Source organism: Bactrocera tryoni, chromosome 1 (assembly GCF_016617805.1).
Source record: "Bactrocera tryoni isolate S06 chromosome 1, CSIRO_BtryS06_freeze2, whole genome shotgun sequence".
NCBI classification, from domain to species: domain Eukaryota; kingdom Metazoa; phylum Arthropoda; class Insecta; order Diptera; family Tephritidae; genus Bactrocera; species Bactrocera tryoni.
Genome location: NC_052499.1, coordinates 24,040,747 through 24,184,925, shown reverse-complemented (window position 1 = coordinate 24,184,925; position 144,179 = coordinate 24,040,747). Strand labels below are relative to the sequence as shown.

The following is a 144,179-nucleotide window of genomic DNA, read 5'->3' as shown; positions in this document are numbered from 1 at the left end:
CGAAGATATTTTGTAAAAATTCACTTTTGTTCGAACCACCTCATGAAACTTGTAGGTAGGTAGATAAAGGTGGGCGGCAGAACATCCTTGGCCCCGGGCGCCCGAAGTTGTAGCTACGCCACTGCTGACCGATTACTAGCTGAAGTGGTGTGAGCTCAAGCATGATTTCAAGTGCCGCCGTCGGGCATGTGCACATGGCGCCCACATGCGCACAGGTATGCAAGTCGTTGCAGCTTCGTTAGTTGGAGCCCCACCGCTTTTGCTTTTGAAGTCCATATGTACAATTTTTTGTTTGGTAGCTGAAAAGGGGTTAGCTTCGCCGATGTTCGGCATTTGTGGATAAATATTGAATTTCTTTTCCCTGTCTCGAGCATTCGTCGATTCTTCAAAAACAAAGTGATCTAAATTGCTGTAGATACGATGTAAAATAATTGCAATTGCGTACTCTACTTGATCTTAAGTTAGTAGGTAAATAGGGATACATTTAATTGCAAGTTAAACCGAAACGTAACCTGTGATTCTTTGGCGCCGAAACGCTTTTGTAATTTTTATATCCTGAACATATGTGACCTGGTCTACGAAAAGGGAGCTAACGTGCGAAAACTAGTTTTCTGAGAAACAGCTGTTAAAAATAAGCAACTCGTTTCGTCAGTTTCTCGTTTGAAATTGATTTTTTGACAGCTAATCCCCCTTTCCGTAGACCAGGTCACATATTAAGTTTGCCACGAAGTTTGTACTTCCAAGAAGGAAGCGTCGAAGACCCTATAAAGTAAATATATATCATCAGTATGTTGAGCTGAATCGTTAAAGCCATGTCCGTCTGTCAATCTGTCTGTCTGTCTGTATATATACGAACTAGTACCTCAGTTTTTAAGATATCGTTTTGAAATTTTGCAAATTTTCTCTTCAAGAAGCTACTCATTTGTCGGAATTGCCGATATCGGACCACTATAACATATAGCTGCCATACAAACTGAACGATCGGAATCAAGTTCTTGATCGGTGCAGCCGAAGTTAACGATTTTTCTTGTTTGATATATTTCTATGAAATGTGGTGGGAGTATACTCCAGTCCAAAGCAAAGCACTTTATTATTGAATTTAGAATTACTTTTCTTTTAATGTTGCATTTTTTGTCTTTTTTATTAAAATTATTAGTCTTCCTTCCTCTTCTTTTTCACCTTCAATGTTTGTACTATGAGGTAAAAAGTTTTTACTTTTCTGGTTCTTTTAATTGTATTTTGTTTTCCCTTTAGAAGCCCTTTAAAATTAAGCTTTTTTCCATTATCATCAAACGTTGAGCAAACGTTCCATTCTCCGCTAACCTTCCTGCAGTTTAGTAGAGCTTGTTTCTATGTTCTAGACTTCCAGACTATTAACGATTGCATCATTGACCCCCAGTTCATTTTCGTATGCATAAAGTGCAGACTCAATGGATCTATCCTTCGTAAAAGCTTGTTGCACTTGTTTTGAACATTATTGTTTCATTCATTTTAGCTCTCCAGCTTAGTTGTATTGAATGGAGATTCTGAAATGATAATGATAAATGATAATAAAAATGATTTTCTTTAAGCTATTATAGAGAAATATGAATGTATATATATACAAATAAAGCAACTACATAAGGATGATTGTCTTCTAAAAATTTGCTGAGAAGGAACAATGATGAAATTAAATATTAAAAAATAAGTGGTGTAAATTTAGAATTTTCGTTCTTTGAAAAATATGTACATTTACTCATTTGTCTAGATTAATGTTGTTGCCTTCAAAATGGTTCCTATTCGATGTTATAAACTTAACCTTCTTCCAACCGTCGAAACACTTTTCAAACTCGATTTTCGGGATAGTCTTTAGCTCTTTAAGGGGCTATACCAGTGTGGCGCATGAAAAATTAGACGATTTTTGTGAATTTTTTTTTTTAAGAAAGTACTAGATTGAATGTTTCGACGTTCTATGGATGTATGTAATAAAATATAGTTTTAGCTATCTCAAAATTTTTTTTTTTACAAAAATTTTAAAAATATAACGGAGTTATGTGCTATCTGCGGAAATGCCGAAAAAAAGTGCCTCAACTGCATGATTCCGGTCGAATGAGTAGCTGAAACAAAAAAATTCAAAATGTTTATTAAACTTAAATATATTTTCTATACAATAAACTACGATCTTTGAAAAATATCAAAAATTAAGAAAATGGCGTAATTTTGAAAAAAATGGTTTTTTACGAAAAAGATTGTCGTTTTTTTTATGCCAAATTGACAATTTTCAACCAATCAAAAAGATCGTAGTCCATTGTATAGCAAATGTATTCAACTATACCCATTTTTAATTTGAAGTCGATCGGTCAATTTCTCGTTGAGCTATGATGTCAGCAATTTTGAAAAATGTCGTTTCGAGAAAAACGCGTTTAAAGTTTCTCTTATACGAGTATGTACATACATATATGTTTGCACCTTTGAGCGGTCGCGGTTTAGAACGCTGCTATTCAAAAACTCTTCAAGATACGACCTTGCCGATTTCACAGGATATTTTTGAATATATAAACTATTAAAATAATTTTTTTTTGTTTGAAAGTGTCACACTGGTATAGCCCTTAAGCGCTTTTTATCTATCTTGTAAAACGACAACCTTTTAGAGTTCTCTTTATTTTTGGAAATAGGAAAAAGGAAAGGAAAATATTTTGAAACCGACGCTGTTTCCTTTTACTATATTATTTAAAAATTATTAATTTCAAAAATTCAACTTCGTTTGAAAGAAACATATACACGAAATCTCACATATGTATGTATATATTTAAACACACATTTATTAATTTTTTTGTTAGTAAGAGGAAGCATCGAAAACCGGAATGCGGGCTTTTAATCAGCTAAACCTAAGTTACTCGCAACTCAAAACTCTCTCACGGTACCAGAAGATACGGTATTATTTCGTGAGAGTGACAAGACAATTTACGTCTCCTACATAGCACTAAGGAACAGACACATGTTCTGCTGTAACTGTCTTAATGTAGTCATGATGAAAGTTGCCGCTTCGCGAACAGCATTTCACATATCAGAGAACTGACACATAAGTGCAGTGAAACTTTCTACCGTTAAACTACCACCTAGTGCAGTTTCCAACGTTTCCCTTATATTTAGAAACCGAGGACAATGGAAAAATACGTGTTGAGAGTCTTCTATGGACTCCGTACATATCGAACAATACGGACTGACGTCATTTTGAAATTTGTATAGGTACCCTCTGAAGCACACATGCCCGCTTAATATTTGGGTCAGGTGGGAATCTAGGTCCTCATGTTGTCTTATTATCCACGTATGGATGTCAGGTATAAGTTTGTGGGTTCACCGCCTTTTGTTTGAAGTTTTCCACCGTTTCCGCCATGTAATTATGCACTTCTTTCTCTCCTCTCTTTTTTTGTTTTCGTCATTGGCGCTGATAGCCAATATAATCTCGTGAATTCGGCAGCAGCATATAATAATACTGAGCTCATCGCTTTTGTGATTAGAAGTCGACAGCTGGAACACACACAGCCTGTATTTGCCATCATTCTTGATAGGGCATTATAAATATTATTTGCTTTATTTGATGGGTATGCCAAGTGCTCCTTGAACTTCAATTAAGAGTCAAATATTACTCCTAAATACTTCAACTTTTCCTGGTTCTTATGAGCACCAAGTTGTTTAGCTACTGCTACCACTTTAAGGTCGTCCGCGTATGCGATTAGCTTAACTTTGTTTGGTTGTTGTAATACCAAAAAGAGGGTCTAATACTGAACCTTGGGGTACTCCATTTGAAATAGGGTAGCTCTTGGTGCCTTCGTTGATGTCGTTCATCAGCGTGCTATTTTCAAATAACTCATAACAATATTTACGAGTTACTGAAGGCGCGTACTTCATAAAGAGTTTTGAATATGTTTGTTCATTTAGCGGCGTTGAATGTACTCTTCAGGGTAATCAGTGCGCAATATTTGTTGTATCGCCTTTCCATCTTTTGCCACTTACTGCACATTTTGCAGTGACGACAACTTCTTTTAGTGCATCGATAGTAGACCCTGTTTTCTGAAGCTGTATTGTCTTTCTGATAATCCGCGGGCTTCCTGGATTGCAAACCCCAAGCGGCTTCTTAGTATGTTTTCGTACACTTTGCCATTGTCGAGCATACACAGAGGTCGATACGATGAAGGTTTATCTGGTGTTTTTTTTGGTTTTGGGACTAAAACTGCACGCTGGACTTTCCAGGGATCGGGCAACACCCTTTTTGTATGCATGCGTTGTACATTTTAGCGAAAAGAGTGAATATTCATTTATGTGTATGCAAATGTTTATATAGCTAGGCAGGTAAGTATTTCTTATTCAATAGATCTCCAAACTCGAAAATAATCCAAAAAGTTAAAAACAATACTTATCAATGAATTTAAATACTTAAACCAGAATATGAAATTTGAAGCTGTCAAGGAATAAATATCCCCAAAAACCACACAAGTAACCAATTACACGAAGATCGATATAATGAGCAGAAAGAAAATAAATTACAAAAACATGTCTGCACCTTGAACCAACGAAAAATGGCAAAAAAAATTATAAACATGAAAGGATAAAGAGTGTGTAAATATATATACATACATATAATTCAATAGGGTAATCGAGAAGTAATGCGGAGAGTATACCTACAATAATATAATATAAACACAATTATCGCCTGGAAGAAAAGCGAAAAGCGGACGAAACAGAGAGCGGCTGAAAATTACAAATTTGACGGCGGCAAAACGCGACCAGTAAAAACACGTCAAAAAAGCACTAGAGAAAATAGAATTCATAAAAACTCATTGAGGGCGTGTTCTAATTGGATTTATTTCAAATTTTATTAGCAACAACAAAGCAGTCGTGGGATCGCCGTTTACGCGGCATATGGGTGCGTACTATGCCATAAGGAAAAACGTAAGAATTGCCGAAGACATTGAAAAAGTGGTTGAAAAAGACGGTTAGCGAATAAAAAAACGTCAATACAGTAATAACAACAATGCACGAAAGCCTGCATGTAAAAAATAGACGGACAAGTAGTGAAATAACTTAAAAACTCGCATTAAACACGCCCACATCAAGTAGCAGCAACAACAACCAACGGCAAGGGACAGAAATGGCGTTTTTGCGCAAATACCGGTAATATTTATACTTTTTACTCGTGTTCCTCTAACTGGCTAAGCGAGCAGAGCCGGCAAGTTCGTTGAGAGCAACGCGCCAACAACACAAGCGAAGCGGTGGAAGGGAGACGGAGCAACTACTTGAGGGAGAGCATGTGCTCGTGCGTGAGTGAGCCCAAAATTGGGCGAAATATAACGAAAGCATAAATTTGGCGAGCGTTTGAGTGCGGTTGCACAAAGCCACTCAAAGAGAGCATGCTATCTTCTCATTATGAATTAAGAGCATTTGTTTTTCATTTCAAGCTTTTTATAGCGCTCAGGATGCATGGCCTAAATACTGTGAGTCCTTAACGTGTTGCGTGCAGCTTTTTTCGGCCGATTCTGACTAAAAGAAGGGTTGTGTCCTTGCTGCCATAATTCGTTTTAGTATTTTGCTCGTTAACGACAAAAGCTGCCACACTTTGGTTCGTCAGAGCGACAAAATTGTGTTATTTGTTTTTCTATTTGTTGGTGTATTTTCCGAGCCGAAACTGTTGCACCGTCATTTGCATTGAAAGGACATTCGTGAGCTTTTTGCCAATAATTCATACGGTAATGAGTAGAAATGCATGCAGGCATGCACTTTTGCACATGGATTTTTATACAACTGTTAATCTTTAGCTGCTGCATTGTAGCAAATTTGAACTATTTTTACTAATTTAAGCTGAAAATTTTCCGGGTCATTTAGTTTGGTTATCTCTGAATATACATAAGTGAACACTCTTCACGCAATATAGACCATTTTTTGGCTTTGAAAGCGCCAACATCCTGAAAAAAAGCCTATGCCTTCCTTCTTAAGTTAAGATCTAACTGATCGACAGATTTAAACAGCTACTAATTGTACTCTGAAGTAGGTATATAAAGTATACCACGATATTTGTAACACCCAAAGGAAAGCCGAGAGACCCAATAAAGTACATATGAGTATAATCAATCAGGGAGAGAAGGGCTTACGTCAAACTAAAAATGGGTGGATAGTGCAGGTAACGTCAACGGAACTTTCAAATCTTCCCGAACAGATAAAAAATGGCTGAGAAAGTAGGCGCTGAGATCTCCAGGAATACTGCAGAACCCTTCAGACGAAAGCTTTCGCAGCCTGGAAAGCTGGTGATATAGCTATTAACGCAGGAAATGACATATAGAAGATCATTGTTTGTATATATGTACGTCTTTACACGACTGCATGTATACCGGGTACCAAGCCACAAGGACGTCTCAGAAAACGAAATAGCGGATGAGATTCCCAAAGGTGTCACCATTTAGCTGTCGGACCAATTCAGAAAATACACAAGTCGCTAGAAACTATACATGGAATTTCCGAAAGGGCAGACAGATGGATCAGGGTGATGCCCCCTTAGGGGCATGCCTGATCGCTAAGATCATATGCAAGGGAGTGGAAGGAAAATACCACGCTGTTTCTCAGACGGCTTCAAAGGGCTGCCAGTCATCACATGCGAGCCGTATAGGTATTTTGGAAAGTTCTTAGGCGACTGCAACACCTCCTCTGCTTCAGACCAGCTTCTTCAAGAACTCGGCTTCTTCCTATTTACTGACGTAGAAACCGCTTACGCAGCCATAGCCGATTTAACAACAGCGCGCCAGTCGTTTCCTCTATTTGCAAGATGGCACCAATTGGATATTCCAAGCGAAGCCAGGTCCTTCTCTACCTGGTCTTCCCCCGGCGCGTACTGGGTCGAATACTTTCAGAGCTTGATTGTTTTCGTCCATTCGAACGACATGACCCAGCCAGCGTATGCGCTGTCTTTCAATTCACTGAATTATGTCAATGTCGTCGTATATTTCATACAGCTCATCGTTCCATCGAATGCGATATACGCCGTGGCCAACGCGCAAAGGACCATACATCTTCCGCAGAACCTTTCTCTCGAAAACTCGTAACGTCGACTCATCAGATGCTGTAATCGCCAATGCTTGTGCTCCATATAGCAAGACGGGAATAATGAGTGACTTATAGAGTTTGGCCGTTGTTCGTCTAGAGAGGACTTTACTTATCAATTGCCTGCTCAGTCCGAAGTAGCACCTATTAGCAAGAGTTATTCTGCGTTGGGTTTCGAGACTGACATTGCTGTTGGTGTTAATACTGGTTTCAAGTTAGACAAAATTATCTGCGACTGTTTGTTTGATGACTGGAGAAACTCGTTTGGTATCGAACGACTTGAGAGGGTTCATGTAGATCCAGGTAAAGCTTTTGGTATTGTTCAAGGTCAGTGTACACAGCCGTATTAGTTTTGCTTGTGTACCAAATTCAGCCAAAACGGCATATACATACATACGTAGCTCCCACTCGTGCTGTCAAAAACAGCTTTAAAATAGACGAAGAGGTGATGTGTGTCGATTATTTTTTCACTAAGGTACAATCAATTTCTAGACGGTGGGTTGTAATCTTTCACACAATACTCTCGATAATACCTTGTATTCTTCAGACGGGTAATTGCCATTCAAACTTCGTCATGGTCGGGCAATGGGAATCGGGTTCGTCATCTCCTGTTGTTATGCTTTCTGGAACTATGGAGAACGGATTTTATATCATTCCCGTAATGGTGCTTAGCTTGAACCCAGTTACCTAATTTTTTCATTGTCCATTAATGCTACATCATACTTCACGCGAACAAGAAATAATTAAGCTATCAATTAACGGACTCATCGAAAGGATGTCGACTAACTAGAAGTGTGGGGAGCATAGATTATACATGGTTGCATTTAGTCGCATTTCAAGAAGCTTCGATATAGCGATATTCGTAGTTTGCTGTATAAAGAAAAAGGATTGTGCCTAGTATAAAAAATCCTTGTTGTCTTCTCTCTTAACCTAAAGTAGAACCAAAACTGCAAAGGAAGTCGGATTACTCCACACAGTGGCAGGTACAAAATATTACTATATATTTGTGTTTATATCTAACTCGATTTGAATGCTGCTACAAATATCCGTTAGACAAACAAACTATAAAGTACCGATGCAATATGTTTCCCTCGAAGCTTGTAACAAAAACCCGTAACCAGTAAAAAGAATTGTAAAAGCATAATGTAAAAAACGAAAAGAAAGAATAAGGACTGTAGTAAAATCAGTCATAAGGGCATGCAATACCGAAAATAGTGCAAAGCAACAAGAAACCGGAAGAGCGAAAGAAAGAGGAAGGAAGTGAAAACACATGCTCAAGCACTGCGGATTTTTCCACGCTCATAAATTGCAAGCTTGCTGCACGTAGCGCGCCCCAAGTGCAACGACAGCAGCGCACAAGATTGCTGCCACGCGTGTGAGATGATATGATGCTGCGCCGCAGTCCGCGCTTGTAGCATAACTAAGAAAAAATTTTTGCAAATATATGTATGTGTGTATGTACTCGTATATTAAGGGGTCGGTAGGGTAATCTGGCCTGTTTTTTTCATATTTTTTTTCTATAGAAATATTATTATTCTACAATAGAACTTTTTTCACATATCGTGGAGTGTATAAACAAATTTTTTCAGAATTTTTTTATGGCATCTGTCGGAGAAATGGCTGGGTGAATGAGATGCGTTTTTTCACTGGCGAACACGATTTCTTATGTTTGGATCATTTGAAACACAACAATCCAATTTATTCATAAAAATTACGTGAATGGTTATCGTTCCTAATAGAATTATGAAAAAATGTTGATAAATAAGAAAGTAATTATCGTTTCCCCATTTCCCCATGTTCTTTTACATAAATTTTGTCATAACAGTGTCAAGAAATTATAAAAAATTATGAATCTAGTAGGGGCGATTGCCTTTTTATTTAGGAGTGACGATAGTCGTTTTGTGAACATTTAAACAAAAAAATTAAGCAAATCGAATTGAGTAGTTCGACCGGAAGCATGTCCGCCGGTTTAAGAAAGTGTGTTTTGAGAAAAACGCGTTTAAAGTTTGAGGTGTGCACTTCGAGCGCTCCGAACGTCGAGCTGTATTATTATTTTGGTCCTTTTTCGAAACCTTCCAATGGTAAAGTGGGTTTCTACATTTATTCTAAGGGTATAAGAGAACAGAAAATGCAAATAAAAAAAAAATTTTTTTTGAAAAAAGATTACCCTACTGACCCCTTAAAGTAGAAGTTAGATGCTGTGCTGATGGAATATATCAGATTTGTATGAGAAAGGGAGAAAAGTAAAAATTTGAGAATATTAAATATTTATATATCTGTTATTTACCATATTTACTATTTATTTACTATCTTATGTACTCGCTGTTTAGTGTTTTAGCAAGATAAGAACCGAAATGCATCTGTTTATGTCCTTCTCTTTCAAATAAGGCTCTTCATATGTCGATTTGGCTTGTCTCAAGTTATGGTTATGATTGAAAAGAGCAGTCTCTGCCTGTCTAGTTTCGTCATATGACGATTAACTTCTTAGTCAAATACAGACTCAAGGAAGATCCAGCAAAGTGGGTATTTTTCCCCACTATTTAACCAGCTAAGCAAAAGTAATTCATATATAGGGTCCAGACTTTAATTCTTGATTTGATTGTCCTATAAAGTTCATTTCAGAAAAGTGATGCTGTTCAAATATCATTGAACATGCTTATTTATCAGCAAAGTCTAAATACAATTAAAAATAAATACCTATTATCTAACATACATACAAACAAACAACTAATACGGCTATATAAACTGTTGAGCAATACCAAAAGCTCCGTCAGGATCGGGAAGAACAAGACAAGGCGACTCCCTATCATGGGACTTCTTCAATTCACTGCTGTAGAAAATAATTCGAGCTGCAGAGCTGAATCGAGAAGGCACAATCTCCCATAAGAGTGTACAGCTGTTGGCGTACATCTGTTCTGCGCTCTCCAGTCTGGATAAGAAAGCGAAGCAAATTGGTCTAGTAGTGAACAAGGGCAAGATGAAATATCTCCTGTCATGAAACAAACAGTCGTCGTCCTCGCGACATCTCCTTCCCGTCGCTGTTGACAGTCATAACTTCGAAGTCGTACGTAGGTACTTTCGACTATCTTGGAACTACCATTAACACCTACAGTTTAACTTTTGCTTACTTCGGACTGAATATGCAATTGAGAAATAATAAACTCCTTTCTTCACGAACAAAGACCAAACTCTATAAGTCATTCATGATCCCAGTCCTGCTATATTGTGCAAAAGCATGGAAGATGACAACAACTGATGAGTCGACGTTACGAGTTTTCGAGAGAAAAGTTCTGCGGGAGATTTATGGTCCTTTGCGCATTGGCCACGGCGAATAACGCATTCGATGGAACGAAGAGCTGTATGAGTTACACGACGACATTGAAATACTATAGTTCAGCGAATTAAAAGACAGCGGCTACGTTTTATCGGAATGGATGAAAACACTCCAGCTCTGAGAGTATTTGACGCAGTACAAATAGTTGTTAGAAGCAGAGACATTTACTTCGTTGGAAGGCCAGGGGGAGAAGAACCTGGCTACACTTGGAATAGCCAATAAAGAAGCAGAAACGGAATGTAAATGTCAAAAACCACATGTTAACTTTGATGGCTGGTTTGACAGACATATTTCTAGGAAATGCTGTACGTTTAACAATGGATCTGTATAACTCCACTAATGTGTTTAAATAGTTTACTTGATGTTTCGAGAATAACCCAAGTTTCAAGATAGAAATCGATATATATTTAGACATAGAGGTAAGGTGATATCGATCACGCAGTGAACTTTGTCTGAGTATGTGAGTTATCTAAGGCGTGATTTGGTATCAGAAAGAAAATTGCTTAAGAGCTTTCTATAGCTACTTTGCATTTTACTTATGTATAGAAAGCTAGTGGGGAAGGGAATAAAAGAATGTTAAAGCCGCTATTACCAGCAGCAGAAAAAATTAGCAAACACGCCTCACTTTGTATTGGACTTCCGCTTCCACTGCGCACTAACACAAGTGCCACACTCACACTCTCGCATACCCACCTTTAAGTGTGTGTGTGTGATTGTATGTGCGTTTACCTGGTTTTTGCGCACTTCCGTTTCTTGGCGCGCTGCTTTTCTGCTATCAATTGCATTGGGCGCACATTAGCGGAAGGGCAAAAGAAATCGAGCTGCGGAAATAGTCGTGGAAACATAATAAAAATCACAGCTAAATAAAAAGGAAAATAAATATTGAAAACGAAAGGCGAAGCGAAAACATTACAGTTGTGCTTGGGAATAAAAAATGTGTGGACGCATGCAGAGCGAAAGGGGTGGCCGGAGCTGACGGCAGAACAGCGCGACGGCAGCGCCGTTGCTGCGCTACTGGCGACGCCACCGCGTATGCCGTTAACAAGTGGGTTAAGGGATAATGTTTTGTGCGCCAAACCGTTATGCTTGCGCCGCAATTCCTCGTCGTGCATATGTATGTGTGTATATTTTTTCTTCGCGTCTCCTTTAACACACTCAACGTTGTAGCTTTCTTCTGCGTCAATTTATTTTTTCCTCACTGTAATATATTTTTTTCGATTACAACAATTTACTTTTTTCGAACGTCGCCGTTTTTATTGCGGCCAAATTCATTGGCAACAATATGTGCATGTGTAGGCATGTCTGTCTGTCCGTATGTACATATGTTTGTACGTATTTATTTGAGTTTGTGGCGTGTGTTGCACGTGTATTTGTGTTGATAGCTCAAGTGTTGTTTCCATTTCTTCTATATGTTCAGGCTCAATGCGCTTATCGGTGTGTTTGCAGCGTAGCGCGACGTCCTTGACGCGACTTTTGTTGCTTGCCACTTGCCACTTGCCACTCACCCATTAAACGTGCAACAGCATTGCACTTGCTGGCACAACACACTGCTACTTACGCGTGCAACCTCAACCTTTGCACGATTCTCTGCGCTATTTCTCTGTTGCCGCCCTTCTCCTCACATTCATGTTGCAATTTTTTATATGCACTTCGATATTTATTTCTTTCCACAGTCAGTTCCTGCAACCACCGCTTCGTTGGTTGTTGGTATGTGGCAGCGTGCTAAGCATCTATATACTATAACAGTATGTCTGTTGCATGCTTGTGGATATGTGTGTGTGTGTGTGTGTAAATACATTTATACTTTCATTCATGCATTTCTTTTCCTTTGCTGTCATGCCACATCCTTAGAAAGAAAGTACGCGGTCGCTTTGCGATTTCCTTCAATTGCCACACGGCATGTGGCGGTGTTGGACGTGTGTGGCGCATTTTCTTGCGCGCTTACTACAGAAAATGAGTTCTCATTTAATAACATGCATACATACACGCCTATATGTATGTAGTGGTGCATGAAATTTGTGGCCGTGATAAGAAAGTGCGAGCTGAAAGTTGTGTTTACGCATAGTGTTGTTGTTGACTGAGATGTCGTGACGTGGAAAGCGGGTGACGCGGCAGGGGGTGTAATGATTAGCAAGCAGCAGCTAAGCGCAAACGGCTGGCATAAATCGGAAATGCCATATACACGATGTGAAAAGTGAAATCTGCTGATCGCAGAAGAAAGATTGTGAAACTATATATACATATTTATATATATATATATATACTTATGTATATACACATATATAGATATCAGTGTTCAGTTATTAAAGAAAATATGTTTTGTTTTGGATTTCCGAAGTATGTTATGGTGAAATGCGATTGTGCATGCGAAATCAGTTCGTATGAGGTGACCTTATGTTGAACTTTCCAATAAAAGCGGGAGAGAGGGAAAGAGAAAAACATATTTCTGAAAAAAAATCTTCGACTGATTGTGTCTTGAAATCTTTCCTCCAACGCATTGCTGAAGGAACACAGGGAAACTACTGATTTTAATAAGATTTCGACTTAGAACTGAATCTAGTTAGCTTAGCTAGCAAACTACTTTAACCCTGGTTATTAAACACGGTACACTTTTCAATATTTTAGCAATAAAACGAAGGTGCCAGAGCAGTGCTGGAAGAAATGGTGAACATTTTTTTGCTTTTTCTGTCAGAGGTGTTGAAAATATTTGAATGCACCAAAAGGACTTAGAGAAAGGTTCAATTTGTATCGAGTTGTTGTTGCGTAAATATGCAGCATATTTTGCAAATATTTTACAGCTAGCTTTGCAATGGTAGTAGAAACTGATTTTTTTGTTTTTGAGCTTTTTTTTTGGTTGCTTTTACATACAAATATGAGCGGGTCAATTTATAGCGAAAAAAAAAATTTTAAAATCTAGTACGTGGTAAATATTCTACGGATCATTCTGAACAAATTTACCTATGAGGCTATGGATCTGAAACTGGTTTCGAGTCAGCGATTTTTAGGGCGAAATTTTTTAGGGATTATACAATTTTTTTCGTCAGTTTCTGAGATATTCACATGAAATATAAATACAGATGCATTTTGATATTCTATTGATCTTTTGACGGAATCGGCCAGATCGGACAACTACATCACATATCTCTCACAAAACCGATTATTCAGGTTTTTTCAACTCCACTGTAGCCTCTGAGACAAGTTGTGCAGAATGACCTAAAGAACATTTCTCGCAGACGCAATTTTATGAAAACAAAGTCGACCTGCTCTAATGTACTCTACTTAGAGATCACAGTTAGAAATGATCAAAATGTCAACTTTATAGAGCTAAAAGATATATCTTTAAGCCGCGAAATTACTTAGTGATAATCCTTTCTAATAGGCTACCAATATTATGGTCTGAAAAGCGTCGAAAAGGCCTTAAATTTTCATACAACTATTAAGTGCATATAATTGCACAGTGAAATTTTTGAATTGTTCAGGAAAATTTAAAGGAGGTATTTAATTTTTTCTTTAATAATAGTATATATGTACATATGTATAAGGGCTATATAACATTTTATTTTGAAGAAAAATCCAACTCCGATATAATAATAAGATTTTTAATTTTAATTTTTTTCATTAATTTTTTTTCTGAAAAAACATTTTTTTTTTCAAAATAATGCCGAGGAGTAGTGAATGAACAACAAATAACAATAACAACAAAATCTAATTTGAAACAAAAATTTTAAATCATTCAAAAATAGTTAAAAATGCAGTTAATAGCCAGATTAGTAAGCAATTGGTCAAAATTTGAAAAATGTATGCAATAAAAAATATATTCGTTTGTAATTTTGCATGTATTATATGAATAAGAACATATGAATAAATCAACAACAGCAACACAATCGCAAACATTTACTTGCACACGGTATATACACACATATGCATATGGATATGTATACATACATACAATATGTATAAGTATTACAACAACAACGCAGCGTCAAGCTTTACAAAAACCCAATAAAGAATTTATGTTGAAAAAGTGCAATAATAAAATAACAACAATAACAATAAAATGTCAGCAAAAATACAACGTCCTTTAATATCGCAGCTAACGGCTGCATCTCGTGTAGCACGCTTGCCAATGCATAGCGTGTGCGCCCTTGGCTGTTACCATTTCTGTTGTCACTGACGATGCAGTGGTCTGCAACATATGAAAAAAATAGCACACACTTACAAATATATCTACTTATTATACATATGTATGTACATATATATACTAGTGTATACATATATACATAAATAAATAAAATACAAATATAAATACAAACAAATGCACGACTCGCTGAAGGCGTCCACTCTATAAGCTTATGCTTATAACACAACATACATACTTGTAAGTATGTATGGGCGAAAAAGTTAGCCCAGCGAGTAAAGTCAAAGGATAGCAAATTATCTTTATAAAAAAATAAGGGAAAACGTAAACTTTCGTTGCATTGAAGCTTAACAATTAAAAAAGCTCCCATACAATAACTTGATTTTTATCGTTCACTTTGTATGGCAGCTATAAGTTCCAACACAGAGCTTCTAGGGGATAAAAGGACCTGTGCACAATTTTAAACATTAACTCAAAAACTGAAGGACTACTTCACCTTTATACAGACGGATTTATAGACATATAGACGAACATGGCTAAACCGATTCAGCTCAACTCGGGTATCCGACATTTCCTTTTGTGTGTTACAAACTTCATGGCAAGGTCAATATAACCTGTTCGGCCTATAAAGAGAAGATTAACAAATTTTTATTTTTGTTAAGCAAACTTTCTCTTGAAGGGCATTAGCAGAGCAATTCTCTTCTTCTCAGAGCGGAAAAAAAAGCTTCAGAGAGCTTTTGTGTACGCTTTTAGCATTTGTGTCTAAAGTTCAGAAGTCCCATATTCACCAGAGGATCATTCGCTGGAGTGGACAATTCTCTTCTTCTCAGAGCGGAAAGAAAGCTTCAGAGAGCTTTTGTGTACGCTTTTAGCATTTGTGTCTAAAGTTCAGAAGTCCTATATTCACCAGAGGATTATTCGCTGGAGTGGACAATTCTCTTTTTCTCAGAGCGGAAAGAAAGCTGCAGAGAACTTTTATGTGCGCTTTTAGCAGTTGTGCCTAAAATTCAGATTTTTCAGAGGATCATTCTCTGGTCTTAAGTTGCTTTAGGCTTAGGAACATTCCATGAAAAAACTTTAGCTCCTTGAAAAAGCTTAAGTCGATTCTTACTTCCAAAACTCCTCGAAAAATTAAATATTGCAAGGCTTATTTTCAAAACAATTAAATTAATTTTTGTTATTTGCAATCACTTTTACTACAATCAATTTTGCAGAAATTGTGGTTTAGTGCTAGTATGATTGAGCGTTAATAAATATTATTGATATTAAGCTTTAATAGAGCTTTAATAAATAGCTTTGATATTAAGCTTTGATAAGTAGCTATGATATTAAGCTTTAGTAAAGCTTTAATAAATAGCTTTGACATGAAGCTTTAATAGAGCTTTTAAGTACAGATTTAATAGCATTCAGGCGAAGTTACAAGTAGACGGCACAAAAAATGCCTAGTGTTAGGCGATCAAGTTCATTTATATATTTTTACTGTGGTTCGTTATCGCTGAAAGCTTTTCGCCAAAAACCAGCAAAATAATTCAAAACTTTCTGGAGTGAATTTAATGTTCTTGTAAGTGCGAATAAAGGCATGTTTATTTTTACTATGTAACTTAGTATGATTGATGTAAAAAATAAATCGAAAACTATGTCATTATTATGCTGCTCTACTATTAGTTCTTTTTACTGACTTCAAGAGAAGAGAGAAAGCTTTTATATTTTTCCGGGATGCTTTCACTAATTTTCAATCAACCACAAAGCACAGTTGTTGAATTTGTATTGAGTCAATATAAAGCTTCAAAAGCATTATTTCATAAAATGTAGCATAGTTTTAGGCAATACATTACTTTTGGCCATATTTTAAGCAGTAAACTCTATGTAGATGTTAAGTATATGTTAGGTGTATACGTATATTATATTTCATCTGTAAATATGTTGCCATAACTAGTGTAAAATTGTTGGCTTTGTTGTAGCTTGTAGTATGCGCTTGGGCGCCACTTTTTTCCGGATCGAAGCTGCAGATTTTCAGATAGATGTATATATATGATAGATAGATGTATATATATGTATGTATACATATATATACATATATATGTATATGGGAGGTAGTAGTACTGATCTATTCACATGTATAAGCCAATGTGTGGCGTCTTTAAGAATATTGCAACGTCTTAAGGAAACGCGAATATAAAACCGAAAAAAGTCTATGAAATGCGCACACGAGCGCTTAAAGACGCTACATCATATACGAAAATATTGTATATACTGTACATATGTGTACATGGCAGCGCTTATGGCAGAAACTTAGACGGGGGAACAGGAGGTAAAACATAATACACACAGACGGACAGACCCATACATACCATACATACATATGTACAATGCATGAGCGCGAAAAAATGTAAGTAAGAAAGGCGCTGAAGGAAGAGTCTGAAAGCGCGAGGGAAAAAATAAGCTTTTGCGCTAAAAGATTGAAAGGAGAAAAACAAGTATGGCTGTGAGTGTGTAGCGGGAATGTGGGTACAGCGGCAGCGGGTAGAAAAAAAGCGCGCGCACACACACAAGCGGACATACACATGAGCAGTGGCGTTTGATATAAAAAAGTGGCCAAGCAAAATGGCTGTGTGCAGCGCAAAGAAAATCAATCTACTCGCTTGACGGCGCTCCTCAGCTCCTGCCGCTGCGGCAGCGGCTGCGATTATCCTGGCAGCGATGCCGACAAACAGACAAGCAGACAATTGCGGCAACATGTTTAGCTGTACATATGTTTGTATGTACATATGTACTTATAAATGCTTTTTTCTTCTTCTGCGCCACATATTTTTTCCATTTTATACTGCATTTTTTCACTGCGCATTTTATTACTTTGCTTTACTTTTGTTGTTGTTGTTGCTACTGCTGTCGCTACGCTTTTTTTTGCACGCCACCGTTGGCGGGTAAATGTTTGTTGCTGCTTGCGTTTTTGTTCGCCAGCGCTACAGCTGCTGAATTTCCTGCACTTGTCATGCGCTCCTTGCCGCGCCGCCACTTCACAGCCGCTTGTCGGCGTGGTGGCGTTGGCGCTTTTTATCTTAGAAGAAAATGCTGCACTGCAGCATGAAGCGCTAAGAAAAAACACTTCAACAACAACAAGTGCAATTGTAAAATATGTACTTATACTATGTATGGAAAGGAGTGAAATGTGCAAACAAAAACAATTTCAAAGCAACGGCAAGTGAAATAAAAACCGAGCAGATTATGAACAAAAAGGATATGGGGAAGCGAAAAGCAGTTGGCGCATTGGCACAATGCGGAGAAGAAAAAAATGAGCAACAAAATGGGGCAGCAGAAAAAGCTCACACACACACATACACAAAATGGAATAATAATAAAAGCGTGAAAAAATAAGCAGGAACAACAGCAAAAACACATACTCAAATATAGCGACAATAATAATGCACCGCTGCTGTCAGCGAAGCGCGCAGCGGCCATTCTTATTGCTGGCACTGCCGTTGCAGCCGCTGCCGCTGATGTCCTTACACCAGTCGGCAGCGGCAGGAGCTGAAGAGCGAAACATTGAAATGGTGAAACGGCAAAAGAGCTCAACGGTTCGGTTTCTCATATGGCAGGGAAGCGTTGTGGCGGTCGTACGTGCATGCCACAAACGTGGCACCAGCGAAAGGCACTGCACTGCAGTGCAGCAGTCCCGGTATCAGCAACAATTGGCAAATAAAACAAAAAGCAGTGTTGAAGGCTGTCAGCTTAATAACAATTAAAACATTTGTGTTGAAAAAGTTGTTCGAAATGTAACTCAGAAACAATCATATGTGCGTGTGTGTCAAAGTGTTTATCTTGTCTCGTGTGGCATGCCACGCTATATGCACCGTTATCACTTGCATATGCATATATTCCATCAGCAGTTCGGTTTGCACTTTAGTGTTATTAATTCACGAACGGCCAGCCGTACGCGCCGTTTGCGCTTGCACCGCGCGTCTCTGCGCCGTCGAGTGCCGAAGCGTCGCAGATGAATGTAAACAAAGTGCGTGCTCGTGACGCGTAACTGTGTTGGTGTTGGTGTTGGTGCGGGAAAGTGTGACCTGTCTGCTTGCTGGTGTTGCAAGTATCCGAGAGTGAAAGTGCAACTCAAAGTTTGCAGGGAAAGAACAAAATGTTGCAGGCGGCATACTGCAGATGTGCGTGCAGCAGAGGACATACGGCAGAAGCAGCACGTGTGTTCGGCAATATTCGAATGTTGAAAAAATTGCTGTCGAACAGGTTACAATAGAGAAACGGTGATAATGAAATAACGAATGCCTCTTTGGAATTTCTTTATTAATTAATATGCGGTGCATTCCAAAGCGAACGGGACTTTTGGATGAAACAAATATTTATAGCATAGAAAAAAGCCAATTTTAAATTTTTTAGAGATTTCGTGTTTTTGGACTTTCCGTCTCTTTAGACGAGACTCGTATCTTTAAATGAGTTGTGTCTGTAGACGAAGCATTTCGTCGACCAAAATTATTCTTTACATGAACTTGAATTTGATCGGTCAGTTTTATGGCAGCTATATGCTATTTTAATTCGATATCGACGTTTCTGAAAAATAATCAGCTTCTTGGGAAGTAAAGAACTGTACGTGTGCAAAAAAACTGAGGGTCTAGTTCGCGTATAAACAGACTTATGAACAGAGAGTCATGCTAATCATTTATATACATATTCTATAGGGTCTCCAAAAGTACTACGCATTATTAGAAGAACCGTAAAATAGATTAATTTAAGTAAAAAAATTGCCTCTCCAATCTCTTATCAAGCACGTTGAATGCTCCACAATGTTCTTCCAAACCATTTAATGCACTAAACCCTTCCAGCTTCGCAATTTGTTGTGCTTCTTCTCTGAAAAAACTGGCACTTGTCTTAATCAGAGCTTCAAACCTAACACAATAAATACACCAAACATTCCAATCGGGTTCGGTTGTGTGTGCTTTCTGCGTATAATTTGTGCTCTCTTCTTTGCTCACTTCAATGGTGTGTAGCGGCATTGTTTATTTGCTCTATTCTCTCTACCCAAATCCAGTAAATATGTGCGTCGTCTTCCAGCCAGTTGTTGAGCAAGGTCAGTTCGCGTATACGCACCTCCAGATGTATGTTGGTGGATGAGTGATAATTTCACGCAATACAATTATAATGTATACACATACATACTTATATGCTGATGACTGATATGTATGACGTTGCCAATGTTGCGTATACGCCGTGTAGGTGCATACGAGGTTTGGAGGAAGATTTTTTATGTGCAACGAGGGTCGTGTTTGTTTGCATATTTTTGTGCGTGTATTTTAAGATTTGCGATTCAAAAATAACAACACAACTTAAGTTAAGTTTTGGCAAAGGTTTTCAAACAACTTGTATCGATAAAAAATGTTTTAGAATTAAGTTTTAAGGTTAAAACAAAAACTGCTAGTAGCTCTGACACCACAAAATTCGAATTTCGATAAATCATTTCAAGAGTTCTCAGAAAGGCATGCAGATTCCTCTTCTTCTTAACATACTCCCAATGTTTTGAGTTTACTAGTCGGGAGCTTATCGATACAATTTTTTATACAACTATCGTCGCTTAGCTTGTACAAATATTGAAGGTTCTCCAATCAGAGCGATGTGATATCTTAAAAAAACACACACTAATTGTTAAAGAATTGTAAATGTTTTTTGATTCAATGAAAATAACAATCGTTAAAATTAAGTTCTGAACATAACATCATACAAATGACCTGCACAAAGTCTTAGCAGAAACTATCTACCCAATTTTCGAGTACTTTTGCTACCAAATCAAGTCGTATATCATGAATAGCGCGTTGTAAAGCTTGAAGAGAGTTTGATTTATTGCTAAAGACCAATGACTTCAAATAACCCTACAAGAAGTGGTCTAATGATATTCCAAACCAACTTCTTGGAGACCATTATATGTCACAATTTATTGAAATAATCGAATCTCTGAACTTTTTTCGCAATAACTCGGTTTTTGCTCGTGCTATATGGCACGTAGCCTTGTCTTGCTGGAACCAGATGTTGTCAAGATCAACTTATTCTAATTGCGGCCAGAAAAAGTTTGTTATTATCGATCTATACCGCTCTCCATTGACAGTAATTGTGTCACCAGCTTCATTTCAAAAGAAGTACGGACCGATGATTCCACCACACTAAAAACGGCACCAAACTGCCAATTTAGGTGAATGTAATGGTTGTTAATGAATAATTTGTGGACTACATTCGACAGTTTTCTTTATTTACCGCGCCACTCAGATGAAAGTGAACCTTATGGGAGAAGATGATTTTCTTATCGTTTTCAAGTTCTTCCAAGGCAAAATTAGCAAATTCAAGTCTTTGCTTCAGTTCTTGAGTGAGAAAAATTTTCTTTACTCAAAATGCGCCAGGTTGTGTTTTGAGACAGCTCCAATTGTCGTCTTGGATTGCTTAAATTGCTCAGGAATTAAACATTGCACAAAAAGATCATTGGATTGTCAGGGAATAATTTAGTATGAGCTTGTATTTTTAATCTAACAACTCTCAACTTCGACCGGCTTTGTCAACAATTGGACCAAATAAAGTAAGCATTTAGATTAGAAGTTTTATTCTTCTTCATTGGCGTAGACAATGCTTACGCGGTTATAGTCGAGTTTACAACAGCGCACCAGTCGTTCTTCCTTTATATTTGGCACCAATTAGAGATTTCAACTGTAGCCATGTTCTTCTCCATCTAGTTTCTAGTCTAGCCTTCCTCTGTTTCCTCCGGCAGGTACTGCATCGAATACTCTCAGAGCTGGCCTGTTTTCATCCAATTGAACGACATGACCTAACCAGAGTAGCCGCTGTCTCTTAATTGGCTGAACTATGCCAACGACGCGTCGTCGTATATCACGTACAGCTCATCGTTCCATCGACTGTGTTATTCACCGTGGCCAATACGCAATGCAATTTATGGTTATCTTGTGCAAAACCTTTCTCTCGAAAACTCGTAACGTACACTCATCAGATGTTGCCATCATCCATGCCTCTGCAATGTCGTGCAGGCAGGACGGCGATGATGTGCGACTTTTTCGATCTTTGTTCGTCGAGAGAGCACTTTACTTCTCAATTGTCTACGCAGTCCAAAGTAGCAGCTGTTGGCAAGGGTTATTATGCGTTGAATTTCGAGGCTGCCATTGTTGTTGCTGTTAATACTGGTTCCAAGATAGACGAGATTATCTACAACTTCGAAGTTACGGCTGTCAACAGTGACGTAGGAATCGAATTACTAATGCTTTAAAATTATTGCTATTTGTAGTTTTTTTTTAAACAAACATTAACTTAAAATATTTCTGCCGCATAAAATTAGTACTAGACAGTTAGGCAACTGTTTCGAGCAAGTGTGCAACTGGTAACTTTTTTAACCGATTCATTAAGATAACAGTAACTGGTTACCGACTAGTTGAGCTGCTGGTTCATTCTAGTTCTAAAACATTTCGTAACTTGTTGGCTTCACTGCAGGGTAGCCACATGTTGTTAACACACATAACTCTAAGTGCGCGCATATGAGCCGGTTGTTAGCTTAACTCGATACATGCGCATATTATATTCTAATTTCATACACACAACTTCATGTACACCTATACACACAAACATATGTGTAAAATACTGCACTCGTATGCTCCATTCACAACTTCGATTCTAAACGTGTCTGGTATTTCTGAATGAAAGCACTTTTTATTTGGCTTGGCTTCACTATTTTATGCATTCTTTATTTATTTCAATTCTAAACGCGCAGAAATTCTATATAAATCGATTACAACATTTTTTTTACAATTTTCTAAACACGCCCGCCTACCGGGGCGTACAGCGCAATAAAAGAATAATAAACCGAGCAGACATGCAACTTCTATAAAACAAAAGTTGACAAAAAGTCGGGGAATCCGTGGCAAAATGTAGCGTAAAAACACTCAATGAAAACGAAAGTTCCTAAAACGTGATATAGCTGCGTAGAAAAAATATATATTAGAGTTTAAATAAAATATAAAAATACGGCGAAAAATAAGTAAACCTAAACAACAACAACAAAAGCAAATCGACCACTACAAAGCAACGAGAGCGGGCGTGGATAAGGAGGCAACCAGAAATTTAGAATAAATGCAGTGTGGGCAAATGGAGGGGCGGAAAACAGCGCAGTGCCAACAGAAAGTACAACAACAAATATATACAATGTACGTACAAATCTGCGCAAAGTATTGAATTGGCTAAAAAATCCAAAGAGAAAGTGCGCCATTGAAAAATATGGGGAAATTTCAAAATAATAAAAATGTTGTTTTGAAAAAAGAAGCAGAAACACAAAACAACCAGATTTTAGTGAAACCGAATAAAAAATAAGTTTGTGCAGTTACACATATAGAAAATAAGTAAGTAAAATATTTGCAAAAAGTAGACACAATTCGTGTCGTTTTGTCGGCTGCCGTGAGAAGTATTTATTTGAAAACCAAAAGTTCCTAAACGAAAGTGCAAAAAATAAGCGAATGTGACAACAAAAACAGTTTTGTTCGGAAAAATTGTGTAGTTAAAAAAAGAACAATTTATAAAAAGAAAATATAAAAAAATTAAAGTCATAAAAAAATAAATGAAATAAAAAACAAATAAAAATATTAAAATAAAAAAAAACAAAACAAAAAAATAAAAATAAAACAAAAAAAAATTGATTGAAAAAAAATAAAAAAAGAAATAATAAAATAAAGAAAGAAATAAACAAACTGCCAGTGATTTTATGAATTCAGATATGAAAAACGCGAAATGGAAACATGTGACATCGCATTTAGTCGAGCATCGAGCTGAGCATCGCGCCGAACGATAAAAATTATGATCAAACTCAAAAGAGGCAGAAAAATAGTAAACAGATTTCTAGAAAAAAATAGTAAAAACCCTAAAAAAGTGCTAATAATAATGAAGTTAGTTTTGGCACCGAAAGTAATTGCAAATAAATCAACAAAAGTAAACAAAAATACGAACATTTACGGGTTTTAAAAACACTCAGTGAGTTTTAGGGCAACAAATGAGGAAAAAGTGCAAAAAATGTTAAGGAGAAATAAGTAAAAAAAAGTCCATGGAAAAGTGAATATATCAAAAGCACTGAAGTATAATAAAAAAATATAAACAAAAAATATAAAAATACTAAATAAAAGAAACAAAAGAAATACAAAAAAAAATATAAGCAAAACATATAAAAAAGGAAATAAAGCAAAGAAAGAGAAGTGCAGTAAAAAAATTTAAAAAATAATTTTTAAAATTCTAAAGTAAGTAAAAAAAAATGAGAAGTTTGACTGTAGTAAGAAAAAATTATGAAAATTAATGACGAAATGTGTCCAGTTAAAGGATTTTTGAAACTAAATTATTTAAAAAAAAAAATAATAACTATCATAAAAAAATGAGAAAGTGACCACAAAGTTTTTTAAATCCTAAAAAAAAATTAAGGCAAAAATGAAGACAAAGAAACTCCAAATAAATATTATAGGCAAAGTAACAAAATAAACTGTAATTTTTACATTGGAAAAAATTAAAAATAAAGTCAAATTAAATTAAACCGCGATAGAAAAACTAAAGCAAACAATTTTTTGCAAATAAAATAAAAATGTAAAATTATAAAGCATGGCAAACAAAGTTCCTAAACCTTAGTAATAATAATAATAAATATTTTACACATAAATGATGACGAGATCGATAGTAAAATTTTTACCAATTATAAAAATTAACCCTTAAAAAATTAAAACAAAAAAGTGGTTTGGTAACCACTCACGATTCAATGCTGCTCTCGGAACAGAGTTCCACAACAAAATAAATTAGTTAAAATAAAACATATTTTTTCAGCAATTAAAAACCATATAGCCAAACTCATGTAAATGTTAATAAATCTGAAAAATAACTAAATGAAAAGGCAAGCAGCCGGAAGTAGCGGAAGTTATTATACGGAAAGTAACACAAACAAATCTGCAGCATTATATTGAGCAAAACTTTAACACTTGAAAGCGAAAGCTTTATTTGTTTGTGTTCCACTAGTATCTGCATAGCATACTTGAAGGCGCACAGAAAGTATTCGCGCCGCACACATAACGAACAATGAATATGTCACCCAACACAATGAACTGTTGCGCTGTACTGACGCCAACGGCGGCAAGCACTCTCCTGCGACGCAATGACACGCAGCGCATTTTGTCTTTGGCCAGCAGCCACAACATCGCTTCGGCGCAACAGTTGGCCGATGTGGAGGAGTTGTGCACGTGGCGTCATAGAAGGCGACGCGGCAGTAACGACTGCAAAAGCCCCGTTCAGTGTGTAGACTCCACGTCAACGCCGCCACCAAATGCAAGAACACCAACGCCAGCAGCGACACCGTTCTTAATGCCGGCAGATTTCTACAAAAGTTTGCTCGTGAGCGCAGCCGCTTTGCAGCAACAACAGCAGCAACAACATCAACTGCAGCGACAAAGACAGTTATATGAAAATGAAGTCGAGTACGAGCGTAAATCGCCGGCAGTCTCCAAGCGTGCTGAATCACCTAATACTGCTCATTTCTCACGTAATTTCTTCTTCTCAGCGGCAGCGGCTGCAGCTGCAGCTCAACGCAGCGCTGTCGCTGCGGAACTGCCCGGCGAGGCGGCCGGGGATTCAAATGACAGCACGAACGTTAGCAATCATGTTAGTTATTGGAAGAGTAATTAGTTTTACGATTGAATATACGAGTATTATTTAAGCCCGACTTTAAACTGATAGGGTGTGATCTAACCCTGACATCTGCTCTTTTAAGAGTTTTGCTAATCTGGGGTAGATGGTTTGGTGAATTTTAAAGCTAGCTACACGCGTTATATTCTCATTTGACTTGAAGAGAAGTCTGAAATATTTTAGAAAATTGGAGTAGAACTTACCATTGGTCTAACCTTTCGAACCGATGCCAGTGGTTTTGGTATCAAATTATAAAAGATCCCAGATATTAACTGAAATATTTTGCGTAAGCCAACTGGATGGACGCTCAAAGTTCGAATATGGACGATGGAAAGGTGAATAGATTGGATGGCTTACGACGCACCTAAGCCTAGGCCTTTGGGAGGCTCATTGTGAAACCAGCGGGACTAAAATGACTCTACTTTATTATGTCCTCTTAATCCGAAACATCGTCAAGAATAGTTGAAATTTTTTCCATATAAAGTTTTGCATTCGCATAGAAGATGCTAACATATGTATATAGTCTATTCTCCTCTCAGTAACTTCTACAATAGTCTTGTGTTGTATTCCCAGTCTGCTAGCATCATTAGATAGCCCTTCTATTAGCGTTCTTATATAACTTCGTTTGAATTTTAATAATCGGCATGTGCGGCCCATATTCCATTCACTACACGTTGCCTGTTTGATAAGCAAGTTAGGGATTGACTTCAGCGAGACTCAGCCTCTATATGCATAGCATGTTTGTCGATTAAATATCTGCAGATAGCCAAAAGCATATAAATTCCCTCTTTACCAATGTCTAATTCTACTGTTGTATCTGCTCTGACTAGCCCATCTGCTTCACAGTGATCAGGAATATCACTATGTCGTGGAACCCATTCAGGTTTATTGTGAAAGAGAATGTCTGCTTGTACATATATCTGTTAAAGGCACATTCTTTGTCAGCACAAGAAGGCTTTCTTTAAATGCCGTGATGTCCATTTGAAAGATACTACAGTGATCTGAAAAGACGGAAGGCGATTCTGGTATTTAATTTTGCTGAAAAGCACCACTTAACAATCGGCTATAGAGGTTGAACCCATCCTAATAGATGCTTATCCCTGCGTCTCTGTCCATCTCTTCAATTTCCCACTCTTCTCTGAAAGAAAAGGCAATATTGGGGACCAAATTTAAGTTCACATCTTACTACTAAGTATCTTAGAAGGAGGATTATATATTATTCAGTATAAGAGCTGACGCTGCCAGTTGCTTACGGAACAAAGAAAACCCTGTTTGGTTTTTGGATCAGTGCGAGTAAGCTTGTTCTTTTTGGGAAGTATGTTAATAATTTAAGTTTTTCCAAATATTGTTCTCTGGTTTCACAAGTTGCTCCTAAGTTCCAATTTTTATGAAAAGATCTTAAATTTTCCAAGCTATCACTTGTATATGCAAACTTTCTTTACGGCCAGATAAAGTTTCGTAATAATCATTCTTCTCAGCCTTTTGCTATATATCAACTTTAGTAAATTTAAGGAGATACATCATCATATGATAACTTAAAATACATACATATATTTTCAGATTTTAACCAAATATTACTTCAGTCATCATTTTCCCTGTTCTTTATTCGCAGAAGCCAAACAATTATTCCTGGCCCCTGGCAGCTGTCACACCACCGAGCGCAATAGCCGCGCAAGCGAATACAGCGACACCGACCAGCACCACTGGTTCTGCTATAAATCACACGTCTTCACATATTGCCCTTTTACCGTCTTCCGGCTCGGCCACACCGACACCTCCCGTCGGCGGATTAGATTTGCATGCCGCGGTCGCTGCTGAAGCGACACACAATTTTGAGAGCACGCTAAAGTCGCCCGCTCAACAATCACTGTCATCTCCAACACAGCGACAACAACACAACTCCTCGTCGGCAAGCCACCTGAGCAATTCACAACAATCACAGCAACAACATCAGCATCAGAGTTTGCATTCGACCGGCTCGACACCCAGTTCGCCTACAGCGGTCAGTGCAGCGTCGGAAGCAGCAGCAGCAAGCACGGCCGCAGCCGTCGCCGCCACCATGCCGATTGGCGGCGTTCAGGGGCAAAACCCCACGCAGGGTTTAGTACATTGGATGAGTGCTGTTATGGCCGAACATATGACTGGGCAGACGCATCACGATCCGACAGGTGTCGGCATGCATTACATGTGGAATGGTAATGTCGATGTAAGTATTTATATTCCGTTATGATTATTGCTTTTGGCTTTACATATGTACATTATGTGTGAGCTTGTTGAGGAGGATTTATAATCGTTTTTCGGCAGAGTTAAACGGTTCCAGCAGTTAACGGGTAATGCGTTTCGTTGCATTCTCCACATACATATAGTCAAGTTGTATGGGGTACTAGGGTTTTTTCCTGGAATAGCTTCAACTACCAAAATTCAATTCCCCAACCAATCAATTGGCAAATTATATAAAAATAGTGATGGGGTGCAAAGCGCTTTATAATCACTATTTTAACGGTTCTCTGTTACTCAATGCAATAATAATAGTATTTACTCCAATTTCGTGTAAGATGTAGACTCACTCAGTTATTCTGGCCCTCTTCACTGCCTACTACAGACTACTTGCAGTTCCCTTTAATGTTAAATTTTCAAAGCCATGCCTAGAAAAAAATTGAAGCTGTCAAATAATTAAAATGCTTGCATTTTAAAACTATGCCTTTACTAATAATTTAAAATTTTTGCTTCGTGTTAACTCTCTTGCTCACAAAGAGACAAGTGTAGAAGAGACAAACGTGAGCAGAAGTTAAGAAACTTTGTCCTTCAGTTGATGTTGACCACGAAGTAGTACGACGAACTTTCCACATCTTGTTGCTTCAGATCTAATAGAGGGTGTTCCATTATGAGTACTTAAAAAAAGACAGCCATTAAAATTTAATGGAAAATTTTTATTATCATTCGAAAGAACATTCTTTGGCATTTATATTTTGAAGATTATGTCTTTCAAATGTTGGCCGCGGTAATGTTGCTGATCGCAGGCCAGAATCGAATCGGTATTGTCCACATAGACTTTACACTATACATATCCCCATAGGAAAAAGTCCAACGATGTGATATTACACGATCCTGATGGCCAATCGACCAGTCCAAATCGTGAAATGATCGCCTTACCGAAGTGTTCTCTCAAAAAATCCATTGATGCGATATGTGGGAACAGGAAACCAAATATCGTCGAGATCACGAGCTTCAATTTCAGTCATCAAATGGTCGGTTATCATGGCGCGATAACGGTCATTGACGGTTACGCTCGCATCGGCATCATTTTTGAAGAAATATGTACCTATGAATACACCAGCCCAAAAACCACACCAAGCCGTTATTTTTTCTGGATGATGATTTCTCTTCACATCTGTTTACAAACACATTGAGCCAGAAATTGACTTCACCGCTGAAGAAAATTTGGTTCTAAAAGGTGGGATCTTCTTGGAACTTTGCAAGAACACATAGAGCGAAGCTTTGTCGCTTGGGAAGTTCGAGCGGCTTCAATTCTCTAAAAAACCGAATTTTGTAAGCTTTCAATCTAAGATCTCGTCGTAAAATGCGTCATGTCGTTCCAAACCTCAGTCCGAGTTGCTGCGAACGGCGCCGAATCGACTCTCCTCGGTCTTCGTGTACACTCTCAGCTACGGCTGCTATATTTTCTTCACTACGTGTTGGACGTGGTTTATTCGGTCGAATATTATCCAATAATGAATGCTGAGTTTGTGGATGGGTGATGGTGTTGCGAATGGTACGCTTAGTAGGCCGAATATGTTGACCATAAGTTGAGGGAAACGGGCGAAATACATTCTTTACAGAACGTGAATTTTCGAAATAATTCTGAAAGATTTGTAAACGCTGATCTGTCAAAAAACGGCTATTGAAAAAAGGACCTCTACGTGAACCACCCGTTACAACAACATACACCGTTGCACGTCTATATATACTTATAGGTTCCTCATTATGCTTTGTAATTTCCGCGCAAATTAAGTAAGTTTTCTCAGCGTCAATATTTTCTGTTAGCTTCAAGGCGAGATGCAGACAGGCGGAATTGAGCTTCTGATGGAACATGTAAACAGTCATTAGGGTAATGCTTAAATAATAATTAATAGAGTGAACTATTTCGTTTAATCTTTACACAGTCTAGATTAAAGATTCTGATTGAGAATTTTGGAGGTTAAGTACATATTTATCCATGGAGAGTCAAAAAAGACCAGCCTTTTTGGTAGTTAAACATTCTCTTCCAACCTATTAGAACACATAAAAGCACGTACATACATAAAACGAAAGTATTTAAGATAATCAATATTACTTCCAAATATACTTATAAAACTGACAGGTGAGTGTATTTAAAGACTTTCGAATGGCTGAAATATAGGTACACATGTGCATACACAGGGGCGGATCCAGAAATAGTTTTTGTGGGGGAAATAAACATAAACTTGACACATGAAGATTTCTTTTATTATATATAGTGGTATAGTATTAAATACAGTTTAATATCATGGTGGAAAAATTACAAATCGACCTTCTAATATAAAGTTCTACTAAATTGGAAAAACACATTATAAATCGTAGACGTGCGGGTGACATATTTTATGGCATAATGTAGTAAGTTCGGCTATTGAATAGAAAAATTTCACAAAACAAAACGATGTGGGCCAAGTTTTGAGAACCTTACGAGAACTTTTTCTGAAACGCTAGGCCGATCAATCTATCTTAAAGCATGTTCGTCCTCGGCCACGTTTTCATGCCGCGAAGTGTCGAAAAATAGTGTTCAGAGGTCGCACTCGTCACAGAAAGTGTGCAGAGTATGCGAAGAAAGGTATGAATTATGGGGTTTAGGTCTACATCGCAGTTCTTTAACGTTTCCAATGCAGTAGTCGGTAACTTATTGTCTTTTTACTTTTTCTTCTGCCCCCAATGGCACTGCCAGCGATCAAGTTCACCTTTGAGCTTCAAACATCGCACGACGTTGTCTATATTCAAAAGGCCTTTGAATCTATCTATCAAGCAATCAATAAGGTTTTCCATTTCTTTAGGTTTCAAAGCACATACTTCCTCTGAAAGCAGCAAACTCAGTTGAAATCCATTCAATACTTCTCTAGAAACCGCGTCTTCAAATCTTCGCCGATTGTATCCAACAGAGAAATATACACTTGGTCCTTGTATTATTCTTCGCAAGTTCTCACGCAATGATTTTGGCTTTTTGTTTGTCGGTCGCAGCTTTTTGGGAAATTTCCCCAGTTTCTTCCCTCTGAATCCGCCACTGGCATACACAATATACACTTTGTTACTATATATTTTAGATCTTTTGTAATTGACGGCTTGACAGTTTTTTTGCATGATTACCATAGTAAAATATGCCCTAGTAAAATCTTAACTAATTGCAACGCTTTAAAGTTCGGAATTAGTAAAATTTCACCAAATCCTGGTCAGTGTCGGATAAACTTTTAAGTTTGACTATCCTTCTCGAAACCCAAATTTTCACTCGATAGTGAACACTTCCTTTTACACAAAAATACTGAGCACCCAAGTCGGTTGTATTGAAAATAGAACGAGGAGCAAAGAAGAATTTAAACTTACGCAATACAAACACAACGGAACAAGTGCACTATACATATGTATGCGTAAATTTTGTTGTGTGCTCTTGTTTCTTTGAAACTGCACTGCCTTCGAGCGGCAATCACAATCGTTTGACTGACCCTCAAATATTCATGACTTGTTAAAACTAAAAAAACAACAAGTAAGTAAGAGCTAAGTTCGTGTGTAACCGAATATTTCATTATCTTTAAAATTCAAAAATTCAAATCCGGGAAATACCTTGAGGTTTTGGCAAAACTTTATATTAACAAATTTTTCGTAAGAATTCATTATACAAGTTGCAGTCCAAAGTAAACAGAACTTAAAAAAAACACAACAAATGGTTTTTTCGGCAAAACCAATTTATTTTATTCAAAATAGTCGCATGTCGAACGAGTGTTTTAGCTCGTTGGCAGGTAGTATGGCCGCCGGTATGCCTCTACGTCTGCATAACGCTTTCCTTTCATGGGCAAATGCATTTTTTCGAAGAGGAAGAAGTCCCACGGTTCCATATCAGGTGAATACGGGGAGTGGTTAATGGTAAAAATGTGATTTTTGGTCCAATAATTGTCCTTAAGAAGAAGAAGAATTGTCCTTCGAACGTTAGATTCTGAGCAATTTTTGGTCATCAGTCCATTTGTGCGCAACAAACCGTGCACACACCTTTCGTAAGCCGAAATGTTTGGTGAAAATGCGATAAATCGATGTTTTGGAGATGTTCTATTCCATTTTCATGAATTTCAATAATGATTTCGGCTGATTTTTGATGAATTCACGCACAATTTCGATGGAATTTCCGGTGATCACGGATTTTGATTGGCCCACATGTTGATCGTCATTTATGTCCTCACGACCACTTTGAAAACGTTGAAACCACTCGTGCACTTGCTACGGGATAGGCAATCATCGCCATAAACTTGTTTCATCAATTGAAACGTTTCGGTAAAAGTTTTCCCAATTTTAAAACAAAATTTAATGTTGGCTCTTTGTTCGAAGCTCATTTTCGCACCGATAACACATACATACTAACACTTAAAACTCAATAACTTCACTTCCATTCTATGAAATGTCATGAAATTCTCACTGGACAATCGATAAAGATAGCAGATTCTGACGCACCTGTCTACACATAGATGGCGCCACCAAGAGGCGCTAGATTCAAAAAGTCCTGTTTACTTTCGAAAGCACCTTGTAGTATGTGGCATAAGTCAACCGGATGCTCGAAGACTCAAAGGCACACTAAGTATTATCAAGAAAGGAACCTCTCGGAATTTCAATAATGTACCTCATAGTTGTACCGTTATTTTTGGCAAAAAATCAGTTATAGGACTGAGGAACACATTCTGAGATGTAGGGATGCACTCAAAGGTGGGCGTTGTCACACCCATTATATAATTTTGCTACCATTTTGATAAATTTTAATGTCACCGATGTTTTTATTTGGTGAGTTATAGAACCTTTTTAAACGTAGTATGAAAAGTGGGCGCAACTATCGTCTAGATGTGACCTATTTTCAAAGTGTGTGACTCTCAGGAAGTCTAGTTGAAATAGCTGTAGAGGTTTGCGCTTGGATATGCTCACGAAAACCATTATGGGGCGGGCCTACGACCACTTTTTCAAAACTTTCATCGCACTTTATGAGTGTTTGATTAAAGGCAAGAAGGATTGTAGGCGTGGCAATGGCTCGAGAACCGTCTACGGAATGTACCAAGTTTCTTCAAGATATCTCAATTTTTACTCAAGCTGTCGCTTGCCCGCCCAAACAGTCACTGGAAATTAAGCTTTACCCTGGTCTACTGATGGCGTACATATAATCCTAGAACTATTTCAATTAGTCTTAGGTGCTATAAGCAACATGTTGCAAGAGTATAAAAAGCAAAAAACCAGCAAAATAAAAGCAAACGATAAATTATGACCACATGAAGAAATCGAAGTTTACTCCTACGTTCTCTAACTCGCTGTCTACTTTATATTCATCATATCGAGCATGGTTTGCATTCTGTATGCCGTTCACCAGTTATGCTTCTTCACTTTTCTTTCTGTTTCTTTTTTATTCACTGCGCTTAGACCCATTTTCGCTCAGCCATCGGCGTTGCATCTTGTGCTTTGTACCGGTAATTGTTCTTTGTTTTGTTGCCTTGTTAGCGGCGAATTGAATTTCTGCTTCTAGTTATGTATGTGTGAGGGTTGGCTTTTAGTGCTGAAGCCTGAATCTTGTAATGCTGAATGCATTTTGACTCTTTCTTTTCATTAATCTCTAGACTGGAGTGAGAATCACGTTTCTTTGGGTCCTTTGTTGTTTTCTAACTCACTAAGTCTGTTCTGAATGTCAATATCAAAACAGGTTCACTTTACTCTGCAATCAATAAAAGAAAATATTTATGATTTGGCACCTCGCACTGGTAAGGGTTCTAGAACCATATGAAAAAAGTATCCTCTTTTACGATTTGAATATACGAGGCACTTCATCAAAGTTCATAGTCACCTCACGACAGCATAGCCGTCAGTTTAGGTAAATAGGTTGATTTCGCCAACGAATAATCGCACTTGAACTGCTGGAGATGCTTATTCTTTGCAGTGTCCAGAATTCATAGGTATGGATTTAAAAGATCGTTGCATATCGACAACACACCTAAAGCCTACCACGAATTTATTGAGACGGCTAATATCGATTCCAGCTAATTTGCTGAGTTCGTAAAACGTACGAGAACCGAGATGCTTCAATCGTAGTCCGGCAAAAGTTGGACAGTAGAGAGGAAAGTGTCTAGATGTTTCCACCTCATCTTCCTTCTTACAATTTTGACAAGTTGTCTCCTCCAAAATATTTAGCCTCACCGCGTGAGTGCCAACGGGACAGTGCCCAGTTAGTACGTCTATCATTGCGGCGATGTAGGCTTTGCTAAGGCCCTCAGTTCTATGAACTCGTTACGTTCCACTAAGGGCCAGAAGGCTTCCGCAACCAGAAAAGTGTTGGTTTCGAATCTCGTGCAATGCCTACAGATCAAGAACCCGAGTACAGGTGGCAGGGGAACCTCTGCTCGGTCCAATTTCATCAAAATTATTCCGACGATTCCGCTATTCTCAGACAACCAAACAAGTTTAATATGGAAGTATCTTGATGCTACTGCCGATATATAAGTAAGCTGCTCCTTATTATAGTTGCAGTATTTCAAAAGATTCTTTAGTTCTACGAATCTCGAGTTCCCAGCTTTATCGTGATATAGGCGTGTATTGGGATACTAATTCTGTAAGTTTTGAACTGGCAATTTCAGGGAATCAAGAAATTTACATCCATTAAACGACCATTTTCTTCTTGTTTTCTCTGTCCATATCTTCTTCTTCTTTTTTATTGGTGTAGACACCGCTTCCGCGGTTAGAACCCACTTTACAACATTCTCTATTCAGATCTACAGCTCGAATTATTTTCTTCAGTAGTAAATTGAAGAAGTTACAAGACAGCGAGTTGCCTTGTATGAAACCTCGTTTGGTATCGAACGGCTCGTAAAGGTCCTTCCGGACCCTGACGGAGCTTTTGGTGTTGCTCAACGTCAGTTTAGGCAGGCAGCTCCTTTTTGTGCTGTCAAAAGCAGTTTTGAAATCGACGAAAAGGTGGTGGAGTCGATCCTCTTTTCCTTGTTTTTTCCACGACTTCACATATGGTGATTATCTGGTCAGTTGTTGATTTTCCAGACCTAAAGCCACACTGATAAGGTCCAATCAGTTTGTTGACGGTGGGCTTTTATCTTTCATAGAGTATGCGCGATAGCACCTTATATGCGACTGTGGGGTCTTCCTTTTTGTGGAATTGACAGAGCACACTTAAATTCCAATCGTCGGGCATGCTTTCGTCATACTCCTTTTCAGTTTTTCACCTCCTTATTTGAATAGCTCTGACGGCAATACATTGGCCACGCCGCTTTGTTGTCCTTCAGACGGGTAATTGCTGTTCGAACTAATTCATAGTAGGGCAATGGAATGTCTGCTCTATCGTGTTCGATTGGGGAATCGGGTTCCATCTCGAAGTGTTATACTTTCTCTGCCGTTCAGCTGGTTGGAGAAGTCTTCCCTCCTTAATTTCCGTATGCTCTAGGCATCGGTTACTAAAACACATCTTGAGGTTGTAAATAATAAGCTCCGGTTTTGAAACCTTCTGTTAGTTGCCGCATCTTTTCGTAGAATTTTCGGGCATTACCCTTGTTGGCCAGCTTGTCAAGCTCTTTGCACTCACGCATTTCGGCCTCTCTCTGTTTTTAACTTCAATTGCGTCCGGCTTCCCTCTTCAATTCTCGGTATCTATCCCATCCAGCACATGTTATGGTCGATTGTAACTTTGCGAGGTAAATGGTCTCTTTTCTCTCCACTGCGACACGGTACTTCTCTTCTACAGCTGCTTTATGTTTAATTTCCTTAGCTACTATATACCCACATATATGAATTTCTGTAACTTGCTTTCACCGATATTTAATTATATCTTTTTCTTGTACTTATCATTTTTTGTGCTTCACTAATTTTACTGATTTAAATGGAGATTGATTGTTCGAAAAGACTTCTTGGCTCACTGTTATGTAGCCAACTGCTTGCAGCTGACTTCGGCGGCACTCACATTCCAATCATCTTGCGATTTCTCTTCCTTCTTGTTTATTTCGATTTCTTTTATTTTATTGTTTAAACACACTTTGGCAAAGAAATAAAAGTGGGTGGAATATGAATCACTGGAAGAATGAATACCGTTTAATTTGGAAAACAACAACACTTGATGTTGTAGTTAAGGTGAAGTAAATAACTGCGTTTTCCGGAGAGCGGCATTTTAAGTTAATTGATTTCGCACAAAATGAACTAACAGTCACATGAAATTGCTAATTCTAATTATGCAAGAAGTATGCGAGGAATAATAATGGAAAAGCCAGCAAAGCGAAGAAGAATTTACGGAGACCAGATTCGACATAGGACAACTACTTATACACACATTCATCTTCTCATTCCCTACCCGTCTTTGCTTTTTGAGTGCATTTTGCAGAAAAATACATTACTTCGTAACGTCGTGGATGAAAGGCGGCGTAGAGTAATTACTTGGTTAAAATTAATACGAAAATTTGACAATTTCAATTTCTTTCATTTAGTGTAACTGTGAGGCATTTTCGGCGTTTACGAAAAGCTCTTCGTTTGTGCACCGATACATTCACTAACGTTTCGACATCAAATGTTCAAAGGCCTTATTGTTGAACTAGCGTGGGAGAACCACATGCATAATCGCCATTTATGCGATTTCCATGCCCAAAAGTAATCAAAAGCTTTTTTCTTTCTTCTCGCTGCTGCTATACACATCTCTTCCTGTATTGTGTGTGTTTATTTTTCGGAATTACTAAATTGAGGTAAACCGACCCCTTGCCAAAAACATTATCGTGTAATTGATGAAAGGCTTCTATAACACATTAAATGCATAATTTTATAAATCACACGATTTGGTACCGCCTTACGGAGCTTCTTATTCTGGAAATTGCAATGGCAGCATTTAAATATGGTATACATACCTTATTTCGCGGCTATATGAGGCGAAACAAGAAAATTTTCTGAAACCGTTATTTTCCAGAAAGCGCCAATTGCTGTACTGGGCTGTACTAAAATACTACAGCTTCCAAAAAGATTCAAAAATAATAACTACATTAGCCAACTGCCGCGAAATATGCGCCTGATCCACTGTGGATGGCGGGAGGCCACAAAAACCGCCAATTTCCAATACATTAAAGTGCTGAATGTGTTAAATTTTTGTTTTCGTTGAATTTTTCACAAAACTTTTGTGCAAATGCAAATAAAGTGTTGCGGTAGTCCGAAGCGAAAGAGGGTGACATCCCTCACCGAGGACAGAGCGAAAGAGAGAACGAGAAAGAGCGCACACGATGTGTCACGGAGTGGGCGACAAAAAATCCAAATTCTAACCTCAAACCTATAGAATGGCATACAACAACAACAACAACAGCAACAATAGGATGTGTTAGTGGAAGTGGCGGCAAAACAGCCGTTTTGTTTTTGTTTTTGTTCCTGTCAGCTGACAGGCTTGCATTGGCAAACGGTTCTCTTTTGTTGTTGTTGTTGGTGTTGTTGTGGATATATGCACATGTCGAGCGTGCTGCGTGTTTGCTTTGGCAATTTATAAATGTGTGCGTGTGTGGGTGTGTAACTGCGTGTTGCTGCCACTTCTGTTGTTGCATGCACAATTCTAGCAATTTTTGTTTTTGTATTGCGTTCATTAAAAAAATGTTGTTGCCGTTGCTGGAAAAAATCAATAGAACCAGACAGGCAAAAAAATGTTAGCGTTGCCAACGAAAATGCTAACAAAAAACATTTGCAACAAAAATAAGAAAAACGAGAAAAAAATCTTGGTGTTTTTAAAGGAGAAAAAATCCAAATGAATGAAAATGCATGGTATGGAGCGTTGGACGCGCGCAAAAAGTGAATGCTCGATGAGCAAAACACAAAAATTTTCTAAAAGAAATGCGAAAAAATTGTTCATCAAACGCAAAAAAAGGTTTGCCTCCCCGCACACAGCTGTGGAAGGAGGTGTACACGGGTCGCCGTGGCGGAAAGGCAAAAAAAAAAGGTTTGTGATGTAACCAGCAAGAGTGAGGTGCAAATTAATGGCGAAAGGACACAGCTCGCCAACAAAGCAACGCGGCAACGAAAGCGGTGGTTAGTCGGGAGCCACTCGGCGCGTGATGGGATGTGGGTGGCATGAAAACGCAATAAATGTGGGGTTTAGAGAAAGTTTTGTTTTACTTTCACGGCTGCAACGCGGTAATGAAATGAAATGAGCGGGCCTGTGTAGAATGTTGCCTCTATTCCAATGAAACCGGTTGGCGCCGGCGTGGGGGGTAAGCCGTAAAAATAAAGTGTAATGGAAAACAAGACAATAGTGTGACCAATACAACTAGACTCGATGCGAACATTAACCCAACATAAGACTTGCAGATTGGTATCCAAGAACATTGCTATACACTAAATTTGCTGTTCTGAGAGAAGATCTAAATTTGTTTCTATCTCTTCGACCAGAAAGTTCAACCCTTTTTTTAAATTATGAAGCCTACCGAAGACGTGGATTCGATCCGTTGCTAAGATATAAATGTTGACCTCATCTGACACTCTATTATTTTAGTATATTTTATATAATTTTCTAGAAGACTACAAATATAAAATCAGCAACAATAAAATATTTGCAAACCTAATTTTAATGGATCGCTATTGAACCAAATTAATACATACTTTCCTATTGAGCACATGCGGTGAAGGAGCTAAGAATAAATTGTTTGGAACCCTCTAGAAGTTTGGAAATGCTGCTTAACTTGGCATGCGAGGATAGCTCCGCTTTCGGGCCCGGAGAAGTCGAGTCAATAAAAGTTAAGCCAAACATCTTGATGCTGACTAAAAAATGGTAGGCAACCCAGAACGCAAGGAGCATAGAAACTGAACTTCAATAGGTCCATCTTGGAAACCCGGCCCTGAAGTTAAGTGAAAGCGGCTCTAGGCAAGGGAAAAATCCATGATAGGTGGGGGAGTTTTTAGAATGACGATCGCTACAAGTTGCGAAGGCATTTTAAAGAAAAGGAGATACAGGTCCGAGCAAGTCATTAAGCCTTGAAATGGTAATGCCTGTACTTATGCTCGGTGCTGCACACGAACAAATAATTTCAGATTCATTATAATTAAATTTATAATTATTTTAAAGTTCGTAGGCATAAACGTCACACGTCTAACAACGAGCTAATTGAGTTTATTGGTGTCATTCATTATTCACCGCTTTTCGCATTTTACAATATTAGCACTGGGTTAAATAAATAAATATATAACAGCAAAGTGTCAGAGACTAGTTCGCTGGCTAAGGCGGCCCTTTGCGCGTTGAAAGAAGAAGATAGGAGTGGTGAAGTCCACTGGTAACATAGTTACGAATCGGCCGCTGATACAGTTACAACGCCGCCTACCCCAACCCCACACATTGCAGCTATCTTTTGCGGCTTACAACCTTACAACTCAGTTACAACCCCGTCCGCAGCCTCTTCAGCAGCCTCACACAAAGTATTGCTCGGCAATGCAAAGGGTTCGGAAGAAATTGCAAACGACGCGCGTTGTGTAAAAAAAAATTGTATTTTGTAGTTTGCCTAATTTTTTTCTGATTTTGCGCTGTTCGCTTTGCGCGAATGCTGCCATTGCCACTCCGCCTAACTCTCTATTTCGCAGCTGCCTCCTTGAACGCGCTAACGGCCAACACCGAAGTCAATGTGTTAGTCCCCATGTGCACTAGAGAAACAGCGGCCAGCTGAGGAGGAGGCAACCAACACAGACATACATACATGTATAAAGTAAGTGTGTGTGTGTGTATGTGTGGCAAGCAAGGGTACAACGAAAGGCATCGGCTTAGCGTTGATGCGGGTCGCTGTCTCGTGCGCATGCAAGCTGCGGCTGTAATGGTCGGCAAAAGGATAAGAGCGGGCTTGTGAGGAAATTAAAAACGAGCACAAAAAATGTGTAGAAAAATCGTAAAAATTGCATGAAGTGTTGGTCAAAAGCGGGCTGAAGTAGGATGCGTTGTTGCTGCGACTAAGGCGGCTAAGGGTTTCGACAAAAACAACGAACGTGTAAAAATCAGCCGATTTGCTGTGGCGCTTGTCTCTCATTTCCCTGTGTTTTGCTGCTGTTTTGTTTGTATGAAGTGGGAAGTAGTGCCATAGTGCGGCATCGCTGTAGGAAGATGCAGCATAAAAGACAGCAACAAAGTGGAAGCCTTTTTTTCCATTACTGACCACTGGCCGCCGTACATTGAATGCGAGCTGGCGCTTCCCGGCAGCTTCTTTTTTCGCGGCATTTTTCCCAACCACTTTTCAAAGCGTTTTTTCTCATAACATTTTTGTGTTTGCAAGAAAACAAACCGAAAAAATAGCTAAAAAATGCATAGACGCACGGTCCCACATACAAGCACACCTCGTGCATAGAAGTTTTGGCTTACGCCTTTTGGTCACCAACACCGCTTTTCACAATTCGGCAAAACAGCGCGCAAAATCGACTACCACGGCGGCACTTTTTGCTGAGCTGCACACAATTCCTCGATTTTTCGTTTCTGTTTTAATTATTTAATTTTGTGCTGGTTGTTTTTGAGCTCCTGCAGGAGTGCTTCCATTTTATTCCTTTCTGCTATTTTTAGGCGGCATCCCCCTTGCATTTGCCTTTCTTTTCCTTTGCTGCTAGTGGGTGGTGTGAAAATGCGTTGCTTTTGTTATTGGGTTTGAGGTGTCTTTACCGCTATTTTGTTGTTGGCTAGCATGAGTGTCACTTCGGTGAGCTGTTGCAGGCGCTTATTGCAAGACTCACTAATGTCAGTGTTGCTCTTGTTCGCGTGATTTCCTTAAACTTTGCAAGGCTGCTGAGTAACTGGTTTCGTGAATATGGTCTTATTGAAACCCAAGAAGTTTTGCATACTTCTTTACTTGGCCATTCGTCCACCGCAGAGTTTCAATCGAAAGTTTCTAATTTCTTCCTGAGTATAATTTCGATGTTATTATTAATAGAGTTTTACAAAACCCTTTTGGTGTTACCGAGTTGACCCTTCCTTTGATAAAGGGGCGAGAAAGAAATTTGTTGTAGTAATTCTCCACGCTCCTCGCTTATTAACGGGAACGAGCGGTACTAAATGTTTACAGAGCTGCAAAGTCCGCACCAACTTTGACCGGGCCGCATAACAGATTGTTGCCAAAATGAATTGACTGGTTCGTCTTTTCTTATGTCAAGACAGAAAACTACATGAATCTTTCGAAAAATTGTTTTTCGATTTAGACAAAAGATGAGATTTGTAAGTAAAGTTTAAGTTAGGTTTAATTGCGATTAGAGGAGATGACCTTGAAGAATATCCAAAAGCGCAATTATTGGATTTTAAGCTTGTTGCTGTTGCCGAGATAGGCAAAACTGCCTCTCACTCGAGCTTGAGTATATTAACGCTGACATGTTAGCATGGATCCAAGTGTGTTGATTGAAAGGAGCATCATGCTTACTTCTTCTTCTTCTTTACTGGCGTAGACACCGTTTACGCGGCTGTAGCCGAGTTAACAACAGCGTTTCTTCTTTTTGCAAATTGGCGCCAATTGGAGATACCAAGTGCAGCCAAGTCCTTCTCCAACGGAGTGAAAGTCTTCTACTTCCTCTGTTTCCCATGGCGGCTACTGCGTCGAATACTTTCAAAGCTGGAGCGTTTTCATCCATTCGGTCGATAGAACCTAGTCATCATAGCCGCTGTCTCTTAATTCGCTGAATTATGTCAATGCCTCCGTATAACTCATACAGCTTATCGTTCCATCGAATGCAATATTCACCGAGGCCAACGAACAAAGGACCATAAATCCTTCGCAGGACTTTTCTCTCTAAAACTCGCAATGTCGACTCATTTGTTGTTGTCATCGTCCAAGCCTTTGCACCATATATCAGGACGGGAATAATGAGTGACTTATAAATTTTGCTTTTTGTTCGTTGAGAAAGGACTTTACTTCTCAATTGTCTACTCAGTCCAAAGTAGCAGCTGTTGGCAAGAATTATTCTGCGTTGGATTTCTAGGCTGACATTGTTGGTGGTGTTTATATTGGTTCCAATAAAGGCGAAATTATCTACGACTTCAAAGTTATGACTGTCAACAGTAACGTGAGAGCCAAGGACAGGAGATATTTCGTATTGCCCTCATTCACTACCAGACTCATTTGCTTCGCTTTCTTATCCAGCCTGGAGAAAGCAGAACTAACGGCGCGATTGTTTAGGCGAACATTATCAATATCATCGACGTACGCCAGCAGCTCTACACTTTTATTGAAGACGGTACTTTCTCATTTCATCTCTGCACATCGAATTATTTTCTTCAAGAGTTGATTGAAGGAATAGCCTTGCTTGAAAGCACGTTTGGTATCGAACGGTTGGGAAACATCCTTCCCGATCCCGACAGATCTTTAGGTACTGCTCAACGTTGTACGTTGAAATAAAACTCGCTCCGAGTACTTATTATCTTCGTGTAAGTGTTCCTTAGAAATGGGCTTAAGTGGGATTCGCATACCTGTTAACAGTAATCTCAGACTTAAAATATATTAATCCAAATTAATAGCGCTCCTGGTGAAACTAACAGCTAATCGAGCTGTTTTTAAATGTGTTTTCTGTAGCAGCGACCCAGTCTCCAAAAAATTGCTGGTAACAAGAAAACTGCACAGTTCTCTAAGAAAACCATCATATAGTTATATTTTAAGGCAATTGCCAATAAATATGAAGGTCGAAAGCATGCCCGACCGCAAGCAGCCGTACTCAAGCCTTCAGTGGGCTCATTGTGCACCTTGTTACCGCTCCAGACGACTACTGCAAATATTCGGGATGCTCCATACAACCTTTATCCTCTTACAATGGGAATTTCGAATCAGCTTTTGCTCAGTTGTCAGCGGAGGTATTTGAACTATATCTAGATCCAGAAATTTATCAATCAGGCATAATTTTATACACTGAACAGGGTATATTAAGTTTGTCACGAAGTTTGTCTATAATATCTATATATACATGATTGGCGTGACCAGCTGAGTCTATTTGGCCACGTTCGTCTGTCTGTATATTTGCGAATTAATCCCTCGGTTTTTGAAATATATTATATATAAAGATCTAAAATTTTGCACAGCTGGTATCTACCTGCAAGATGTCCTGGTTGCCATAGTGATTCAACACAAAAACGTTTTGCCATTATACATCCCCTAAACACACTAACCTACCTAACCAACCTCCGCAATTAGCAATGCATAACCCGTAGCTCGGTGACATACTGCTACTGGAGCTACTGAAACTAACTTGCGATGATGGAGATTTTCAGAAGATAATTTAATAGCTGAGTTATCTATATCCTCTTGAGAGTCGATTAATAGCTCAGTATATTATTTTAGAAGTCTAAGCACAAGCTCAGATCGCGAATAACCTTCACCTTGCTCAATGCTTTCAACATCACTTGCGGACTCCGTGGGATCTTCTTCGACTATACCTACTCGTTTTCCGATGAATTCCATTGTAATGAGCAGCAGGGTCTGCATCGTTCCCATTTTAGCATCCACGCCAGACTCTGTGCGGGGTTCTCGAAGGCCTTAACGAATTTCCGTCCCACCGTTGACAGATTTGGATTACAGAGTCTAATGAGCAAAAATATGTCCCATACCTCAAACAATAATTTCTTTAACAATATTTGCCTATGTGCATGGAGGTTATAAATCGAATCAACCTGTTGCTTAAGTGGTTCAACAGTAAGTCTCGCCACGCGTGTTCAACGAACAGTGACCAAAATAAAATTTGTTTGTAAAAATATGTAAGTAATTCCAAAAAAGGCATAACACTGCATAGTCATGAAAAATAAAAGCACAGTGGTAACCTTCAACTAACTTTTTCAAAAGCAAGCGGCAATTAGGCAACGGTTACCAGCTGCAAAGAGATAATAAAGACCACTGTTTTCTATATTTTCTAGGCCATTTGAAGCGCTTGAGCGAGAAGTGATAGGCAAAAAAATATTGGACAAATATCGCAAATAGTAAAAAATTGGCCAATAAAAGACACAAAATATGCAAATCCTAAAAAATGTTTGCCTAGCCGCAAGTGCTGTCCAGTCAGTCATATAAAAGCCGTACGCATACACACACGCCCACACGTAATACTCACGAATCAATTTGGCGCGATTTAGAAAAAATACTGTTATTCATTTCCGCCTAGCTAACCGCTGGCGCGCTCAGTCAGTCATTTAGTCGTGCTACAAGCCGGGCATGTCGCCACTTTTTATTTTCTATTTTCTATTTGACATTTGCGCTTAGATTGGCCGTCAAAATGTACTAGTGCTGCAATGGATTTTGTTCTTGCTTTTGCACTTTTTACACTTTTTGTTGTTTCCTAGCTTTATATCTTTTTCCTTGCTTTTGGCAGCCGGCGCTGGGATGCCCGTGCAATCTTTTTTATTATATTTTATTAGATTTTTTTACAATTAGAAGTTTTTGCGCCGCCTCGCTCCATTTTCTAGGTTATCGACATTTGTTTGCATACTTTTTGGCGATTTGAATGTTGGATTTTCACTTTCAGCGTTTTTTCTAAATATTTTCCGTGCGCGTTTTTGTTTGCCTACAACTGGTTTTTAGTAATAGACATTTAATAGCAACTGGTGTTCTAGAATTTTTAAAATGCAATGCAACGCAAAAGAAGTGGTGATTGCGACTCGCGGTGTTCAATGTCTGTGGCCGCGTTTGCGGTCAACAAAAAGTTCGCTTTTCAAATAGGAATGCATTCAAGAAAAAAGAAACTAGACGGCATTAGAAAGAGTTGTTCAATAAATTGTTTTGGAGAATTGAACAATTAGGTGGCTAACATTTTATTGCCTCGTTTACAAACCACACCAACTCAATAGTCAGCATACATTTAGGCGGTCAAAGGTCATATTTATAGAGAATGGCACGCCGTGGAATTGAAGTGAATTTTTTGAATTATATTTTACCAAGTCGGTGGAGGGGAGGTTGGTGGAGGGGGGTGATTCAGAGTAGAATTTAATGGTGAGGGACTATATAAATCACTTGAGTACTCATTTACAGCTTCCATTGTTGTTGCCGAAGCGCTACTTCTGCTTTTAGCTTCGATTTTTGCAGTTTTTTGTATCCTGTCAAGATTTTCCCAAAACGTCTAACCAGGCATTAAATGAGTACAGCTATATCTTATTCCTTTAAGTTTAGGTTAATTTTTGATAATAGCTGACTCAAATTGAAACTTTCAAGAGCTTCATTGCAAAACCGCGTTTTTAAATCTTGCATGACCGTGACAATGAGTGGAATGTATGAAGAAACCCTGTAAACGTCTTCACAGCTTTGAAATGGGTGATTGTTTCGATGGCTCTGATAACCACATGTTCTGGGCTTTTTCACCGCAACATCAAATTTTTCAAACATCTGTGTAGCATTTGAAAAACTTTCACCAATGTGATGTTCAGCATGCATTCTTTGAACTTACCCGCAGTAAAACGTGTTGAAATTTAACATTACGGTGTTTGCCGTATGTTTAAGCGATATGGACCAGCCGTATCGATTCGCGACTGACAGTGAGTACAGCTACCACGCGTGCACCTGCTTTGAATATGCTCCTAAATATTAACAAGTAATTTAGCCTACGCCGATTGCCCATCCATTGCTTTATGGTATCAGTGGCTTATAGTATTATATATTTCTTAAAAAATGAAGCCGGTCATAATATTACAGACAGTGGAGAACGGTAATGTGGCACGATTAAAGACTTTTTCGTGTCTGAATTAGAAGTTGTGAACGACTTTCGGTGGCAGCATGACGGCGCTATATGTCGTACAGCCGACGAAACTAACAATTTGTTAAAGAGAACAAAAGAATGAAAGAATCTCGTATCATAGACCTGTGGCGTGGCCACCAAGATCGACTTAACACCGCTGGGCCATCTATTGTGCGGTTATGTAAAGTTGCTTGTCTGCGCATATAAACCCTAGACGATTGATACTTTGAAAGAGAATATTCGACGCGTTAGGCTGGAATTTATTCGAGTTCACCTTGAAAGTCACTTGGCCATAATGGTAAACCTTTACATTTATAGTGAAGCTAAATTCATGGCTATAACATTAAATTATATTCTTTTGTTTTTTCTTAAATACCACATGTCCAAAAAAACACCCTTTAGAAACCAATGAGCAGCAATTTTAAACTTCTGTTCGCAGCATCTGTTAGTCTGTTGTCGGTGAATTTTTTCGTGCGTTAAGCTGGTCCTCTGGTTTTTTTCACGGCTTCTGACAGCATTATAGGTTTTAGTTCTCAGTAAATCATCTGTCTTTTCAGTTTCAGTTTTAAAGTGATGATAAGAAAACGTTAAAGGTCAAACTTTTTTTTACTTATTAAGTAGCACATTGGTGAACATAGAATTGTTATAATCTCCCTGTTAGGAAAGGCCTTGTATGCCTTTTAATAGTTTTCCACCATTATTGTTTGCACTGAAGCAAAATACATATAAAGGGTGATTCATTTGGAGGTTTCCTACTTTTCGTCTTAGATGGTCCATCCGTTGAGTCCAATTTTCCATGACTCGTTCAAGCGTTTTGACAAGTAACTGGCTAATGACACGCGTGATGTTTTTCTTAAACGCTTGAATCGAAGCGGGATTGTCTACATAAACTTTAAATTTTACATACATATCCCCTCAGGAAAGAGACTAATGCTGGCGACCGGCCCAAAACGTGAAATTATCTGCTCACCGAAGAATTCTCTCAACAAATCCATTGGCTGATGCGATGTGTGGGAAGTGGCTCCGTCTTGTTGAAACCAAATGTCGCCGAGTTCACGAGCTTCCATTTCAGGCACCAAATAGTCGGTTATGATGGCGCGATAACGGTCACCATTGACGATTCTGTTCTCACCGGCATCATTTTTGAAGAAATATGTACCGATGATTCCAGGAGGCCAGAATCCACACCAAAACATGTTTACTTCTGAATGAAATGACAGCTCTTGAATCTCTTCAGTTTGCTCTTCGTCCCAAATGCTGCAATTTTGCTTGTTTATATATCCATTGAGCCAAAAAGGGCCTCATCGCTGAACGAAATTTGATACGAAAACGTGGGATCTTCTTGAAACTTTTTGCGAAAGTCGAGCGGCTCCAGTGCTTGCACAAGCTGTATTTTGACCGCATTTAATTTTAGATCTCGACGTAAACTGTGCCAAGTTGTTCCCTACGTCGGTCCGAGGTACTGCGAACGGCGTCGAATCGATTCTCCACGGTCTTCGTGTACACTTTCAGCAACGGCTGCTATATTTTCTTCACTGCTTACTGGACGTAGTCTATTCGGTCGCATATTATCCTATAATGAATGCTGGGTCTCAAGTAGGATGATGGTGTTGCGAATAGTATGCTCAGTCCGTTCATTATTTTCACCATAAGTTGAGCGAAGCGCGCCAAACACATTCTTTACAGAAGGTAATTCTATTGTGTAAGGTAATTAATTTGGTAATAAAATTGATCGATTTTTAATCGTTGTTCAGGCTTAAGTGTTTCTATGGTGAAATGCCAAATAAGACCGAACAAAAATAACATTAATGCTTTGGAATTATTGGTAAAAATACCTCCACTTGGATCACCCGTTATTAGCTGCTACTATATCCAATATATTCTAAATACAGTGATGGTCTTCCTTGCCAATTTTGTCGCGGCATTTTTTCGATTATATGGCATAAACTATTAGACGGACAAGGAGATATTTTTTAAATTAATATTTTTTGTATGGTGAATAGAGTGTATATTCTTTTAACATTTTACTCGCATCGCATACTCAAATCCCTACCATCTAATACAGTTTTCAGTACTTTATTTTCTCTCTTCCATTGAAGATTGTCGTTAATTTTATTTTTGTATTTACTTCTGATTCCTAGTATATGAGTACATATAAAGGAGTCTAATACATTTTCCTTTCAATTACTCTATTGTACACTTATCCATAACTAATTGTGTATTGTTTCTCGCTCTTTTTCTCTTTCTCTGACTCTTTACATCTTCGCATTATAATTTATGCTAACAAAGTGTGGACAACATAGTAAGGAGATTGCCGATTATAACGGATGGCCATCAGCGGCGGCAACTCGCAGCCACATGTCAGCCATCAAGCAAGGATATGAGGTACATATTTATTAACGTTATATTAAACAAAACTTTTCGATATCGAATTTAGCTGATTTTATTGTTGAGCTCAGCATTGTGTCGTGAAGTCTAAGTTTGCTCATATTTTTCTAAATTAGTCATCGTTTTTGTGAAGTTTAAAGCAAAAATATTTTAGAAAAATCCGAGTGATATCAGTGAGCAATATATTATTCATATTTAATCGTTTCTAGAGTTCAAAGGAAGATTACTCAGATTTTAATGGAAAGTGAAGAGCCCAACTGTAGTATACTAAACAAGTAAAGTTTTTTACTTATTTTTGCAGCGCATTATTATCGAAAAGGAAGCATCCTTTTCGTAGTATCATACAGAGATCAATACATTCGATAAAAAATCAGTCTGACGTCCACATATTCAGGATTCCGAACTTGTAAAGTTATTGTCTGATTTCGAAAATTATTAGAGTGAGATAGGTAATGAAACTTAAGCAGTATTTTGAGATACAATTAAACCAATAAAGGGGCGGGCTCACATACACTTTGTAAGAGCTTTTATAACGAATACCCAGTCAAATACCGCCCATCTGCAATACCAACACGTCTATTCTGGATGGACAAATAGTTGCCCGGATTTCAAATCTTGTCATCATGTTGTTAATTTATATATAATGGGTGATCAAAGTAGAGGTACTTTTTTCAATAGCCTTTTTTTGACAGATTACGCGTGAGCCGTGTCAAGTTGTGATGTCATTTTCGTTTAGTGTTGTTTGGCATTTCGTCATGGAAAGACTTACGCCTAAACAAAATTTACTATAAATCGTTCAGTTTTATTACGAAAATTCACGTTTTGTAAGGAGTCTCTTTCCGCGCGCTTCTCTCCACTTATGCTCAACATAATCGGCTTACTGAGCGTCCTATTCGCAACACTATCTCCCATCTTGAGACGCAGCATTCATTATTGGATAATATTCGACCGAATTGACTACGCCCAGCACGCAATGAAAAAATATAGCAAACGTAGAAGAGAGTGTACGCGAGGACCGTGGGGAGTCGATTCGGCGTCGTTCGCAGCGATTCGGACTGAGGTGTGGAACGACATGACGCATTTTACGACGAGATCTTAAATTGAAAGCGTAGAACTGAAGCGACATCGCTTCGCTCTATGGGCTCTTCAAAAGTTCCAAGAAGAACCGACGATTTCGATGTCAAATTTTGTTTACCGATGAGACCAATCTCTGTCACAATGGGTATATAAACAAGTTCGTGATCTCGGCGACATTTGGTTTCAACAAAAACGGCGCCACTTCTTACACATCGCATCAATTAATAGATATATTGAGAGAACACTTCTGTAAGCAGATAATTTTGCGTTTTGGGCCGTTGGATTGGTTTGTATGATATCGCACCGTTAGAATTTTTGTTTTGGGGATATGTAAAGTCCAAAGTCTATGCAAACACTCCCGCTTCGATTCAGGTCTTGGAGCAGTTACCAGGCGAAATGCTCGAACGAGTCATCGAAAATTGGAGTCAACGGATAGACCATTGTCCATTAAATTTGAAGTTTATATGTTTTTTCTTTGAAGAAGTAAGAAACCTTGAAAGGCACTAACTTTTATAACACTATATATGTATACCTCAATATCTTTAGTTACTGTAAAATTTTCTGACACATCCATGGAGAAACAAACAAAATAGCTCAAAACACTGAAAGGGATTCAGTTCTCATGAACAAAGAAAAAATCAAGATTTATGTTTTTCACATATTTATATTTAAATATTACATATATGAAGAGTTACACTGTTCGCATAAAGAGAAAATGTTTATTTGTTTGTTCCCTTTGATATTCACTTTTGCGACTCACTTTTAAAATGGGTTGAAAATATAGTTTTGGAAAGACTTAAATGACCGCATTTAGCCACACAAGGGCGGATATTCGTCGGTTTGATCGGGACAATCGAATTTCCCATCACATTTTTTGCTTAAATCTACGCATCCGCCATTTCCACATTGGAATTTATTGGGTTTACAAAACATAGGATCACAATTTTGAAACGATTCATCACTGCCATCCAAGCAATCGAATACTTTATCGCAAGCTTTATCAACCGGTATACAAGCGCCATAGTTACATTTAAAAGCTGAATCTGAGCATAATGCGGCTTTACAATCCATTTCATCAGATCCATCTGAGCACTCCACAGACCCATTACACCACTCCAGATCATCAATGCATTCACCATTTTTACATAGTGAACCCTCGCAATCTTCATGGTCATCAGCTGAAAATAAGTAGAAAAAAATCTGAAAATCGGTTTGAAACTCCGACTCATTTTATAAAATAACGTTACGTCAAGAAAATAATTGTACGCAGCATTGCATGACGTAAGTGTATTTAAAATATATATTTTTATTTGCATATAACTTGTCAAATTGTCGTTCGGTTTAACTCGCAGTATCCACACACATACAAGTAAGTTGATTCATACAATCTTGAGTGCGCTATCGCAAACGTGAAAGATTCCGAGAAAGTCTCATGTATACATAAATGTTTCTTTAGCATAAATACCAATGCCTTGAGAACGATTATTTTAAGGGGTCAGTAGGGTAATCTGGCCTTTTTTTTACATATTTTTTTCATAGAAATTTTTATTCTACAATAAAACTTTTTTCACATATGAGGTATATCGTGGAGTGCGTATACAAATTTTTCGGAATTTTTTGATGAAATCTGTCGGAGAAATGGCTGGGTGAATGAGATGCGTTTTTTCACTGGCGGGCACGATTTCTCATGTTTGGATCATCTGAAACACAAAAACCCAATTTATTCTAAAAACGTACGTGAATGGTTATCATCCCTACTAGAAAGATGTTGATAAATAAAAAAGGATTTTTCCTTTTTTTTGTAATTTTTCTCCCTGTTTTTTTTACTAAATTTTGTCACAGCATTGTCAATAAATTATAAAAATATAGGACAAATCGGTTGATTAATTCGACCGGAATCATGTCCGCCAGTTTAAAAAAGTGTGCTTTGAGTAAAACGCGTTTAAAGTTTGAGGTGTGCACTCCGAGCGCTCCGAACGTCGAGCGGTATTATTATTTTTTGGCCTTTTTCGAAACCTTCTAATGGTAAAGTGGGTTTCTACATTATTCTAAGGGTATAAAGGAACAGAAAATGCACAAAAAAAAAAAAATAGAAAAGGGATTACCCTACTGAACCCTTATGACGTTCATAAGGCAACGAGCATGGTGAAACATCGTACAAGGTGAAATTGAACTATTCGCATAAATAGCTAAAAAAGTAGTTTTTTATTTCATCGCCACTGTAACAGTTTTTCGTTCAATGTGTTCTGAGCTTTACACAGTTATCAATAGTTTTCATTATGTATTAAAATAGTATATAGTTTTCCAAAAGTACAATTTACACTTGTGTTAAAATTCCAATTTCATTTCACAGGTACTATAGCGATTAAATATTTAATATTGCCGTCCCAAAAAGTGGATGGCAGTAGTTGTTTCACATACCCTTTATTGCTAAGGAAATGTAGCAGATAAGCACAAAAATCACGAAACGCATATTTCTGGATATATGTATGTATGTAGTTCACAAGAAGTTGATTTATTCCGCAGCAACTGCTCGCGTTCCTCTATAATTGACTACTGATTAAAGCTTTAGCACAATGTAGTGCTTAAATATGTACTTGAGACGTGGCTCGTTCTTCAAACAGCTCGTTCTTCAAACATGCGCTTAGATGAGGGTGGCTCGTCAATTCCCATTTGAGAAGTATTATATGTATATCGGCAATATTCCTGTGGTACATAAGAAACTAATAAAATGCGGCTGGTAAATCCATTTCTGTAAAAGGTTCGAAGTAGTATACTCTTGCAACTACGATGCTGATTCAGGTCAGGAATTATTGATTGAAGTGTAATATATATGTATGTATATGAAAGCCTGAAGAAAACCGGGATAGATTATATTATTGTGTCAAATAAAACGCAAAATAATTAATTATACATCGAAACACTTGAACCATGAATTGATGTTCCGCAATTCCGGCCGTCTTCAACGGTTGTTCTCACGCAAACGTTTCAGTATGGCCATTTAGAACTCCCTCTTCACCGTCTGTCCCACTGAAATTTATGATACACCAAACCACGAATATCGAAACAAAAAATTACCTCACCTTGATTTTTGTGCGGCTTTTTTTCCTCGAGCCAGAACGAGGCATGTCTTCAACGATCTCTGGACCGTCTTTGAAGGTTTTTGATAAAACTGAATTACCGCTAGCCTATTCCAACATTCGCATTGATTTCGGAGACGAAATTAGAAATAAAAAATTTTAGACAAATTCTTTGTTCGATATTTTTATCCATAGTTTTCTACTACTGAGGTATACCAACTTAAACAGCTGTTATATACAAAAACAGATCGGGCTCATATTTGCCACAGAAATTAAGGACCGACCCACCCGGGTAATTTATTTACGATTTCCGCGAATTTTTTTGACGGAATGAATATTTTAATTAGAAATCTGCTGCGCTGCATGGTGTTTGCCCTCACATTGTTGCTGCTTTCGCAGAATATTAAAAAAGCTAAACCATAAAAAATTAAGTAAAAGCAAGCAAAGGCTAAACTCGGTTGCAAATGATGATTTTCTACTTTCGCAAGAAACAATGCCGATAAAGTACCTTCAAACGTTGGCTAATCTTTATATTAAAACTGTTACGAAACAGTTCAACGTACATACATTATCAGAAGCAACTGAATAGATTACAATTAAATTTAGTATCTTATAGGATCAAAGGGGCGAAATTTAATATATGTATTGGATATCCGGAGAATATTGTATATTGATTGATCCAAAGGATGGGAAACAATTTCATTCAGGACTAGTGAAAATGATGATATAGTATATGGGAGCTATGGTGTATGCCATATTATACTTGTACTTTTATTTAATTTTGCTAATATAACTTACATATTGACTGATGTTAACGGTATAAAGCCAATCGGAAGTTTGAAATTCATATATGCATAAGGTATTTGGGGCTAGGAATTTTACGAATTTTCTTTCTGAATTTCAACATTATGCCTAAACAGTATGACCGATATTATCGGTAAAAACTCAGATATATACAAGATTATTTCTAAAGTAAACAGGACTTAAAAAAGAAGCACAACAAATGGTTTTTACTTCAAAATCAATTTATTATATTCAAAATAGTCTCCTTCTGCTTCAATACAGCTTTTTGCACGATCCAAAAGCATGTCGAACGAGTGTTTTAGCTCGTTGGCCGGTAAGGCCGCCAGTATGCCGCTGCAAGCCTTTTGAATGGCCTCTACGTCTGCATAACGCCTTCCTTTCGTGGGCAAATGCATTTTTCCGAAAAGGAGAAGTCGCACCGTGCCATATCCGGTGAATACGGCGAGTGGTTAATGGTTAAAATGTGATTTTTGGTCAAACAATCGTGCTTCAAATGTCGGATTCTGAGCAATTTTTGGTCGTCAGTTAATTTGTGCGGAACAAACCGTGCACACTCCTTTCGTAAACCGAAATGTTTAATGAAAATGCGTTAAATCGATGTTTTGGAGATGTTCAATTCCATTTCCATGAATTTCAATGATGATCTCGGCTGATTTTTGATGAGTTCCCGCATGGAATTTCCGGTGATCACGGATTTTGATTGGCCCACATGTTGATCGTCATTTATGTCCTCATGACCACTTTGAAGACGTAGAAACCACTCGTGCACTCTGCTACGGGATAGGCAATCGTCGCCATAAACTTGTTTCATCAATTGAAACTTTTTGGGTAAAAGTTTTACCAATAACAATTTAAAAAAAAATTTAATGTTGCCTCTTTGTTTGAAGCTAATTTTCGCACCGATAACACAAGCATACTGACACTTAAAACGCAATAACTTCACTTCCAAACTATGAAATGTCATGAAAATTTCACCGCACAATTGATAAAGATATCAGATTCTAACGCACCAATCGACATAAAGATGGCGCCAATTTGCCATCGCATCCGCCATTTCCACATTGGAATTTATTGGGTTTCCAAAACGTAGAATCACAAGGGGCGCTAGATTCAAAGTCCTGTTTACTTTGGAAAGCACCTTGTATAAGTCACAGACCGATCGATATATTGTGCATAAGGTCTACTAGAATAACGAAAGTTCGAAAATATTTTTATTAAGTGTATGAGGGCTAAACCGTATTGACCCGATGCTACACATTTTTCACACAAGGACACATTATTATTGCAAAAGGTTCTATACTTTCAGTAAAAAGTCGGCCATGGGCACTGACCCGTACCATCAAGGGAGTAAAACTTAATGTCTTTGACGTATTTATTCTCCTTCTTTATTGGCTTAGACATCGCTTACGCGTTACAGCCGAGTTTACAAATACGCGTAAGTCCTTTTCGCTGTTTGGCCCCAATTAGAGATTCCAAGTTTTGCCAGGCTCTTCTCCAACTGGTCTCTCCAACGGAGTGGAGGTCTTGCTCTTTATGCTTTGCACCTCGAATTATTTTCTCTAGCAGTAGATTGAAGAAATTGCACTATAGGGAGTCGTCTTGTCTGAAAACTCATTTGGTATCGAACGGATCGAAGGGGTTTTCCCGCTTCTGACGGAGCTTTTGGTATTGCTCAACGACGTCACGGCTGTGTAGTATTAGTTTTGCGGGGTTACCAAATTCAGACATAGTGGCATAAAGGCAGCTCCTTTTTGTGTTGTAAAAAGCAGCTTTGAAATCAACAAAGGTCGGCCCTCTTATCACGGTTCTTTTCCAACATTAAACACGTGGTAAATATCTGGTCAGTTGTTGATTTTGCAGATGCTGTGCTTCAACCTTTCACACAATACGGTCGATAGAACCTTATGTGCGATGTTGTGGAGGCATATCGTCACCCTGATCATTTATATATAAAGTATATATTATATGAATATTTAACCATATATATACTATATTTTGATTAGTTTCAAATGTTGCGAGACCGATAAGAATATGGAGCGGTAGCATTCGGAGCAATAATTTTGAATATTTCTTAATATTATTAGGAATTTAGTGATAATATTCCTCGCGATAGTTTAATATTTAATTTATATTTGTATTTCATTACAGGCTAAAATGAACGACCATCACAATAACTTACAAAAAGGTATGAAACTTAAACTTACTAAAATTTAATGTATTTGATGTACATATTTAAATAGTAGGTAGATATGTACCATATGTGTGTATATAAACAACACGAACAAAAGGAGTGCAACTTTCCTGGATGTCGTAAATATAAAGTTCAATGCGTATATGAATGGTATTCGAGTTTCGCCCTACAATTTCCAAACAGAAGACATTATTCTAACTTTTTTTTAGATATCAAGCAGGCTGAAAGGTTCGTGTCATTTGAAATGTAAATCAATCCGCAGCCTCAACGATTACCTTGGTTCGAAAACAAGAAGAGAAGCTGCAGCAAGATTCATGAAATTTGGCTGATGGATATTGTGGCACTTGGATCGTCAATTTTGAGCTTAAGTGTTTCGAAATCGATCACGCAACTCGTTCCTTTGGGATCTGTTGGGTGTTATCAATTTCTATCAACTTCGGTCCTTCCAATATAATTCGGCCTCTTCTATTAGGTTAATTGTCTTGGTGCCCAAACTTATGACCTATAACAAAGCTAGCAAGCCGAAGAACACTCACCAAACCGTGTTTAGTTATCAGCACCGCTTGCTCTATCTAAACATACGAAATTCTCTTTTATACATTTTTTCAAAGTATCAGTACTTACGCCACTTTAATCGCAATACCTCAGCTGTGAACTTTATAGATGTATCTATTTAAGGCTAGATCTAAATAGAAAATATCCTAAACAATTCTAATGGCGCCTCGACTCACTTCTATAGTTTTTACTTTATCATAATGAACAGACTCACTCGCACCAAATTAATGGTGCGCTTTGCGCGACTCATCGCGTGCTACGTCAAACACTCGGTCAACTTAATAGATTGGTTTCCCAACATATTGGATTATGACCATCCTCAGAGACTATGAACAGTGAGCAACGAAGACGCTGTTGCTGCTGTGATATCGAAGAAGACTCGAAGGAGTCCATCGCCATCCCGTGTTATAATTGAAGTTGCGCCCTTTCATTTTTGGAATATTTTACGGATGGATCTTGGTTTGCGGGCTTACAATATCCATTTCGAGCAAACACTGAAGCCCAACGAGCATTGAGCGCGTCCCACGTTTATGGATTGGGCCCTAAACGAAATGGCACCGATCCCAATTTTCACAAAAAAAAATATATATTAAGCGATTAAGCTCCCTTGCGGTTGAATACGCCAATATACAAAATTGTCGATTTTGGAATGATAATAATCCACATGACATTGTGAGAGACATAGTTACATTCTTAAAAAGTCACTGTTTGGCGTGCTCTACGGGCAGATTGAATCAGTGGTCCATATTTCTTTAAAAACGGAGCCGGTCATAATATTGTATAACCGTAAATGGGACAGGCTATAGAGCCACAGTTAATTATATTTTTCTGGCTTGCATTGGATAATGTTGATGTGGATGATCTGTGGTTCCAATAAGATGGCGCTACACGCAGCCAACGAAACTATCAATTTATAGTAGGAAACTTTTGGTAAGACCAATATATCGCGTGGTGTTCGATTTTACACTGCTGGACTATAATTTGTGGAGTTATATAAAGTCAATTCTTTAAGCATATATGTAAGTCCGAGACGATTTACACCTTAGAAGAGAATATTGTTGCAAAAAGTGGTCGAAAATTGGGCCCATCGGACGGAATATACTCGAGATTGCCAAAGCATTAACCTGTGCGAAATCTTTTCTAAAACATAAGGGAAAACCTTAATCTTTAAAATAAAGCTAAACTCTTGAACATAACATTAAATTATATATCATTTATTTCTTCTGGACCACATGTCTGAAAAAACACCCTTTATCTGCATTAAATAAAAAGCTGTTTCGCATTACACTCTATTATTTACCTTACATACCGAAATGTACCTTTTATAAGTTAACATTGTGCAGGCTCGTATTAGAACCCGGCTTCTTTTAAAGGGTTATCAATTTCGAGGATCCCTACTTTTTTAAATTAAAAACACAGAAGCTTCAAAGTTAATGGGGAATATTTATTATCATTCGAAAGAACATTCTTTGGCACTCGTGTTTTGAAGATTATCTCTTTCAAATGTTGTCCGCTGTTACGTCTCAGATGGTCCATCCGTTGAGTTTAATTTTCGATGACTCGTTCGAGTATTTCGACAGCTAACTAGGGAAATGTTTTGCTTTACATATCCCCACAGGAAAAAGTCTGACAATGTTGCCAGTCGACCGGCCCAAAACATGAAATTATCTGCTCACCGAAGTGTTCCTTCAATAAATACCTTATTTCCAAATCTCGCCGAGATTACGAGGTCTAATTTCAGGCATCAAATAGTCGGTTATCGCCATTGACGGTTACGTTCCGACCGATGATTTCACCGGCCCACAAATCACACCAAACCGTTATTTTTTGGATGGAATGTCAGCACTTGAATTTCTTCAAGTTGCTCTTCGTCTCAAATGTGGAAATGTTGTTTGTAAAGTACCCATTGAGCCAGAAATGGGTCTCATCGCTGAACAAAATTTTGCTCGAAAAGGATGGGTTTTCTTGAAACTTTTCAACTTTTTCAACTTTTCATAGAGCGAAGCGATGTCGCTAGGGAAGGTCGAGCAGATTCAGTTCTTGCACAAGCAGTACTTTGTACGCTTTCAGTTTAAGATATCGACGTAGAACGCGCAAAGTCGTTCAATACGTCACTCCGAGTTACTACAAACGGCGTCGCATCGACTCTCCACGGTCTTCGTGTACACGCTCGGCTGCTATATTTTGTTCCCTGCGTACTGGACGTGGTTAATTCGGTCGAATATTATCCAATAATGAATGCTGGGTCTCAAGATGGGTGATAGTGTTGCGAATAGTACGCTCAGTTAGCCGATTATGTTGACCGTAAGTGGAGCGAAGCGCGCAAAACACATTCTTTGCAGAACGTGAATTTTCGTAATAAAGTTGAAAGATTTGTAAAGGCGTAAGTCTTTCCATGATGAAATGCCAAAAAACACTGAACAAATTAACATGACTGCTTGACACGACTCACGCTTGATCTGTCAAAACGGCTATTGAAAAAATACTTCTACTTCAATCACCCGTTATCTTTGATGTAAGTTAATCGGCCAATACTTTTAAGAATAGAAACCCTAAAGGGTGCTCAAAGTGTGGTGTCGTCTTTGATTGCATTCCAGATGCCACATCGCAGATGGCAAATCAGGGAATTGAAAAGATTACGTAATCGTTTAAGTACTTCGAGTCGGCTGAGACTTAATGCTCACTGAATATTCGTATTTTCGAGATGCATACCTCCCAACCATTGTGGATGTTAATCGGATCTGGCGGAAATGCTTGTTGCTGCGTATTTCCTGAAGGAACTTCCCCTATGCTCATTCGTTTAATAATGTCAATTTTACATAAATCGCATTAGGAGTTCTCCAAAGTCATGATAGTTTTTCAAAATTACCTAAACATCTACTCCGAATAGCGGTACTTTAGCTGTTTTATCCTCTACTTGTTTATATTCAAATAGATAAGGTAGCAGATTACTATCTGCTAAACTGTTTTACCCAACACACTTGCAAATGGTCCGACTAGTCTTTGCGGCAAGGCGCCTCGTTCGCTAGTTTAATGCATATCACCGCAAAATGTTGCAAGTACGCACCGCGTTAGGCATTGGCGTGGCTGGTGGCGAACGCTTAGCGATGCAATCTCATGGCAATATTGTTAAATCTACGATAAGCATCAATGTGACGGCACCATGCACACTCCCACGCTGCAGCAACAACAAATGCTGGCAACAAACCTGGATAAATCAACGAACAGAAAAAGTTGCTGCACTCCAAAGTCAACCAAGCACATTCGCCGGTAAAATATTGTAAGCAATTAACAACAGCGACAACAGCATGGCCAATGATAACAACAACAACGATAATAACAATATTGTAATTAAGTGACAGCAGCATCGACATAATGCCTTAGCTTCAAAATGTTGCATCGCTTTTGTTGCAACTTTACTGACCTCTAAAACATTAACCCGAATTGTGTTACGAGCTTCTACAACAAACTGCAAGCGCTGAGGTGGCGTCTAAAATATGTCACACACACACTTAAGCATATACATATACGTACATACATACTTATATGGAAGCGCATGTGTACTGTAGCGGGGCACCGTGGTAAAAACAGCAAGGTGTGTTGTTGCTTTCATTGGTGATTTTGCTGTGAGTTTGTTTTCTTGTTGCTGCTGTAGTCGTATATAGACAAAAAACATGAGGTGCAACAAGACGCTTTACAAGATGTTTACATAAATTCCTTAAATGCAAACAACATGCAACATGCACTAAGCGCCCCTAACAGCAGCAAGCAAGCAACAGCAGCAAGCAAGTAAATGACAAGTCTACAAAGCCAGCAGTCTCTACACAAGTAGCAACATTTGCAGTATGGTGTGACTGCCGAATTAACTGCCAGCAACGTTATTACCGCCAACTGTAGCAACCCTGTGAGGAAAACCGTTACCACGCTTGCAGAAGTCCAGACGCTGAACCCAAGTTTCGACGGTTTTCAAGCATAAATCGACCTGGCTTGTTGAGCCGTCCTGTCGGAACCACATATTGTCCAAGTCCATATCATCTAATTCGAGCCAAAAATATATGATTACCATTGAGCGCTAGCGATTCCCATCAACAGTAAAGTCTTGATCATCACAGAAGAAGGACGGCCCTATAATGCCGCCGGCCGATAAACCGCACCAAACCGTATTTTTTTCAAGATGCAATGGTGACTCATGAAGTACGTGTAGATTGCAGCCTGACCAATAACGCATATTTGCTATTCAACTAGAAATGAGCTGCATCGCTGAAGATGATTTTCGTTGAAAATCCGAATTATTTTCACGTTCTTGTTCACGAATAAACGATAAAAATATGGCGTCGTTTGCTGTCCCTGTCGGTATACTTTTGTAGAGTCCCTACTGAAAACCCCATTATTGCAAGTCGATTCTTCCTGTAGGCTTGATATTTCTTAATTGACTAATCAGGGTTGACAGCTTACTGATGTCAAAAAGGCGATGTGAAACAGTTACAGATATGGTTGTCTTAAGACGTATGTAGGCGTAAATGAAAGTCTATTGCATTTTTAATGCCTTGCGTTATTTATATATGTAAATCCTAATCGTGGCCAAGCAAATTGAAGGCAAAATCATTAACGACGCATATTTCCTACCAGTCAGCTGTATTTGGGATGCATGGTGATTATGCGGCGGTCATGTCAGCAGCGTAGGTGAAATCAGTGGCGCTTGGCGGCGGCGCGACCGATAAAGATCGCTGTCGGCGATCGCGATTTTGGCGATCAAATCGCAGAGTAAACATGATGCTGCCGACCAATTTCATTGTAATTTGATATTTTTGCAAAATACGGCAGATTAGACTTGCTACAGTTTTCCATAACAAAAACAAAGAGCAAAGTATTACATGAATCCTTTCTCCCTTCATATTGGTGGATGTTGAACTTGCGGCAATCCTTAAAAACATGACAGAATTAGCGTAGGAAAATAGTTAAACTCATTTTACATATGTGTACCAGAAGAAAAATGAGTTTCCTAATTTATTTTATAAATCTAAAGAACTGCCTTGAACTGTCTTCAGTAAACCAGAAGATAAAGCCGAAAGTAACATTAACCGTCTCAGCAAATTGTGATAGACTCAAAGCGTTTTGACGATTTGTAAGTGTCATAATATATCTTCTAAGCTGTCTAAGTGAGACTGCTGTCAGCAACGCCCACTGAGCCTAACCTAACCCAATCTAGCTGATTGAATTGTACTTTAGTAATTTAAGTAAATACTTGATTTGTGATTCCGGACACCAATTAATGATGAATATTTTGTTCCTTGCTTGCACTTTCTTTTTCAGGTCACTTTCTCGATGATAGCCGCCTCGTAGATCATCATGCTGTTACGCCGCAGGGTAATCACAGTGGCATGGCATCAGCTGCTTCTATTTATGGACCTAGCGCCACATTGCGAACCATTGCCACTTCGAACAGTAGTTCACCTGCTGGAGGAGGAGGAGGTAATGGTGGCGGCGGTAGTTTAGTCACTGCTCCGGGTAGTCTAGGTCTTATCGGAGCCAGCAATGGTGGCAGTAGTGGTGTCGGTGGCGGCGGGCTTGTTGGTCTTGGCGGCGCGAGCATTGGTGGCATTGCGCATCATGCGCCGACAGCGTCTAATCACATGGCGCATCATCACAGCGCATCAACGGCTGCCTTGCTGGTGGTACCGCAGCCGATCAATGCAAGCAAAATGAATGTCACATTGGGAGCCGGTGGCAGCGGTACAGGCAGGAAGTATCAGTGCAAAATGTGTCCGCAGGTAAGTCAAAAATATCAAAATTTGTTTATGTGCAATTTTCTTGGTCTTAAATACTGAACAACTATGGAAATTTTTAAAAGAAATAACAAAATGAAACCTGAAACTCAGCCATACCATAGGCGGTACTTTGGGGTCGGAAATGGTGGTGTACGATTTCACCCACTTCTAGATAATAGTTGCAACACCTTCAAATCGTTACTTCTCACAAAGTTATATATTGATATCTTCATTGATGTTTCATTTAAGTGTTGTGGAGCTCTTGTTTGTATTTTTTTTCTAGTGCCACTTTATACTAAGATATTCTTTAATTAAGGTATCTGACTTTCTAACTAACCCTTACATATGTATTTTAAGCATAGGGAGAGAAATCAACAATATTAAACAGTAGGTTCCCCACTCTTTCAGACTAATTAAATATATAAGGTTTTTTCAATATAATGCTGCAAAAGTAGACCGATAGGGACCAAAAACGACACCATATTTTTACCCGTTCTTTTGACATTTCTCTTCTGTAAAGTTTGCAATTTCATCATGGAAATATATACGATCCAAAAACGAGTCGAAAATGTTAAAATTTATTTTATAAAATGCCTAAACTCGGAGTCAGTGGCCTCAACTTGAAGTGCTACGTCCAATATATGGCCATGTCAGATCAACAATTGAGCGTCTAGTGGAAAAATTTTAATCCACAGGCACAGTACAAAATGTTCCCGTGCCAGTGCGATAAAGAAGTGCCCGTAGAGTCGAGAATGTTGATGCCGCTGGCGCATCAATTGAGGAAGACCTAAATCGGTCTCTCACTCGTCGTACACAAGCGTTGGGCATCTCTGTGACGTCGTTATGGCGAATTTTGCGGAAAGATCTTGGCCTACATCTTTACAAGATCAAATTGACGTAAGATTCATAATTATAAATAAATTATACAATGTTTTGATTGTCGAATTCCGAGATAACGGCAAAATTGTCGTCAAATTTTTTATATGCTTGGCGTATTTTCAGTAATTCAGAACCGAGTTTGTCGAGAGTTACGTTAAATTTGTTGACTCGAAACTTATCTTTTCCTGACGATTGACTCTTTCCATCTCATCATTCGTGTGCCTGTAACCTTTTTGTTCTGGAAACAGATGTCTGATATACTTGATTTTCTGAAATAGCCAACGCTTTATTTTCGTAAACTTCAAGCTCCATTCGTGTATCAGCTACAACTTTAATTAGTCACGATAGCCATCAGTTACGATACTGATATCAACTTTTTGCAGTTTCCACGGACAGCATCTTGAAATGCCAAAGAATCTGTGTGAGTGAGTTTTGAGTTGCAGGAGTTCTGTCTGGTTCTGGTAATGAACGAGGACAAAACGAAATATCTCCTGTCATCAAACAAACCGTCGTCGCACTCGCGATTAGGCTCCCACGTCACTGTTGACAGTCATAACTTCGAAGTCGTAGATAACTTCGTCTATCTTGGAACCAGTATTAACACGAACAGCAACTACAATGCCAGCTTGCCGGCAGGCGCTACTTCGGACAGAGTAGCCAATTGAAAAATAAAGTCCTCTCTCGATGAACAGAAACCAAACTCTATAAGCCACTTATTATTCCCGTCCTGCTATATGGTGCAGAGGCATGGACGATGACAACATCTGATGAGTCGGATATACGAGTTCTCGAGAGAAAGGTTCTGCGCGTTGACCAGCGCGAATATCGCATTCGATGGAACGCTGAGCTGTACGAGTTATATGACGGCATTGATATAATTCAGCAAATTAAGAGATAGCGGCTACGCTGTCGAGGTCATGTCTTTCGTATGGATGAAAATACTCCAGCTCTGAAAGGTTTCGACGCAGTACCCGCCGGGGAAGCAGAGGAAAAGGACTTCAACTTCCGTGGAAGGACTAGGTGAAGAGGGACCTGGCTTCGCTTGGAACTTCCAATTGGCGCCACATAGCAAAATGAAGAAACGTCGGCCGCACTGATTACACTCGGCGATAACCGCGTAAGCGGTGTCTACGCCAGTAAAGAAGAAGTATTGTAAATCAAGTGTCAATAACGTTATCAACATAAAACTTTGCGTAAATAGTGTTTTTAATATATGACATCTTGGGCCCTCTTTAAAAGTTGCTCTCCAGCCGTCTCAATATTCTCCACATCCAACACAAACCTACTATAATAATTTCCACACTTCGGTTATTTTTATACGATATGTTGTATATATGTATATTGGTCCAAATTTCCATATTTCACATAAAATGATTTTCGTTGTTCTAGCAGCTTTATGCGGAATGCTGAGTGGCCTTCTTTATCGCGACTATAGCACATAAATTTCATGTGGGTTAATTTCGTTGATTTTAATATAAATATCTTGGAAACGTAATGAAACATAGTGAGTCTGCGACCTAGAGTACAAATCAGTAAGATACCAAACAAAATTTCAATCCGTTCGCGATTTCTTCAAATAATGCATCTTGATTTAGTTTGGCAATATTTTCAAAATAAAGTTTTGCTATCACGTAGCTGGTATTTCCCCAGCTTGGACCCTTGCACAAGAATATTTATAATGGGCGGTTACTCTCAAAGTTAGCCCGTCCTTACTTTTTGGTGATATGTTTTGCATTTCAGGTAAAGATATAATACAATTGCACTACATAATAAATGTATAAATATGTATATATTATAGGTACATACCGTATATAATAAAATAAATGCAGTTTCTGCAAAAATCATTATCACTAATTTATTAGACACGCACGCACTTAGGTGTAGGATTATCCCATCCCTCCGAGTTACAATTTATATAATTGGCCCCTTGAGGCTTGAAACCCCTTTCACAACTGTAGCTTACAATTGAGTTTTCAGCAACATAATTTATAAGGAAATTGCTCTGTACCATTGACCAATTATTCTTATTCGGTTCCTGATAATGACAAAAGACTGGTCGTTTGCAACTTTTAAAAATATCGGGATCACATGGAGAAACTATAAAGAAATTAGAGTTATGGAAAAGCAATAAAAACTGTTGAGAAATCCACTCACTGCGCACACATTCCGGTAGTTTAAAACTTTGCTCATGACTCCAACCGTTCGCACTACAAATGGTTTGCTCTTCGCCTTTCAACTTAAAGTCTTCAGCACAACCGAAAACAATCTGAGTATTTAGAGCATAATTTGCGGACTCATAAATACTGTTATCAATTATTGTCTGCTCGGGTTTGAACTTGGAGTCGTAACGCGTGCAAGTTAATGGGTATTTGCACGCGGGTAGTAAATCAGCTCTGCAAGAATGTACTGTTGGAAAAATATTATGACGAATATCTGAAATAACATAAACTGGTGAAGTAAATAGAATACGTACCAATACATTTGGGCATATACTCATCCCATTTGCCTCCCGTGCAAGTTAAAGTGTTCCTGCCATCCAAATCATAGCCATTTTCACAACTGAATCTTATTTGTTCCGCATTAGAAATTGATTTCTGGTGGGTGGCAATTTGGATTTTTGTATAATCCCCGAACTCGGGATCAAATTGCTCACAAATTAGTGGATAAGTGCAGTTATCCAGTATTCCTTTGTCACAAGCGTTAGAGATACGTTCTTAAAGAAATCAAACAGGAAAGTCTGAGTTGCTCACAAACCCTTAACAATTATAACTGTACAACTTACGACATTTAGGATCGTGCATTCCGTCTTCATATTTCCAACCATGGGAGTCACAGGTTGCTGTTCTGGCGCCATTTAGCACGTGGCCATTAGCGCAATTGAAAACAACCGTAATGCCTTGTGGATACGTTCTATAACTGCCACTATAGTTATTAATTATGGCTTGGCTTGATCCTGTATAGTAATTGCGAGCAGTGCAAATCATTGGATTTTCACATTTAGGTAACAAATCGTCTCTGCACGTTGCTTTATATTAACGAAGATGAGATTGTTGAGAAGTGCTCGAGTAATAGCTATATAACGAAGTACCTACCAATACATTTAGGCATAGTGCCGTACCATTTGCCTTCCTTACAAGTTAAATAATGTGAGCCTGAGAAAATATAGCCATTTTCACAACTAATAAATATATATTCATTTTGGGATAATTGCTGCACGCTTCCTTTGTTGATTCTCCTATACTCTCTCGTTGCAAAATGATACCGTTGACATTTTAACGGAAAAGTGCAGTCGTCCAATATACTAGCATCGCAATAAATTTTCTCTAAGAATAAATACAAAATTATACATTACTAGATCCTACAAGGCCAGAAGTGAAGTGAAACTTACTGCAAGTAGGAATACTATGACTCCATCCACCTTTCGAACATGTGATGACCTTCGCACCAACTAGTTCATAACCAAATTCACAAGAAAAGTCTACAGTTAATTCCGAGGTGGCTGCGTGAGCCATGTTGGTGATTCTGGAGAAAGATGTAGTCCGGGTTTCTTTACAGATTAACGGATATTTACACGGACGGATAAGTTTTAAATCGCACCAGGGAACTGTTAATACCGGATTTAATTCATTAGACAACACTCGTACATGTAGCCAAAATTATCACATCTTACTGCAAGTAGGTGCGTCACTATTCCAGCCATCATTCATACAGGTTGAACGATTCACTCCATTCAGATTGTATCCATATTCGCAGCTATATTCAAAATAAGAGCCTTCTCTCACCTTCCTATTCCAAGGTGAATATTGGCAGTTATTTGTAAGTCTTGTATTTGAGTCAAACTTTTGGCACTTAAGCGGCAACTTCGGAATTCCCAAATCCAATACATCGCATTGATTGACTGTAAAGAAGATTTGTGAATCGAGAAGAATATTTAAAACTTTTATAAAGTATTACAAAAAATTAAGCGAAAATCACTTGTGCAAAGAATTAATTACATTTTGACAGATGTGTGCGAATTCTTACCACAACTAGGCATCACATTTGACCAGCCTTTCGCTGTACATTTCCTGATTTTCCAACCTTCAAGGAGATAACCCGCATCGCATTCGAAACTAAGTTTGAAATGTTCTCTAACTACAGTATCTGTAAAATTATTCCTTATGACGTGTTTTGTACTAATGTTGGGTTCCTCATAGACACATTTCAGTGGAGGTGTGCAGCGCAATCTGAAGTCTGCGTCACAGGATGGATCTGTAAGAAAACAAATAGCAATGCTATGCCTGGTTTGCAGAACCAAACTTGTAAACTTACTGCAACTTGGAATTTTATGGCTCCAACCGTTGGCTTTGCATGTTGTACGGTTTACACCTTCTAAAACATAACCGTCGGCACAGTTGAAAACAACCTCTGATCCCTCGAAGAAGGATTGTCGCGCCTGCTTATCATGTAATTTTTCAGAATCTTCGGAGCCTGGTAATAAAACGTTACAAATGAGTGGATAATCACACCTGCGTAAAGTACATTGATTCCTGGCTTTAGTGGTTGCTTTATTGGTGGTAGTAGGTGGTGTTGTTTTTCTCATATTGTACTGATTTGTGAAAGTTTTGGTTATACTTCCTGGATAGTTTACATTGCGGGTTTTTTCTGTTGCATTTAATGTTTTATAAATATGCGAAACTGGACTTGTAGGCAGTACGCCAGTGTGTGGTCGTGAATTTATAGGGCTCTGAACACTTAAATTAGATTCGTTAGAATTGTTAGGACTCGAACTCAACTTTGTTTTGAGTTTGGGAGTTTGTGTTGTCACATTTAGAGTATAGAAGGTGGTTTGGGATATGGGAAGTTGATTCTGGATCTGCCTGACTTCTTGTCCCTTATTGTCGTTATCTTTAGACTGCTCTGATGGCGCACTATTTCGAATGTCAAATGGAAATGTTTGATTTTTTTTAATCGGTGGAGTATTTATTGTGTTTCCAATTTTTGGCGTGGTTACTTGCAAATTGTTTTCTGAAGATTTTTGTGTTACATTTTCTTTCGTAGTCGGCCCGGAGAGTTTCTTAAAAGTTTGATCGGAACCGAAATTTTCCACAGAAGTCGCTGCTGCTGGCGAATGAACTGATGTTTTTCGTGCGATCATAGTTGCGTTTTCATTTGTAGTTATGAGTTGAGTTCGTTCTGAAGGCGTGCTGTTCAAGCGGTTTTCGAAGTCTTCTTTGTTTCCTTCCGCTTTTGATGTGTCTTTTTTCAATTCCGTGATTGTGGTTATTGGAGGATAGTTTGCATTACGTGATGTTTCTGTGTCATTTAATGTTTTATTAATATGATAAACTGGACCTTTAGGTAGTCTCTCAATTTGTCCACTCACTTCTTGACCGTTAGTGTTACTACTATCAGTTTGCTTTGATATATAAATTGTGGTTGTTGTTTCTGCAATTATTGGTGTTGTCAATTGCGTATTTTTCTCTGAGTTGTTCCTTGTTACATTTGCTTTTGTGAGCGGTCTGATAAGTGGTTTAGTAGTTGATGTCTTTTGTGTACTTAGAGTTCCATTTACGCTTATAGTTGTCAAGTGAGGTCGTTCTGAAGGCGAGCCATTGAAATGAGTTTCCAAGGTTTCTGTGTCCTCAGTATTGGCAACAGGTCGATTCGTTGTTGTTTGTGTGCTCGTAGTTTTAACTACAGGTATGGTTGTTAAATCTTTTTCGGAATTTTCAATGGCTTCAAAATCTGTCGAATAGTCCAAAATAGTTGTAGTAGTTTTCAGCGTATTTGCAAGCTCCGTTAATATGCTTGGTTTGGTCTTAATCGTTGGATCCGTAATACTTTCTGTAACTGCATTTGATTTTATTCTGGTTGTGGGTGTTAATATGGTAGCAATTTCCTTTATGCAAAGCGCCTCGTGCTCGTCGGTGCCATCCCAGCATTCCTTTGTCCCATTACATTTGGCTTCGATGGGTAAACAAGCGCCATAACCGCATTGGAACTGATGTTGCTTACACAATACCGTTTGGCACAAAGAAGTCAGCTCATCACTACCGTCATCGCAGTCCTGTACGCCATTACATTTGTCAGTGATGCTGACACACTGGCCCGACCAACATTTCATTTGCCCCCAACTAAAAGTAATGAATGCGTGTCAAATATTTGGTCTGTAGTTTGAAAGATATGAAAGTATAAATAGTTAAGATCCGCGTTTATAGAATTTGCGCTTATACCATGACGTCTGCTTAGAAATTAACTCTCCATTTGTACAAAAACACGCACTCGGCTCACTCGGCCTCAGATTGTAATTCAGACCTCTCAGGCTATAGGTCAACATTCAAATTTTATGAATCTGCATCGCCGCAAAGGATTTAACCCTTCGTAAAGCTGAACTTATGTTTACAAAGTAATAAATTTCTTATTGGCGCGAGAGTCGTTAATACCAATATATTTTATTCTTTTAGGCAAAACACTTAACTGTATGAAAAACATCACTGATTGTTCTGAAAATTTTATGTAAGACGATACATATTGTGCTAAGTTTAAATGCTAAGTTGGGTTAGTTTGGTAGGCTCGTGAGCCACGTCTACGTCAGTTTGGAATTCCGTTACGCAGTTCGTCAGAAGTAGTAATTTTTCAGAATGCCAGTGCTTGACGTGAAATTCAATAGGTTCTGCGACCTGACTATCGACACCTCTTCCAGTGTTTCAAGCCGTGGGACCCCAAAGTTTAAATATAAGTCCCGAAATAAATTACTTGGTTAAATTAAACTCATTCATGTAAAACCAACGGTCCATTAAAGTTTGACATTCGAAGAATCTTTTAAAAAATTTTCACGAAGAAATATTTAATAATGAGACAAAAGCAGCAATTATTCGAACGTTGCTTGGAAAAAGGTAGGCTTACCTTGCTGGTCATAACTAGGTATTATATCATCCGAAAATAGAAAAAATTAATGTTTTTGAGGTAAATAATACCTTTTCCAAGGTTTTTCACAATTTCTGTTGACTGAACGGGGTTTATTAAGCTTACCACCCTAAGAAACTACGGATACTCTATAAAATATATATATGTAAATACTTGTATGATCAGCACGCCTTGTTGAGTCGATTTAGTCATGTCTGTCTGTCCATATATACGCAAAGTAGTCGGTCGGTTTTTAAATTATCGATCTGCAATTTTGCAGGCGTCCGTTTATCCTCAAATGACTGCTCATTTGGAACCGCTAATAACGAACTACTATAGCATATACATACATATGTAGCTGTCATATAAATTGACTGAACGAATTCAAGTGCTTGTACGGACAACCTTTCCATTTTATAAGATACCTTTACGAAATTTGACATCAATTATTGTCCAAGGTAACGGTAGATTGTGTCGCTGTAGCATATGGCTGCCATACAAACTGAGGTCCTGTTTTAAACTTTTATTTTTGAAACGAGTTCTATAGCTTCTTTCTTAAATTGTTTCTTGTTTTAGAACACTTTGAAGGAAAACACACAATTTTTAGCAAAAAAAAAAACAAAAATCGGAAAATATACTATTGCAATATCAAATGTATTAACGGTTTTGAAAATAATATGTTTCAAAACGTTCGTAATTCAATTATGTTCTTCAAATATTATGCAATCAGCTAAAAAATAACAAGTAAGAAAGGGCTAAGTTCGGGTGTCACCGAACATGTTATACTCTCGCATGATGAAGTGATAATCGAGATTTCATTATATGTCATTTACATATTTTTCAAATACCGTATTTGTGTAAAGTTTTATTCCGCTATCATCATTGGTTCCTAATGTACTATATATTATACAGAGAAGGCATCAGATGGAATTCAAAATAGGGTTATATTGGAAGAAGACGTGGTTGTGAAGCGATTTCACCCATATTTTGTACATGTCATCAAGGTGTTAAGAAAATATTATTAATTTCATTGAAATCGGTCCAGTAGTTCCTGAGATATGGTTTTTGGTCCATAAGTGGACGACGCCACGCCCATTTTCAATTTTTAAAAAAAGCCTGGATGCAGCTTCCTTCTGCAATTTCTTCCGCAAAATTTAGTGTTTCTGACGTTTTTTGTTAGTCCGTTAACGCACTTTTAGTGATTTTCAACATAACCTTTGTATGGGAGGTGGGCGTGGTTATTATCCGATTTCTTCCATTTTTGAACTGTATATGGAAATGCCTGAAGAAAACGACTTTGTAGAGTTTGGTTGACATAGCTATAGTAGTTTCCGAGATATGTACAAAAAACTTAGTAGGGGGCGGGTTCACGCTGACTTTTCCAAAAAAATTGCGTCCAAATATACCCCTCCTTAATGCGATCCCTTGTGTCAAATTTCACTTTAATATCTTTATTTAAGGTTTAGTTATGACACTTCATAGGTTTTCGGTTTCCGCCATTTTGTGGGCGTGGCAGTTGGCCGATTTTGCCCATCTTCGAACTTAACCTTCTTATGGAACCAAGGAATACGTGTACCAAGTTTCATCATGATATCTCAATTTTTTACTCAAGTTACAGCTTGCACGGACGGACGGACGGACTTGGACGGACGGACGGACGAACAGACAGACATCCGGATTTCAACTCTACTCGTCACCCTGATCACTTTGGTATATATAACCCTATATCTGACTCTTTAAGTTTTAGGACTTACAAACAACCGTTATGTGAACAAAACTATAATACTCTCCTTAGCAACTTTGTTGCGAGAGTATAAAAATATACAAAATAAAACAAAATTTAAAAACTCGAACGGTCGGAAAATTATTTCTGCAGCTAAGATTTGCGGTGAATTTTAAGCGTGCTATTGTACTTTACATACATACATACATATTTTAGATGTCTCTACGGCAATATATGAACGGGTAAATAGGATAAATAGGATTCGAAAAATTACCCAATACAATTCTTGCGTTTTGTTTCCTCATCTATCTCATCATTCGGTAAATTATTGCGTCGTTTGCGACACAAATCGCTGTCCTCATCCGATGAATCGTCACAATCGTGAACACCATCACACAGCAATTCGAGTGATATGCATGCACCATAATTACAACGAAATGAAGCAAATGAGCATTGCATCGATTTGCAAGATGCTTTCGTCTCATCGGAACCATCGCGGCAGTGCCGGATGCCATCGCACAGATTTTCTGTTGCAATACAGCCGCCGGACTCACACGTCCACTCATCTCTCTCTGCACTGCACACTTTGGCAGCAATCGCTGTCCAAATGAAAAATCAAATAATTTATCAGTAAAAGTAATAATTGATCTACCAAACACCAAATCTGAGCGTAGCACTGTTTTTACCGCTACACGCACCACTATTCCAACTGACACACAACGTGACGATCAACAGCAAGCATATTTGAAAGCTTGACATTTTCGGAAATGTAAACAATACTTTTTTCATTTAATTCATAAATTCTTTTCGGTTTGATTATTACTTTCGCTTCAAAATACTTATTGGTCCGTTGGTTCGTGGAGTACTGATTGCCCCAAAGGCCTTACAAAAGCTTTTCAGGCGGCTCGTTATCGGTTCGAGACGAATTCGTAAATAAATTCTCATCGCGATTGTGTGTGCGGAGCGAATATTTGTGGAGAGCGGTTACACATAATATCATAAGAAGCTTTATATCTTAAGAATATATTAAAAAAAATTATATATGTATAAATTTAGCTTCTGATATGAAAAATAAGTATGAAATATTTGTGAGTTTATGCTGTTAACGAAAATCAGCAATCTCATTAAAAACATGGAATATATCATGAAATGTATAGTATTTAGGCCGACTTTAGCGGCTTAACTTTTTATTATAGAGATGCCTTATATCGTTCAGTTGTGAACAATTAGTTGGGATGCTAAAGAGTTAAGTAATCTTATTCAATAAGATTATTGATTGCCGATTTGAGTGTCTTGTGTCTAGTTCAAGCTAACTAATTAGTTTATACTTGTGCATAAATTATAAAATAACAAACAGGAAATACAAAAGATGCTTTAAAATAACTTGATTTCGATCGAACAGCATCCGATCTATTAAATTTCATGGGAGATTGCACCAATGCCTTAAATAATAAACTACACTCAATTTCGTGAAGAATTCTCGCCAAATTAAAAACAAATAAATTATAAACTCTCATAAAATTTATTTGCTTATATTTATAATAGAATGCCGTTATGTACATATTTAAGGGTCACTGTGCTTATCAGTGGGTGTGCGTGTGTGTTGTTGGCACGGTTTACACTCAATGAGTAATTAAATAACATATAAATAAGTGTATACATTATATTGGGTTGTCGAAAAAGTATTTTCGTATTTCTAATCAAACTTCAACTTATTATACTCTCGCAACAAAGTATTACGAGTATAGTTTTGTTCACATAACGGTTGTTTGTAAGTCCTAAAACTAAAAGAGTCAGATATAGGGTTATATATACCAAAGTGATCAGAGTGACGAGTAAAGTTGAAATCCGGATCTCTGTCTGTCCGTCTGTCCGTCCGTCCGTGCAAGCTGTAACTTGAGTAAAAATTGAGATATCATGATGAAACTTGGTACACGTATTCCTTGGCTCCATAAGAAGGTTGTTAAGTTCGAAGATGGGCAAAATCGGCCCACTGCCACGCCCACAAAAATAGCGAAAACCGAAAAACCTATAAAATGTCATAACTAAGCCATAAATAAAGATATTAAAGTGAAATTTGGCACAAAGAATCGCATTAGGGAGGGGCGTATTTGGATTCTATTTCTAATTAATTTTACAGCAAAATAAAAAAATATGTAAATGACAGATAATGAAATCTCGACTATCACTTTATCATGCGAGAGTATAAAATGTTCGGTGACACCCGAACTTAGCCCTTCCTTACTTGTTATAATTTATGTTTATGCCCTTCTTGAATGTGTGATCAAGCTAAATTTCTTTGCATAGCTGTTTGACATATAGTATTTGCATGGACTAACGTATATTTGATGAGAGATACAAAAATTACTATTTTAGAATATTAGTCTTAACCTTCATACTACATAGATTTGATATATTTATAATATTTCATCCAATATTTCTTATGTTATTAGCTTCAAAGTGAGGCCTTCGGAGGCCATTCGACCGAAATTTTATTAAAATCATAAAAGGCATGAAATTATTAGTTGAAAAAAAAATTGAATTTTTTTTTAACCAACTGTGAGAGCTTTATTTCATTTTACATCGCGTCGTTCTTATTTGTGGACTCTTTACGTACTTATGTTCTTGGCGGGAAGCTTTACTGATAATCTTTTTATACATTGGAATGCGATTTCTCTGGGAATTCCCAAGATAAATGTAAATCAAATATAGTTTATAAATTCAACAGAAAGTCAGAGGAAATATAAATACTTTCTTGTATTCATGTACATATATCTATATATGTACATTTTAAATATATATGTATACGTAGTTTTGTAGGTAATTTTACCAGCACACAAAACTCGCTTGACGGATTTAAATGCTCAAATGGAATAAAAGAAAGTTGGAAAGAGTTTTAAGAATGCATAGACTTGAAAGCATTTTTGAGAAGTCTAGTCTCTCAGTTCTTGAGGCATCGCTTTGAAATTTTGTGCACCCCCTTTTCCCACCAAGAAGCCACGCGGGCCACTAAAGCATACAGCTGTCATATAAACAGAAATTTTGGAATCAACTGTTTGTATGGAAAACTTTTTCGTTTGACGAGCTATCTTCACGTAATTGAGTATAGATTATTGTCAGATCGAATCACTATAGCATATTGCTACTATGCGAACTGAACGCTTAGAATGAAGTCACTTCAGTCCGCTTATATTGATAATTTCCATTAATCAATAGTTCAGTTTTAGGACGCTTGAAACGTCTACGTCACCGGCGTTGTGGCTAGGTTGTGACTACCTTTTTGTCCTGGAGAATCATGTTTTCCGGTAGAGGAACCGCAAATTCTTTCAGAAATAGCATCCTATTTCTATGTTCACTATGCAAGAATTGGCTACAGTAAGCATTAGTTTAATGAAGACTTTTTCCATCATGTGACTTTGTTATAGTTACTCATTGACTGCAGTTAATAACCAAAAGCTTATTCCATCTGTTAGCTTCAGTTGAAGTATTTCAAAACTTCACCCATGGCTATTCGAAATTAAAAGTACTCCTTTAGAATTCTCCATCGATCATTATACAGGGTTTGTCCTGAAAGTATGCTTGCCTTTCATCGGTCTTGTTAGACAAGGACACAACAAAAAAAGCCCGGGAAGCGACATCTGGGCCGTAGGGCGGCTGTGGAAGCGTTGGGATGCCGACTTTGGTTAGGTAGCTGTTCACAAGGATGACGGTGTGCACTGGTCGTCAGTGAGCACTTTTGCGACAATTTTCGCGCACACCTTGCGCATGTTCAAGTGCTCCGTCACAATGTCATGAACTACAGATTTTAATAAATTTAACATCTGGACAATTAAACGAATACTTAGTCAACGGTTTGAGTTCAAAACTTTGCGCACAAGAGTCACATTGTCGACGTTTGTCGAAGTTGCAGGTTTCCCAGCACGGTCTTCATCAACGACCTTTTCGCGACCCTCCAAAAAGGCCTGCTGCCACCGCAACACACCACTTCTTGCTAAAGCAACATCTTTGTAAGCCTGCTTGATCGTATTAAACGTCTCTCTTGCAGATTTAGCGAGTTTCACACAGAATTTAATTGCGTACCTCTGCTCTAACGATCGCTGCATTTTCGGCGTGCACCACTCATAGAAACACGTCTCGCGAAAATGTTTGTCCTGACTCTCCAGGTGCTCGGAGTCAACTGACCAGCCGCTGGTTCGTGAGCTAGGAACGCCTTTTACCGAAGTCGCTACTCTTTTGTCAAAAATGAGGTATGGTTTCTCAAACAAAGTTAAACTTCATCATCAATAACGGTGATTAGCTAAACTTGTTCCGATTTTTGTCATCGAGCCTAGGCGCTCGTCCGCAGTGCTTAATATTCCGTCACGCTTACACAGGAATATGTGCAACCCTCCTTGCAACTAAACCCGGCCGAAGTTAATACTTACAAACTATGTAGCATAAAACATATTACATTAACATAATATATGTATATAAGCCAGATGAGTGAGTAACAACAAATATGTAAGTTAAAGTTGCCAAGGCGAATAAAATAGTAAAAAAAAGGTTAGATGCTGAAAACTGAACCGTTAAAAAACGAGTCTAAAGCTATAAGTGCATATAGCTAGTCATCTATGTAGTTACTTATATACAAGCATATACATATGTAAGTGCATATGTAATTTAATTAACCCAGGCAACAACCGGCGTGTGAATGCTGCACTCTGAATTTGCCTCAAAAAGTCTGAAGTTTGAAAGATCGCAAGAGTAGTGATAAGCAACGGATTAAGTGTATATAATTGTTTTAAACAAGCATAAACTCATTGATTTAGATAACCTTAAATTATGCACTTTCCTTAGCTGATCATACTGAAATACCTGCCCCGTGGATGTTGCCACTATTTGCAGCGATTTGAAGTTCACTGTTTATTCTATTCAATCATTCATTCGGTTCCATTTTAAGCGACAAGAACTGCAGCGGGAATATAGGAGACCATACTTCCGTGGCGAATTCGTGACTATTGGCTGAGATCCTCTCGATTGACACTGTGGGGCTTCCAAAAGTTAACCTGAAAATTTTGACAAAATCGCTGATTTTTAAGTGGAGTGCAAATATACACAGGTTAGGTTAGGTTAGGTAAATCTGGTAGACCAATAACCCACGCATAGACCAGTTTGGTCCTTTGCAATATAAGATGAAGTTCAGTTACTAAGCCCAAGAGTAGAAGTCTTCATTTAGGATGCCTGCACTTGACGGGAATTTAACAGACTCTGCAGCCCATCGGATTTGGATATTCTTTACCATATTTTGTCATGATCGTTGTATACACCATTCATGGATTTCTCAATGTTGATCACGTTTTCGGTTGTTAGCTCTACACCATTCTTCGCAATCTCGTTCACTATTTATATCCTTTGTGTGAAATATATATAAGTATCCTTAATGAGTTTGTGGATATGAAGAGAAATACACATTGAGCAACTTGAAGCATAAACTAAGCTTAAATAGAAAGTAGTCCACACAATCGAGACGGCAATGTATATAGCATTCGTACGATAGTCCAGTCTACGTAATCAGAACGGACCCAGATATCTGCGTGATCAAGTACTGTAAAATAGGCAGAATTCCTATATACTTGGGAAATATTTTCTGCCGCAAAACAATTACTGCGGTTTATGGTCCGGTGGCGTCATTGGGCCGTACTTCTTCCGTGACGATCACTACCGGCACTTTACTGTGAATGGGCATCGTTACTGCTCAATGATAACCGAATATTTTTGGTCCAAATTGATTCATATGAACTTGGGTAATATGTGGTTATATCCTGTGAGGCTACGTCAAGTCTATGGTATATGCCAACAAGCCAGCAACGATTGATGCACTTCGTGCAGCGTTTGGACTTCAGCAAGCGTGCCCAAGGTGGCTATGCAAAAGAAACCGAGTCCTCTACGATAAATAAGTTTGAAAACTTCGGCAAGTGAGTCCAGTTCTGAACTAGAGTAAAGTACTCAGTGCAGCTGAGGATCCAAACAAATTACTTTAATAATGATTCTGTAACGTAAGGCCAGCTAATATCTAAAAAATAGTGGAAGATCTTAGATCTGTCAGTTACGTCGATCGAAAGACTTTGGTCGCAGCAGAGTTTTGGACCCTCATCGGGGCTCCCATGCGGCGAAATATTTTGAAATATAAGTTCAGTTTGTATAGCAGCTATATGCTATAGTTAACCGATCTGAACCATTTCTTTGGATATTATATTATTACATTAAGCAGTCATCCATGTCAATTTCGGGAATATACCACGTCAAATCCAAAAGTTTTCCATACAATAACTGGATTCCGATCGTTCGGTTTGTATGGCAGCTGTATGTTATAGTGGTCCGATATCGGCAGTTCCGACAAATGAGCAGCTTCTTGAAGAGAAAAATTTCAAAACGATATCTTAAGAACTGAGGGACTATATACAGACAGACGGACGGACGGACGGACAGACAGACGGACATCGCTAAATTGACTCAGCTCAACATACTGATCATTTATATATATACTTTATAGGGTCTCCGACGGTTACTTCTGGGTGTTATAAACTTATTAAGTTCAGGGTTATAAAAATAAAAAATTACACATAAAACAATTATTGGTTCAAAAAACTCCGAGCACAATTGCTAACAAACAGAAATGTAAATAAAATAGTTCGACCAAAGACCAAGGTCTAATTTGAATTTCGAGTAAATGTGTGTACATAATGAATTTGAAAATACAAGGAAAGCATATGAAAATTTCAAACTCAGTGGACTTCGCTTAGAAAGAATCATTGAAAGTAGTTGCCTGAAAGTATGCCGCTAGTTCAGTGGGATGTCTGAAGGTATGCGCTTCCAAGTGTTTAAATCTTGACTTCCCAAACGCTTGGCAGACAAGAAGGAAATGTTGAGTTTTTTCCATTTCATCTTCTTCTATACGCACATCTGCAAATAGCGGTTCTACAGGGCCTTTCCTTGCTAGCTCAACAGCTTTGCAATTTTCTGAGATTCCACCGTGGCACAGCGCACATACCAGTCTTAAGACACTCGATGCTATTGACAGCGAGATTAGACACTCCTCGACCAACGTTGAACGCACTTTAAAATATCATTGTTCCAATAAATTGGGCGCATTTTGAATAAAATGACGAGAATGCTTACCACTGACTAACGGATCCTTTCGGCTGCTTGGGCAACATTCAGTGCACGCACTTGCACATGTTTATTAGTGAACTAATATATAAAAATAGGCCCACGCATAACTTTAATCGCATTGAGTATGTGTGCGTTGCGATAAACAAAAACGAAAAAAAAAAACGTGAAAAATGAAAAACAAGGACAATAAAAATAAAAAAACTAAGCAAAAGTGCAAAATTTTTGCAAAAATACAGCATAACAACAAAAGCACAAAACATGCATGTTAGACACACAAATGTTAGAAAGAGAGAGAGCGAATGAATCAAAGCAAATGAGCGCACAAAATCCGCACAGGAGAGAATGCGAAAGTCAACGAAAGCAATGGTATGAGTGTGGGAGTGGTGCGCGGGGGTGGTGCGACATTGGCAAATTGTGCGTTCAGTTGTGCGGATGGGCCTACAAAGTGTGAAAGTGCGAATAAGCGGCGGCGCCGAGGAGATGTAAAGAGAACGGGGACACGTGAAAGAGTTGCACAGGCAGAAGACGAGTGCAAGCGAGAACGCGCAAAACTGAAATGTAAATTTGTGGCATTTTTAAGCTTTTTAGCCTATTTTTAATATTAATTAAAACAAATGCAGACACACACATACACACACACGTGCGCAAATTTACAGGCGAATAGGTGTCATGCGTGCATAGGCGGCATTTGTGCATAGAGCAGCCGAGGCGGGAGGCGTGAGGCGTATAACTTTACTGGGACGTGTGCTGAGTGTGTGTGTAGGTGGTCAAAGTGTGGAAAACGCGCAACGGCACTTGCGGTCCATTTCTGTTATGTGTATACTGTATGTATGTGTATATTTGCATGTACATATGTATGTGTGGGTATAGTTGGTGTGTAGCGTTGTGCAGGCGTGGGTGCATTTGGCTAGTCGACTATTTTGCACATCATATAAACAGCTATTATAGCCCTTCCCCCTTGCCTTGGCTGTGCGTAAGTGTGTTCGTGATTGTCTATTTCCGCAGCCTCGATTTTACGCGATGATTGCGCTAAATGTGCATAGCTGCAAGCAAAGTGTAAAAAATTAAATATTTCAGCTGTGGATAAAATAGCATGGATTGACCAGTAAGGCAATGGCTGAGCCGAAAAGGTAGCTGCAAATCGGCCAACAAATGATCAAACCTCTGGGTCAACTTGACGATATGAATTAACTTTTAGCTAAAAGCGTCCAGAATAAAAGCACACACACACATAACTAAGCGAAAAGCCTAACTTACAACAACAGCTGTATGTAAGAAAGTGTCGGCGAGGCGACTGGAGAGTGGTGAAAGGTGGTGAGCGAATGCACCAAAACAAAAAAGTAGATACGACCATTAGGAAAGCTTTAAGAACGGCTGCAGTCCAATAATTTATAACCGTAAATCAACTTGAATTGATTTTTCTTGTTCTCGTTTTGGCGGTCAACGTGGCGTATTATGCATTCTATCATGGGTGCAACACTTCAAGCTGTTTTTATTATTTTTTTTCTGTATTTTTCAAATTATTGTTAAAATCTGCTTATATATAAAAAAAAACTAAATTTCACGAAATAGCAAAAATCCAAGCATGTTTTACCTATTTTTCTTAAGCGAGAGACAGTAACCAAAATTGTCGCACCCTAGAATTAAAGGTCGATTGAAAACAGCTTTATGTTGAATGATAGACCTTGAACAGAAGGCCAGTATCGGTCCAACACAGTAGCCGGCTGAACCGTGAATTGACAACTATATCCACATATCACTTTAAGTTTGTGTGCGAAATAAAAATGCTTTTGGGCATGTTGAACTGCTGTCTAGCGAAAATAACAAAGCAAAAAATTTACTGCGTTGAAATGTATAAAATTAATTAAAATAAAATAACAAGTAAAAACGTAAACTTCGGTTCCGCCGAAGCATTAATACCTTTCACAAATAAAAAATAAAAAATACAACAGCCAATCGTTCTTCCCTTTCACTGTTCAGCACCAATTTGAGATTTCAAATGAAGCCCGGCCTTTTCCAACTGGTATTTCTAACAGAGTGGAGGTCTTCCTTTTGCTCTGCATCAAGCGTAGGGTACTGCGTCGGATACTCTCGGAGCTGGAGCGTTTTCATCCATTCGGACGACTTGACGTAGCTAGTAGCTCTTAATTCACTGAACTATGTCAATGTCGTCGTATAACTCAAACAGCTCATAGTTCCTTCGAATGCGATACTCGCCGTTGCCAACGCGCTAAGGACCATAAATCTTCCGCAGAACCTTTCTCTCGAAACCTCGTCACGTCGACTCATCATATGTTGTCATCGTCCATGCCACTGCACCATGTAGCAAGACGGGGATGATGAGTCATATGTAGAATTTGGTCTTTATTAGTCGGGAGAAGAATTAACTTCTCAATTGCCTACTCCGTCCGTAGTTCGAGGCTGAGGCTGATGATGTTGTGGATGTTAATGCTGGTTTCAAGATAGACAAAATTGTCTACGAATTCGAAGTTATGACTGTCAACAGTGATGTGGGAGCCAAGTCGTGAGCGCGACGACCGTTTTTTTTTTTTTTTGCTGAGAGGAGATATTTCGTCTTGCCCTCGTTCACTACCAGAACCATTAGCTTCGCATTCTTATCCATTCTGGCGAAAGCAGAACTAACGGCGCGGTTGTTGAGTCCAATGATATCAATATCATCGGCGTACGCCAGCAGCTGTACACTCTTATAGAAGATTGTACCTGCTCGATTAAGTTCTGCAGCTCGTGGTTTTCTCCAGCACCAGGTTGAAGAAGTCGCACGATAGGGAGTCTTCTTGTCTGAAACCTCGTTTGATGTCGAACAGCTCAGAGAGCTCCTTCCCGATTCTGACGGAGCTTTTGGTACTTCGTATTAGATTTGCGGGCATACCAGACATAGCGGCATAAAGACACCCTATTCAGGGTATGATAATAATGGTAAAAAAGAAAGTGATTGGAAAGACAGTAAGTACAAAAAATATAAACAAACGAAAATTATGTCCAAACAAAAACGCTAAAAATTTGCAAAGGCAACTGCTGCGAAGCGGGTTAAAGGTAGACGTATACGTTAGGAAAGTAAATACGCGTGCATACATACATATATTTACAGGCGCATGCACATACACACACGCGAGCGTATACATACGTATCTGTATGAAGGAGTCGCTTTGCGCATTTGTAGTTTTGCTTAGCTTTTTGTTGCACATACGCACCGTGGCCCCACCGCAAATAGATGCAAGCACGCACACGTGCGTGTGTGTGTGTCTGTTTGCGCGTGCAGGCTGAGTCACACACACACAAAAGCTGCCAGGTAGGCACGCACAGACACATCGCTACGCTGCGCTTAATTGTAACGACCAATACATGAGCGGCGGGCGCCGCGCTGCCCCTTCGGCGGACAACTCAAAAAGCCGCTGACTGGCCAACCGCTGCTCTGTCCCACTGGTTTGTGTGTTTGATTTTTATTGGCATATAATTTTATTTAAATTCGTTTATTGTGGCGAGTGCGCGCCGCATACTTTTTACACTATTTTTATAATTTTTAGCTATTTTTATTGGACAGACTTTTTATTTGATTTGTTTTATTCCTTTTGTTTTTTTGTGTTTTGCGTTTGAATTTCCTGATTTCCCACACTTAAAACACGCGCTTATTTTCGCTGCAGTATACACATTTTAAGCGTGCGGGCAGCACAAAACAGGCATGGCAATGAAAATAAAAATGGCAGAAAAGTATGCAAACCAAAAAACAACAAAAAAAAAACATAAAAAACAAATATAAATAATTAAAGTTCAAACAAATATGATTTTGCTAAAAAAAATCAATTTAATCGCAATGCTGGGCTTTCTGCCCTATAGCGAAATGTAAAATGCACGCACACTGCTGTACATTTGCATATGTAGTTTTAAACACCGCAAGAGACCTATATTATATAGATATATACATAGATATACATAGCTACATATGTGTATTATGTACAAATATGTTCTATGTGTACACATTTTTTATGCCGCATTGTCGTAATTATTTAAGTACAGTCACCAACTTTCGACAGCACATTTTTGCACGCAAGAAAAACTCCGTTAATTGATTGAAATTTGTAATTAAATACTGCACACTTCGCTGTTAATTAACTATCTTGCAATTCATCTCCACTTTTTTATGTGCCTTTATCCTTTTTACCAACAAATAAGACTTTTATTCTTAAAGTGAACCAAAGTTGGTACTACTACAACCAAAACTCAGCTCAAACCTTTCGGTCTGAAGCTTGAAATTTTAAAGAGACTTATCTCTCGATCGACGAAAAGTGAGATCGAAATGCATGGCATCGAAAAGATTAAGCGCTCACGCAAAGTGCTTCCGGAAATTGTATAACCGTGGGTCTCAAAACCAAGGCTTTAATTAACGGGACAAGGATTGGTCGGAGCCTGAAAAGTGGCTAATTTTGGCAAGTCATTCTGAAAATAAGCTAAAAACGAATCGAGTTTCCGATTTCCGGTCATAATATACATACAGGGTTTGTCCGGGAAGTAATAAGACTGAGTCGATTTAAAAAAAAATTATTGAACCAATCGTTACAATTCTTTAAAAACATTCAAAAAAGGCTCCTTCTGAGTCGATGCAGCGCTGCCAGCGCACTTTCTAAACATTGAAGGCGTCACGGAAGGCATTCTCTGGTTTCTTCAGTGCCGAGGTGTCTCTATTGTCTCAAAATGATTGCCTTTCATTGGCCTTTTCAAACAAGGAAACAATAAAATGTCCGGGGAACCACATCTGAGCTGTAGGGCGACTGCGGAAGCGTTGGGATGCCGTTCTTGGTGAGGTAGCTGTACACAAGAAAGGCGGTGTGTGCTGGGGCGTTGTCGTAGTGCAACTTCCAATCGGCTGCGATGTTTTGTCGGACCCGATTGACTCTTCGTTCGAGTCTCTTGAGAACTTCCACGTGAAACTTGGCGTTGACGGTTTGTTCAGGAGGAACAAACTGTAACTGCTGTAAGGAACGCTGCATTTTCGGCTTGCACCACTCACAGAAGCACTTCGCGCGAAAATGTTTGTTCTGACTCTCCAGGTGCTTGGAGACAACTGACCAGCCTCTCGTTCGTTAGCTAGGAACGCCCTCTATCGAATCCAGTTGGTGCGCGCACGCTCCGAAGTACAGTCGCGGAGGAAGAAAATCAGTCCTATTACTTTCCGGACGAACCCTGAGAGTATAAATCATTTCATATCAACATTAGGTTTTAACTGAAGACTGGCATCAGCATTTTCAAAACGGCTCCTGGCTTCTGAAACATAATAAGAGAAATTTTATGTGAATTGATTGAAGGGGGAAGCATTTTTCCACTTTTTACCAATCAAGTAATGCCTTTAAGATCATAAATCGTACTTGAAGTCAAGTAATCATTGAAAATGCTTTACTGACCTAACCCTTTAAAGTAAGTACTTCTTTAAGCAGTTCAACTCTCATTCCGAGTTCTTATTTTAAAACGAAAAAACTAATGCTCAATTTTCAAACCATGAAAGAACTCGACGAAAATTATTAGGTTGTCAAATATCTTCCTTTCGCCTTTCTGTCCTTTGAACTTTGCCGCTATGTATAAAGCGCTACAAAGCTCGTATCTGGCAATACTATACATCTTTGAAAGGTCTTGACATAATCTACCAAACGACGCTATGCATGATTAGTTTGGATATTGCGTTCAACAACTCGATTCATTTTTGAAGCGGATGGTGACTGGCGAAGAAAAACTTATCACATACGACAATATGAAGTGAAAACGGTGGTGGTCGAAGGCCGGTGAATCGTCCCAAACAATGGCCAAGCCGGGATTGACGGCCAGTAAGATTTGGTGGGCTGAGTGTTTGGTGGGATTGGAAGGGAATCATTCACTATGAGCTGTTCCAATATGGCCAGACGCTTAATCCTATCATCTACTGCGAACAACTGGACCGCTTGAAGCAGGCGATCGACCAGAAGCGTCCAGAATTGGCCAACAGGAAGGGTGTAGTGTTCCACCAGGACAACGCCAGCCGCACACTTCGTTGATGACTCGTCAGTCCAGTCCACCAAATAGCCCGGACATAGCGCCAAGTGATTACTACCTTTTCCTGTCCTTGGCGAATGACCTTGTTGGTGTAAAGTTGAACTCAAAAGTGGCTGTCCGAGTTCTTCGCAAATAAGGTGGGAAGCTTCTACGAGGGGGGTATTATGAAGTTGCCGTCTAGCCCAGACGAAACGACGCATATTTGAACTAAATCCGATCACGATGACACTTTTTAAAAGGCATTGAATAAAGAGTAAAGAAGCGGATATATAAAACAAAACGATTCCTTACTTAAAAGAAAGTGACTTATGAATCTGCAACAAAAGTTATTTATTCAATGGTCAAAAAAACTTTGGCTTACTTGGTGTTAGGAAGTTTCAATGGGCTTGACTAATCACGTAGGCCTTTTCTTATGTGTAGCAGTAGCTCCAGCATTTCTGTCAACGTACTATAAATCAAAACTAATGTCTATTTTATTAATTATTTACCTTTTCTCGTACAATAACTGCACTGCAATGTTTAAATTTTCGTTTGAAGGTTTTATGCTCTTTAATTACCTTAGGTCATGTCGTACGTATGGACGAAAACGCTCAAGCTCTGAAAGTATTCGACGCAATATCTGCCGGGGGAAGACCTCCAATCCGTTTGAAAGACCTGGTCGAGAAGAACCTGGCTTCGCTTGGCATTCCAATTGATTCCAATTTCCCAACATCAATGAAATTTTGACTGAAAATAGTTGAAGTTCGTAAGAGTTTGGTTGTTCTGAAGTTGAATTGCTTCAACTTCGATTCAGTTGAATGAAGTTGTAAACCGAAATAGCGGTATCAATTCGGTATTCCTGCCAAACTTATACGCTCTAAAGAAATAATTTTGTGTAAAATTGTTGATCAGTATAGAGAAGGATCTCCTCGACTTGGGTATAAACAAAATTATACTTTAATGTTGCCATCTGTTGGATCAAATACATCGTCCTGTACCACAAGCCAATGTAGTTTCGTGGTACTCCTTTGGAATCATTACAACACTCAAACAAGTAAGGAAGGGCTAAGTTCGGGTGTCACCGAACATTTTATACTCTCGCATGATGAAGTGATAATCGAGATTTCATTATACGTCATTTACATATTTTTCAAATACCGTATTTTTGTAAAGTTTTATTCCGCTATCATCATTGGTTCCTAATGTATATACTCGTATTATACAGAAAAGGCATCAGATGGAATTCAAAATAGCGTTATATTGGAAGAAGGCGTGGTTGAGAACCGATTTCATCCATACTTCGTACATGTCATCACGGTGTTAAGAAAATATTATATACCGAATTTCATTGAAATCGGTATAGTAGTTCCTGAGATATGGTTTTTGGTCCATAAGTGGGCGAGGCCACGCCCATTTTAAATTTTTAAAAAAAGCCTGGGTGCAGCTTCCTTCTGCAATTTCTTCCGTAAAATTTAGTGTTTCTGACGTTTTTTGTTAGTCGGTTAACGCACTTTTAGTGATTTTCAACATAACCTTTGTATGGGAGGTGGGCGAGGTTATTATCCGATTTCTTCCATTTTTAAACTGTATATGGAAATGCCTGGAGGAAATGACTCGATAGAATTTGGTTGACATAGCTATAGCAGTTTCCGAGATATGTACAAAAACTTGGTAGGGGGCAAAGGCCACGCCCACTTTTCCAAAAAAATATGCGTCCAAATATGCCCTCTCTAATGCGATCCTTTGTGCCAAATTTCACTTTAATATCTTTATTTATGGCTTAGTTATGACACTTTATAGGTTTTCGGTTTCCGCCATTTTGTGGGCGTGGCAGTGGGCCGATTTTGCCCACCTTCGAACTTAACCTTCTTATGAAGCCAAGGAATACGTGTACCAAGCTTCATCAAGATATCTCAATTTTTACTCAAGTTACAGCTTGCACGGACGGACGGACGGACAGACGGACGGACGGACAGACAGACATCCGGATTTCAACTCTACTCGTCACCCTGATCACTTTGGTATATATAACCCTATATCTGACTCTTTTAGTTTTAGGACTTACAAACAACCGTTATGTGAACAAAACTATAATACTCTCCATAGCAGCATTGTTGCGAGAGTATAAAAATCTGAAGGAAATTTTTAAATTGATGTGCTAAGAGGTCTAAGTAGTATTTGAGGTGTCCTGATTTCGAACTTTCGATATTTTAGATAGATAAAGATATGATTTACATACATTTATTGATCAGAATGACGAGGCGAGCTGAATTCCGAGTGACTGTCTGTCGTCTGCCCGTTCAAGCGTTAACTTGAGTAAAAATTTAGATATTCCTATGAAACTTGAGACACACATTCACGCCCACAAAATGCCATTAATCGAGAAAGTCCCATAACTAGTTCTTCAATAAGGTACAGGCTGCTATTTAGTACAACAAATTGCATTAGGAATGAGCATCCATGGTTGACATGTTTTTAAAAAGCGGGTGTGGGTCCGCACTCTAAGCCATTGAAGCCGTAATAATCCAATTCGCTTGAGCTAATCTTTTTTGCATCTCTATTCAATGTGTGAATTTGGATTATAACCCCACTCACACTCCTCATATAACAAATTTGTTTAAAACTACTAAAAGTGCGATAAATCTATAAATAAATGCTCCAGAGACATAGAATTTTACACGCAATTTAGACTATGGGCGTGGCATTGCCCACATTTACGTGAAAGCCCAGATCTCGAGACCTACTCAGTCGATTTCCAACAAACTTGGTAGGTAATATTAGCCTGACATTTTTTACATGACAAGCGAAAATTGACGAAAGAAGAAAACAAACACACCTATTTCCCATTTAAAAAACTTTTTAGTTCGTGTTGCGAACTTTTTATTGAAAACATCGGTCAAATTATGTCAAAGTAACTTACCGATAATGCTTTAAGGCTTTTTGGATATATCGATTGTAGATGCGTTTTCTCGACAGTCTGATTTCAGAAATAAATGTTGGCTCAGAAAAATGGAAGATTTTTCATAAAATTGAAAGAGTTTTACCCACTTTTCAAGATTTGAAAACTTTCTCCTCCTAAACCTTGATCCTTAGCCAGCAATTTCCAAATCAGAAGCAAAACGATAGAATTGATAGATTTCATTTAGTGGCAGGCAATTTGAAATTTTATAGTCAATATTACTGTCAAAAGCTTAGGGGCCTTCTGTGGAGTGTCACTTGCTTTCCGCGTCCATATTTGTATTATTTCAAATGTTTTTGTTATCTGCAAGGCTGCATTAACTGTTGGTTGTGGTTTGGGAATTCTGGTACTGCTTCGTGTGGCGGAGCCCACCTTGTAGTATATAAGTATGGAATTTAATTTTTCAAGTCTTTGCTGATTTTCTTTGTCATTTACGAAATTTCAACTTTCAGAACATTTTGTGTTAGTAGCCAAACTAAAACTATAGACAGTGAAATGAAACTGGAATTGCTGTGGCGAAACACGCTCATCTCTACAATACGAGTACTTTTATAGCTCGGTGTGAAAATTATGCCGGCCACCACCAATAAGAGAGCGCGCGATATAGAACTTCTCTTTAAGAGATACGGGAAAAGAAGCCGTCGCTACTATACCTATCGCTGATTCGTTCACTTACATCCATCGCTTTTAATGAAAGCAATTTACAATTAATAAGGCAAATTATAATATATGTGCAATATGTTATAATAATACGCTAATTATATTGAACTACTTTATTCTAACTATTTTCCCGTATTATTCATCCTTAGCTTTCAGAAAAATATTGTGTTAAAATTCCATATTGTCAACACCATCTGTTGTCACAAAAATCTCTTCCGAAAAACAATAAATAAATATACCCGCCTGCTTTTCGAAACCTTAGCTCCATCCCTGATCCCCAATTTACCGATTGCTCCATTATTTACGGCACTCGCCGTCGATTACAAACAAAATTTAAGGATATTTTTTCTCGAAGTCTCCAGTGACTAATGAATTTAAAATTTATTCTATAGTCCGGTCAAATTAGATACCAAATAAGAGTGAAAGAAGAAAAGCATTAACCTTGGCTGCATTTAAGCTCGAATACCTTTCTCAGGTGCATTTCTTATAGCTTAAAAGTGTATAAAAAATCTTGATTTAGATCGGCGTGTATGGCAGTTACATGCTATAGTAGTAGTCCTATCTTGATACTTCCTGAAGATATTTCATCAAACTAAAAAAAATCTTGAAGAGAAAAGGACGTGTGCAAAACCTAAATCGATATCTCAAAAACTGCGTGACCAGCTCGTATAATGGGTTGTCAAAAAAGTCTTGCGGTATTTTTATTGAATTTTTTTTTATTGAAATTGAAATGAATTTTTGATGACTCATGCCCAGCTCTTGACCGATGCTACGGCTGCTACTATGCCGGCCTCTTTCGACCAATTCGGCGATTTTATCTCAATTTTCGACGACAGGCCTTCCGGAGGATGGCGCATCTTCGACCACCTCTACACCAGAACGAAAACCTTGAAACCATCGTTGTGCGGTGGAAATGGAAACTGTATCGGGTCCATAAACTGCACAAATTTTATTGGCGGCTTGAGATGCATTTTTGCCTTTATCTTAGTAGTACTGAAAAATATGCCGTATTTTCTCTTTATTTTGATCCATGTTTGCGACGCTATAACTCACGAACGACTTAAAAGAAACGACAATCAATCAAACACGTGTTAGCGCGTGAAATGAGCTTCCCAAAAAACATAGCATGACCCGATGAATAAAACTAGAACTACGCGCTTTCAGCGTCAACTAGCGAAAGTACCGAAAGACTTTTTTGACAACCTATTATATACAGACGGACAGACAGACGGACTTGGCTAAATCGACTCAGCATGTAATTTATTTTTATGTACATACACTTAAGAGTGACCGACATCTCCTTCGTAGTGTTACAAACTTCTTGGCCTGTTCAGTGCCTTTTTAACACCCTTGTCGACAGTATGCTGTTAAAACGGTTTCATTAAAATCTACTACAAGTGCAGGCTTTTGCAAAATAATTTTATAGCAGCAGGGATCAAGTCACGATAGGTAACCTACCCGAGCAATATTAACCGAATTCGATTTGTAACATTATCGCTTCTTGCAAATATATGTAAATCTGTTAGACAAATTATAGAAATTTGTACATAAACCAGACACAGAAGAAAAATTCGAATAATTGCCGGAAAACCTCTAAAAACAGCCCTTTTCTTTTTCGCATACAAACGAAAAAGTGTTTGTTTGTTAGTAACGCTAAGAGAACGGCTGAACCAATCTTGATGAAATTTTCAGAGGTTGTTCGTTGTGGATCGGGGAAGGTTTAGAAATAAAAATACCTTATACTTTTCGTGAAGAAAAGTCGGAAAATTGGATAATTCCAAAAAGTAACTTTTTTCCATATAAATTTTCTTTAATTTTTGTTTGTTTTGTTTTTCAATATTTTGATTTGTAAATTATTTGCATCGTTTAATTTCGGTCGCTGGCTTTTTTATTCCGGCTATTCCAAAGAAAAATTTTTGAAAAGTATTCAGTGAAAACATTATGTGTGTTTCACACAAAGTGATCAATTGCGAAATCGGTCGGCGTTCTTTTTGCCATCAACGTATGGCAACCCAAGGCAAGAAGTACCCCCAAGATGCGCTGACATATGTACGTGCGGAATTATGGATCGCGGTCAATCAGCAAGCGATCGTCACGATGTCACAGCATGACTTTTCAAACAACAGTTACGATGTTTGATGGGCTTTATCTTCAAGCAACGCATGTATATGTGGTGCTGTTAGATGCTAGATATACTCTGTTGAGTGGCAAAATAGAGGCTTGCCGCACGCACACATTCCTTTTTGGATGGTGGTTACACCAGATCAAATTGATGAAGTCATTTCTGCTGAAATTCCTGATGCAGTATTATACGAGGTGATGAAAACAAATATGGTTCATGGACCTTGCGGACACCACAATCCCACTTCGGTTTGTATATCTGACAAAAATGCACGAAACACTATCCACGTGCTTTTCTTTCGGAAACACAAACTGGAAATGATGGATATCCACTCTATCGGCGTCGCCCACCAGACGACAATGGCAGAACATTCAGCATTCAATTTAGAATAGTGAATATCGAAGTTGACAACACACGGATCGTACTATATTCACCATTATTGTCCAATTCACATTCAAAACTCATATCAATGTTGAGTATTGCAGTTTGGTGTAATTGATAAAATATGTTTGTAATTACGTCACCAAAGGAAGCAACATGGCGGTTATTGGTCTTGAACGATACGGTCGATACGTGAACTGCAATAAAGCGCTTTGCAGGATATTTACTTTTGCAACTCATGAACGTTTTCCGACTGTTGTGCATCTCGCAGTTCATTCGGAGAAGGCCAAAGTGTGTATTTCAACCCAGAAAATACAGTACAGTCAGTGGAAACACCACCAGCAAAAAAATTAACATTGACGAGTTTTTTCTCAACTTTCGGCAGTGATCCGTTTTCGAGAACATTGCTCTATTCAGAAATACCTTGATATTGAAATAGTTTCGCAGAAAGCAATACCAACCAGTAGATGGACATCCAGGTGTGTTATCAACTAATGCGAACGAAGTATGATACGACTTGACGCATTTTACGTCGAGATCTAGATCGTACAAAATGCAGCTTATGCAAGAACTCACGCCACTCCCCTTTCCTCATCGACCATCGACTTTCGCATCTGAGACGAAGAGCAACCTCAAGAGATTCAAGAGCTGCCATTTCAACCAGAAAAAGAAAGGGTTTGCTGTGGTTTGTAAGCTAGTGGAATTATCAGTCCTTATTTCTTCAAAAATGATGCCGGTGAGAACGTAACCGCCAATAGCGACCGTTACCGTGCCATGATAACCGACTATTTGATGCCTGAAAATGAAGACCGTGGTCTCGGCAACATTTAGTTTCGACAAGAAGGCGCCACTTCCCACATATCGCATCAGTCAATGGGTTTATTGAGAGAACACTTTAGTGAGCAGATAATTTTACATTTTGGCCCGGTCGATTTTTTATAGCTTGATAATTAACGGTACTCTACAATACAACCTAAAAAGTATGTACTACTTCACTTTTTGGCACATACATTATATTTGCGCCCCATGTGCTCATCGTCGCGAAATAAGAGTGTTGTTTTCTTGAAATTATTTCCAGCAAAGATTTCAATATTTTTCTTCGAGTTAAAAAGAAGATATTCGTTTCGTGCCTTATTAAAACAGTAAAAAAAAGTTAGAAATATCTTCTCTGGTTCGTCTGACAGTAACAATCGGTTTTCTCTTGGAGACTTGTAAGACAACTTTTAGTACGTCAGTTTAGTACGGCAAATCTATGAAGAAAGATGAAATTGCTTTAATTTTAGAAGAAATATAGATAAGGAGTCAAACATGGATATAGTGTCTGATCAACTTCGAAGTTGGCGACATTACAGGAGTACGAGTGAAGACCTGGCTGTAATATCCAAAACAATTTCCCGTAACACATACGACTCAATACTATGATTTTTACATTTAAATGATAATTAAAGAATTTCGGAAAACAATAAATATCGGCTATTCAAAATACGCCCTATGATTGGCGCTCTGAACAAATGATTTCAGCATGTCTACACGGAACCAAGGCATCGGGGATTATTTTCAAGAGCATAAGCTCCATCACACAATGCAGCCCCAAGAAACCAATTAAGCGTGGTCATAAATTGTGGTGTTTGCCGGATCAATATGGCTATATTAAAAAATTCCAAACATACCAAGGAAAAGATGAAAATGTGGAATCAAAATACGAAGGATTTAGTCTTGGCGAGAAAGCGGTTTTGTCCCTCACAGAAGATGCGTGGTCCAAGAACAAGTATGTGTACTATGATAATTATTTTAACTCCGTTAGACTCTTAGAGTGCCTCCAACTCCGAAAGTGTTTGCATGTGGAACAATTAAAGTCAATCGAAAGGACTTTCTTCAAACAGGAAGCCACACTAGCAAATGAAAAGAGGCGAATTTGATTAACGATCAACAACGAATAAAGTAATTGTTGTTATTGTCTAATTTTCATGGCACTGAGCAAACTACAGTCAACAGAAGTGATCGAAAAGCCCAGGAAATACATGTTCAATATCCAATTGCCTTTAGAGATTAAAACACTTTCTTAGCGGAGTAGACCATGCAGATCAACTGCGACGTATATACTGATCTACTTCAATAAGACAAATTTATCGCAGAGATGATTTGAAATCTATCCTCATTTTATCCAGTACTCTAATGAGATTTTGAAAAACTTCCTTTAGCCAGTTTATATTGGAACGCAATAGCCGACCTTTAATATAGACCTATTTATTGAGCTCCTGGTATCTTCATATTGTAGTCCTTCTGAGCAGTTTATATATTTTCCATAAGCAAAGAGAATTATTAAAAGAACGATTATCTTTAATGAATATTTTTCCATTAGTAGGTATTTCCTAAACACTTACAAAATCTGACCATAACTTCACCAATTTCTACTAATAATAACTTTAATAATTATTATTATAATTAATGAAATTGCGAAGTTTTCCGATATTTTTTGAACAGAAGCTTAAAATCACACAGTTTTTTTTTGTTGAAAGTCATTTATCTCTTCAACTCGGTGTCTAAGTTGAATTAAGATAGAGATGTTTAGAAATTAGAGTCGAACTTGTTTGGGCTTAAGTCAAATCCAAAATTTCTTTTTTACCACAGCATCCTTCCAGAAGAATACCATTGCAATCAAACATAAATGATTTTTCGTCAGATTTTGTTATTTTTCACGTTGCATTCTGGCAGTACAATCGCAGCAACAAATCTGCGTGCTTCACGCAACGTCATTGCAACGACCGTGCTGTTGTTGCCAAGTGCATTGAAGTAAAAATAGGTAATAATAAATAAATAAATTCAATAGTGTTGCCGCCTATTAGGACATAGTGCTGCAAAAAACGCACCAAACTCGCACATTGCAACATTAAATAAAACAACAACTAGATAAAAATAGAAAATATAAAATACATAAAAATAGAAATAAAATATTTGACCCGCCTCCGAGTCAAGACGGCAATTGTGGTGTGAAGTCGCTGAGCGGGCGCCTGGTAGCCGATGCACTCATGCAAACATTGTAGCCCAGATGCATGTCGGGAATGTGTGTTTGTAGGCGTATATATTTGTTTGTGTGCTGCATGTGTGGGAAATTGTGTAAATCGGTTCACTTTCACAATGAGGCCTTGCTCTGCCGTAACGTCATGCAGGCGTGGCGTAGCGAGGCGCGGTGCGTCAGGCAAGGCCTGTGTGCGAATTTAAGCCTGCCACACATTTTTATTATATTTTTATTACGGCACGCTTACCCTCCCTGTACCTGCAGCAGCCCTGTTGGCCCACAAAGTGCAGCACTTCCGGTTGACGGCAGTTTTGCTGTCATTTTCATGCACACAAAAGCAAATACATATGTATATGTACCACCATGAATACACAACTATCAACAACAATCTGTCTACAGCAACCAAATTATTGACAAAACCTGCTTTTCAAGCCCTCATTACAATAATCGAATACCGATTGAATTGTGCAAATTCGATTGAGTTAGAAGGGCAAAATTATTTTTGTATGTATGTATGTATGTATATATGTAAATATCTAAAATTATTTTGGTATTATTTTAAACACTAAAGTAATAAGGACTAATTGATCTAACAGTACCTCGCCTTTACAGCAAACGCTTACATGAACATAGCGCAAATGTGATTGCAATAAACGCCTGTGCCGTTGGTTGCTAGCTTATGGAAATTCGGCTATGGTATCGGAAGGCTTTGGATATAATGGTACTTGACTTGATCAGACTTGATTCGGACAAGTTTTTCTCATAGATTAACAAAACTTTTATTATGTTCGTGTGAAAATTGATCTCCATATGGTCATTATGGTCTACGACACGAAAAGTAAGTTTGGCGATTTCCAAGAAAAAAATTTACAACGAATTTATTTTAAAGTTTGTGTTTTCAAGGGAATCGCGACTGCGGAGGCATCGAAATAACAGGGTTTGTCCGGAAAGTAATAGGACTAAGTCGATATTTAAAGAAATTTATTGAATCAATCGTTACAATTCTTTAAAAACTTTCAAAATAGGCTCTTTCTGCGTCGTTGCAACGCTGCCAGCGCGATTTCCAATCATTGAAGGCGTCACGGAAGGCATTCTCCTGAATAGCCTTCAGTGCCGAGGTGTCTCTGTTGTCTCAAATTGATTGCCTTTCATCGACCTTTTCAAGCTAGGAAACAAAAAAATTCCAGGGGCCACATCTGGGCTATAAGGCGACTGCGAAAGCGTTGGGATGCCGGCCTTGGTGAGGTAGCTGTACACAAGAAAGGCGGTGTGTGCTGGGGCGTTGTCGTGGTGCAACTTCCAATCGGCTGCGATGTCTTGTCGGACCCGATTGACTCTTCGTTTGAGTCTCTTGAGGATTTCCACGTAAAACTTGGCGTTGCCGGTTTGTCCAGGAGGAATAAATTCATGGTGGACGATGTCTTTGATGTCAAAAAGAAGACAATGAGGTCTCCCAGCACGGTCTTCATCAGCGATCTCTTCTCGGCCCTCCAAAAAGGCCTGGTGCCACCGAAACATACCACTTCTTGCTAAAGCAACATCTGGGTAAGCCTGCTTGATCATATCAAACGTCTCTGTTGCAGATTTACCGAGTTTCACACAGAATTTAATCGTGCACCTCTGTTGTAAGGAACGCTGCATTTTCGGCTTGCACCACTCACAGAAACACGTCGAAGACAATTGACTAGCCGCTCGTTCGTTAGCTGGGCATGCCCTCTACCGAATCCAGTCGAAACGCGCACGCTCCGAAGTACAGTCGCGGCGGCAGAAAATAAGTCCCATTACTTTCCGGACAAACCCTGTATAACAGGAGCATTTTGGGGAGTCCACCTTTGAGTGGTACAAAGCATTAAGTGCAAATCGTGAGGCTATTGGAAACTTGCCTTATGGGAGTCGTCCATTCATTTCTGTTGAAGCCGATAACACCGAGTTAAAGAAATAGTACTTGAAAATCACCGTATTGCCATAATGGAGGTAGCAGAGTTTCTCGGAAACTGTCCTGGATCGAATTAACACACATTAGTTTTGCAAAAACGACGTCAACTAAAGGTCACAAAAGAGATGTGTGGTAACCTAGCTCAGGACCCAACAAAGGCGTTATTACTGGTTACGAGATATAAATATGCCTTCTAAACTGTCCAACAATCTAAGGAATAGCATACCAAAAATGAGTGGATGCCGTGAATGTTAAGCCACCTCCACCGAGCCTTATAGCAAGTGTAAGAAACATTGAATTAAGCATTGTCATGCTTGTACGTATGTTGTATATATATTTCTGGCCTAATAATGTAAGTAGGCATATTTATCAACGAAAATGGTTTTTTTTGTTTTGTCGATTGCTGTTTTGTTTCGGGCTCATACGCATAGATCCTTTCTATTTTCTTTTGAAGCACCGCGATCGTATTTTTTCAGCATTTCTTTACACCAATCCACACGAGCCTTTTTTTGAGCGATTGTCAAATTGTGCGGGATCCAACGAGAACAAACCTTTTTTACGGCCAGGTATTCATGCAATATCGAATGTATGCTAGTGGGAGAAATGCATAGGCATACCTCTATCTGAAGGTATGTTACATGACGGTCTTGCGTTATCAGTTCACGTACGGCATCGATGTTTTCTGGCACAACGGCTATTTTTGGACGACCTTCACGGAATTCGTCTTTGAGCGAGCGTCGGCCACGATTGAATTCGTTGTGCCAGTTTTTCACAGTGCTATAGGATGGTGCTTCATAGCCATACAAAGATTTTAGTTCATCGATGCACTCTTGTCGTGATAATCCACGTCGAAAGTTGTGAAATGACGAGTTAATTCCATTTTTTGGCCGATATGAATTTTTTAATTCTCTGTAAATAAAACAATTCACGATTAAATGACAAAACGTTCTGAGTGATGTTATGCTAAAAAATGTCAAACTTTCCAATGGAAATGTCAGATTGCACCTGGCAACACTTAGTGTTGCCCTAGGCTAGAATATATATATTTGAAGGATTATAAAGACTTGTATAGAAATATGTGACACTTTTTTGTCAGCCCTTTGACCTCTCTACATTTACACTGATGTGATTTAGATATGACTTAAGTGAATAATTTATTATTTGGTGCCCAATATTTGAGAGTTTCATATAGTCTCATAAAATTATAAGTTATAACAAACAGAAAACCGACAACTTTCTGGTACACTATGAAAATCAGCGAAATCGGATCACATCCACTTCTCTTTCACATGTATAAATATTTACAAGAAAAATTTTGCACAAATATGCCTTTAAAGTTTTCGTTATATCAAATGTAAAAATTGCCTAAATCTGATCACAACTTTTCAGGTCCTTGATTCCCCGAAATTATTGGTCAATCTGTGAGATATATAATTGCAATTTGAGGAAAATATTTTTCTGATAATTTTGTACTTTGATTTGGCTAAATACTTGTAATCTATTTTGGGTGAGAAAATTGTTAAAATTGATTAAATACTCACAACATCTAATCTATCAAGCAATGTGTCGTGATGACAAATCTGGCTAAAATCTATTTAATACTTCCTATAGCCCCCATATACTCAAGAGAAAGATTTCCGAACTCCCTGTTGACTTTATATGTAAGATATCTTAGTATTGCTAAGGGAATAAATGTGTGAAATCTACCAATAAATGTTCAATAAACAACGGGAATGTTAAAATTTCACGAGATATCTTCAAGAAATTTGGCATGGGTAATTGTCAAAGGCAACGATTCAATCTAGAAGTTATTTAGATCGTGTCACTATGGCATATATTTATGTAGCTGGCATACAAATTGACACTTAGACGTGCTATTGTAAGCGATTTTCGCATGTTAAATGAAATTGATAAAATAGAGACAACTTAGCTTTATTTTCAACTTCATACCCGTAAAACCATGTTTCGTCATGTGTTATAATACATTACAGTAATTCCGCATCGTCCTTGATTTCATAAAGTGATTCTTGAGCAATTTTCATTTGCTGTTGCTTTTTTTCTACTATTTTGGAACAAATTTTGCTGCCACGCTTTTTGTACTAGAAATATTCGAAAACATTTCATGACATGAACAAAGGGATATGCCAATATACTTATGTTGTTAATATCTATTGTTGATGTGCTGGGGAGTGCGGGGTGCTCTTTCTCTTCACAGTCATCTTGGAAACGCTTATATTAGTCGTAAACTTGTTTTACTCATAACTCACCACTTCTTTAATCCATTCCTTTAAACAAACGAAAAGCTCGAAGTTCATAAGTCATATAGTCCAGATCTTGCCTTAGTCCCGATTTAAAATTATATATAAAATACTTTTTTTAACCGTTTTCATTTCTGTTATAGTATTTTTCTTAAATAAAGGCAGTAACTTCCAACGACATTTGCTTGGTAGCAGTTGAAAGTTTTTGATACTCTAGTCAACCGTTTGTCTTCCTGAAGTACATAAAGTGCATTCGGCGGTTTTTACGAAGAGAAAAATTATTCAACAAAGACGTTTCACTGAATTCTAAGTGCGTAATCATATTTCTGGTGGCGTTCAGAATGTTGAAAAAGGCCTTCGGTGATAATTGTTTGTCGTTTTGATTGGCACAAATTATTCAAAGAGGTCCGAGAACACGTTGACAACGAACAATGTTCAGGACGGCCATCAACATGATAAACACGTCAATAAAATAAAAGAATTGGTGCTTGAGAATCGAAGATTAACAGTTAGAGATCTTACTGCCATCGTTGGAGTATCAAAAGCATCAGTGAAAACCATTTTAAAAGATAATTTGGGCCTAAAAAAATTGAAAGCACGATTGGTTCCAAAAACACTCAATGCACCTTAGCATACTGCATTGATATTTCGTGAGTTTTTCGCCAATTTCCAACCAATATTCTCCTGATTTGTCTTCCTATGACTTTTGGCCATTCAGCAAACTCAAACAACCGCTTCGGGGAAAACGTTTTGAGTTAATTGAAGACGTTGAAAGTGAATCGCTGTTTCGAAAAATGGAAAATAGTTGGCACAAGCGTATTGCACCCGAGTGGAATTACTTTGGATAAGACGGCATAGATTTTGAAGAATAAATTAATAATTTTAAAATTATGAACAAAGTCTTGCTACTTTTCGTATGTGTGCATTTCTATTTTTGTCCTATTTGTGGTACTTAGATACATAGCATATATGTATAACAGTTTATAAAGTAGCGCTGTTTTTCAATATTTATATGTACATACATATGTATGTATGTATATATGTATAAATTTGTGCAGAATAATTATACACGTACATTTACCCACACATGTTGCGTAAGAGTGGGTTTGTCAACTCACGTTTGCGTACATATGTACGTTCGTGTTATCCGCATTACCGTAACGATGGGTATACGTATTTACATAGTTATACACATATGTACATATGTATATACCATACATATGTAAATACCGATATGTATATGTAGCTGTGCGTTATTTGACACATTAGCTGTCGATCGTCTAGCTCGTCCGCCCCCACCCACAGTTGGGCGATGGTAATTACAAAAACAACACCAAAAAGCAGCTAGTCCCACACCGGCCTAACAAGAAATCGTGGCACTGTTGGACAACAACAATAACAACAACACCGAAATTCTCTCTCAACAAAACGCATTTTTTCGCATTTGCTTTCATTCCTTTTTTCATTTTCATTTTTGTTTTTGTTTTTGTTTTCGTTTTTTATTTTGTTTGTTTTATTTTCTAGTTTTTTTTGTTTTTGTTTGTCTTTGCTTGTTAGCTGATGCGTCGTTTTTGCTGTTGTTGTTGCGACGCACCAACGCATTGCACGCATGTGCATCGTCGTGTTGTCATCATGTTGCTGTTGCACTTACACGTCGTGTTGCAGGCCACACACTCAAAGCAGAGCAAAAAACAAATTCGTATGTATGTATGTATGTGTGTTGCAAAAAAAAAACACAAAAAAGGAACAAAAAAGCAAAACAAAACCCACTAAAAATTATTGGAATGTGTTTTTTTCTACACCGCTCCACCCCCTTACCCAGTCGGCGCATAAGCATATACACACACTCACACAGCTAGGATATGATTGTGGTGGGTGGGAAAGAGTAAACGCAAAAAATTGTGGCAAAACACGCATTGACAGAGTGGCCACGTGATTTTTTAAACGCAGATTTAAATTCGTTCTTTCGCGCCAAGTAATATTCCATAAAACCCTTGACCGCGCCCATGACCTGGTCGATAGCTGATTGAGAGGGAATGTCGCATGAATGTTTGATCCCAAGTGGACTCGCTTAAGTACCAATTATCCCTAAATAAAGACTTTTCAAAAACTCCATGGATTTTGTAATATCACTTAGTTTGTGCCACCCTAGCTTTTAAGTTGGAATATTGGAACCTTTTTCCTAAAGTTAGAAGCTCTTTAATCTGATCACTATCCACTCGACCTCAAATTTAGTAAATATATGTTCGTGGTGTATTCAAGGCCTGTAGGGTTTCTATAATATCCACTGTTTCATAGAATCTTTGACAATTAGAGAGTTTTGTAGATTGTGGTACTTTAGGGACTAGATATATTCAATTTTCGAGCAAAATCTTTTTTCAATTCGAAACAGATAAATACATAGATGGCCGAATGCTTTCAACTACTGATAACTGGTTTTTTTAAACACACAATGCAAAGTTCAGATGCAATAAAGACGCATGAAATGTTGTTTTGTTAAGGGGTTACATGGGTGTCCGCGGGTAGAAAACGGTCTTTTTTCAACAATTGACAAAGAAATTCTGAAATTTTTGGAAAAAGCTAAACACGGCCATTACGACGCCATTTCCGGTGACCCCTCGGAAAAACGATCCGCCCTCGTTGGCAGGACAACTCCGTACAGGGCAATCTAAAGTAAAAAAATACGTGTTCTAGTTAAGTCCTTAACTTAGAACTTGCACCAAGAAAAAAAAAAACTGAAAATGGGATTTTTGGCAAAAATTTTTGCAAAAATATTAAAATTTCGAAATATATTTTTTCAAATAGTTGTAATCAAGAGTCGGATCCTTCGTCCAAGCCTTTAAGAACTGTATCTCAAAGACCTGTGTAAATTTTCAAGAAGATCGGTGAAGTAGTTCTCGAGAAATCTCGCCAACCGACTTCAAAAGCACAGTTTCGAGAAAAACGCGTTTAAAGACGGCGCGCTTAGCCCAGCTTGCTTCGAGCGCACAAGTTCTCAAAGCTGTATCTCCGAAACTATTACTTAAAAAAGAATAATCTGCAGGTGTTATGGAATTTAATAAGATAGTAAAAAAAGTTCGATGTTTTGATACCCGTAAACCCATGTAATCCATTGTACTCGATTGTTAGTAGACTCTTCGGGTATGAGGCTCACCGTAACACATTTGGAAGCACCAAGTAAACGCGAACGAGAGCGGGAGTCGGAAGCGTAAAGTCACAATAACATTGGAAACAAACTTATACTTTCCAAAGACCTATGAACGCACTTTTTGATTAAATATATCGAGACGAAGAATGCTCTTCATAAGAATTCTATTGAATTTAGCGATAAACATAAGTTGGGCTTAGATGACACAGTTACTGGGTGATCCCTCCTTTATTCCCTTAAACTTTAAGCATAGCCTTTTGAATTTCGGTTAATTAATTATGGTTTTCTGGTCACGCGCTTGTTGGCAACCATAGATTCTATAAAATTAAAGCTAAAAAATTTCTATGGTAGCCAGCAGCCATAACTGTCGATGCGGCCACATCGACGGCGCACGATGTAAGGATGAGCGATGGGGAATCAGGCAAAACGATGGCACTGGCAATAACAACGAAGCCAAATAGAACAACAAAACAAAATAAAATAAAAGCACTAGCTACATACAGACAACAACAGATGAGTATAGCTAACCAAAATGAATTTGTAGCTGGTTGCAACGCCACCAACGGCGCTACTGCGACAACAACACAACTGTTGCAACCTCTAACTGCCCGATAGGCGCAGCGTCGACGACAGAGGCAGCGACGGCGAATCGGTTTGTACGTTTCAAAATGTACGTATGTATGTATGTAAAATAGCAAAAACCAAAAACAAATAAAAAACGTGAACAAAAATTGGAAAAAAATGGTGAAAGAGATTTGCTAAAAATGGAAAAAATATGCAAAGGGGCAAAGAAAAAATGGAGAAACTTTCAAATAAAAAATAAGCGCAGTTTTGAGGCGCACGGACGAAAAGGATAAATATGAAAGTGAGAAAAAAGCAAAAACAAGGTGAAAGCGCATAAAAAATGCAAGCAAAAATATATAACGTTTTGAGAAGAAGAAGCAGGAGAAAGCGACAGGCGCACGAATAAACGGCTATGAATAGTAATAGTGGGAGGAACGGACGATGATGAGCGACTGGGTGTTAGTAATGGGTGAGATAACGGTGATTGTTAAAGAATGCGAAAGACGGCGATGGTCACTATCGTTTACGAGTGATTTTGCTCTGCAATGTTCAATGCATGTTTCTGGATACGTACATGCATATGGATATGTTTATGTATGTGTGTACGAATTTTATGATTATTTAGTACTTTTAACTGATTTGGAAATCAATCTCTGCTAATTTAGCTGCAACGGCTTTGTTGCAGGGATGATCAGGCCTATTGTTGCCTGCAACGCTGCCGCAATAGCAAGCAATTATAATGAAGCAGCAAATTATAAACATCTATATTTCTCGCATTCCTTTATGTATACATAAGTACATACACCCATGCATGCATACAAATCGACAACATCATTAGCAACGTCATCATCAACATCAGCTTCCGCTGTCGCTAGCCGACCCCGACGTAGTTATTAGCCAACAACAACAACACCAACTACGTGCAAGCAAAAGCACCCTTAATACAATGCAACAATAACAGCAACAACCGACATCATAATAGAAAAAGCAGCAGCGCGTCACATTTACCGCCTCCCTCGCCGAGCCGCGGCTTACGAAAAAGCACGTGAAACAGTCCGGTCCAGACCAGTTAGTGAATGCCAAAAATAAAAATAAAAATAAAAACAGAAATAAAAGTAAAACAACAACACACACCCAACTCGCGAAAGAAAAAGTGTAATGCAAAACATAAAACACACAACAACAATAACACGTAAAAAATGCGTATTTGCTGTTGCTGTTGCTTTTCGTAACAATTTTTTATTATTCAAAAGCACGCGCAAGCACATCCAATATGGAGCAACGGGTGTTAGCGGACACAGTCGTGTCTGCTTTGACTGTTTTGTGAATAGTGTGCAATTGTGGCAAAAGCGTGCAAAGCAAAGCGCCAGGCGAGTGGCGGCACTGTGTGTCTGATGCACAGCCGCAGCGCACAAAATGAATGCCGGAATTCGCTGTTAGGGCGCTCTTTTAGGTTATACTGCAAGGCTGTCACGCTATACATAGACCTACTGGTACTTGGTAATTCCAAATTGGAGGTTCAGTTCAATTTAAGTTAAAATATTCGTCATAGAGGACGTCAACGCGTTTTGTGTGTTGTTTAATACTAATTTTGCTACTTCATCTAGTCCTTTGAACGGCGAAGCTTCCAGATATCTAAGCCGGCTTCTAGATAAAACTGGACAGAAGCAAGGGACAGAAGCATAATACAGAAGCATAGGACGTGTTCCAGCGTCTCGCACACGCCTACTTGCCTGCATTTTCTCCATCTAACGTCCTTACTAATACCTCGTGTGATGTCAGTAAGTCCATCGTCCTGCAGTCCTTTCGAGAACGTTTGAGTAAAAAGCATTAGTACGTTTCTTAGTGGCTCTTGCACTTAATCATAACGATCCTGCAAGTCCATAAGGCATCCTGTATTCACCCTAATTCGTCAGTCAGTCATTTCGGAAATTTCATTAATATCGGTTTTAGCGACTCATGTATTTCCCGTACTAGTTCGGCAGCCAAACGGATGGCACTTTTGACAACCTCTTCAGCTATTTTGTTTTCCGGCATTCATTTCTGTCCTGGAATCCGTACAACTACATTGACTGCCTTCTTGCTTCTAAAGACATTCTCTGGGGCTCTACTGATTCGATTAAGCCCCGCAGTTTTTAAGAAGCTGATCTGACATTTTGGACACGTTCTTTTCTCTCCAAGAAGTTACTCACTTCCCGGAACCGCCGGTATCGGTTACTATAGCATTTAAGTGCCATGCAAACAGATCAAACAAAATCAAGTTCTTGTATGAAAAAAATATTTATTTGGCAAAATATCTTCGCAAAATTTCACTAAAATCATTTTTTAAGGCAACAGTACAAGCATAGAAGAAATTGTTCAGATCAGACCACTATAAGATATAGCTGACACACTGATCGATCAAAATCAAGTTCATGGATGGAGTCTTTTGTATTTTTAAAGAGTTTTATAGTATCTGTGTTGACGTTTTTTCTGGTTTTTCATAATTTCAAATTTCTATAAACTTATATGGAATAAAATTAAAAAAATAATTACATTTTCGTGCTTGCCTAATAGGCTACATAAGTTTAGTCATTAAGATCTTAGGGTACAATCGAAAAATGGTTGAAAAAATAAGTAATATTGAATATATATATGTATGTAAAAATGATAAGAATTTAAAACAAAATCAATTTTTTTTCTTTTTTTTTGGTTTTTGTATTAGTACTTTCATTTAAGCAGCAAATATGGGAGCAGAGACAGGCTAGATAAGATTTTATAATCCTTCAGGTTTTTGTAAGCTGTACATATGTATGTGCATACAATTCCATTCACGGACACAGTTGCTGTATGTAAGCCACAAATGAGTAAAGGCGCTTCCGATCAACGGATCTTAAAGAATATTAGTGCCATTCAAGTGCTTCTAAACATATTTATTATAGTGTAGATCTAAATATTTAACTCGCGTTGCGCTAAAGTGCACGAAGAGCAAACAAGTTGCTAATAACATGTGGCTATGTGACCATTTAAGATTCATTGTTGCTAGTGAAGTTGACAGAATGTTGTCAAACCAACGGCTTATTGCGGGCATCCACGAGAGCGCGTAACGTCAGGCACTTAGCGATGGCATAGGTGCGCTTGCAAGGACAAGTCTCACGAGCTAAAAACGAAAATCGGAATCATTATCATTAAAAATTTGCTGCTCTGCTAGCAGTTGTGCAGTAATCTTACAGCCTTCATTCTGGCAGACGGGTAAAGAGTCGCCAGTGGCTGGCCACATAGTTTGCCGGATCAGTGTTGGATTCAGCTGCCAATTTCGCAAAAGGCCCGACTTCTCCATGTAGCATTTCAGGAAGCACTACAGGCAACGATTAGTGAAAATATATTGATAGCTCGTCAATCACACTTACCATGCCCGTTTTGTCCGTTATGTTCGGCAGTTCTGCGGTTTCATTGAATTGCTGTATGTATTCTGGAAATATGTTCAAGCAAACCATATACTATTTGTACCTCGAATGTTTCATACGTTTGTGCCTAAACTAACCTAACGGTATTGTGTAACTGGCATTACAATTGCGCACTACTTCCTGAAAGTCGAAGCCCGTCTCGTTCGCAGCACCTTCAGCCGATGTGGTCGTCTCCATGGACTGTTGCTTATCCAATTTGTTATCCGTTGCATCTGTTTCAGGATGTGCCCTAGTTCCAGATAGAAAGCCAAGCAGGAGCAGTGAGATTGCAAGACTGAGCTGTCGATGATTGATCATTTTTTAAGTTTGTGTATAACTATTTTGTTTTCGAAAACCTGATTTCCACTGAAACTTGTTCAGATTGTTACCGATATTTAAACGAAATCTTTCTCTGAATAATTTATGTAGTTCAAGCGATTGTGGGTGAACAATTATCTAGTCACAATGCGCTACGTCCAGCTTAATTCATTGAAATTTGAAGTCTCTGAACCTTAACAATTATAAAAGTAATTGTAAATATATAAGAAATATAAAATAAGTTATAAAAAAATATTTATTAATATTATTTATACTTAAATGTTTCAGCATAACTGTTAAGTAATGCGGCAACTGGGGAAAACCGTAGAAAATTTGAGCTCTCCATTAGAGTGGGAAGTATTTTTGAATTTAGCTATGAACTATTTTTGTGCAATAAATTTACCCAAAAACATTTATACCCAGTACTCGAATGATTACTCTATGATTACTTTCAATCACAATTATCTAGAAGTACCGATGTGCTGACTGTAGCGACCGCTTAAAATAGGTTTCGCGTGTGACAAGTCGGCAGCAATTTTATTTAATTATGAAAATGGCAATTTCTTTGATTGATATTTATTATTGACACTACAACAATGAGTTTAGATAATTTTGCATATTTTGTAATATGATTGAAATTGTTTGCAATCGAATGCATTATTTAAACTACAATGCTATCATAAATTTGTCACCTGCGATTTATTTCGAACACCCGATTAGCGCCGAAGCATTTATGAGTTTGAGTGCCTGAGTGCTATATGTTGAGTCGTGGGTTCGTAGTCTGATTACGGCGCAAACGAATTCAAATCATTCAGTTTTTAAAAATATTGGCCTAAACTCCAAATAAATTCATAAAAGTCAGTTACTGAACATTTGGTGAGAACAAGGTTATGCGTCGTGTTTGACAGCTGACAGGTATTACATAAATTCATCGTTTATTAAATGGAATTTTTCTAATTGACTTGCAATTTCTAAATGATCCCAGAGCTTTATGACCATTCCTGATTATTGTATTAGGTTGGGTTAGGTAAGTAGGTGGATTTTACGTAAGAATAACCAGTTGGGGTGCCCAGAACTCCTAGATATGTATCAAAAAGATCATCGCATATTGATAAAGTGCCTACAGCCTGTCACAATTCAAGCGACTAACATCAATTCCAGATACAGCGCCCGAATACACGACGACAGTAAAACACATGTCCTTTCTCATCCTTGTGACCTTATTTATTTTTTCTACGCTCATTGGCTTTATAGTTTCTGATGATTCCGATGGCTGGGCACTCAGACAACTTTAATGTGGATGTAGCTTGATGTTACTGTTGGTGAGGTAATACACTCTCTGCCTAGCTTTGAGTTCACTGTGAGCGAGCTCAATTGTGTGATGACGGGAGGACCGCCCGAGTTTTAAGGGAACGGAGACAGCCTCGGCATTAACCAATAAGTCATTTCTGCAGAGTGTCACCCTTACATAATAAGAGAGAAGAATAACTCCGCTACCAGTCCAGGTTTCAACCAAAACATACTATTTCGTTCTAAGCATATTGCGTGAGGGTCAAGGGTCAATTATACGTAGTAATTCTACAAAGTCGTAAAGGCCGCAAATCATTTGGTCTAACGCGCGGAGTCGAACTTGCCTTACATTCCTGATAAGTACATTAGTCACATTTAATACTTAGCAGGTGTAGGTTCATTTACTTTACAAATCCTGAAGCAAATAACCTTTCTACCGAACTCTCAATCCAGTACAACTCAATAAAATAAAAAATCAAAATAGTTTGTCAAGTGCAATTCTTCTGCTTCTTTACTGGCGTAGACACCGTTACTCGGTTATTGCCGAGTTTACAACAGCGCGCCATTCGTTCTTCCTTTCCGCTGTTTGGCGCCAATTGGAGATTCAAAAAGAAGCCAGGTCCTTCTCCACCTGGTGGAGAACTTCCTCTTCTTCTGCTTCTCCCGGCGGGTACTACGTTGAATACTTTCAGAGCTGGAGTGTTTTCATCCATTCGGACGACATGATCTCGGTAGCGTAGCCGCTGTCTCTTAATTCGCTGAACTATGTTAAGCTCGTACAGCACATCGTTCCATCGAATGCGATATTCGCCGTTGCCAATGCGCAAATGATCGTAAATCCTCCGCAGAATCTTTCTTTCAGTATAACGTCGAACTTTTAAATCCTTAACTGAGCGTTTGAGGCCTTGATCCAGCTTTTCAAGGTAATAATGCTTTCAATTGTGACACTGAACTAAGGATACAGCCTTTTGATCCATACTTGAGTCCACATCCAACAACATCGCAAGACCAGTGTCCATTTTCGGAGGACTTTGGTCTTGCGTTCGCAATTTATATTGATTGCACAGTCCTAATAGGATAATTTTCAGAAGAATATCTCTTGGTTGGTTCAAGTTGATATTTCCAATATAACATAAAAAGTTCTGCTATTCAACCAAATTATCGAGTATATCGTTTAGTTTAGTTGAGTTAGAAAGCCCTGGCTTTTCCAAACTACATATCTCCTTCATTAAATATTTAATTAATTTTCTTCCCGAAGATATTCAGTAATGGCCCACTGTTCATGCGTGCGGTCAGCCAGTCCGTGCTTTGTCGGCCACTCAGTCGGCAATCGGTTTCGGTACTTCTAATGGTGAGGCCGTTGGAGTACGACTAGCAGTGGGTTGACAGCAAGCACCATCGTGACCAACACCAGCATCAATACAGCCTGTGGAGTGAGCCTCGTATTTATGTATAGCAAGGAAGTATGGATGTAGTGGAGCTGAGCTGGCATTTGTTTTGGTGTTGGTGTAAAACGCCGATAGACAGTTGAACGCATCTCTCGCCTGCGACTAGGTGAGCCGTGTTGTATTGTGAATGGATGGCATGGCATGGTACAGATGAATGGTTAACGGCGCAAGTGGTGGAGACCGGTGGCGACGCTGATTGTACACATTGGGGAAAAATGCGCGCGCTGCAAAAAAATTAGAATGCAAAACATTTTTTCTCGTGCTTGTGTGCGACTTTTTGATATATTTTTTCTATTTTTTGAGTTTTGGGCTTTGCCATCGCCGTTAACTGTGTCGTTGCCTTTGCCTTTGCTGCTGCAACTCCTTGTTGATTTTTTTCATAGCCAGATAGCTGATTTCTTTTTTTGTTTTCTGTGCCCTTTTCATTTTTTTTTAAAGAAAGCAGGTGGGCCAGACGGGCGGTACTGCAACAGCCGAGCGCGCCACTGCTGCGTTTTGTTGGTGTTGGATTCTTCTTATTTTCTGTATTAGTGCATAAATGTGTAGTTGTGGTGTGGCATTCGCTGGGCTGGAGTGGTGTTTGGCATTGCTAGACAACAGGAGATTTGGCTTTGACATGATGCCGGCCTAAATTTTTTTTATGGTTTTTGAATAACTTGACACAACCGCACACCCATACACACAACGGTACCCAGTACCTGCATGCAGTACCTTGGGGTTGTTCTCGCTTTGAATACTATGCTTACTGTGTTGTTGTTTTTATTCAGCAAGCTCTGTAGCTCTGGAGCGGTCGGTGGGAGTCGGGCCGCTCGGCTAGCGGGTTTATGAACTAACCAACTGCGTTAGCGCGGCAAGAGGCGGGTGCGTCTGTGCTCTGAGTGTGGCTGTGCAAGAGCTGTGAGCTGAAGTGGTAGAAAATATTTAAAAATGCGCTTTTGAGTTTTTTCTCAGTCAAAACGGAGAAAAATGTAAGCGACGAAGGAGTTTAGTGGGTGGGTCGAGAAATGCCGCTGGCTAGCTATCTCAAAGGAGTAAGCTAGTGAATGTAAAAGGAGCAGAACGAATTGAAAAATTACGGAAAAGGCAGTAAAGTTTTGTTGTTGTGCGAAGCAGCGCACCAATGTAGTTAATAACATTGTGCAAGGTGATGATGAAGTTGACGAAGGATATGTTTTTGATGAAGGACACTTTTGAGCGCCGTGTTGGAGAAACTGGCGAATATGTCTAAGTGTATTTGGAAAAATCTTAGCAAAAACTTATGCAGTAAAGGAAGTTTAGCGACAGAAACAGCGGCAGAGCGAGTAATGCAGCGCGTTAAAGTCGTGAACGTTTGGATTGTGCGTTTGCGTCTGTTTTCGAAAGGGTTGAAAGTTATTTACGGCAGCATATTTGAATTTCGGTTTATTTGTTTCTCAAATTATACCTGTTGGTGGTTTAAGTTTAAGCGGTGAACTGTATATGTTTACTCTTCATGATTTGTTTCTGTGAGTTCCGAACCTTTGAGTGGAATTCCAATAATCAATAATTAAATACGACAGAGACATAACATCTTGTACCCGAAATGGTATGAGTAGGCTAAATAAGAGCAGGGGCGAAACTGTACGATGGGCGTGGCACCGCCTACTTTTACGTGAACTCACTTAACTCGAAACCCGCCCGACTGATTTCAGCCAAATTATTGGTATATTCCCCGTTAAATTTGAAGTTTCTGTGTTTTTTCTTTAAAAAAGTGGATAACCTCGAAATGGAACACCCTTTAGTAGTAAATCTAGAATTAGAGCTAATAGGATAAATATATACTTTCTGATATACATATGTATAACTCGAGAGGATTGAAGCTATGGAAGAGAATAATCATTACCTTATTGCCGACATAAAGCCCCATCTCACATGTAACAGGGCGCAAATGGGCCTACTTCCCATACATACTATAACACAGTTTTAAATTCCATCTGATTTTTTCCTTTCCAGTGCACAATTCAAGAAACAATTATTATAACGGGATACAACTTTACACGAATAATGCCTTAGGACCAAAAAGTGTCCAAGTCCTACAAAACCTGTTGGAGACCCTGCGTACCGAATATTTGATCCAAAGTAACTATAGTTGACTTGTTCCCGCAAATATGGGTCAATGCGTGAGATACACCATTGAAATTCAGTCATAATGCTTTTCTGACAATGGCAAATCTGTGTGTCAAAAATGGTTTGAAACAGTTGATAACGGGTTTTTTAATTAGAGCACAGCAAAAGCGCTACGGTTTGGGATATCAACGAAATTCTTTATCCCTGTGAAAGTACGTTCCATGCCCTTTCTTTTTCTTTTGCATGGCCACCACGGACTCGCTTGCAGAAGTCCAGATGCTGAACCTATTTTTTGACGGTTTTCAAGCATAAATCAGCCGACACTGCTGCAATTTCACATTCGCTATTCGTACGAAGTTCATCTATCATAGCTGGCTTGTTGGCATAGATCATAGACTTGACGTAGCTCCACAAGAAATAGTCTAACGGCGTCAAATCGCACGACCGAGACGGCCAATTGACTGGACCATTTCGTGAGACAACAGGTTCACCAAATTTGGTTTTCAATAAATCGATTGATTTTTCGATGAAAACCCGGATGCCCAACGCTTGAGAATGACGTGTGAGAGATTGATTTTATGACCATAAATTGCACGTAGCGCCCTTAAAGTTAGTCCACTGACTCCAAATTTCTGTAGTAAATTTTAATAATTTCGGCTCGTATATATTTCCGTGTTGAAATGGCAAACCTTACTGAAGAGAAATGTCAAAAGAGCGGGGAAAAATATGGCTTTGTTTGCTTTTCCTATCGATCTTTGCAGCGTCCTTATTAAAAAACCTGTTATTTCCCTGGCTGTGCTTCTTGCAAGTTGCAAGAGTATAAAATGTTCGGTTGGATTCGAACTACTATAAGTATTCGAGATATGTATGGGAAAGAGTAGTTGTAAGATTGCCTCTTCACAAGAGGCCATATTTAAGGCAACAGGTAGTAGTGTTTCCAAGTAAGTCCTAACTGGCATAAATCTCGTTACAGGCAATTCCTAACTTGTGAGCCGCTCATGCCGTTTATTCGAATTCTAAAGGAATGATATAAGAACTCTAGTAGGAGTGTTCACTGGTAATTGTCTAATGTCCACACAATGTCTCTTGTAGAAGCTGTTAAGAGGTAAATAAGAGGAGACTAGAGCATCTTCTATGCGAATGCGTAAACAAAGAATAGCGACTTTCCGTCGAGGGTTTCTTAACGGTGTCTCGTAGGTTGCGCAGCTAAAACTTTTTATATTGATTATACTTGTATGTGAGGGGATTTTAGAACCACTGGTTTCACAATGAACCTCCTAACGGCCTAGGTGCGTTGTCAGACATCCACCTTCCTACCTGAGTCCCAACTGAACACACTTAAATCGAAATCTGTTGCGGAAATTTTTTGCGACATTGCAATATTGCATCAAATAAGCAAATATTTTTTACAAAATAAGCCTCAGTGCTGCCAATGTGTGGGATCAAAATTTATTTACTTCAAACCCCGAATCAATGTACCTAACCTCACAAAAACTGCGAGTGAGGTTTCAGCAAAAAAAAACAAACTTTCAAATGAGACAAAAATCAATCGCATCTGCTCAAAGCAGGCTATGTGGACTATCAATATGGAGGCGCCGAGAGAGTGACGTAGACGAACAGAAAAACAAAGAGCATTGTAGAATACGAAACAAAGTGTTGGTGTTTCGCAATATGTTAACTATTTTTCGAGTAATTCTTCATGTGTTGACTGCTTCTTACTTTCCGCACACAACGGAATACTTCGGAAAGTAGAGGGACTATCCCAACATACGCGTAAATCAGTTACCTAACAGACCTGTGTGTCATGCGACGGAGCTGTTGGCCATTATTTGTGGCATTTCATTGCTGTTGTAGTCAAATCTAAGCAGTGTAGTGAATGTTATGCTGAATTGCATTACAATAATCAGCATTTCTTTACTTAGACGCAGTTCTCAAAATTCCAAGTTAAGCACTTCCTTGCTTCTCAATAGAATTGCCTACAAGTATGCGCGTGCAATGAAAGTCACGTGATGAAATGCGGCGCATAGAGTAGTAATGAAGAAGCACACGCTTGGAGTGATATTGGCATTGGGCTAAAGGTATGACATTAGAATAACGGTAATGACCGCTATATTGACGCCGCTTGCAACTGCAAATGAAGCTGTGCCAACAATAGCGCTCATTCCGCCTGTTAGCAGCAACATTTACACTTATGCGTTATTGTTGATGAATTATTGTTGTTGTTGCTACTTCTTGTTGTTATTGCAATACGTTTGTTCGTATTGTCTTTTCAAAGGCTGCCACCATTGTGTTGCTGTCGAATCGTTTTTGTCTGCTCAATAACCGCTTCCAACAAAAAACTACCCAACACGGCCGCTTGTTTGTCGGCAAGTGTGTTGGCCGGCGCGCCAGCAATACCACCACGTCCATTGCTACTATTAGAGTGGCCAACATCAGCGGCCTTCATCAATAACACAACCGTATGCGCCGCTAATACAACCACCCAACCAACCGCGCGCCAGCTGTGCTGCGCACACCGCCTCACCAACTACGCAGCTCACACCAGGCAACAACCCTAAGCCAGCAACATCATCATCAGCTGCGCCTAGCTGCGGCAGCAACTGCGACGCTAACTGCGCCTCGCTCTGCCTAACTATGTTTTTTGCATTTCTTTCTTTCCGTTTTTGTTTTTATTTCGTCCTTTTTGAATTTTTATATTTGTTCGTTTATTTTTTTTTCGCTTGTTATGTCGCCTGTGTGCGTGCACAGCGCTGCCGCCGCTACGGCCGTTGCTGTTGCTGCTGCTCTTTGGCATTTTTTCGTATTTTGCGGCACTCTTAGCTTTGGCGCTGCATCAATGGCAGTGCGCGCGCGGGTGTTATTATCTGTTAGGGTGTGTGTGTGTGTGTGTGTGTGTCGTTCTGTGTTAGTGTGCGCTGCTCTTCCTGTCTGCCCACCGTGCACGTGTTTGTGTGTCTGTCGGGCCCCCCAAAAAATATATTGTTTCAGATTTTTTCATCATCGCTTTAGTTGGGTTTTTACATTGGTGACGGATCGTGCTCTCGTATGCTGTGTGACGCTTCGAAGCGCGCCGCACTTTCGCATTTCTACAACGACTCGTATACGCGACGCGCGCTAAATTGACGATGACAACAACAACAATTGCAATAATAACAAATAAATTATTTAAAAAAATTATCACTAAGCGCCACTAAAAAATAAGGCGAATAAAAACTTACGCGCCGCCTATTGCCGCTCGAGTGTTCGCACAGCTGGGCGCGTAATAAAATCGCCCGTGCGTCACCGCTTCGTGGCTGTGCGGCCGTAGTGGTCGCAACTACTTGCAAGTTGCGTGCAGCAAATCATACGCAGCGCACGTCAAGCACGCACCTACGAGACTTTAGAGCGCGCGTGTCTAGCAACAATAGGCCACTGCCAGCAGCTGGCGCCTGGCAAAGTCACAGCATAACTGTTCGCGACACTCGCAGGAGCGCGTCGTTGTTGTCGGTTGCGCGCGCGTTTCGCTGCAGCAGCAATTGCCGCTCTTACACTGCGTGTCTCCTAAGACAGCAAACGCGACAAAAACAAAAAATAAACAGAAAATTAAATAAGCATAAATTGTGTACTAAAGTAAATTGGTAACAAAGTTGTTTCTAAACGCCGGTGTTGTTGTTATCTTCTTGCGCGGTTTGCGTTTGTGCTGAGTGTTGAACCGCGCTGTGCCGCACCGGAAGTGCTCCGAAAGCGCTTCTTCGCTTCAGTTGAAGAAGAAATCATTCAGTGTTGTTGTTGTTGTGCCAGTTGTTTGCTCTTTCGTTGTGTTGCTTCCTTGCGGTGAAAAGAAAGCGGAAAAACGTGAGAGCGCCGCCAAACAGCGACCTTCAACCTGCGTCGCGCCTCTTGCGCCAAACACACACAATTCTCACACAAACGAATGCTCACAAATTTTAATATTTGCTTCCGCATATCTGCTCATTGTTATTATTGTTGTAAGAAAGTTGAAGAAAAATTTTATATCAATGTGTGTGTATATATGTATCTATATAACGTACATATATGTATATACATATGTAAGTATGTACCTTATCTACTTTACTTGCAAAAAGCTTGCGGCGCGGCAAGTGATTTTTCTTTACTTTAACATTGTATGCGTGTGTGTGTGCATTTCTTTGCAGCAATTCCTCGCAAGTGTCCTACAAGTGTTTCTTTGCGATTTGCTTGATAATCTGCGACGAGGTGGTTTTTTTTGTTTGACTGTGTGAGTGTCCGCAATCGTCTGGTTTGATTTCACTCAAGTCGTAAGTTTTTTTGTGTTTGTTGGTGTTTGTGTGTTATTAAAATCAACAGTTGCCATATTAACGAAATATTTGCAAATCTTTTGGGTGAGACAAAAAGGCTACGTTTTATACATATGTATGTAGATACATAAATGAATTTCTAAATTTCCAAAAATTCAGATTCTAAAACATTTGGTGGTTGTTATATATATTTTTTTTCAATTTTCTGGGCCAAAGGCTGTTTGCCAAGTTCTACAAAACTCGCTTATAGACAATTCATAAAACTGAAAATCTTTCAAATAGTTAATTTTTAGAAATATTTTGAAAAGTGTTAATCAGATATTGGCCTTTTTTTACAAACAGATGATAATTATAGTTGTTTTCGAAATTTTCATAATCAAAAATAAGATTTCCTAAAAATTAAGTACAACCAAATCGCTTCAAAAAGTTATGCCAAGACAAGATCCGGCAAGAAAGCGGAATGCCATCTTATATCGAAGAAAATTTATCGATTTTGGATTATTTTGATAAAGAAACTTAGGCTAGAAGAGAGAAAATAGTTTTTGTTCAAGTAATAAGTTTCTTTAAGACAATTATCTCGAGATCGTTTCGTTTTCGAATTTGAAAAAATTTTATATACAAGTTATGAATTTACCCATTACGTGGTCATATTTAACTTAGTAGCAGCTTCTCTTATTCTAAAAACTTCGTACTTCTACTGAAGACACAAAAAAATCTTTGTATAAACTTATTGCTTCGGGATATCACCTCATAATGCCACTGCAAAATGCTCAAACTGGTTTTTCTTATCTAGATTAGGTTTCTACACGTAGACATTGAAATTTGTCACATCTACAAATTTTAGAAAACTTAAAAGACATTTTATAAAAAGTGTCTATGGATACCATTTGACATGGGCATATTCATTTACTCTACGCGCGTTAACCGATTCGTTAAAAATTTGTTTCCTATTTTATGTTTGTGTGAAGTTTGATCTCCCCATATGTCAGTTAAAGTATTTTCCGCAGTTGGTCGTTTGGGAAGCGAAAGGTTTGTCTGGCGATTGAAGTTGTACGTCGAGTTTGTTTAAAATGTTGTGTTTCCAATGGAATCTCGTCTACAAAATCATTGAAGATGTTGCAGAAATCTTTCGGCGAGCCTAGTTTTTCCCAAGCAAAAATATTTGAGTGGCACAAAGCATTCTGCTGCTCGTGACTCTTCGAAAATTTGCCTCATACGGGTCATACCTCTAACTCTGTTAATGACGATAACATCTAAAATGTGACACCCATCGTGTTGGCACGAGAGCGATAGCAGAGGATCTCAACCTTTCCTATAGGTCGACTCAACAAAATTTCGCTTTATTTTCTGACCCATGTTTTCAATGGAATTGTATTAATCTTAAAAACTAACGACTGCACCGAAGCCATAATATCCTTCACAAGTACAAAAGATCCCTTACTTGAACTTGTCAAATAAACAACTGCATCCTTCCCATAGATCAATATGTTCCACAAATTCCTTTGGTATTTACTAGATTTTGTGACGATTTTTATAATATATTTATTCGGTGGAAAAACGGTTGTAGAATGCATCCAACTGATGATTAAAATTGGAAAAGCTCGAAAATGTAGGGGTTATACCTTTACCCGTGGGGTTGCCTTTTAGAATGAGATTTCTATTATTATTCGTAAAGTATATTTATAAATAAGTGCTTGTCCTCGGTATATTTCAAAATATATTAATAAATTTTTAGAGAAAAATAAATATTATCGAAGAATGGTACGAAGGGATTATAAAAAGTGATCCATTTCGACGTTCCCTGCTTATTAAAAAAAAAACCAACAGAGAAACTTTAAATTTAATGGGGAATGGTTATAATCATTTGAAATAATATTCTTTGGCATTGATTTTTTGAAAATTATCTCTTTCAAATGTTGGTAGCGTCTATGTCTCAGATGGTCCATCCGTAGAGTCCATTTTCCGATGACTAGATCGAGCATTTCGACTGTCAACTGGGTGATGTTTCGCTCCAAGGCCTGAATCGGCGAGATTGTTCGCATAGACTTTAGACTTTACATATCTTCACAGAAAAAAGTATAACGGTGTGACATACACGATTTTGATGCCCATCGACCGACCCGAAACGTGAAATTACCTTATCACCGAAGTGTCCCCTTAATAAATCCATTGATTGATGCGATGTGTAAGAAGTAAAGCCGACTTGTTGAAACCAAATGTCGCCGAGAACACGAGTTCCAATATCAGGCATTAAATAGTCGGTTATCATGGGGTGATATGACGGTTACATTCTCATCGGCATCATTTTTCAAGTAATATGGACCAATGATTCCACCGGTCCGCAAACCACACCAAACCGTAGTGTTTTCTGGATGTTATGACCTTGCAGTATAACTGCAATACTAGATATTTGCATGGAATGAAACAGAATTGTAACCTCAATCGAACAGACACATTAAGTATGTTGCCTTTTCGTGATTTCGTAACACGAGAGTTGCAATCTGAAAACTCACAATTTCATCGTAAAATTTTACATTTTTAGTGATATTCATTCACAGAACGTTTTGACAAACGTGCGTTATTTGTGTTGTTTACAGGTACTTGAAATATTCTTTTCTAAATAAATTCTGAGTGATAAACTACAGAGGACAGATCGCTTCAACTCGACAATGCGAGCTCTCACACAACGACTGAAACAACCGATACAACTTTTTGAGCACTGAAAACATCGATTTTTAAATTTCTTCTGATTAAAATAAGAAAAAACGTTAACTTCTTCTACACCGAGGAGCATTTTTTATCATCTTGGCAAACTTAATATACCCTGTTCAGGGCATAACATCAGACACTGACAATTCCACAAGTCTTAGTCTTGAAAAAAAAAAAGATGTTTCCAAAAGTTTTACCATTTTTTCACTTTTTTGACAAGTAGCAATCTTACGTGAAAAATTGCCTGATCAATTGCCATAGAACTTTCACTGATTTGCCTAATATTTTGTACTTTTCTTGGTTTTACTCTTTGAAAAAAAAGAGACCATATTCCAGAACGCTAAAAAAAAGAATTTCAGGAATCTTTCAATTTGATACCGATATTGTATATTTATATTATTGTAACAGGTTCCTACAGAGTATAATAGTGTTGTTCGTATCGCCTAAAACAAAGCGAGATAGATATAGGCTTCCATCCTTCCATGCGAGCTGTATCTTGAGTAAAAATTGAGATATCCCGACTAAATTTGCTATAAGCAAAATTACTAGTTCGTAGATGGGCGTAATCGGTTCACTGCCACACCCAAAAAAAGCCATTAACCGAAAATCTATAAAGTGTCATAACTAAGCACTAAATCAAAATATACTTGTAGAACTCTAATTTGATACAGGGGATGCCAGTAGCCATGGGCATCTGTGGGAAAAACATTTTGAAAATGTGGGCATGACCCCGCCCTCTAATAAGTTAAAGCCTATATCTCCTAAACTAGTGAAGCTACACCAACCAAAATTTCTGGACACAAATATCTACCGACAGTGTGCAAATAAATGAGACGGGGTGATAACCCCGTTTACTCCCCGTATGACGGTACCATTAAAACCTATTTGAAGCGCTATAAATCAATAACTAAATAGGCCAGAAATATTAAATTTTACCCGCTTGATGCTATGATAGGGAATTAATGGACCTGGTGTCAAAGTTGGACGATAGGCGTGGCACCGCCCACTTTAAGTTGAAAACAAATATATCCAGCCTCGCTTGACCGATTTGAACTAAGTTTGCTGCGTGAAATTCTTATGTTACGGTGTGAAAATGGGCGAAATCGGACAACAGACACGCCTACTCTCAAATAACACAACTTTAAATTCCATCTGATTATTTCCTTTCGAGTGTACTATTCAAGGATCAGTTAATATAACGGGATAAAACTTTGCACGAATAAAGCCCTTAGGATATACCGAATATTTGGACCGCAGTACCTATAGTTGACCTTTCACCGAAAATATTAAGTAATTTATCACATTTAAATTTGAAATTCAGAGAGAATCCTTTCCTGATCGCAGTTTGTCTGTAAGCAAGTGGATGGAATGGGGTCAATACTTCCTGTAGCCCCGCCAAAGTTTTTCGAACTGCATGTATGTATATGAGAGTATGAGAGCATGTTTTTCTTATAACGCTGCACATTTGTACTTAGAATGAATAAAATCGGGTTATATATTTATGTACCTGAAAGTACTTTCCTGGCTGTAATCCTTGCAAGTTGAAAGAGTATGAAATGTTCGGTTATACTCCAACTTAGCTCTTTCTTACTTCTTTTCTCTTCGTTTTGTTCGAAAACTGAAAATTTGGGATTATGAGGCAAAGTATGGCTTAATCACTTTTCTTTATAAAATATGTTAATTGTGGAGAAATTTTGGTTCAATAACCGACTGTGTCACTGCAGAACTACTTACCACGCGATGAATCATGTACATGAATCTCTGTTAAAGCGATGTTTTCAGAAAAACCCTCAAAGCATTACACTGCAGATCAAAATCCTTACAAAACATGTCGTTGCGAAGGACTGATGAGTTAAACAATTTTTTTTTTGTGTTGCGTTTCTTCGAATCCTGTTATTCCCAAGCATTATTCACACCATTTCCAAATGATTTAACCTGCTCAATGAGCAGTATTTACCGTCGAACACAGATCAATTCTTTCATGGTTGGGAGAAGCGGCATGGCGCCACCAATGATCACATGGATATTGTGTCAGTTTCAGCGTCTGTCGTATGACAAATCTGTTAACAAGCTGGAACACCCAAAGAGTATCCCAGAACTTTTGTAGACAAAAACAACAACTGGCAGCAGTCGAGGCAAATCTGTTAGCGTTGGTAATTTGATAGGCTGTGAAGAATGCCGAAGTACCGTTTTCTACTACAGTTAACCAATTCTTCTTTACGCTTCTTTCGTGCTTGTTTTCGATAAAATAGCAACAGCTGTTGTGCAAAAATATTATAACGAGTATCGAGTGAAAGTGTGAGTATACACAGGAATGAATCAGAACTAGCGTAAAATTATGATAGCCAACGTCTGCAACAGGTGGAGTGTGTGTGAAGCAAAGCTAAGAGTAAGAGTGCAGGTGTGATCATGAGTAAGTTGGAAGGATAAGCGACAGCTATGCGCACGTCGCTGGCATGGCCAAGTGGCAAGGATCACTTCGTTCGGCAGATCAGTAATTCAAAGGCGCGCGTAAAGCAAACAACGTTTTTGCTCAAGTGTCGGATGATCCAGCCAAAAATAAAAAGACTTTGTACTAGTGATTTGCCGAAAACGAACTATTTTACTAGTGAATTGTAATCAAAATAAAGGAAGAATCGTGAATCGTTATAATAAACAAACTACATCGTCAACCTTTTAGTGTAACTGGACTGCGTTTTAGTTTGGAGTTAAATTAAAGAAATGGTTTAAATAAAAAATATATTTTGTGAGGTGCAAGCACAGACCTACATTATACTTTTGTTTTCTAATATAACTATAATATTTAATACATAAAATTGTTTGTGATTTTAAAGTGAGTACGAGAAATAACGTTTATTTAACAAAGCTGAAAGGCTTTCCAGAGACGGGCACAGCGAAAAAGCGGACGGCTCAAAGCTATAACTGAGGCACAAATTTGGCTTTAAAACTGAAGTTTGGTATAGAGGCCGAGAGCAGTTATAGATTTGCCCGCTGCAGGCTAACCACAGTCCTTAATACTTATGCTCAGTGTTTCAGAGTTTGAAGTAGTGACGGAAAAAATGTATTGAACTTTGTTCCTTTGACGGAACTTGAGAAGTAGTAGCATGGTTCGCCTGACTCTAATAACAAGCAAAACTTGGTCCAGATAGGCTGTATCTGGGTTGAATTGATGTTTAGGGAAAATAGTTTGCTACTTTCATCTCGCCTGAAATCTGTTTTAGGACTTTATATCCCATTAAGCGAATGCATTCTACGCAAATGGTCTTCGATAAGTAACTGATACTTCTTGAGTCTTGTTTCCCGAATCGTTTGATATGGCAAGCTAGAAAAGAACCGTATGGTATTATTTATTTCAAAATCATAAAAACATTTCTATTGTGTGAATATCAAAGATTTTTTTTCTCAAAATGCAAGTTGAACACTGTCGTTTACTATGGCTAGCACACTCATCAGAACATTCAGAGGGTGTCTTTCACTCAAAAATTATTGTAACTTACTGATTATAAAAAATGAGCATATTTGTTCAAACATAAGGCACAAACCAGAGCCAGATTGTAAAAAATCTTAGTATTTTCTTTATTTTGGAACATAAATTGTTGTAATTAAAATGACGAAATGGGCAAAAAAAAATATTTTCAGAACAAAGTTTTTGAAACAATTACGAAGATGTCCAAACTATCTTTAGAAAAACTTTTTTTATTGGCCGAAATATTTCCTTGAGCTTTTATTTGTAGAGTGCATAATTAAACAAGAAAGGATAGGCTATGTTCGGGTAATACCGAACATTTTATACTCTTCCGACTTTAGGTACATAAGATTTGTTACTTGCACAGGGTCCAAGGCAAGTTTTCACTCGATTTCATTCATTCTAAGCACAAAGATGCACCGTTATTAGAAAAACACGCCCGTTCAATTGTATTAATTTTAATTTTTTTATTTTAATATTATATTTCAGCTTACTCATATATTAGACGATATTTGCGCTATAAAGTCACCCGGAAATTCGAAAAACTTTATATCAGGTGTATGGAGGCGAAATTTTGACAAGATTCAATCCATTTTTTAAATAGAGGCATACTACTATTAAAAAGAGATTCTCTTCGAATTTCGATAACATATCTAACACATTGATCGATATTTTCGGTGACAGTTAACTTATACTCTAGGTTCTAGATACTTAAATAGTTTATTTCGATTTGGGCAATTTTTAGTCATAATTTTGCCTACTTCAAAGGCAAAGTTTTCTCCCGTTATACTATGAATTGCTGCTTGAGTTGTTGGAAACTAAAATGGGATTTAAAATTATGCTATATTGGAAGTAGGCGTGGTTTTAGCCCGATTTCCCTCAATCTGTAATAACGGAATATTAGAAGAATGTTATGTGTCGAATATGCTTGAAATCGGTCTAGCAGGTCCAGAGATATGTGATTTTTCCTAAAAGTGGGCGATGTCAGGCACATATTTCAGTTTCGTTTCATTAAAGGTTAGGTTTCACCACTAAAAATATAAAAAGGATACGAACTTTTGCGACTGTGACAAGAATTTGTTTTCTAGTTTTTATTATACCCTAAACAAGGTATATTCAGTACGATAAAGTTTGTGCCAGTTAAAGAAAACGTTAAAGACCCAATAAATATATATATAAATGATCAGCATGACCAGCTGAGTCGATTTTGTAATGTCCGTCTGTCTGTATATACGCGATCTAGTCACACAGCTTTGGAGATATCGATCTGAAATTTTGTTAATGTTCGTTTCTTCCCAAGAAGGAGCTGTTTTGTCGGAACCGACCACTATATGTAGTTGCCATACAAACTGAACGATCCCAATGAAGTGTTTGTTTGGAAATATTTTGTATTTGACGAGATATCTTTAAGAAATTTGGCACGACTTTTGTCCAAGGGAATTGATTAATCTCCGAAGAAATTGTTTAGATCAGATCACTATAGTTGATAGCTGCCATATAAACTGAACGAGCAAAATCAAATACTTCTATGAAGACTATTATAGCTTCTATGCAACCGAACTTAAAGCTTTTTCTTGTTTGATTTTTATACCCTGAACAGGGTATATTAAATTACTCACGATGTTTGTAACACCCAGAAGGAAGCGTCGGAGACCCTATAAAGTATATATATAAAATATCAGTATGTTGAGCTGAGTCGATTTAGCCATGTCCGTCTGTCCGTCTGTCCGTCCGTCCGTCTGTTTGTATATATACAAACTAGTCCCTCAGTTTTTAAGATATCCTTTTGAAATTTTGTTAACCTCATTTTCTCTTCAAAAAGCTGCTCATTTGCCGGAACTGCTGACATTGGAACACTATAACATATAGCTGTTATACAACCTGAACGATCGGAATCAAGCTCTTGTATGGAAAACTTTCACATTTGACAATGTATCTTCACAAAAGTTGGCACAGGTTATTTTCTAGGATAATAATGTAATCTCCGAAGAAATTGTTCAGATCGGTTAACTATAGGATATAGCTGTCATATAAACTGAATGATCGGAATCAAATGCTTGCAGGGGAAACTTCCTCGTTTGACGTGGTATCTTCACGAAATCTTACATGGATTACTGCTTAAGGTAATAATATAATCTCCGACAAAATTGGTCAGATCGGTTAACTATAGCATATAGCTTCCATACAAACTAAACACATAGTTACTAAAATAAATGCCCCTGTGAAGGGTATATTAGCTTCGGTGCGGCCGAAGTTAAAGTTTTTTCTTGTTTGAATTTTTTTTTAACCAAGAACAAGGGAGTTTCCCTACAGGGCACAACATAATGGCACTTGTGTAGGTATCTAATAAAGTATGTACATATGTATGTGTGTGCGTAAGTAAATAAAATTAATTAATTAATATGGCACACGCAATTAAATAAAGAAAAAATAATAATTATAACTAAATAAAAAAAGAAATCAAATGCGGGTTTATGCATGTTGCGGGATGTAACATTAAAGCTATTTGCTATGCAGAAAATAATAATGCAAAAATTAAAAAAAATGCTTTTAATTAACAATGAACTGAATCATAGAATAATTTTGCTCATACATATGGATTAAAATTAATCTATACATAATTACTACACATACATACGTACATTTCAATGTAAAAACGCCGGTGCCGTCAAACTCTAACAAATTCATCACTATTATACAGACGTACAGTCTACATACATAAGTATGTATACGAGTATTCATTTGAAATCGTGGTATTCAAAAATTTCAGCATCAAAAAAATTTAATAAACGAATTCTGACTAAATAAATTTTGACGTCCAATCTTACAATCTAAAAACAGGGAACGTCAGCGTACAATCTTGAACACAGATGATAGGCCTATCACAGAGTACAGCAAACCTTATCTCTTAGCCTTCATAAAGGGTGATCCTTTTCGAGGTTACCTATTTTTTTTAAAGAAAAAACGCAGACATTTCAAATTTAATGGGGAATGTTTATTACACTGTGATAGTCAAAAAAAAAAGACAAGACCAAATTCGACGGTTTCCCCCTATTTCGGGTCCTACGAATCGAACTGCATCATTACTTTTTTGAGTTACAATCATAGTTTCATACAAAAATTTTTGTTGAAGTTTTTCATCAAAGTGGCCCATTGTAGGAGAAAGGCACATTTTTCTTCGGTCTCTAACTTTTTAATGTTGATTTTTTTGGTAAACTTTCTTTGGCAAAGCCTCTCAGAATAAGTCCGTCTTTAAGTTCTTAGATGACTGTAAACCCCAAAATCAATGTTTTTTGTGTCGAATTTGGTCTTGTCTTTTTTTTTTTGAAAAAAGCTATCACAGTGTTATCATTCGAAAGAACATTATTTCACATTTAGTTTTTGAAAATTATCTCTTCTAAATGTTGACTGCGACTAGGTCTCAGATGATTCATCCGTAGAGTCCAATTTTCGATGACTCGTTCGATCATATTGACTGGTAACTGGCAAATGACATGCGTGCTGTTTTGCTCCAAGGCTTGAATCGAAGCGGGATTATCCGCATAGACTTTACATTTTATATATACCCAAAGGGATCGACCATCGACCGAACCAAAGCGTGAAATTATCTGCTCACCGAAGTGTACTCGCAATATATCCATTGATGCGATGTGTGGGAAGTGGCGCCGTCTAGCTGAAACCGAGATCACGAGCTTCAATTTCAGGCATCAAATAGTCGGTTATGATGTCGCGATAACGGTCGCCACTGACGGTTACGTTCTCACCGGTATCATTTTTGAAGAAATATGGGCCGATGATTCCACCGGTCCACAAACCATACCAAACCGTTGCATTTTCTGCTTGAAATGTCAGCTTTCGAATCTCTTTAGTTGCTCTTCTTCCCAAATGTGACAATTCTGCTTGTTTACATAACCATTGAGCCAGAAATGGGTCTCAACGCTGAAAACAAATTTGACTCGAAAATGTCGAATCTTCTTGGAACATTTCAGGACCCCATAGAGCAAAGCGATGTCACTTGGAAACGTCGAGCGGCTTCAGTTCTTGCACAAGTTGTATTTTGTACGCTTTCAACTTAATACATACATACATCAGTCCGAGTTGCTGCGAACGTCGCCGAATCGACTCTCCGCGGTCTTTGTGTACACTCTCAGCTACGACTGATTAAAATTCTTCATTGGCTGCGCAACAGCCAAACAGACTGTGATCTACTCAGTCGAATGTTATTCAATATTGGTTGATGGTGTTGCGAATATTACTCTCAGTAGACCGATTATGTTGGCCATAAGTTGAGCGAAGCGCGCGAAACTTAATCTTTAAAGAGCGTTAGTTTTCGTAATAAAGTTGGAACTATTTATGAACGTTGTTCAAGCTTAAGTCTTTCTATGGTGAAATGCCAAACAATATTGAACAAAAGTAACATGACAACTTGACACGACTCACGCGTGACCTGTCAAAAAAGGATATAAAAAAGTGCCAATACTTGAGTCGCCCGTTATTTAAGATGAAACAAATGCATCGAGAGTTGTTCACCAATTTTCTGTCAAAAATACAGCTTTCACTTCTTATGTTCTTCCTTCACCCAATACTTAGTTTGTCGTCTTAATAAAAGCCCGTTTTTTTCTAAGGCATCTTTTTTCCGAGGGACTGCCAGCAATGACGTTGTAATGACCGAGTTTTAAAATCTGTCAAAAACCTTGTAAAACATCTACATATGTATTCTTGGAATAATAACAAGTTTGAAAAATATATTTAACTTATTATATGAAAACAAAAATGTCAAATAGGCTCAACGCCATAGAAAAGTTGTGCGTGTCTGTCATGTTTTGAAAGATAGTCCGGAGGTGAAAGGTGTGTATATAAACCTTACAGATTTGTTTTTGGCATTGGCTCACTACTATTATTTTGACCGCGACTGTACATGCATAATCAAACTTACTTAGCCACACACATTTGTGTTCTTTCTCTGTTCTTTCTTTTTGTTGTTTGAGATTTGAATTTGTTTATATTTATGTATGAATGTATGTGCGTCAATGTATAAAGTTATACTGTTGAAACAAAAAGACTCCAAATCAGCTAATTTGAACGATTAGAAATTAAAAGAAAAACTTTCAGAAACGATAGTGTGTGATATTTGCAATTCAACATTTTATTTAGACTGTGGAGTCGTTTTTTAACTGCACATTAGGGTAGTCTCTATTTAATAACAGGTCTTATGAATCAGAAACTCTACCTGCTCTCAGTATGTAACTGTGACAAATTTGGGATCGGTTACTTGTAGCATTCTCCGATGGTCCGTTCGTTGTTCGTGAAATTTAAAATCATTACACAGGTTTTGTCGTCAGTGCAGAGACGGCTTTTCACTCTATACATACATACATACATACTTATATGGTACTATGTAAATGCTTAGCAGCTTTATTAAAAGTATAATCATCTAAAGTTTTGCATTCCCGGAATTTCAACTGTCTCAGAATTTAGATTAGCCTTCCGGCATACTTTGCCGTCGGAAATATTGAAATTCCAATATAATCTTGTTTCTGAGAGGAAGTTAAGCTGCAGGAAAACGATTTCTGCAGGAAGGTCAGTTATAAGCAGACTAGCTACAGTAAACACTGCGAAATAAGTACTTCGTACGAAGTATTCATGGTGATAATTAAAATGCTCCTATCCAGCAAGGCAGCATAGAGTAACTTTTCTTTAGCTGCTGTTTAATAGTAAGGGAGATGAGAGAACAGAGTGAGAGAGAAGAGAAAGTGAGAGATAAAGAATATAATGTAATTGGCGATGATAATACAACCGATTTAAATTCATGTTGCATTATCTGAATAATATGAGTGATATTTTTAATCAATGTATTTAATAGTTAATGTTTGCCCGAATGTTATCGATGCTTTTATCTTGGTGTCTTAATCGGTTTTGGAGGTACGTGCATTCTTTTGTCGAACTACCAATTTTCTAACAAAGTAAGAGGAAGATAACACAAAGTGGGTTTTCTCACTCTACTTAAGAGACAACTACACTGACTTACCATATGCCGAAAAAGTGAATCTGAGCCAACTGACATGAGTTTTATTGTATATTATAAAATCCTTGACGATTTCTCCATACATCATGATTCAGAAAATATATTCATATGTAAATTAACGTATATATTTAAAAACGAAAAACTCCATTAAGGGATAGGTGTGGTGAGAAAGAAGAAAAAATTAAAATTTTAACTAATTTTTTGTGATAATTTTTTTTTTACAAAAGTAAAATCGTGCGCATTAAATAAGGTTCCGACTTGACTTGTGCAAAATAAATTATTATTTGTAAAGTAATGGCTATTTGTTTTGATTTTATCCTCTTAGTTTATATACTCTCGCAACAAAGTTGCTAAGGAGAGTGTTATAGTTTTGTTCACATAACGGTTGTTTGTAAGTCCTAAAACTAAGAGAGTCAGTTATGGGGTTATATATACCAAAGTGATCAGGGTGACGAGTAGAGTTGAAATCCGGATGTCTGTCTGTCCGTCCGTCCGTGCAAGCTGTAACTTGAGTAAAAATTGAGATATCTTGATAAAACTTTATACACGTATTTCTTGGCTCCATAAGAAGGTTAAGTTCGAGGATGGGCAAAATCGGCCCACTGCCACGCCCACAAAATGGCGGAAACCGAAAACTTATAAAGTGTCATAACTAAGCCATAAATTAAGATATTAAAGTGAAATTTGGCACCAAGGATCGCATTAGGAAGGGGCATATTTGGACGTAATTTTTTTGAAAAAGTGCCGTGGCCCCGCCCCTACTAAGTTTTTTGTACATATCTCGGAAACTACTACAGCTATGTCAATCAAACTCTATACAGTCGTTTCCTTCAGGCATTTCCATATACAGTTCAAAAATGGAAGAAATCGGATAATAACCACGCCCACCTCCCATACAAAGGTTATGTTGAAAATCACTAAAAGTGCGTTAACCGACTAACAAAAAACGTCTGAAACACTAAATTTTACTGGGGAAATGGCAGAAGTAAGCTGCACCCAGGCTTTTTTTAAATTGAAAATGGGCGTGGCGTCGCCCACTTATGGAAAACATTATCAAATTCATGTCGCATAGCACAAAAATCATAATAATAATGACAACGTTGAATGTCTGTCCTATGATTACGTACGACGTGGCACCCCATGAATCTTCGTGTGTCGTTCGAAAACCTATGCTATGTCAGCGAATGTGTTAAAAAAAATGTAAATAATAGATGAATTTGAAAATCTGACTACCCATAATAAAGTATCACTGGACAGCATATGTACATGAAAATTGGTTTACTCCATACAATAGAAGACTTGACCTACAAATCGGATAGTATATAATAAGTATATAGTATATAATAATCGTAATTATTGGCATTGGATGTTGACATAATACAGAAAAACTTATTCTAAATGTTCATACTGCTATGATTTCATAATTTTTAAATTCTTAATTTATTCTTCATAATTTATGTCGTCCCTTTCAAAGTAGTTCTTCTTGGCCCTAATATACTTATGCCAACATTGTTTCCATACCTCGGAACAGTTGTTCTAGCCAATTTCCGGAATAGCCTTAAATGCGCGTAGCGATTCTCCTTTAATGTCACCAAATTACTCAAAACGGTTTCCCCGGAACTGTCGTTTGAGTTTGCTGAATAGCCAGAAGTCACACGGAGCCAAATCAGGTGAATACGGGGCCTATGGAACGATATTGATTGAAAATTTGGCGAAAACTCACGTAGAATCACTGCATTTCCTGGATCAAAAACCACGAGTTGTGGGCCCATAATTTCGGCCTCTTTTTACGAATAACTTTGCGCAAACAACGCACATCACTCAACGAGTATTCCTTGTTGACAGTTTGGCCGGTCGGAAGGAATTCGGAGTGCAACACACCTTGATAATAGCAGAAAATTGTCAATGTAATCTTGATTTTTGACTTGATTTCTCATGATTCTTTCGGCTTCGGTTCGCCATTGCTATGTAATTCTGCCGATTGCTCGTTTATTTTCGGGTTGTAATCATAGATCCAAGACTTATCGCCAGTAACAATATGTTTCATGACATCCTGGTGGTCGAAAAGCATTGGTTAACGCGACGCTGTTTTTCGAATAAATTGAGTGGTTTTGAAAGCAATCCTCTTTTTACTTTTCTGAGGCCCAAATGATTTTCAAAATGGTTTTCACTGATCCTTTCGATATTACAACGATGGCAGTAAGATATCTGACTGTTAATCATCGATGCCCAAGAACCAATACTTTTGTATTGTTAACGTGTTGATCATCAGTTGATGTTGATGTCCGTCCTGCATGTGGTTCGTCATCAACGCGTACTCGACCCTCGTTGCATAATTTTTACCAATCAGAAACAATAGCTCGCGACAAAAAATTATCGCCGAAGTCCTTTTCTAACATTTCGTACGTTTCGGCACCAGAAATACGATCCAGAACACAAAATTTAATGGAACTTCTTTGTTGAATAATTTCACTCGTCGTAAAAATCGCCGAATGCACTTCAGAAAGACAAACGTCTACGTCATTAATGATTATTTCGAAGCCACATTTGGCAGAGATGTCACTGACAGTAATACCAACCTAGAAAAAAATATTACGACGAAAAAGTCTTACTATTTTTAGCCCACAATAGTATATCAGCTGGAACTTGCGTACTGAAGACGGAGTATGAATAATATGACGACAAATTTAAAAAATTTCGAGAATTTAAAACGTATTTCATCTAAATGTCAGCATGACCTTTAGTTTCTGTAGCGGCAGTAGCAAATAAATTTGAAGACCTCTTAGGTTGACGTCTAAATTTAAGAACGCCAATGAGGCTCCTTATTAGCTTCTACTAAGCTGAAGAAAGCTTTAAATTAAGGAAATCTATTCCGCTAATATGTTTTTCCTTGACTCTTGTTGTGTCCCTTGTCTTCAAAAATATGTACATATGTATGTATCTCTGTTGACAATCCAGTTCACCAAAAAGTTATGCATATTTTCTTTACACTTCGGTTTACATTACGAAGGAAAGAAAATACAAACAAAACATAAAGACAAATTAATCAGTACTGAGCTTTTTGTCAACCGCGATTTGTCGCGCCGCAATTTTTTTTGTCTTGCTTAGAATATGGTTTTGGGAGTGACGCGGCGACAGCAACCTCAGCAGCTGAGTTTATTGGCACGTCACGTGTATTTTGGCGGTGCTTTCATATATTGTATATACATATATACTATTTACTCAGATATTGTTATGCATACATACATATATACATATGTGCCCACTGTGGGTTCACTGTGCTCCACATACACAAATGATGTGTGTGAGTGTGTGCTATTGTTTAGAATTGCTTTTATACTCGATTATTTACAAACTCACCACGTGCGTCAAATTCAATAAATTTTGTTACACATAAGCGCTCGCTGCACCAGCTAACGACTGTACATACATACACAATGTGCAAGTACGCGGCAGTGACTGGGTTGTGTGTTCGATTAGAAATTAGAGGCGCGAAAAAGCTTTGCTCGCTGGAGAGGGGATTGACGGCAAATAAAATGTGTAAATTTTATAGAGTTGAGCGTTTTTTGTACACACTTGCCTATGTACATACATATAAATGTATATGCGTTGATACATATGTGTTTTCGCGTAAAAACCCATATATGCATGTGGTGTGTGTGTTCATCATAAATACATTTTTTCTAATCGCAATCTCTACTCGAAAAGCGTTTGGCCCCAACGCAAAAACAAAACAACGCCGGTAAGCCAACATAATCAAATACTCTCACACATACACTGGCATTTGCGTGTGTGTATGTGTGTGTGTGTTGGCGCACTTCTGTTCATTCATTCATTCTAAGTTCATAGCGTGGGAATTTGAATATTTCTAAACCTATTTTTCGTATGTATCAACAATCGCTGTCGGCTTTTTGTATTACCTTAGCACTTTTTGCGAATCTGCGCAAATATTCGCGACAGTTTGTGTTTGCATTTATTTGTTGATTCTCTTTGCTGTGTGTTTTTATGGCAGGTTTAGCTTTTTGATCTTCTTTTGACTTAGTTTTGTTTAGAAATATGTCAGCTGGTAATAGTTTATGTACTTTTTTTGCTTTTGATTCTCGGAGTTTCATGCATACTATGAATGTTTGTGTGTATTTTTTTAACGCTTAGCGTAACACTGACCTTGACAAATGAATCTAGAAATGGTAAAAAGGAAAAACGATTTAGTTATGGACTGGTTTACATATGCATACATATGTATGTACATATATTATATCAATGTATATTTTGATTTTTTATGAAGCGTACAAACTTACTATGCGCTAAAAGAATACAGTTAGGAAAGTAATCCAGTTAACGGACTTAGCTGGTTATTTGAATACGACTCATGAGCACTTCGGCTTTGAAAAACAAGAAAAAAAAATAAACTGAATTGCCGGTCAGTTTGTACGCCAGCTATATGCTATAGTGATCCGATTTGAACAGCTTCTTTGAAGACTATACCGTAGTCTTGGAAACTAATCCTCCACATCACATTTCGTGTAGATATCTCGTCAAATAACGGGGTTTTCAATAATAGCGCTATAAAAAGCAATGAAATTCTTTATTCCTGTGAAAGTAGGTTCGATGTCATTATGTATGGAACCCGATTTCATTTGCATGACCACCACGGCACGCTTGCAGAAGTTCAGACGCTGAACCCAATTCTCGACGGTTTTAATACATAAATCGGCCGATACTACTGCAATTTCACGTTTGACATTCGCACGAAGTTCATCAATCGTCGCTGGCTTATTGGCATGGACCATAGACTTGATGTAGTCCAACAGGAAATAGTCTAACGGCGTCAAATCGCACAACCGAGGCGACGGGGTCTTTTCGTGACCAAATTTGGTTTTCAATAAATCAATTGTGACATTCGCTGTGTGGCTTGTGGCGCCGTCCTGTTGGAACCACATACATATCGTTCAAGTCCATATCATCCAATTCGAGCCAAAAATATTGCGTTATCATTGAGCGGTAGCGATTCCCATTCACAGTACCGAGCCGTTCTTGATCGTCACGAAGGGAGTGTGGCCCTTAATTATTTCGGGATGTATGGAGTACGTGCGGATTACTGCCTGACCAATAACGCCGAATTAGCTTATTGACGAAGCCATTCAGCCAAAAACTAGCCTCATCGCTAAAGATGATTTTTCGATGAAAATCCGCATCATTTTCAAGTTGTTGTTGAGCCCAATTCACGAATATACGACGATTCAAGAGGTCTCAGTTCTTCTTGTAAGGATGTAGGCCAAGATCTTTTCGAAAAATTCGCGACAACGGTGTGATAGCGATGCCCAACGCTTGAAAACGATGTGTCGGAGACTGATTTGGATCTTTCTCAATTGATGCGCTACCGGCAGCAATATTTCCTTTCGAGAGACTTCATGTCTTTCTCTCACTGACACGGGAAAATTTTGTATTACGCCTGTGGATTTCACCACTAGACGCTAATTGTTGATCTGACAAGACGAGGCCATAAATTGGACGTTGCGCTCTTAAAGTTGAGGCCACTGACTCCAAATTTCGGTAGTAGTTTTAAAATTTCGACTCGTTGTTGGATCGTATATCTATATATAAGAGGGAAAAAATATGGCGTCGGTTGCTTTCGCTCGTTACAAAAGTTTTCCATGCAAGCACTTGATTCTGATTATACAGTTTGTGTAACTGCTATATGCTATAGTAGTCTTGACACTTCAGTCAAATGAGCAGCTTTTCTGGATAAAAATTACGGTTCTAAAATTTCAGATCGGTATCTCAAAAACTGAGGTACAGACAGACAGACAAAAAATCGACTAAGTTCGTCGAGTTGATACATTTTATAGGGTCTCCGATGTTTCCTTCTGGGTGGACTTCATGGACTTTCGAACCCAGTTGGCGACGTTAAAACACTATTCCCACCATATTTTGTATGAAAATTTCGAACTGTGGCCGCCAAGCTTTCACACTTTTCCAAATATTGTTTAGAAAGAAAGCACAAAGAAGTACAAACTTTAACAAATAGACTGAAAAGTTCGCAAGGGTTTAATGAAAGAAAAATTTTTTTTTTGTGCAAACTTCAATTCTATTACTAAACATAGTTGACAACGAAGGCAACAAACCGATTTTATTAATATTTTCAATAGCGCTTTTGTGGAAGATTGCTTAAAGTCTCAGTGTCGGCGGTTACGGGGTCAATTTCGCTAAGTAACTCTTGAAGTCTGAGAACAAAACAAAGTCGATAGAGGCCAGCCTTTGTGTACATATATGGTGGTGGATGCGGAAGCAAGTTTGCTATATTTTTTTTTGGTTGCAGACACAATGCATTGTCTTAATTGAGAGCTCACTCTCAATTAGTTTTTAGGTCATCCAAATAGTTTTGAGATTTCTTTGATTTTTTCAACCGTATTTTGAAAGTGGAGTCGATCTGGTAATTTGGATTTTTTAAAGACGTCTAAAAAGTTTGTGATATGGTTCTTTGGCTCTGTAAAATATTCTGGAAAAGGGAGTGAACGAGGTTGACTTGAAATGTTTTGTTGGTTATTTTGAAGGTCATCTTGTAGTAAGATTTTGTGTGTTAATTGTAAGTTTCCGCCAAAGCGATATTGACAACTACTTCTTACGAAATAAAATACTTCCGTAATTATAGTTTCTGCAAAACTGAATTCTTAATTGAAACTCGCGAATTAAAGCCGTGGGCTTTAAATGAACTGTAGATCAATAAAGCCCGAATCGTTAAATTAACAAAAAAAAAAAAACAGTGTAAAAATCTAATAAAAAAAGCCCGTAATGGAAGGCCGTCTTATCGAGTACCGCCCAATTGGAGGTGGGCTTGACTACCATCACAACTCGCCGCTGATTGGCGAGATACCACCAGCTGGTGGGGACTACACACATGCCGTCCATCGCTCCATCGATCAATTACGCAACAGTTTGAACGAGCGCGTCGCGCTCGGACCGTTAAGCGTGTTTTCGAACTCATCCGCCGATTTGCGCTCTTCAGTATTGTCTTACAGCCAGCAGCAGCAACAACAACAACAACAGCAGCATCATCAACAAGCCTCGCAGACACAACATGGACAGCCACACGCCACACAGCAGCAGCAACAGCAACTACCGAGCCAATACGCACAGCTGACGGCCGCTAATGCCAGCAACGCCAGCGGTAGCGATTTGCTTGCGCAACAGCAGCAGAAAGTTAGTACCACTACGGGCGTTGCGCCATCAGCTGCTGGGGCAGTCGCCAGTGGCAACAACAACAACAATAATGCCGTTGGCAGCGGCGGCTCGCACGCTGCTAAGCTCACGGTCGACACGAATGCGATTGTCAGCTCGACCGTACCGAATGGGGCAACAGCAGGCAATAACGTTGGCAGTAGTGGAGGCGGCACCGTTTCTGCAGGCTCCGGAAATGGCAGCAATGTCAGCAGTGGGGGTGGTGGCGGCGGTCGTGGCCGCAAGGCGCGTATTTATCCGAATCCTAATCAACACATTATTGTGACCAGCAACAGTGTGGACCATCACCACGCTGCAGCGGGTCGTCATCATCATATTGCCAGCGATGGTGTTGGGGGTGGCAGTGTTGGGTCGACAACCAGCTCCCCACGACATATGGATGTCAAAGATCCGAAGGTACTTAAGATCGCGATAATCGCTGTTCTTCTTAATCTTAATCTTAATATATTTCTGATGAATAATTTAATTTTATAAAGCTATTATTTTCATTTTCTGTACAGCCTAGAGCTGACATACATACTTATATATATAAGGAATGTAATTACAGAATCAAAATTTTTTAAAAATATATTCGTCGTTCAATGAAACTTCGACAAATTATGAAATATTAAAAAAGTTAGCTCTTATACCATATTTTTATCCATATATGCCTATATAGACTAATGCAGAATCCTTTGAAAATGATAAAAAAAAGAAAAAAAGAAAAAACTCATACTAAGATGAAACCCATCGGAAACGAAAGATAAAATAACAAACATTAAGGGAAAAATAATTTACGGGTCATATGAGATAAAGAAAAGGAAAGGAAGGGGCGTGACTCAAATTTTAAATGTTGAGATTGTTTCATCTCGATTTCCGTCAAAACCACGAACCCAATAAAAGGAGTTATATGACAACGTTGGTCTATAATTTTAGTATACAAACTTTTTTCACATAATCATAATTAGTATATTGACTAATATGGGGAAAAAACGCTAACTTTCAACCAAAAAATCTCAAGTCGCGGTTTTCTCCACTGCCGATATTTAATAATATTATCACGTTTTCTTAAAATTAAAGCCCCTTGGGTGTCACATCCAATAAAACTGTTTTTCCACTACTTCCTCTCGCGGGTACTGAGCCAAATACTTTAATATTATCGAAGGATCTACTCTACTCGATCTAAATCGTTCGGCTGCCTGTTTTGATTGCAGCTTCTCACTGTCGTACATTCCTTGTATTTGTTAAAGGGGTTGCTTTGCTGCACAGAGGTGTTTACGAATCTTGGCTTCAACAAGATAGTGGTCCGAGTCAATATTAGGACTTCGGAGTGTACGCACGTCTAAAACACTAGAGACGTGTCTTCCGTCCGTCACAACATGATCGATCTGATTGGTGCCTTTTCGATCCGGGGACAGCCAGGTGGCTTCATGAATTGTCTCATGCTGGAATCTAGTACTACAGTAGTCGATCAGCATCAACCAATTTGGGGAGCTGCCAAAGATGCCTTATTTGCCCACTCTGCTGTGTAAGTTGCCAAGCACGATTTTGACATCGTGGTGGGTGCAGCTCTCAGAGCTGCGCTCCAAGCGCTCATAGAAGGCATCTTTGGTCAAATCGTGCTTCTCTTCCGTCGCGGCGTGGGCGCAAATCAGCGATATGTTGAAGAACTTCGCTTTGACGTGAATTGTGGGTAGACGTTCATCCACAGGAGTGAATATCAGTACTCGGCGACGGAATCTCTCTCCCACCACGGATCCCACACCGAATTTGCGCCCCTTTATATGGTCACTGTAGTAAATGCCACAAAGTACTACTCCCCTCAGTCCTTGTCCCGTCCATCGCACTTCTTCGACGGCGGTGATGTCAGCCTTTATTCTAAGGAGGACCTCAACCAGCTGGCCAGCGGCACCTTCCCAATTAAGGGCCGGACATTCCAGTTGCATACCCTCAAATCATAATCCTTAATACGTTTTCAGGGGTCGTTATCAAAAGAGGGAGCACTTCTCCGAGGCTGTTGTTTCCTTTTCATTGATAGTGCTTTTTACGTGACGGGTCCCAAACCCAGCGCACAAACCTTAGAAGGCATGGTTTGCTTTCTAACTTTAGCTCGACTTCAAACGGATGTTTTTTTGGCTATCCAGGGAATATTTGGTCTAAGACCGGAAGTCGTGAGCTGCCTGAGCCATATTTAAAAGAATGGTTTCTGAAACCTTCCAAGTCAATGGCAATCAGAGAACTTTCCTCACTTGCGTGAACTTCTACACATGTCTCCATTCTCCATCCTCCATTCAAAAGTAGCTGATAAAAAATCAATTGACTAATTATGAGAAATTTAGTAAACATATCGAATGTATGCTATATATAGATAAATATTTCATTTTCATTCACAATTGGCAACTAATTTGTTTGCTTTCAATATTCTGTTCTTAGATTTTCAGCTCGAAAGCGGACTTGCAGCTGCACACACAAATTCACATGCGCGAGGCCAAACCCTACAAGTGTACGCAGTGCTCCAAGGCGTTTGCAAACTCTTCCTACCTGTCGCAACACACACGCATCCACCTGGGTATAAAGCCGTACCGCTGCGAGATTTGTCAGCGCAAATTCACCCAACTGTCCCATCTGCAGCAACACATCCGCACCCACACCGGCGACAAGCCATACAAGTGCCGACATCCCGGCTGCCAGAAAGCTTTCTCACAACTTTCCAATCTGCAGTCGCACTCGCGTTGTCACCAAACGGACAAACCCTTCAAATGTAATTCCTGCTACAAGTGTTTCTCGGATGAGCCCTCACTGCTCGATCATATACCCAAGCACAAGGAGTCTAAGCACCTGAAGACACATATTTGCCAGTATTGCGGCAAATCGTACACACAAGAGACATATCTAACCAAGCATATGCAGAAGCACGCGGAGCGCACGGACAAGCGACCACCGATCGCCGCTTTGACCGCGAGTGGTAATGTCACCGGCGCTGGCGCGTCCTTAGGCGGCAGTGCCAACAGCGCGCCTGGCAGCAATGTGAATGGGGGCAATATGGCAGGCGGTGCTGCGGGCGGCACTAGTGGGGTTGGTATTGGTGGTGCGGGTGTGAGCAGTTTGCCAAATTCGAATACACACAATCGCCAGACGCTTGGCTTGCCGCCGGTGTCGATAGCACCCACCGAGCATTCGTATTGGCCTAAGGTCAGTCCAGACTCCGCCGCAAATATGACAGATGTCATGCATCAACAGCAACAGCAACAACACCAACAGCAGCAGCAGCATCACCATCATCAACAACAGCACCAACTCGGCGGCCAGCAACACCATCATCAGCAGCAACAACAGCAGACGCAACAACAGCCGCCGCAACAGCAACAGCACATGGACTTTTCGAATGTAAATTCAGGTGGCGGAAGTAGCGCTGGTGGCGGAGGCGGAGCCAGTGGATCTGGTGGGCCGCCAAACGGACATGGCGAGCTGCAAACGCATCATCGAATGAGCGACAACGGTCGGGACGAAATCGGTGAGTCAGTTCTTATCTACCTGAAATTCATTATGTCATTATGGTAATGTAGATACTACCCTGACTCGTCTTTTACGTATACTCATACATGAAGAAATTAGTATTTTGTGAATTGTCAATAGTTTGAGCGTTCCAACAGCACATTTTGTATTTCAAATGGGTGAGATCTAGAGGTCTGGCAACCAGTTATATGTCAAACTTCACACTCATCGAATGACTTTTCGGTCGTATTCTAGAAGCGTTTTGTGTCCGTTGAAACTAAAAGTTCATAATTCTTACTTATGTGGCTGCAAAGTGTTTCATTGACGTCGCTAGTGAAAACATTTGTAGGTTCGTAGCAATCCTATGTCCGTTCTTCATATTGTCAAGATATTTATTGTAACGACTTTGGCGTTAGTGAATGAACGGAAGCTTCCAAATCTCTCTTCCATGCACATCCCGGTCGTAGGAATATGGTCAGTTTCAAAATCCAGTCTTCTTTCTCAAAGGAAGTTTGACTATAGGGCATCAAAATGGAAGCATATTAGCCTCTGATTATCATACACCAGAACTTCAACTGCCAGCCCAGCTCATTTGATATATAGTATATCCCCCGCTTTGTCATTAAAAGAACGGCAAAACGGACTTTTTTGAGGGCATGATGGTTTATATTTATTCCTACATTTGTGACCCAAGGCATCGGATTTATTTTGCTTAAATTCAGCTAGATAGTCCATACAACCTAGTATATTTTACTAAAAACCACACCCTACTCAGCATATATGGACAATTTCCTTTAATAATACTTTAGTTTTAGAAGTGGCGGGTACAATCTCGTCATACAAGAGCAAAAATCGCTACAGCCGTCTAAATACGATCACACTAATATTTGATTTTACTAAATTATATAATTATAATAAATATGTTATATTAACAAATGTTTACCCAATTTCTTTTCAGTGTCTACACCATCCACTGTTGGACCATACGATGCGGCGAGTATCACGAAGACTACTAGCAATTCAGCGTTCACCCCGATCAATTCAATGCCGCCACATTTGAATACACTTAGCCATCATCCTATGGCGCAGCGTCCGTACCTCTACGATGCTATCAGCTTCCAGAATAAAAATGTCAATCAAAATAATTCCAATTCATTTCCAAACCAACTGATATCACTTCACCAAATTAGGAACTATGCGCACCAGCCGGCCGGTCTGATGGCGGGCGAACATTTACTCGGCGTTAGTGTGGGACCGGGTAAAGATAAAGGATAGCTATATTTTTAAGTGCGAAAGCACGAACGATTTGGGGTCGATTACTTAGATGTACTAGATGAATATGTGAACTAAGGGCTGCTTTATTTGGTGCGAGCATTTTTGTGATGAATTGAATAATGATTATTTTTAAACTAAAATTCAAATCCTGTAATTAAGAAAACCATAATGCAAAAGTGAAAAAGCGTTAGAAAAGGTCGTGAAAGAAAAAAGAGCATATATGTACATGTGGATCAGAAAAGTTAGGCGATTAAACGGACTTACAAAAACTGGCCAGAGGCAGAGAAAGTTTCTTTTATATTTAATTCTTGGAAAGATAAATTGGTTTTCTGTGGTTAACATTATTTTTTAAATTAATATAAGTATTTACATATTTAGTTTGTTCCCACGATAAAATAGGGTTTTGAACCTCAATTTCCGTCCATGATATTTTTCAAAAGTACATAATCGGGTACAGCACGCCAGAACTATTTTGGCGATACCAAGAAGAAACTGTCACTTATTCATATTTATACAACTTACGATTTGACTATATATTTTTATAACACTTAAGGTCTATGGCGGAATAGTTACCTGGAGATTCTTCGGAGAATTGATGAATTAACTATAAATCTGGAGCAGCTTAATAAGGTTTGGAGAGCACAAAACGTCTCTCTCTCTCTCTATTAAAAAACAGTATCTTTTTTGAAATACACGAAACGAGGTTTATGAAAGAGATTTTATGATCTTAAATTTCTCTCTTGATGCATAAGATTAAGCTACGCTGAATAAATGAGAGTAGTAGATGATGGTTTGGGATTCACTATAAAGAGTTCTTGGCTCACTCAACCCTACTTCTAGCTGATCCAATGTACCGTGATCAGCTACTTGTCGAACTTACTGTGTTAGAAATGGTGTTATTCTAAATCCACACAACAACAAAACTTTTAAAATTCCTCTCACATAATCTTAGTCTGTAGTGTTTTCTTCCAACCAGTTTCGTTATTTTCCAATCGTTTGGCCAACCAACTTACGAGTTTAATAACATCGGTCAGCAGCACTTTTGGGCACGGGCTTTACATATCACAGTTTTGTTGCTTTTTTACTACGAAATACGAATAAGAATATGATAATTTTCTGCAATACTGCCTTAAAACTGTTCCAGTTGTTTTTCTCCTCATTGCTAAGTAACTTGGGGAAAATATCACAATCCACAATTTTTTTTTTTTTAATTGAGGGCTTATACCTGTAAATATTCCATCTGTTAGTTTCGCCCCTGAAAGCTTTGGAAGAAATTCTTCAAATAGCAGAAAGCTTCGGACTTTTGATTAAGAGCATTTAGAAATTGTTTAATAAGAGATATGCAATGATGACATTAGTACAGTTTTAGCAACGACAATCGACCTCTTTCACAATGCACTTTCCCACTTCGTAATATGTGAGCCGGAACATTCCTGCTATCCCATAGGGAAATGCAACAACAGTAACCTACCATCTTGAAGTCTCCAATAACGAAATATTTAAGTCCCGTTAATAGCATTTAACTCTCGTAATTGTAATTTTCTTTGAAATATACGGAATGTGCCCATGGGTTACATGAAGCAAGTAAACCTTTCACGTCATGGCAGAGGCCAGCTTCCTTACTGAAGAAACAATAAACATTTTCATGTCGTTTTCTTTAATGCGAATTCGTATATCAGAATTCACCAAATTCCATTGTTATTCAACCATTCAATTTGCTTTAATTTTAAATAAGTTAAAGTATCTTATAAACTCATTGAAATATTCGGAGTTAATGAAACGCTGTATTTTGTGTATGATTCCAGAACGAATTCGAAATGTATGCGAAAACCGCCATTATACAGGTGCGAAAATAAAAATGGTCAAATCGCTATAATTTCTTAAAAAGCTAATATTTCCGATTTGTAATGATCCTTTCCCATATAAACATATTTGCTTATAGCTATGCATAACCTGAATATATTAAGTAAACCCCGTGCTGACAAAACAATTTTTCTTGACCTGTGTAATAAGCGTAAATGAGTACCGGAAATCGCCATAACCTGAATTAAAATTACATTCAATACAGTAGAATAAAATACTTATTTCGCTGTACCCAGCCGTTCTGTATAATACATTCTACTTGCTAGGATTTGAATTGATTCAACATTTTTCCATATTTGCTAAAAGAATTTCTCAAACAATCGTGAGCCATAAATATTGAGCTTCAAATTTAAATTAAATTAATTTTACCACTGCACTGGACTTTCTGATAATATATTTTCAAAAAGAGGGAATTGTTGAAATAACCATTCTTTTTTCAAAATATATTTCAACCTAAGCCTGTATTACAGCCTCCAAGTTATTGTTTAAAACTTACATTTCTTTATCCTCCTTCTCCAATAGTTATTACATACCCAAAACATAAAGAACTTGATTGAAATGAATTGTATAAAATAAGCACATTAGGGTGGACTGTAGGACGATTCCAACCAGCTGGGAAGTTTGGAGGTATAGAGATAACATTAAAAAAAAATTTACTAACATAAATTTTCCATTTTCCACAAATTTGTTGTTCTGATTTCCTAAATGCCATTTTCAGTTTTGAGTCATCTTAAACTAATAAGCATAACGCTCAGCAAAATATTCTAATGTTTTTAAAGTTATGTACCAATTTAATCATAATAAGTCTAATAAGTCGACTATTGAAGTAAATACTACGAAACAAGCAACTAATTATGAATTTTATAGTATTTTTTCCACGCTGCCACCTGTTTTAGTTTAACACGACTGCAATAGTTTTTGAGAACGGTAGCCACGCATTTAAAGTTTTCATTCAGTTTAAATGATAATTACAATGTCTGCATTAAACAGAAGACAACCTGACGCTTAATGGTTTTCACCTACCTAGTACCACGATAATTTATTGAAGAAAGTATTTCTTTGAAGCACCGAAGTGAAGCCTGTGTGCTTCGGCATTGTCGAACGAAAAAAGTAGCGCTTCGCCAACCTTTTTCACTGCGCCGACATTCATTGCAACTATGAGACACGTGATCTATACTTCGTCCTCAACTTTCGGTACAGTTATAGCAGAGTACGCGATCAATAAAGTTTCACTTATTCTTATCAATATTACTGGTAATAGTTATGTTAATTAAAAGCCGTCTTCGATTCGTTATTTCTGTGCTCGCTTCTGCTCTCTTGTCAAAGATATTGCACATTTGTAAAAGCAACAACATGGCTATCGAGTTTAATTTCTGCAAGAGAGTGCTTCAGTGCTACCAAGTTTTTTTGCATGTTTTAGATCAGTTTCACTATTTTGAATGGTTCAAATGGCAAGCGAACATGAAAATTTCTTTTTGATTTCCTTGTATTTCTAAAACATAAGATTTAAAATCAAATATAGTAATTTATAGCAAATAAAAATTAAGGGTTAAGGAACATTTTTTAACGCAAAAAAAACATTTCTCCACTTAGAAAAAATTATTGCACCATTGCGCATGCGTCAGAAAGCATGTTAGCGGATTTCTGCAGCAAATATGCTCTCCATTTGTTCGTTCGATTCGCTGGAGTGTAGCACCTGCAATCGAAGACAGCTAAAGTTAGTCTATATGTATGGCGGTTAAATTACAGATTTTAATCATCATGGGGGGTTCTTACTCGTTTACGGAGTTTCACAACTGAATTCAAAATCTAAAAAAGAAAAATAAACCGTAAAACAAAGTTCCATTCTAATCGGCGTGTATACGAACTTGTAAAGTTTCTTCAACTCGATAGTTTGGCTTCTACATAATAACGAATTATTGCAGCATAATTTCTATGGATTTTTATTAATTTTCATTACTAAAAATTTAGCATGAAAAGACTGAACAAATGAAATTTAATACAAGATTGAACAATATCAAGAAATGATTAACTTAAGTATGCCTAAATGCGTTGGCTTTTGCGGCATTCAAACCACTTAAACTTACAAGCATCATCACCTTTCTGCAAAAGGGTAATACAGAAAAGAGATTGAACACCAGTAGATCAGCGCTCATAAGCTACGCACTGGTGTTAAACAGTTCCAATGGTGCTCAAACAAAGCGCAGCAACTAACTAACTAATCCGATTGATTAATTAACTAATTAATAAACTAATCCGCTATGATTGATTGAGAAATACACAGAGAGCATAAAATCAACACATTTAAAATAGTGAATTTGTGAATTTTATTTATCTAGAGTAATGTAAGATAGCAGCAGATGAGCAGTGAGACCGTTACATGTAATTTTATTGATTTTTATATATGTATGTGGAAATTGATTTAAGCGCATTTATGTAAAAATGTTAAGTAAACAAAAGGGCTAAAATACATACAAATATACATGCAAATGTTTAACTGTAATTTATAGTTAAGTGTAACTGTAAACTAAATATTGGTAAACTGCTAAACTAACAGGAAACGAAAAAGCCGTCACAGTGAGAGAAGAGTGTGCAGTAAATATGAAATGGCGTTGCCAGCTGAACATGTGTGCATACGAGAATCACTTCAACTAAATTTTTAGGAAATAAAAGCGTAAAACAAAACATTTGCATTAAAATATGTGTAAAAAAAACAAAGAAGAAAGTCCTGCTGACATACATATGTATATGTATGTGTAAATTTACAGTTGATGAAAAGAGTTAAAGTTAATTAAAACAAAGCACTACAGCATCCCTAAATACAACTAAGCAACTTTGATTGTAAATCAGCATTTTTAATATGTATTTATATGAGGAGACCAGAGTTGCATAACTGCGCCTCTAACTGTATCATAAGCATTTTAAGCAAATAACGCTCATGAGATGTATGTATGTATGCATGCTTGTATTTCGAAAATGTACATTACTAAAAATTATGAGATAAAATAAGCTTAATTGAATGCAAGCAAGCGTTTGCGTGCACTTAACGCTGCAGCAAAGTAGACACTGAGTAAGAATTATTATTATTATTTTTGTTTCCGTTAATTCTAAGCACTGCAGATTCACATATAAATACATACATATATGTATATATGTAACTACTTGCATACAAGTATTTTCGAGCAAGCGCAAACTATGTTAAACGTTAGTAGTTAAAATGTAATGAATTAAACTAAAGTAATCGATTTGATGCAGCACGTGCGAATGGTAAGAATATTTTGAAAAAATATTTAAAATAATAATAGTGCATATTAATAAAAAAAAAAATTGCTTCTTAAAGCTGAAAACTATTGCAAGAAATCTAATTGGCAATAAGTGTTTGTAAGTTATTATATGTATATGTAATTTTAACTATAATTGTACGTGTAATTATCGAAATAAAGTTAATTAAATTAATGTCCTAAATCTAAAACAAAAAATAAAGAAAATCATAACAAAGTAAACGCCTTTTTTATCAAATCTGCGCCGGATAATGTTGTAATGCTGCTAATTTGCACACATAAGATTAGACTTAAGGGGGGAGCATGCTTTAGAAGCTTCAAAAAATCGATTTTTTTCTTTTTGCTTAAATCTCTTTAAAAATTGTCTAAGAACGTGTCCCAAAAGTTATAGATGGGAATTCGAAATATTTTGAATATTTGAAGCTACAAGGGAAATAGTGACCGAGAGTCTAACAGATATATTAGCGCTTGGGCAGAGAGCGAAAACTTTGACACGCGATTTCTCGGTTTTTCATTTTTACGATTTTTCTTAGTTGGCGAGCAGGATAGAAAAAAACTAAGCGTCGTATGGAATAGGCACAGAGTTTATTATCTTTGACATTAAATAATCTTCTATTTAAACTAAAAAAGGAAAATGTAGGAAAGTCAAGTTTGAACATATTTTTAAACAACATAAAGTACAATTTTTTGATCAAAAGTGGTTTTTATAAATTTTTAAAAAAGTTTAGAATTTTTCAATTTTTTTGTGGAACTTTCTTAGTTTAACTAGAAGACAAGTTATTGACAAATATGAATCTCTTTGAATTTTTTGTTTCCGATTGAAATTGCGACCTGTATCCTGCCCGCCGTCCGACAAATGCACATGCGTGATGCATCGGGCAATTGCTTCCCAAAGCCAGAATATCAAAGATTTCGTATTCAAAAAATATGATGTTTAAATATACATATAACTGTAAACTCTAGAAATTTCGCTTTAATCAATAATTTCTTTCAATCCCAAAAAAATCGACAAAAAAACGTTTTTTTAAGCCTCTTAAGCAGGCTCTCGCCTTGAACTGCTTTTTGTTGCCGAAACTTTCCGTTATGTCCCAACCTAACTCTGGCAAAAGAGGAGCTGAGGTGGTTGCAGATTAAAGCTTTAGAAATGATAAGTAAGAAATACTATAAAATCATGGAGATGGTGAAGTTGGCACTGGAGTAAAAATATATTTCATACTCTCGTATTAAGCAGAAGATACAAGGAATGTAATCAGAATATTTAATACATATGTAT

General features: G+C 38.2%; 4 protein-coding genes across 5 annotated transcripts; 1 reads left to right on the top strand and 3 right to left on the bottom strand.

Annotated features, from left to right (window-relative positions):
• The first annotated feature begins 24,098 nt into the window (after positions 1-24,098).
• LOC120766179 (zinc finger protein rotund) lies at positions 24,099-142,952 on the top strand. The gene is made up of 7 exons (XM_040091536.1): positions 24,099-25,220; positions 26,857-27,450; positions 47,451-47,546; positions 54,659-54,695; positions 60,570-61,027; positions 135,426-136,506; positions 137,446-142,952. Exons 1-7 carry the CDS (start codon positions 24,642-24,644, stop codon positions 137,760-137,762), a joined length of 3,162 nt encoding a protein of 1,053 aa, XP_039947470.1. The 5' UTR covers positions 24,099-24,641; the 3' UTR covers positions 137,763-142,952.
• On the bottom strand, positions 49,271-51,186 carry LOC120766181 (very low-density lipoprotein receptor-like). Its single transcript, XM_040091538.1, has 2 exons — positions 51,048-51,186; positions 49,271-49,804 (listed from the first exon to the last, which is right to left on the bottom strand). Exons 1-2 carry the CDS (start codon positions 51,097-51,099, stop codon positions 49,437-49,439), a joined length of 420 nt encoding a protein of 139 aa, XP_039947472.1. The 5' UTR covers positions 51,100-51,186; the 3' UTR covers positions 49,271-49,436.
• On the bottom strand, positions 63,733-71,366 carry LOC120766178. Of its 2 annotated transcripts, XM_040091533.1 has the most exons (11): positions 71,213-71,366; positions 70,789-71,113; positions 66,215-68,019; positions 65,927-66,154; positions 65,574-65,801; positions 65,292-65,507; positions 64,996-65,226; positions 64,686-64,928; positions 64,377-64,616; positions 64,058-64,309; positions 63,733-64,000 (listed from the first exon to the last, which is right to left on the bottom strand). In XM_040091533.1, the coding sequence occupies exons 1-11, from the start codon at positions 71,301-71,303 to the stop codon at positions 63,762-63,764; spliced, it is 4,098 nt and encodes a 1,365-aa protein (XP_039947467.1). In that variant the 5' UTR covers positions 71,304-71,366; the 3' UTR covers positions 63,733-63,761. The 2 variants fall into 2 exon arrangements, with proteins under 2 accessions (XP_039947467.1, XP_039947468.1); XM_040091534.1 differs by lacking the exon at positions 65,292-65,507.
• Positions 103,530-104,532, bottom strand: LOC120766180 (general odorant-binding protein 84a-like). The gene is made up of 4 exons (XM_040091537.1): positions 104,255-104,532; positions 104,121-104,182; positions 103,942-104,068; positions 103,530-103,870 (listed from the first exon to the last, which is right to left on the bottom strand). The coding sequence occupies exons 1-4, from the start codon at positions 104,472-104,474 to the stop codon at positions 103,776-103,778; spliced, it is 504 nt and encodes a 167-aa protein (XP_039947471.1). The 5' UTR covers positions 104,475-104,532; the 3' UTR covers positions 103,530-103,775.
• Positions 142,953-144,179: the final 1,227 nt, after the last annotated feature.

What these genes read in the sequence shown, in the direction of transcription:
- LOC120766178 (XM_040091533.1), bottom strand. Translation starts at nt 71,303, where the DNA reads ATGAAAAAAGTATTGTTTACATTTCCGAAAATGTCAAGCTTTCAAATA. An exon ending in CACTATGCCTAAATGTATTG is followed by an intron (nt 64,929 to 64,995) that starts GTAGGTACTTCG and finishes GTTAATATAAAG; the next exon opens with CAACGTGCAGAGACGATTTG. An exon ending in ACTACCGGAATGTGTGCGCA is followed by an intron (nt 64,001 to 64,057) that starts GTGAGTGGATTT and finishes ATTTCTTTATAG; the next exon opens with TTTCTCCATGTGATCCCGAT.
- LOC120766179 (XM_040091536.1), top strand. Translation starts at nt 24,642, where the DNA reads ATGAATATGTCACCCAACACAATGAACTGTTGCGCTGTACTGACGCCA. An exon ending in TCACAATAACTTACAAAAAG is followed by an intron (nt 54,696 to 60,569) that starts GTATGAAACTTA and finishes TTTCTTTTTCAG; the next exon opens with GTCACTTTCTCGATGATAGC. An exon ending in AGTGCAAAATGTGTCCGCAG is followed by an intron (nt 61,028 to 135,425) that starts GTAAGTCAAAAA and finishes TTCTGTTCTTAG; the next exon opens with ATTTTCAGCTCGAAAGCGGA.
- LOC120766181 (XM_040091538.1), bottom strand. Translation starts at nt 51,099, where the DNA reads ATGCGTTTCGTGATTTTTGTGCTTATCTGCTACATTTCCTTAGCAATA. An exon ending in CATTTCCTTAGCAATAAAGG is followed by an intron (nt 49,805 to 51,047) that starts GTATGTGAAACA and finishes ACTTATTTTCAG; the next exon opens with CTGATGACCATGAAGATTGC.
- LOC120766180 (XM_040091537.1), bottom strand. Translation starts at nt 104,474, where the DNA reads ATGATCAATCATCGACAGCTCAGTCTTGCAATCTCACTGCTCCTGCTT. An exon ending in CAGTTACACAATACCGTTAG is followed by an intron (nt 104,183 to 104,254) that starts GTTAGTTTAGGC and finishes ACATATTTCCAG; the next exon opens with AATACATACAGCAATTCAAT. An exon ending in CGTCTGCCAGAATGAAGGCT is followed by an intron (nt 103,871 to 103,941) that starts GTAAGATTACTG and finishes TTTCGTTTTTAG; the next exon opens with CTCGTGAGACTTGTCCTTGC.